We start from the raw sequence: 126,221 nt of genomic DNA, 5'->3' as shown, positions 1-126,221 counted from the left end.
TTTTGAGCTACAGATCAATCCTGTAAAGTTTAAATGAAATTGCTTTAGGGTTTAAGAGGAGACCCCAGTTAGTCTTGGAAAAATTTTAAAAAATAAAAAATCTTTAAAGGGGCCCCATAACTGAAAAAAAACAGTGAACAAAAAAAATGTGAGTATATGCGAAACTAGAACGGGCGTTTTGGGATCATTCCTGTAATTTTTGGGAAATGAAAATTAAAAATCAGATTTTTCTGGGGAAAGTGGGTTTGGAAAAAAATTTTGGGGACAGACCAAACGGATGGGGACAACAAAAAGTGATCCCTATTTTTGATCCTCAAAGGGGTTTAAGGGGCAACTTTAATTTAATTGATATTACAATTAAAGCCACACAGGGGGCACCGGAATGGAATCCTTCAGGATTTGGGACACAAAACCAAAAACAAGTATAAGGGAAATAAAAAATTTTTTAAAATTTTTAAGAAATCCCGAAAGATTCAAGTTTTCCAAGAAATTTAATTTGCATGTTAATGTGTTTAATTTGACGAATTTTCCCAATATTTACCCCACCTTTTTTCTAAAATTTAAAAAAGGGAATGACAAAACCCAGTGGGGAAATTGTCCATATTTTGGGGTTTTTTTTTAGAAATTTTACATGGATTGAAAAAAAAGTTTTTTTGCAATGTGAAATTATTTTTTTGTTCAACTTTTTTCATAAAAAATTAGCATAAATCGGGAAGACATTTGGTTTTTAAAAAACCCACCATTTAGGGGTAATTTTTTTTTATCAATATAAAATAAATTAATACTAATCTTATAAAAGCAAAATAAACCGTGTTTGATGAAAACCAAACTCTTTTACTTTGGGTTTAAATAAATGCATTTTTTTGCCCAAAGCAACACCCTTCTTTCCAAATTTTTTCAAAATAAAAAATATAGCTGCCATTTAATAAAAGAGGGTTTGCAAAGCACAGATAGTTGGTTAAAAAAAATTAAAAAAAAAATTTGCATTCTTGAAAAAGTATGCAAAAGTGGGCAGATCACCCCGGGGCATAATTTTGATATGTTTTTTTTGGGGATAAAATAAGTAAGAGAAAAATTTTGGGAAAAAAACCCCGGTATTTACTCTACTTTTTTTAGGGTCTTATTATTCACTCAATTTCCAAAAAAACTGAAAATAATATGTAAACCCTTTAAAATTTTTACAAATTTTAAAAAAAAAAAAATAAAAACCCAAACAAAAATTTCATGGCAAAAAAACATCTTCTTGCATAATAATTATTTTAGGCATTTAAACCCGAACTGCAGGGCAAACTTTTCAGCCTCAAAATTTTCTTGATTTCATGCCAAAAAACCCGAAAAAAAACCCAGGGGAAAAATATTAGCTATCACTTCCCCTTATTTCAAGCCTGAGAAGAACTGCAGGGCCCAAAAATATTTAGTTGCATTATTTCAGGGGATTTTTCAGAACTGCCCGAGCATAACTCAGCTATCACGCCTTATTTTAGTTTAGATACAGAACTTTTCCAGGGAAAAAACCCATTTAGCTATCACTTGCCCTTTATTTCAGGCATACAAGAAAAGCAGGGCAAAACTATCACTTGCAAATTTTTTCCCGGGATAGCAGGAACTGCCGGGGAAAAAATATACTTGCATTAAATTTTAGGGGATGAGCAGAAAATGCCCGGGCAAACCCATCAGCTATCCCCCTTGCACTATTTTGGGGGAAGAAGCAGAACTGAAAGGGGAAAACTATCAAAATTTTTAAATTTCCTTATTTCAGGGATGTTTTAGAACTCCAGGGAAAAAACCCATCACTTACATTACTTCAGGTATGAGCAGAAAAGCAGGGCAAAAACTTTTTAGCCCTTTTACTTGCATTTTTTGGGATGAGCAGATCTGCAAGGCAAAAAATATCAAAATATTACTTGCATTATTTCAGCCATGAGTAGAAAATAAGGGCCAAAAAAATATCGCTTTCATTTTTTCAGGCATAAGCAGAAAATGCAGGGCCAAAAAAAATTTTTAGGGAATCACTAGCATTATTTCAGGCATGAGCAGAAAATTTCAGGGCAAAAAATACACTTGCATTTTTTCAGCAGACCCGAACTGCCCGGGCCAAAAAATATTAGCTAGCTTTAACTTTTCGTTATTTCAACATTTAAAAAGGAAACCCTTTGGGCTAAAATTAAAACATCTTCTTTTCCTTGGGATTTTTTCAGGCACTTAAAATTATTACACAATGTTAAAAAGAAAATTGAAACGCTATTTTGGTAATTGAAACCCAAAAATTTTGTAGGATGAAACAAATTTTATCATAAACATTTCAACCGGTTGTTTTGCCCAATTTTGACATCAATCACAGGAATTTTGGGAAATTTTATTATTCTAATTTTGGGAAAGAAAACCAGTGAGAATTAAAATAATCTTCATTTTCTACCCCTTATCTTGATTTTTTTCATGATTTTATAGCACGATTATCTTATTTTTAGGAGAAACTTTAAATTAACTTTTCATGTTTTCCCCCAGACATTTTTTTTCTTTTTATGGATAATCTTTCTTTTTAAAGGGGTTTTAAAGTAAATGTATGTTGAAACTGTTTTAGCCCGTAAAGAAAGAAATATTAAGTGTTTGTATAGGGGGAAAAATTTAAAGGTTTAGGGTTTTGGGATATGTCCCCTCAAAAACCCAAGGGTTGTGGGGTTCGCAACCCTCCGTAACCTGGGTAACAGTTATGTTTCCTTATTGGGGGGCAAAATCACTTAAATTTTTTCCCCCCGTATTTTACAGTCGGATAAAGGGTGTTTCTCCTATTCCAAAATGGTACATGTTATTTTTAAACCCAAATTTGGGGGTAATTTTTTCCCCCGAAAAGCCCCTTTTCCCCACTTTTTCACCCCGAACCATGACCTTTTAAAAGCATCTGACTTATTTTTCAGGTGAAGACAGAAACTGTCCCTTAAAAGATAGCCTCTGCTACCTACCATACATGGGTTTTAATTGTATTTGAAATTGAAAATATTATAAAAATGTATGTAAAATACTAAATTAAAAAAATTCCCAGGCACAACTACACATGCTGATAACATTTCTATAAAGGTTCAGCTCTAGGTCAAATACATGTACTTTTAGAGCTATGTGCAACACAAAAGAGAACGACTGGAGGGATGGACGTACTCACAAATGGTACTTATGTGACTTTTCCTTTGATTTTTTTGGCCATTTTTAGTCACACAAGGTTTAAAAAAAGACACACAAGTAAAAACGGAATGAATAGGATCAAAAAAAATTTTACTGTTACCATTGTTCTCCCAAGTCACACAAGTACCTCGGGGTTCTACAGAAGAACAGCCAGACAGATGGACAGACGGAAAGGGTAAATCTAAAGCCCCCCCCTAAAGTGGGCACAATAAATACATTTTTAAACCTTGCAATGAGTCTTGTGTCAGTAATGTGCCTGTTAACAAAATACTTTAAGAAATATCTCTTTCACATGACACTAACAACAAATGGCTTTTGAAGAATTTTCTAATTTCCACCAAAGCTTTCTTTTTGGGGTTACTTCTTACACATGTTAACTATATAATAAAAATAGTTTTGTTACATTTTCTAATTTTCAACCAAAATCTTTTTTGTTTTCACACACCAAACAACAACAAAATAACTAGAATCATTCTCCTCAACATACAAGTAAATCACAACCAGTCACAAAAGTTTTATTTGTTAGGATGCCCCTGGGGATCAGTCGCACAAAGAAACATAATAATAATCATCAATCATATTTTGTTATGTCATCCGTGGTAGCATTTCATAAATTTACCAGTCAGTGTGACTCTCCCATTGTGCTGTAACAGGTTTCCTTCTACAAATTCTTAAGACGTAATTACAATGTCTCTTGTCATTTACTTAAGTTTCACATCCATTAAAGGCACATTATGCTCAGATATTTCCCTATCCTTTGTAATTGTCAAAAAATGTCAAACAATAATGTGTTTTTAAATTTTGTTTTAATACTGGATTTAGAGGCATGTAAGATTTTTGGCACATGGAGAAAGAAGTGCTGAAGTGAAGTAATGTGTTATAAAGGGAGCAAAATGTAAAAAAAATAGTTTTTGACCCTTCTGTACAAAATGCTAATTCACTATAATTATACCAACAGAGCAAAGGAAAGCAAAAGATGGTTCATCTATGTGGCATAAGTATTTATTTGGAAATGTAAAAGTACCAAAATTAAAAAGTTTTTGAAAAATAAAAAAGATGGATTTCTGAGGCATAATGGGCCTTTAACAGTGTCATAAATTTATTAAACTTCATCATGTCTTCAATGCCAAAATCTAAGCTCTGGGTATTGTAGTTTTGGAGAAGAAAACCTATTATAAATGCAGTCTATTCAAGTTAATGAAGAATTGGTCTTCCAGTATAATAAGGTTTGTAATACAATGAATTAATTAAATAAAATTGATAGTATTTAGTAATAGACATTAAACAAATCTCCAAAGAATATACATGGTGTGTGATACATGATCAGATTATATTTTATATAGCAGATAATAAAATATTGTAGAACAAAATGTTATTATTGGTCATATAAATCGTCAACTTACTGCAGTAACGGGTTAACTCCTAGATAAAAAAGCTAATACATATATTGGATATTTATATTATTGGATATTTCACTAGTATAAAACACTCAGACCGAGATTCGAACTAATTGCCTGCACACAATGGCGAGAATTCTACCTCTATAACACTAGGCGCTCAGAAACTAATAATATAAAATCTAAGTGTATTATTACTTGCACATAACAATATATTAAAATAAATCAAGGAAAAGTAAATAAATGCATATGGAAAATTAATTCAACAGTTCTCTTTTATTTTCATCCAAGACCAAATACAGTGGAAAAAAAAAATTGACAAAGCAATTTTTTTAATTTTTCAAAAATATTTTAAAATACATCAAGGAAAAGTAACTAAATGCATATGGCAAATAAATTCACCAATTTTCTCTTGTTTTCATCCAAGACCAAATACAGTTAAAAAAAGTTGACAAAGCAATATTTTTGTTATTCGAAAACAAGACTGTCCTGGGGGTCATATGTTTACAATTAAGTTGGCTCGCTGTGGTCATTTAATAATGTTATCATGTTTACATAGCTTAATTTGCTTAATATTAACTTATTGACAAAAAAAAATCTAGTATATCTATAATACTTGCACATAAAAATATGTTAAAATACATCAAGGAAAAGTAAATAAATACAGATGGAAAATTAATTCAACAGTTCTCTCTTATTTTAATATTTTCATCCAAGACCAAATACAGTTAAAAAAAATTGACAAGCATTATTTTATTTTTCAAAAATATGTTAAAATACACCAAGGAAAAGTAAATAAATGCATATGGCAAAGACAAAGTTATGGGCCGGACATGAAATTCGGGACTTTACGTACGCTACGGAGGACTGACGGCACGGACGTTCCAACATTTTGGTTTAGGGGCTATTTTTCTTTGTTTATTTTTCATTGTTTTCTTAAGGCCTACTAGCCCATAAAACCCTTTGATCACAAAATGAACCTATTGTTTCTCTTGTGTTCTCTTACTGTTATAAGCCCCTTAAACCCAAAATGTTTGCCTCGGACAACTCAGACGACATATGCTCCCCCGAATTTTTCTTTGGGCATTAAAAAAATAGGTTGACCAAAGCAATATTTGTTTTTCAAAAACCAAAGACGGTCTGGTTGGTCATATTTACTATTAGTTGGAGTCGCTTGTGGACATTTTACTAATGTTTACAAATGTTTACATAATCATACTACATATTAACATGTTTTTTCTTTATAAAAGACTGTACCAGATCAAATGACCAGTCAGGCAAGAACTAAGAGAGAGGTCAACAGTTCATAAGAGGACTTTTGAGGTATTTCATTACTCCCAATGTTTTCATGTAACGAAACAATAGTTTATCAAAATGAACATAATTTCAATTATCAATTCCTCCCGGTACCCAACTTACGCCCTTCTGACCGTCCGGGACAACAGATGCACGACACAGCATCCATACAGACTTATCTACTTTCTACCATTTTTTGTTGTATTGGTCTATTCTTAAAAATTTAATAGGAAAAATACATTCATATCTTTTAGGTGTCATGTTACCTTTATTTCATAAATTTAGAATACAGCGAATCACATCGCCAGAATGCCAATAATAAAGTACATGTACAAGCATTTAAATGACAAAAACAGGGAGATGATAGCTTGAAAAAATGCTAGTATTCAGTCTGCAGCCATACCTCTAGAATATTAATTTCTTGCAAGATGTCTATATCTGTATTTTTAGTATTTGGGTATATGGAACAGATGGGAGGGTGCTGTCAAATAACCACATGTATTAAAACCAAAAAACTAATCATTTCAATGTATACAAATCAGAAAATATTTCAATACACACAAAAAAGTCATTGAATGTCAATGAGAGTTTATGATTAAACTCTATAGACAATTCGAAGTAGTTCCTGATGATAGAGCTGTGACTTGATTTGTCCCTTGGAAAATATTTGCTTAATATTTCAGTCTTTTCATTTCTAACTTCTTCTTTCATGCATATCTTTGTGTTAGATATAATGACAGCTGCAATCATCAGTTTGATTTTCAGCCAATCAGCAAACTGCTATACTTCAGTTTGATTTCAGCCAATCAGCTAACTGCTTACAATCACCACATTTGGACATATCCCAAACTTGCTCTTGAGAAACAAGTGTAGCCAGCAGGGGATACAGAGCACGGCCGGCTCGAGGGCCAACATAAGAATGAAGGAAGGACAAGCATGACAATCATAAAGTAAAAACCTTTATGAATTGCCACTGCAAGTTGTTCAAATTTAGAATAATAGACGAAGACAACTTATACTTATTTTTATCTTTCAGATGCATTTGCTTTTAAGCTATTCCCAATTTACATTTTTGTATTTTCTTAGGTTTGCCAAGTCACAATCATTTATTTCTTTAAAAAAATCAATTGTTCTTAAAGTCACACTGTTCATGTTTGCATTCATATTCACAACATAGATAATGAGGACAAGTTCGTTGTATGCTTTAAAGAAGATAAAAACAAGCAACTGAAGCACAACTACACATGTTGACCAACATTCCTTTTTGAGTTTAGGCGTGACACAAGTTGAAATTTGCAAATTTTTACTAAGTCAAGGGCAATAACTATACAAATACTAAATCATTCCACAAGCAAACCCTATGGTGTATAACTATATATTCTGAAGCCATTGATACAGGTAGAACGCAACATATAAGGACTCAAAGGTGCATAATCATGAGGTCAATCATGCATGGACTGTAATCCCATTGGATGGTTATTTTCAGCAAATCTTTAAAAAGCTTCATGTACAAGTCACATTTCATATCATCGGGGGACCCTTGATATATAATATAAACTATACATCATGAGAAGATAATGGACCTAATAAGTATGATTACACAACAAAATAATTTAATTCTGTGCATTTTACAGTGCTTGCATATAAGATCTGTAATAATGGCGCTTTAAGTACTAGGTATAGTCATAATCAGAATTGATTGTTAAGCAGTATAATGTAGATGTAGATATGGCTAAAATTTGTACTGTCACTGGTACATTGTTACAGAAGAAGGCTTGCACTGTGGTTTACTGTGATTTACTGTGTATACCAATTAAACCACATACCTTGCAAATGGTAAGGTAGAATAGGTGATACACATAATATCAATGCAAGGTTATTGTCACTTTTGAACCAAATACAACAAATCAACACAAGACATCTTCTCTGTATTGATTTAGCGTAATTTTTGGTTTTCGACCTTAACTGCATTGTAGGTGCATTATACACTAAGCATAAAAAAGTTTTAAAATAACGTTATTTGGAAAAGTTATAATAAATATCCTTAATAACCTGATCAGACAATAGGCTATCCTGTTCTTGAGGAAATGCTGAATATGAAACCTAAGAAGTGCACACTTTCTTTCAGATTTAAGCATGGATCATTTTTTTCTGTTGTTTGTCACAGCAAATTAATAAATACTGTACAGTCTGAGTAGACTTTTTTGTGAGACCCTATTTCATGTTTTAAATATTACTGATGTGTCCAATCACTTTATTCTTTTTGCCAAGTTGAACACTTAAAGTGATCAAAGGGAACAACTCAACATATTTAATGAAATTATTGTGGAAATTTTTCATTGAGCGAGTTATAATTCTTGCAGCAATAATACAAAAACTATTGACACATATTCATTGTTAAATAATGCCATTATGGAAGTCCATCTGATAATATGAGATTGATTAATGAAAGAAGTATTTTAGGATAAAATTGTCATGATTCCAGTGTTGCATTTAGAAAATTTCAAATTATGGGGGATGTCCCCCACTCAATTGAAATTGGGGGATTTGAAAAGATGTGGGGAATACATTTACGCCACAATATGAGCATTACTAAATAGTTCTCATTTATTTACACTTCAGGCATTTTTGAAGCTATCATTGGCTCAAAAACGAAGTAGAAAATAAATAAAATGTCATGATTGCAAGCTGTCAAAATTAAAGAGACTTGCAAGAAAACTGTGACTATCAGGACTGTCAATCATTTGTCGTTCAATTTATGACATTTTCAAGCAAGCGAGGTTAAAGGCAAACAAAGAAAGGGTTTAAACTTACCAGCAATACACCATGTATGGATCATCACCATTACTGGTCAGGAAGTCTCAAGCAAATTAATTTTCTATTATTTTTAATACACTATGGCAATTAGATAGTAACAATCAGAGCAAATTTTTACACTTTTATACAAAGGCTTTAGAACACACAATGTGTATACAAGTTTGATCTGAATTCATTTGGCAGCCAGAAAGGTGGGAAAATGTCCTGATGATCTAGGTGGCAAATAAATCATGAACTTAGACTTATTTTATGGTAAAATGTTCTTGAATTATATTTGACTGACACATAAAAAGTTTGACACATCCAAAAAGTTCACAATAAAACTTCGACTCATATACATAGATTTTAATAAGTTATATTAGGAATCAGGACTTCTTTTACTTTGACACATCAAAGAAATCAACTAACTGAAGTTGAGAACACAATGTTCTAATGTATATATCAAGATATTAAATTACAACAGGGAAGTCAGAAAGACGATAGTCAGATTCGACCCACAATCCTTTGCGTGCTTCGGTGTTAATCGCGTTATTCCGCTAGTTCCTAGTTTCACCTTCTATTTGTTGATTACCTCCGGGAATTAATATGCCGTTCTTTGGCTACTTTATCAGATGCATCAAGAACTCGAAAATCCTGAAACAATGATACCTTGGGTGAAGTCTGGTCCATGGAGTGCCATACAAGAAATATTTTGACTGTTGAATTAAATATTTATCATATGATATCTATGATTATGTAATGCGTTTGATTAAATATCAGCGGTTGTAAAGTATAATTTTGTATTTTGTTTGTAGACATTAATTATCAATGTGTAATGAGATAAAATTGTGATTGAGTGTGCATATGGCGGTGCATTCCTTGGTTTATTTATACAATTATAGAGAGGTATTGTCGGTTCGGAAATGCAATAGCTTTATATGTTTTTGGAATTGTTATATATATACCGACAATAAATAAATATTTATTTGATTTGGTTTATTTGCTGTTATTTTTTTATTATTTGCTTTCGGGAAGTCAAATCTGGGCACTCTTTGGCTTCCCGGCTTATCATGTGAATATTTAAAGAAAAATCAAATAAATAACATTGAAAATATATAGAATTTCTATACCTATCAATAAATTTTCATGATAATAGCCGTTGTGTTATTCGATTACGGAACAAGTCCAAACTTTCCAGATTAATAATAAACGTAAGATGTTCGAGTTGAAAAACGGAAGCGGTGCAATGAAATACGAATGGGACACCTTTAAAACAGAAGAATGAAGATCTTTATGACTTCCTTTCCACCATCATAGCTTTGCCTAATTTCATATTATTTTTTCAATTATTTATAAAATGTCAAACTCATGTGGCTACAGTAACATTTAAATTCATATTGGTACTTCTCCTGTTCCATAGTGCTGTCCAGTCTTGGCTGGCCCATATAAAAAAAAATTGAATTAAAATAAAAAATAAACCAACAACTATTTCTGTGGTTGAGCGAAATCTATATACATTACTCAAAGTCACCTTAGTCGCCGTAATCTATGGGTTTACTAGGTACACGGGTGGAAACAACACATGACAGTTGTTAACATACAAGCTATTTTGCTTACTCTTTACAATATGCATTTAGAAAATCATCATTCTTCTTCTACCTACATACAATTTAAACTCGGCACGAAATGAAAAATTATTAAGCAACGATTTGTTTACTACAAGTGTGCGAGGTTTTTTTCTTTTTCCATATTGTTGTTACTGTTTCCTTGGAGTATTGTAAGCACTTATCGTGCTTGTTAACTCCCTCGATCTCATTTTTACATTGGTGTTCCGCTTCCGGTTTGAAAAATCACGCGGAAAGTACGCGTCTAGGAATATATATCTCCCAGGTCATACCTTGATTCTGCCATGCTTTATCCAATTTACCTGAAGGAGTCGACACTAGTGCTACAAATTCTTTGTCCAGGTCATTTCAGTTGTCATTGCACAGCAGAAAGCATTTAGCGTAGATTTCAAAGCGGGTTTTATATTGTGCCCCGAGTGGATGTCATTGAACTGATTAGTTACTTGTGCACAGTCAAATCTTCTAGACCGATTTTAATTAGTTTTAGACAACTCCACTCATACGTCCTTTCCTAACAGCATCGTTGGAGATTAATTCTTTCAGAATAAGAAGTCCTTTCAACTCTGGAGTATACTAGTCGCACGTCTCTGATTTCTGAATATTCTCTATGATGTTGACTATTTTTCGTTCTTTGGGAAACCAAACAATGCACCTGTAGTCAATTGATGGATCGTTACCAGACTTTGTACAGTGTTAGAAAAAGTTTCTTGTTCATAAATTGAAAAGATCTCTTAATTCAAACCAATGAGTCTGTTACATCTATTTTTGTAAATTTACCACACTTGCAACATGTTTATTGAACTAGTGATCTACCTAAAGCTAAAATTCGGAGCGAAGAGAGGGACATGACACGAAGTAAAGATGTGAACGTTTACTACATTTGTTGATACTTAAGGTAAAGGACACGAATTGTTTATTAAATATTATATCTAAAATTGGAGAAATATTGAAATAAGGTAGATTACCTTCAGTAGCTCCAAATTTTGACAGATTTTTGTGAATTTTCCTTTGAGAAGAGTATATAAAAGGAGTAACTCATTTTAAAACGCCAAAGGAAATTAAACCACAGAAATACTTTTTTTCCTCCAGAACCTGGGACCATGTCATAAAACAATTAAATTTATACACTTCGTTTTGTGAAAAGAATCATTGAACAGTTGTAAATATGATAATTGTTACATCTCCCCACTCATGTTAATCTTCCATCTTAGATAATTTCTTACAGCCTGACAAATAGAGAGACCTTTATTACACAGACCCTTGAGGTGTGCAGGCTTAATATCGTAATTAATTGTTTATTTGTCAATCTCAGTACATAAACTTATCAGTTATATCACGGATTTATATTACACAGCAGTTTTGAAATAGTTTAATATTCAGTGTTCCAATGTTCTAATATATGACAAATTGCAATCCCTTCTGATCAAAAACAACATAAGATTTCCGAATAATAATTAATTTTACCATTTAGACTTCAATTAAGTTGATATAGCTTAAGATTTTGAAAATTACAGATTTAACTAAAGCTATGGGAAAATAAAAATCAGGTCCCTTGTTATGATATGGTTTCTAAGATGACAAAAAGGATTTATAGTCTAGCCATTCTTTACCTGCTTTTAATTATGTATTTGATTTACCAAGCATTGAATAATAAATAGTGCATTCTAGTGTAAAGGATATCAATTTTAACATAAATTTTACATACATAAAGCCATTGCCAAGTGCAGGTAATGCTCAACTTATTCTTATTTCTAAATCAAAAACTTAAGAGGAAAGAAATGTAAAAAAAAAAACCATAATTTTCTTGTAAAAAATAAACTAAAAATTATATATTTGACTTTAAAAGTCAAGGTCATTTACAGATCAAAGTCATTAAAGGTTCAAAGTCATATATGGAATATTCATCATGTCAGTTTTATCATAAGTATTGTTTCTCAGGGCTCTCAATTGACACGGGGATCCGGGTTTTGACTCGTGAAAATCAGGAAATGCACAAATTTGACACGTGAGAAAATCTGCACAAGAGTCAATTTGCCACGTGGGATTTTCAGCTATGCAATAATAATTACCTTAAATCTACTCCTAATTACCTATCAAATCCTACATATGTTCAAATCACACTAAAAAAAATGTCACTGTGTGTAATACACAGCATTGTTTATAGCCTGTGCACTGAAGCGTGACATCAGTGGATGCAATTTGACAGCGCTAAAAATAGCTCTACACAACTGATAAGAATTACATACTTGAGGTGTCAATTATTGATTGCTTTTAAAGGGTTATGATACGTCTTTGATTTACTTGGAGTGCCTGTACATTTGTTATTTCCATTAAATATTCCTAGTGCATTTTGGTATTTAAAATTAATGTGATACATAGCATGTATACCAGTAAAGATATTTTTTTATATTTTAAACTTTTAATCAGAAAAGCTGCTGCTTAATTTATTCTTTCACAGTATGATGCAATTCATTTTTTGTTGTTTTTTTTTGTTTTTTGTTGTCTTTTTTTTTTTTTGGGGGGGGGGGGGAATATACATTATAACTAGGCATTTTTTCAATGTTAAATATTATCAATTTCGACTTGAGAATCTACACAAAATGACCTACAATACAGTAATTTTTGTAACAGAAAAATGATTCATGTAGTCAAATGACACTAGAAAAAAATTATTTGACTCATGAAAATTTTGGCCAAAGAGTCTTTGACTCGTGAAATTCTGACCCTACTGAGAGCCCTGGTTTCTTTTGTTTGTTTTTTATTTGACCCAAGAATGAATCAAGAACATAAATAAATAACAAAGTTGAAAATTTAAGCAAAATACAATAATTTGACCATAATGGTCAATGTCATTTAAAGGTCAAGGTCATTCTTTTTATTTTTCAAAATGTCTGTTTTGTCTAAATAATTATTTGTTACAGTCTAAATCAAATCTGTAAATTGATGACAAAGTTGAGAGTTGAGACAATTTAAGCTAAATTTAATAATTTTAACTTGATGGTCAAGGACATTTCATGGTCAAGGTCATATATGAATTATTCACAATGTCAGTTTTGTCATTAAGTATTCATATAAAGGTAAGGCCTTTTTTTAATTAAACATGTCAAGTTTCAATAGTTATTTTATCCAAGTATAAATTAAATCCATAAATAAATGAATAACAATGTTATGACTAATTCTAACAAAATTCAATAAATTGAACTTAATGTGAAGAGCAAAAAAGGATCAAAGTCAACTTAATTAAATCTTCTTAAACGTCTTTTCTGAAGGATTGTTGCTCTTTAGTGTTAAAACAATCCGTTCTTTACTAAAAAAGTTAATTTACAATAATTTGACATTCACGGTGAAGGTCATTGTTATGTTTTTTGTTTTTGTTTGTTTGTTTCATTTTATGCCTTTTCCCAACAGTATTTTAGTCATATAGGCGGGTAGATTCCTAACCATCGTTCCTGGCGAGTTACACCAGTACTAGACTACCTTCCATCTCACTAAACTACCAAAGCATCTCCCGGGGATCAAACCCACGCCAGAGAGGTAACTGGATTGTGTCAAGGTTAAATTTAGTTTGATATATATAAGACATTGTCCTAAAGGTAGTTGTGTTCAAGTATGAGGATAATCTGTTCATAAAAAACATAGTTATAGCCTTTTACAGTAAACATCAAGCTGAAGCAACATTAAAAAATTTACTTAAATGGTCAGTCATTTATGAGTCAAGATCAAGTTCAGTCTGGTTCTACTTGAAGATCTTGACCAAAGGGTTGTCGTGTCTAAGTATATAGACAATCTATTAAGAAATGAAAAAATAATGACCAAGTTTCTAGATGACAAAGACAAAGGGAACAGAAACTGGCGATATGACTGAAGAAATAGCATGAATTTTTTCTCAGAAAAAGTTAGTCTAAAAATATCACACAATTATTCATTCTATAATAAGCCCATAATACCTGTGTAAGTGGTACAGTTGTATATTTTCTATTAATGTATATGTCAAACTAAAGTAGAAATATCTTGAGTAGTTAATAGAGTGGGAAAAAGGAATAGTTTACAGCTTCATATTTTCACCTTTTTAATAAAAAAATGTGTAAGACAAGAGTGACATAATAATTATAAAAGCAAAACAAAAAACAGATCATTCTGAACGTTTCGATTATTATTCATTTAGCCGAAAGTGTGATTGTAAGGGCCAAGATGTGTTTGAAACCCGACAGTATGACATGCATAATTTTTGTCTGAATAGTCAGCCTGTTGCGCTCATTTTCTAAGCTATAAATCTTTAAGTTTCCTTGTACCCTCTGATTAGTTCGGTAAATCCAAAATATTCTTAATTCCAGAGAAAGGCTATTCTTCAGGATGACGGTTAAGCTGTATCGCTGTATGTAATTCAACCCAATGAAAACTATATATTGGCCTAATACTTAAGAAAGTAGGTCAGTAGTTAAAAACACTCTACATCCTCTTTTGTTAAATGTGTATCCTGGTTTAAGAATACATTGTTTCAACAACAGTATTCACATATGCTACGTCACTTTGTTTTAAGCATATATTGCTAGCATGTACGGCTTTACTACAAAGGCATGTACTTATAGGACCTGCCCACTTCATGACTGAAACTGTTGGGAAACAAAATGACGCAGAACTACTTCTAAATATGCTTTCAAATGAGACGAAGATTGAAGCTTGGAAAACCTGTTCTGTAAAACTGACAAGAGGACAACAAATTTTTAGTGTTATCTTAAGAGAATGATGTCACTGTGCCAATCATGTGAACTCTTAAAATAGAAATGACTTGCTTCATTTTTTTTGTTGCGTTTCAAGCCTATAATGGTCATATAGTGACTTTCCAGCTTTATTGGTCAATGAAAATCTCAGCCTCAGTTGATAAAGGCTAGTCACTTCTAGTATGGACAGGATAAGGGTAAAAACCACTATGATTATTGATTTTCCAACTACATGTTTATTGACTCACATTCTTATGTTAAACAGCAAAATAAAACCAAAAGACTTTTTTAAAAATAAAATATTTTATTTATTTTGAATCAATTACAACATTATTAAATTATGGTCACCAATAACATATACACAAATGTTGCCCTAGATATGTGAATCGACAACATCTATTATAAAACATCTTTGCTTTCTATTAAAATTATCTTCCCTTATAGGATGATGACATGACAAAAATATAAACAGGTCTTCAAAATATACTGGCATAGCCTCGCCTAAAACTTTTTGAAATCTGTCTCGGAATGAAGGATTTTCATTGGTCAGGGTCCATTTTATGCCAGTTTCACCAAAGATGTGAGTCTGAACTTACAGGGCTGTCTTTACAACAATAGGCCCAGAATTCATCTAACTTTTCTCAAAATATTGTAAACAATCTCCATCTAAATTTTATCTTACTTTTTCCAGATTGATGTTTTATTCCCAATGAAAAGGTCATACAATTATTTTCTATGCTTTACAACAGTAATCCAAATTTCATCCAAATATTAAAGAACCCTACTTTTAAAGGGACTCTTACTTAATTTGTCTTACAATTAACAGAAATTACTTCAAAATTTTCCATAAAAATGCAAAAATATTCTTACACCAGGCTATGTCAGTAATTTCAACACAAATGATTTACCAAAAATGAGATTTCAAATACTTATTCTAACATAACTTAATTATTTGTGACTGTACTAAGTATGTGTTTATAAACACTGAATGTTTCATCTACTTTAAGAGAGAACATCTACAAATTTCAATGAATTATTAAACTTTAGGCAACATATGAAATAAAATCTTCAATGAAATAAAGTTAACAATTTCAAAAAATCAATCATGTGAGCTATCAATTGTAAAATTACATTTTCTTAATTTTTGAACAATGTACTATTATCCATAAGTTCTTGGATAAATACGGTAAAATTTTATCTAGATATTTTAATTTTCACAACAGATCCGGTTCCATAAACTAAACAAGTATCTATAATGAAATAAAGTAATCAATACAAAAAATTCAAAACAATTATCATAACATTACATCACACCCACTTTTACTATTCTTCGATAGGAAAACAAATATTACCCAAGTAGAGTATAAATATAATAAATAATTACAATGCATTGGGAATATTCTCCATTGTGACCATTTTACTTCAAGTAAATGTATTCATTATTAGTTTGTTAGTTTGCACAAATTCAAAATTTTATCTTGTGATCTAAAGATAAATCATGATTTTCAATAGTAAATAAAACTAAACTTTTTTTAAAGGACTGTATGGCAACATAACAATGTTTTTTTTTTTGGTAATGTTGCCATTTAAGGCATAAATACATCTTGTGGATATTGGTGAAATGTCAGAAAATTTTGTTTTCGAAGTGACTGAAAAATTAATGGGCCGAAAAATTGGTCATTGGTTGTAATTCACACAGACACAAGTAAACCAAGTTATATTCTTAGGTTGTTTGATGACCTTTAACAACTTTTATTGACTCAGAAACAATTTTTTTTTAAATTTTCCATCATATAACTGGATAAAAAGTCCAAAAAGAATGCCAAGAACTCAAATCTTTCACTTTACAACAAGTAATTTAAAATAAATGCTTATATTTCTCAGTGAGTTGAACCAAAAATATTAGTTTTACATTTACAGGCACCAAAATTATTTAAAAGCTTATTCAAAAAATATAATAAATAATGCTCGAATTATTTGGTACATCTTAACAGGGAATTTTAATAATATTAATAAAACATTAACACATGCTTTCATGTGCTTTAAACACTTTGAGTATAATAAAACTTTAAGTTCACTTTAAGAACCAGTCTCAAATATCTCAATCTGATTGGTTATTTCCCACACTGATTTAAATTCAACCAATGGCAGTGATCCATTTCTTGACTGGTTTGAAGATTTGAATTTATCTAAGGGCAGTGATCCATTTTTCTCAACTGGATTCTCTTTCTTTGCTTTTCACATAATGTTTAAAGAAATACAATAACAATATGAAATATTTTGACCCCTCTATTCAAATACAAGGACAGAAATACAAAAATATTCATGTTATGAAATACATCAATGGCACCTGAAGTAAAACAGTTCAAATACATTCATGTTTGTAACAAATAGACATACCAAATTTATACATGTTCCGCAAATCTCGTAAAATACAGTCCATCAAAGACTTAAAAAACATGCATACCATTTCTTTCAAGCATACATCTAACATAATTTTGGCAATTGACAAAACATACAAAACAATATTATTTTCCCCACTAAAAGCTTGAAATAACATATTTAGCAACACAATAAGTTACAAACATTTGGTATAGTTACGTACCCCCTCCCCCCCCCCCACCCCTTTATACCAAGCACATTTATCAAATAAGCTACACATTCTGTTTTCCTTCTAAAAATACCTCTAGAATCTGTTTTATAGAGGAAATATAGACAAGGAACTATCAAAACTTAAAGTGCCATGTACTTTAACCTAAATGACCTTGAACTTTAAATTTATCTTCATATTTCCTTATTTAAAGTGTGACACCCCATTTTCTCTCTCTTACCCTGGCAAGTTTGACATTTATTGCTGGGTTTATTGACAGCTGCTTAAAGCTACACTTAAATATGATCAAATTACATTTATATAGCATTTGACCTTTGATAATTGACCTTTGACCTTTTAGTATGTTAAGCTTTTTTGACCCTGACCCTATCAGCTTGGTTTGTGTGTTGTGTAATCATTTTATTTTGACAATCACCAGAGTGCCTTTTAGAAAAGGTATAAAATAAATCAAGCTGGAGAGCCTCTGAAAAAAAATGCTTTTAGGAGAAATGATCAACATTTCTGACTCAAAATATAGTTTAAAGGATAAAAAAAAAAATGTACGGGAAAGAAGAAAACAAACATGTCTGAAACAATGTGTAAAACTACAGCACTGCGATAACAAATATTTAAATCAACTTCTGACAAAATAAATGGTCAGAATGTTTAAGTCATCTTCTAAAGTTGATTGTCTTTGCATTGAAGACACTTAGAATTACAAAACTAAAAATAAAACTTTCTAATTCCCTAACAATCTTCTAAGCAAAGAAATATTTTAGATAATTCATGTAAATTTTCGATCAAATTCTGACCCTAGATTCATATGAATTTAAGACATTCATACAAAAAAATTTAAGTTTAAAACTAGCAAAGTTCACTATTACCCAGTAATGTCATGCTCTTGTAGCAATCATTTTAAGTCCACATTCATACAAAAAATATACTGGTATCAAAACATGCTTGGAAAAAAAAGCAGCATCGAAACTTTTTAAACATTAGAAATAATAGCACTTTTAAGGTACAGTTTAAAAAACAGAAGGGACCACTATATTATCTTGAGGTAAGTTGCTTTATTTGGTATTTAAAAATTTAAAAAAAGAGTCAAATTTATAATTTTCCTATACTATAAAATGACAATTTAATCTCAATATTTCATAAAAGTACAACTCAGCATATTATTAACTTTATGTTCCGAGTAAGATTTTTTATAAAAGTGATTTTTGTAAGGTTTTCTTTTCTGACATGATATAAGTCTATGCAAACATCATACACCTTCTATTAAAGTGACATTATGCCCAACCACATGTACATAGTGAGAGTACAAGTGAAAGTGAAAATAACGCTACATTTTACCATTAATTGTTTGCAATATTATATTCCTCTCCACATGTATAAAGAATTTCCCACATCATTCATGGAAAAATCTCCAAATATCCTAAGGAATGTATTGGTATCATTCAATTGACAAAAAGAGTGGGAAGGTCTCTTAATATTCCAACCTTTTTTTTAAAAAATATCTATTATCATTTATTGTTTATGACAATCGCCAATTTATTAGAAATTCTTTTGAATTTATATGTAATTTAGCATTTATATGTATTTAACACTTTATAGCAAATAAATGAGCATAATGTTACTTTATAATATACATGTATTAGATGGTCACAAGTATAGACTTCAGAAACAGCCTGTAAGTTGGAACGCATTAAGGACATATTTTGAAATAATGAAATCACTAAAATAAGTTAACATTTAACATTTCAAGTCTATAAACAACAATTTTCTGTAACTCAACAAAAAAGCCAATTTTTTTTTGTTATTTTTGCCAAGTTTTTTTTTTTCACGAACTGATTAGAGAAAATGACATGAGAACATATATAAAATATAATTAACTTTGGCCGAGATCATATTATAAATAGGGTGATAACTTTGGTTTATGTCTCTTTTTTGCTGATAAAGTAAAGGTCAATGGACTTTAAAACATCACTTGCCAAATTTTTTAAATGGACTTGTCCAACTTCTATTTTGGAACTGTCCATTTATCAATTTTGGGGATATCAAGATGAAAATCTAGGAGTTCGGTCAGTCGTAAGAAAAAGAGCCTTGGTAGACTGCCAGGATATGCAGGCTGGCCTGGCTTGGTACTGGTGCCAAACGCTAATCACTTTTCAGATTCAGCAAGATTAAGGTTTAAGAAACTGACATTACTTCTCTTCTAGACAATAGCTTAACATTATGTTATAAGTTAATAAAATTTTATATGACCTAAATATTAGACTGATCTCTTTAAATATGATCCAGAAAAATCTTTATAAATAATTATTATCCAAAAAAATAGACTGGATTTATAAGTATCATAAAAACCAAGACTAATCTATATATAAATCAATGGTGTAGCAAATTTCTGACAAAAATTTCAAAAAGACATCTGCAGTGAACAATAATGCTAACAAAAAATCCTACAACTTTATTTTTATTACGCTTTTAAATACAAGCAGCATTGTAACCTCTATATTAAGTAGATCCATTTGAAAAAAAATAAGTATATATAGCAAACAAATGCCTTAGAAAAAAAAAAGATAGCCTACCTAAGAATAACTGTCATAACTATGACTTTCTATGTTAACAATGTATCAAAAATCATATAAAATTTAAAATTTATATTTATATAAGTAAATTAACATAATCTGAGATTAGGTTTACAATACTGTTACCAAAATACACTCTTGCCCTATTTACCGCCTTTTTTTCAACAACAAATTAAAACAACAAATTCACTTTACCATATATCTTTATATCTTAAATATAGATCTCTATTTTTAGTGCATTTATGATAACTTTCCTCTTATTTACATAACTTTAATGAAAACATATAAAAATATACATTTCTTAAACATATAATATTCAAATATTGATAACATCTGAAATAAATGAATAACTGAATGATGTTACGAGGGTTTTTTCATGCAACATAAATGTATGTTTTTGATTTACTCACATATCATTTTGACTCACACAGTTAAATCAGTTTCGATCTTAAACTCGCAGTTTATGATAGGGTAAGACCGAAGCTCGAAAATCACCCATCATAATCTTTGACCGGAGCCTCTTGTTGAATACAAACGAGGTTGACAAAAATCATTATTTCCAGCTTTGTAAAACTGAAGTACAAAAGCATTGTGCCCCCCTCTCCATCAAATTCCATAAATTAACCCTTACACAGCTGAACTTGTGAAATGAACTTGCCCCGTTTAAAGTTTGGAGCAGTCCATTGCTAGTTTATCCCTAAAACTGTAGAATCTGTATAATGAATATACCCGACTTTGAATATGGAACATCCCATTCACAGTGTTAGGGATTTCAATATAAAACAAAATACAAGAATTGAGTTACCAACAGTTTCGAACCTGGCCAGACGGCATGGATGTGCAAGGTGGCCTGGCTCTATACTAGTGGCAAAGACTTAGCACTATCAGATCCAGTAGGGTAAGGTATTATGATACCAAGAAGTATACATTGTGTGGCCCTGTTTTGTGACCTTAAAAGTTTTCATTTTGATTTTTTTCCGCAACACTGGCTGCAAAATTTTATTTTATTTACTTTGGACTGAAACAAAGCCACTAAATGCCTTCCTTGTCTTTTTATGGTGTATATGGCAAATATTTCCTGTTTAAAATCAGTATCATCTATAAAATCTTAAACTCATGAAACCATTTCCTTCACTTAAACTTGTCAAGGTCATATATTGATTTGATTTCAGTATTTTTTTAACCAAACTTATGCAAAAAATTAAACTCATAGGTTTATTTTTTTATTTTTTTTTAAACTTACTTTTTTTTAACCCAGCAAAATATAATTACTTATTGACTTACCAAATTAATAATATGTTTTATTTTATTTTATACATCATCTTTTAACACTATTTTGTTGATCCTTTGTTAAAGTTCATGTCCTTCAAAAATAGCATCAATTCATGGATAACCAACCGTATTTACATAATTTGCTCTTAAAGCAAAAACCTTACAGCTTTTCCTTGTTCTCAATTTATGTAAGGTTTTGATGCATTAAAGAACATTCTGAGAAATCTGATTTGACTTTCAAATGACATTGTTCCTACACAGTACTTAACAGCAAAAAATAGAAAACAATTTCTGTAATATAACACTGCCCTAGATTTCACTTTTCCTCAGTAACTTAGCAAGAATGGTACTTCAAATATAGAATAATTACAATAATAAATATGCTGAGTTCAGCGGGAAAACAATGTATATATTCTTGTAAAATATATTTCATGTAAAAGGAAAGATGAGATATGTTAACAGTTCATAGCAAAACTTCTTGTTTCAGAAAAAACTTGACGTTCAATATAGAATGACAAACACATGTACAGTGAAAGCCATTACCCCAGCTGGAACCAAAAAGTGATATCTGTGCACACAGTTTTGTGTATGCGCCTGTTCAAAAGAATATTTTATCATAAAAGATTTTCAAAAAGTGCTCGGAAAGGAAAAAGGTCTTATAATTATGAAAATGTTTACCCTATAGAAATGTGTGTGTTTTTTTGTTATGTTAACCTTTATTAAGATAAGGATTTTTCCAACAGAATTTTTTTTCTTTTTGTTCATTTAAGCCCACTTTAAGGTAACTGCTGTTCATTTTCATCAATAGCCTGCTTATGGCAACTGATTCTACCAATGCAACCAGTACAGACCAAGATCTGAGCCCCATCTGATCATGGTATGCACTGATCTTTATCCTCTTAATATTTATTTTGAACAAGGGTGCCATAGTCACAAAATACGCCCGTTTACGAAAGCTTTAGATGGAGATGGGGGCATTATGGATAAGTGTTATCTAGCAAGCAAGTTTTTATTCTTGGCACTGTGTTGTTAAATGAACCTTAAAACAAATCAGTAGGGAAGATATGCACAGGATGTGTGACCTTGACCTTGGTCGCAGGGACCTGAATTTTATGCACGGCACTCAGCCTCACAATGATGAACATTTGTGCCAAATTATATTGAAATCCCTCTATGCATGTAGAAGTTTTGCTCCAGACAAGCGTTTTTCTATGAGCTCTAACTGTGACCTTTCACCTTTGACCTAGAGACTTGGTTCATGTGCAGGGCACTACGTCTCATGGTGGTGAACAATTCTATAAAGTAACATTAAAATTCCTCCATGCATGTAGAAAATATGCTCCGGACAACATCTGGATATTTAATCATCTCCAGTGACCTTGACCTTGCAAATATTAACCTAAATTAAATGTGTCACACCTGTAGTCATGATAGTTACCATTTGTGCTACAATCCATCAATAAATAATGACTAAATGGTCTCTATACACATCTTCAAATTTTTATCTGAACTTTGACCTCTATGTGTAACATTGACTTTGGTCGCAGGGATCTGAATTTTGCGTGCGACACTCAGCCTCACAATGGTGAACATTTGTGCCAAGTTATATTGAAATCCCCCTATGAATGTAGAAGTTTTGCTCCGGACAAGCGTTTTTCAATGAGCTCTAAGTGTGACCTTGACCTTTGACCTGGAGACCTGGATCATGCATGGAGCAATACATATCATGGTGGTGAACATTTCCATAAAGTATTATAAAAATTCTTCCATACATGTAGGAGATATGCTCCAGACAAAATCTGGATATTTCACCATCTTTAGTGACCTTGATAATGACCATTTGTGTTACAATCCCTCAATAAATGATGATTAAATCGTCCCTATACACATCTTCATATTTTTATCTAAACTTTGACCCCTATGTGTGACCTTGACCGCAAGGACCTGAATCTTGCGCGCGACACTCCGCCTCACAATGGTGAACATTTGTGCCAAGTAATATTGAAATCCCTCGATACATGTGGAAGTTTTGCTCCGGACAAGCATTTTTCAATGAGCTCCAAGTGTGACCTTGACCTTTGACCTAGAGACCTGGTTCATGTGCGCGACACTGCTCCTCATAGTGGTGAACATTTCTATGAAGTTTCATGAAAATCCCTCCATACATGTAGGAGAGCTGAACTGATATTTACTTGAAAATTAAAATATAATTAAATTTCTATGAGAAAGTATTTACATTTGATAAGGTTATTACTGTATGATCTTTATGAACAAATACCAAGTCTACATAACACCATAGTTATCACAGTTAAGAATCTTGACCAATAAATGAAACATGTGTAAATAAATGTTACATTCTTAAGAACATACTCAAGTCCAAGAAAGAGGATCATTTATGCCCTTTGATTAAATTCTATTTTTAGAATTGAAAGTGAAAGTAGATCAAGGGGAGTAATTGTGTAAGTCATTTATGAACAAAGTAATAACTTTGTTGTCGCCCTTTGATAAAATTCTATTTACAAAATCTGGATATTTCATCATCTTTAGTGACCTTGACCTTGTATATATTGACCTAAATTATATGTATCACAGCCATAGTCTTGATAATGACCATTTGTGTTACAATCCCTCAATAAATGATGACTAAATGGTCCATATACACATCTTCATATTTTTATCTGAACTTTGACCTTTATGTGTGACCTTGACCTTGGCCGCAAGGACCTGAATCTTGCACGCGACACTCCGCCTCACAATGGTGAACATTTGTGCCAAGTAATATTGAAATCCCTCGATACATGTGGAAGTTTTGCTCCGGACAAGCATTTTTCACTGAGCTCTAAGTGTGACCTTGACCTTTGACCTAGAAACCTGGTTCATGTGCGCGACACTGCTCCTCATAGTGGTGAACATTTCTATGAAGTTTCATTAAAATCCCTCCATACATGTAGGAGATATGCTCCGGACAAAATTGGACGCCGCCCGCCCGCCCGCCAGGGGCGTTCCCATAATACGTCCCGTTTTTCAAACAGGCGTATATAAATTACCTAAAATAATGAATGGTTTTGTCCAATATGACAGGTGGACAAGTCCATTTAGCAGGTAAAAGGTTAAAAATTGTCGTCAGAACATACCAGTTACTGCTATCATATTTTAACATCTTTTTTTTTTTTTTAAAACAAATATGATTTATTAAATTTGAAGTTTATTTTAACTTCCTTGATACATAATCTATATAAATTTACATTTCTTTTTATTTTCCCACCCATGTTAAAACAAATTTGTTTCTAATCCCTTTTACTACCATTCAAAATACTTTCCTCAATTTGTTTTCATCTTTATCATTTAAAGTACCACTTAAAAGTGTTCCTTCTAATGCACATACTGTATGTTTTTTTAATTTACTGCTTCCTATGTTTCTGTTGTACATAACTAGAGGATAAATTTAACTCTTCAAAAAATATCATTTACTAATGGTTATGATAATTCCTCATACAAATCTTAAATAAAAGACATGTATAAAGCATTTTGTCCATTTACGACACAGTACCTCCCATGTTACTACTGATCTTATCTTTTATTTCCCTCACACAATCTTTTTTTAAGTTTTATCGTAAAATTTTACATCCTTTTTAAAATATCATCACTAACATTCAGATCTTTTCACTTCAGTGGGCATTTATATGGTTGTTTACGGTATCTTAAAATCCCCAAGACTCTTTATTATCTATCTATTGTCGTTAACGTGCTAAATAATTTTCCCTGTAAGACTAATTTACATAGATTGTGAAATCTTATACAGTGTGTTACTTAGTGATTACTTTATTTGTGGCGTCTTTTTTTCTCCCAATAATGAGAAATAACCATTAAGGGAAATATATTATCACTGACTTCACATATAGAATTACCAAGTCAATTCAATATTTTCTAGAGAGAAAAAAAATCATATATTTCAAATTAACAGTACATTATAATATCATGGTAGATGTCCCATGGATTGGGAACATTTACACATTTCTTCGAGATATGGTATGTTTTTTCTAGTACTTGAACCCTTAAACTGCTGGTGGCTACAATATCTACCCATGCAATAAGTGCATACCAAGATCAACAACCACATCTTTTTCATATTATCATGGTCTGCACTGTTGGCTTATCAGTAAATTATTGAACAAGCGCATCGCATGTGGTGTTAACGCTCGTTTGTTAAATATTCCAGGTTAAAAAGAGGCATAACTCAAAATATATTGCTTTCAGAATTATACTCCTTGTCTTACAACTGCATTGTTGACAATTTCTGAAATGTTTGAATACTGGGCTACATTGAAGTTTTTGCACAAAGTCGACTATATCGCAGCGATTATAATAGCCCTACATTTTCTTCCAAACCGACCAGCTAAAATGATGAAACGTCGTGTCAAATGCATAGCAGGTCAAGTCCATTAAAGATATTTAGTGTGGAAAGGGTTACAACATACAGAATCAGACTAGCCTAGCACATTCATGAAGGGGTTCATTAATTGTAGTTTGAGTATAAACATCCCTTATCTTATACTGGCAATGGACTCATCCAAATTCAAAACTGGGCGACTCTTTCAAATACAAGAGGGCCATGATGGCCCTGAGGTCGCTCACCTCTATATAGCCCCCCCCCCCCGGGCCAATTTTTACCCAAGGGCTTTTATTTGAACAGACTTGGTAGACACCCATAAGAAGATGTTTCATGCTAAACATCTAAGTTCTAGCTCATTGGGTTTTTTAAAAGAAGATTTTTAAGTTTTTACTATACACATATAGTTAAAAACAATGACACCCCTGGGACAGGGCCAGTTTTGACCCCCCCGGCTTTTATTTGAACAAACTTTGTAGATATTTACTTAAAGATGTTTCATGTATAATATCTAAACTCAAGCTATTTGGGTTTTTTCAAAGAAGATTTTTAAGTTTTTGCTATACACATATAAGGAAAATCAATGACCCCCGGGGCAGGGCCAGTTTTGACCCCAGGGCTTTTATTTGAACATACTTGGTAGACACCCATTAGAACATGTTTCATGCTAAATATCTTAGCTCTAGCTCTTTGAGTTCTTTAAAAGAAGATTTTTTAAGTTTTTACTATATGCATATAGGGAAAATCAATGACCCCCTGGGGCGGGGCCAATTTTGACCCCAGGGCTTTTATTTGAACAAACTTGGTAGACACTCATTAGAAGATGTTTCATGCTAAATATCTTAGCTCTAGCTCTTTGGGTTCTTTAAAAGAAGATTTTTTAAGTTTTTACTATATGCATATAGGGAAAATCAATGACCCCCCGGGGCGGGGCCAATTTTGACCCCAGCGCTTTTATTTGAACAAACTTGGTAGACACTCACTACAAGATATTTCATGTCAAATATCTTAGCTCTAGCTCTTTGGGTTCTTTAAAAGAAGATTTTTTAAGTTTTTACTATATGCATATAGGGAAAATCAATGACCCCCTGGGGCGAGGCCAATTTTGACCCTAGGGCTTTTATTTGAACAAACTTGGTAGACACTCATTAGAAGATGTTTCATGCCAAATATCTAAGCTCTAGCTCTTACGGTTCTTTAAAAGAAGATATTTAAAGATTTTTCTTTCGGTTGCCATGGCAACCAGAGTTCTGCATGAAATGGAATTCTTTGAACAATCTTGATAGAGCTTCATACAAAGAGTATTCCTGCCAAGTTTCATTAACATTGGCCTTGCGGTATCATAGAAGATGTCCTTAGAATATTTAAAATGTGGACGGACGACAGACGACGGACGCCATTTGGTTGGCCATCCTAAAAGCTCACCTGCACTTTGTGCAAGGTGAGCTAAAAATCAGACAGATGGGCTAAAAAAAGTTGTGGGTGAGATTTTTTTTTTTACCAATTTGAAAACCTGTATCATACTGCATCTTTCACAGTAACAGTAATATAATGAGGGTACCTGCTGTCTCCTATGCAGTATTATTTTGTTGCAAAACAAATACAAAGAAGAGCAGAATTTGAAATTTATATACGCTTAATAGTAACTCATCTTAATCTATAAAGGACAGTAGCTGTTCATGTGTATATCAACATAACAATACTTTTAAAAATATAAGCAAGTCTATTAAAAGGAATTCAAAACAAAGTTTCTTGAATTTTAAAAGACACAACCTGAATACATACAGGTTAAAAAAGAACATAATAGGAAATAACCATGATTTCTACTTGTAAATTGTTGTTTATCAAAATTAAAGCCTTTTTATTTCTGCCCATAAAACTTAAAAGCAAAGAAATGCAATAAATCAAGTTTGCCAGACTTTGACCAAGGATAATTTCAAATCAGCGACTCGAAACAGCCAATCAGAAGCTATAGTTTTAGACTGGTCCCCTAACTCATGTTTATTATATATATATATATTTTTTGTACAAAGTGACTTGATTTAAATTATTAAATTACTTTTTAAAAACCATTTAAGCTGCCATACACTCATCACATTAACAAAATTTATACTGTCTCCTACAGGAAAAATAGCGTTTCTTAATAATAAAATATTTCATTTGACATATTATGCTTTCATATCCCATACAAGACAGTATATCTGTACATTAACCACTATACCGCTGTCACTTCACACCCATCCCATTCATCATCAGTATCGCTGTCCGAGAAATTATCCTCTTGATCACTTTCACCCGTTGAAGCCAAGTCGTTATCACTATTCACGTCAGTAAAGTTACGCCCTCTGCGATTGCCCGTAGGCGAGTGTTTTGGAGGGCGAGTTTGTTTATTTGTAACTTGTAGATGTTTTTGTGCACTAACTAATGTACTAGCATTCTCAAACTTTCCTAACTCCGGAAACGACTGTGACGTCGGGGGACCTCTTGGACTGGAATCCTCCGAACAAACTGCGTCACTATCAGATAGGTGAAATCTACTCAAAGATTCAACCGGCAAAGTAACAGCATTCCGGTTTGTACCAATACCTCTAATACTGCCGTTACTGGTATTTCCATTCCTAGCTGTTGGTCTTGTACATAAGCTATCATCAGTCCGAGATCTATTTACACCATTTGGATTGCTGATATAAGTCCCTTCAATGGGGTATTCAAAATAAAACACCACCTAAAACACAAACGTTTAAAAAATATATATGTATATATTTTCATTTTATGCAAGAATTTTAATGACATTACAAATAAGCTTACCTTTGAAGATGCATTCTACAATTAGTACATCTTCCTGTTATTTTGCATATTTTCTAAATATATTTCTACTACAACCCTTTCCTATATTATTGTTTTTGAAAATATCTATTTCTACAGTGTTACTTAGAATACCATAAATGGTCAAAGAGGTCATGAAAGAACTTAATTGTACATAATTAATCCTAATGCATTCACCTAATGCATTCATGACGATGTACTAAATCCTTCCAGCTTCCCTCCTAAAATTCCATTTTATAGTGTATAAAGGAGGGCAACAGCTTCCCTCCTAAAATTCCCTTTTATAGTGTATAATGGAGGGCAACAGCTTCCCTTCTAAAATTCCCTTTTAAAGTGTATAACGGAGGGCAACAGCTTCCCTCCTAAAATTCCCTTTTATAGTGTATAAAGGCGGGCAACAGCTTCCCTCCTAAAATTCCCTTTTATAGTGTATAATGGAGGGCAACAGCTTCCCTCCTAAAATTCCCTTTTATAGTGTATAACGGAGGGCAACAGCTTCCCTCCTAAAATTCCCTTTTATAGTGTATAATGGAGGGCAACAGCTTCCCTTCTAAAATTCCCTTTTATAGTGTATAACGGAGGGCAACAGCTTCCCTCCTAAAATTCCCTTTTATAGTGTATAACGGAGGGCAACAGCTTCCCTCCTAAAATTCCCTTTTATAGTGTATAACGAAGGGCAAAGCAAAACAGACTTGAACGGTAGAACAGCGAAAGAAAAACCAGACTTTCGAAAATCGCTTTTGATCTTAGCAAGTTAACAACTTTTAACTTTGGAAAGAAAACAAACTCCCTCTTTGTCAATATAACTGGTCGATAATTATATTCAGAACAACAATAAAGCTGGCTTTTTGCTATATGAAAATATGTATTTTCTGCTGACACAGACATTTTGAACTATATGAAAATACACATTTTCTACAGATCGAGACATTTTGTCAAAGTTTCAATACAGGTTCAAAGCACTCAAGTCCATTTATGATATTTAGAGTGGTAAAGGTTTTATTAATGGCAAACCTTGAAATCTTTTTTATAGATTTTGTTTGTTTTGTCTTTGTTGGCTTTATCAAGTTCTGACTTGGTCATAGTAAGAGTGAGGTAGCGCTTCTTTTTCCCGTTCTCATCCTCACAATATTCCTCGTCCTTGATAAAGAATGTGTTGAACCAACATTGAAATATCCTCTCCTGTAAAAAACAAATAGCTTGTAATGAATTTATAATACTTGGCTGAAGAAAATTTACTTTAAAGTCATATATACAGGCTTTACAGTATTGCAGGCTCTTATTTGTATTAAGCATTTCTGAGCTTGTTTCCTGAAGTCAAATGTAGTGTCATAATAGGTAAGGTTCCTACTTTTTTAATTAAATTTCAAGTAACCACAAAACAGCTCCTATTTTGTTCAATTATTTATATTAATTTAAACATAACCTAAACCAACTCTATATGAGCCGCGTAACAACAAAACCAACATAATGGGTTTGCGACCAGCATGGATCCTGATCAGACTGCGCGGATGCGCAGGCTGGTCTGGATCCATGCTGTTCGCTATCAGTTTCTTTACTTTTTATAGGGTTTGTAAACGAACAGTATGGATCCTGATCAGACTGCGCAAGCTGGTCTGGATCCATGCTGGTTGCAAACCCATTATGTTGGTTTTGTCATGACACGGCTCATATATGTTCTTTCTTGTAAGAGTTGTACTATTGTGTGACAAAAATTTAATTGTTATCAACCAAGTAGACTGATTTCTTTCCTAACATACCTGAAAACTTCCTCCTAATATAAATCATTTATGATTTAAATCAACCTTGAAGATCAAAAACTTTTACATAATGTCTCCAAGGATATAATATAAACTGTATCCAGGCCAGCCACCTGAGGTCTTTTACCTCTAGTTAAGTTGCCAAAATTATGACATTTACAGTGTTGTTAGTGTGACTTAAAACCCAACCAAGCATAAAGTAGACTCGCATCAACAGATAAAGCTTTCCTTTCATTGAACATGTTAGTAAGCTCTTTAGGCCCATTATCTCTAAGAAATACTTATAATTTTGGTATCTTGATAAAAGTTTCTAAAAAACAAACATTCGCCATGTAATTGAGATATCTTTGCTACTTTTGCTTTGTTGGCAACTGGTATAATTATAGTGAATTAGTATTTTGCATGGAAGTCAAAATACTACTTTGTTTGCATGGAAGTCAAAATACTACTTTGTTTACATGGAAGTCAAAATACAACTTTGTTTACAATTTGCTACCTGTACGGCACATTACTGAACATTCAGTGCTACTTTCTTCAGCTATTTAACATCTAACATTCTCTAAATCCATTATTAAAACATTATCAAACATATGCTTGAAATTTTTTAAAACATTAATAAATGTGGATTTCTGAGGCATAATGTGCCTTTAACAGGCTAACAACAAGATCATAAACATCTTGTCACCAGATGAAAGTTTACAAATCATTTCCTTATTCACAAGCCAACTGACATAAAAAATTGAAAATATTGTTAAGATGTGTCATACCTTTTTTCCTATCCTAGGAGTTTTGTGAAAAAAATCCACACATACATCACTGCACACAACAACAGCTTTCTGTAAGGGCATTTCTAGAATTGTACCTTTCTTTGATTGTTGACCCTCAAATACTGTTGATGAAGCCAGCTTCACTTTTGAGGCAGATATATCATAGTACACATCTGTAACAATGAAAAGTACACAATTGTAACAATGAAAACAGTGAAACAATTTACAACCTTTCAAGAAACAAACAATGCACAGTGATGATATGTGCAGTAACAATGTACAATGACATTGAACAGGAACAATGTGAAACAATAATGTACACTACCATTATCCAGTAACAATGTACAGTGACAATGTGCAGTAACAATGTGCAAGGACATAGAACAGGAACAATGTGCATTAACAATGTACACTGGCATTGAACAGGAACAATGTGCAGCAACAATGTATAATGAAATTTTACAGGAAAAATGTGTGGTAACAAAGTACACTGACATTGAACAGGAACAATGTGCAGTAACAATGTACACTGGCATTGAACAGGAACAATGTGCAGTAACAATGTACAAGGACATTGAACAGGAACAATGTGCAGTAACAAAGTACACTGGCATTGAACAGGAACTATGTGCAGTAACAATGTACACTGACATTGAACAGGAACAATGTGCAGTAACAATGTACACTGACTCTGAACACAAACAATGTGCAGTAACAATAACATTGACAAAGTGGAGAAACAATGTGCACTTGACATTGAACACAAACTATGTTCAGTAACAATGTACACTGGCAATGAACAGGAACAATGAGGAGTAACAATGAACACAAACAATGTGCAGGAACAGTGTACATTGACAATGTGGAGTAACAATGTACAGTGAAATATTACAGGAACATTAAAGTCTGAGCTTAATTTAATGATGTGATAAACTTTAAATCACGATGTAGGATCACATGTACTGGACAGATTGTGGTTGTATGACGGTATCATCTTACACAAGAGTGGAGACTTTATTGTTAATCCAGGAATATAAACCATTAATGACGTGTGTGATAGGAGACTTTATTGTTAATCCTGGATTTTATACCAATAACAATGTGTGAGCAATAATTAACCATTCAATCAGCAGTGACAGAGAAATGTTGCCAAATAAATAGTCTTAAACATATCTAGTAATGAAGGTTTTGCTTATCTTCGAAAGTTTGTTTCTGAATGATCAAGTCAAAAGACAAAAATTTAATAATAACTGACAGGAAACTGTCACAAAAACCAAGTTTTCCTGAGTGGAAAAGAAATAAATACCCTGAAACTACTATATAATTCTGCGCAAAATAATCAAATCACAAAGTCAACCAGGTCACTTGCTGAGTTTGGTTGAAATCCCATGAGAAATGTATTAGGAATTGTAAACCTGCCTACAAACATTCACAAATCATGAAACCATTATTTTTATTTGGTTTGTTAAATTTCTTTTACATGCTGATTTAAACAACTAGATAACTAACAAATAGATATACTCTGTATAAAAAAAAAATGTTGGAAAAAAAATCTTTTTGACCATGGAGGTGTATTATTAAAATTAAACATTAAATCTTTAACCATACATTTTGCTCACACATTTTATGTTAAGATTATAATCCACAAATGCGGGTTTTTCCCCCACCTTACTCTAGCCTAGGGGTACAAATGAACTATTACTTTTACAACTTGGTAAACATATCAATAATAAACTTAATATATTGATCACTCTATAGTGAAGCTATTGGACAGGGAAGCTTTGGCAGTAAACATTTGTTTGTACCCTTGGAGAAGATTGGAAAAACCCATATTTGCCTAGTTCCGGCTAACATCTATGGTAAGTACCAATTTCAAAATAAGATAAGTCCAGTACTTAAGCTAAGTTGGGTAAGATTTAATAATATAAATCTTCAGTTACTTACTACAGGTGCCGTTGTTTAGATGAGGTACTGTAATAAATTTAACTTTTGTGAAGAGTAGCGTTTTTCTCTCATATGATACATTATGCTTCATCAGCTCTCCGTAGTACTCTACGTATCTTCTTTGACTTGGTATAGTCACGCCCTGTAAAATAATTAAACCATTCAATTATGATATAAAATTTGTTTAGATTTATTGGGATGTTAATGCACAATGACACTGTAAAGGTCATATGGTAACTTTTCAGAATTACTGGTGGAGGAACACTTCAGGTGTCACGACTTTGTGCATAACTTGCCCGCACTCAAGTAGAAACTACAGTCTGACATTTTACATAAGCTAGCTGGTTAGATTTTACTGGTGTGGGGGGGGGGAAACATTTCAAGTGTCATGTGACATATTGTTGACTCTTTGTGCATTACTTCAGACAGAAGCCGGGTACTGAGTAGAAACTAAATTCTGACCAACATAAGCTGACATAAAAGTACCCACAGTCCCTGGTGGGGTTCGCACTCACTGAGGTCAGTTGTTTTGAAGTCAGTAACCCTTATCACTCAGCCATGATGTAAACTTGTGTAGAAGAAAAGAATAGAATGATTTAATTTCATTTCAACTATGTTTTAAACAAATAAGATATTAAATCAGTGTCATCATTGACTATGTTAACATAGTTATGACGCAGTTGTATAAATCTACTTATCTTATCATTTATATCATAAGTATCTCGGTGTAATGAACTATGACTGATTGTTATTTTCAAGAGTTTTGCACTTCTATAGCAAATTTTCAATGACTGACGGTAAATTGATACCTACGAACAAGAAATCCTGTTTATTGCATTAAAAGTAAAGTACATTTGAAAACTATACTCAAACTCAATTATAAATAAATTTTTGCATCATTTCAAACTTGTACCGAAAAACACCCCTTGACAATTCAAATTAATAACAAAGCTGACTTGATTAATTTTAGAACCCAATTCATATTCATTAACTGGCCATTTCTTTTTTTTTATATATAAATTTATAAACATTGTCCAAAATAACTAAGCTTTGACAGTTTTTGGTTAAGTAACAGACACATGAAAGATAATATTGAACGAACCAACAGTGGTTACCAGTATAGAGTCTGGCCAGCTTGAAAATCTGTGCAGTCTGACCAGGCTCTATGACGTTGGTTGCTCTTTTTTTGTATTTTTGATAAAAAATACCTTAAACTTTCAAATGGAATGTTTCAAATTCAAAGCAGGACACATCCATGGGACAAATTCAGCAGTTTAAGAAGTGTTAAGGCACAAGAAGGGACCTGGATAGAGCCATTCATCCAGCAAGCACACATTCGTGGAGAAAAAAAATGGCATATCTTTAATGTATGTTACACCAGTACATTAACAAGGAAACATTGTAAATTGTCAGTAAATCTGAACATGATATCTAAATTTTCAAGCACCTGTTACAACCATATCTGAACAATAGATCAGTCCCACAATATGAGACGGTCACATTTTTTTTGTCACAGAGAATATATATCTTAAAAGTATTTTTTTTCCTTGTTGCTTTCTTTGTGTGAGTGCGAAAACTGAGGCCAATTAAAGAAGTGATCCTAAATGATAACACAGCTAAAACTTGCCGATTTGGATCTTGAAAATAACTAAACATAGTAAAAGTTTCCCGCAAAGTAACCCATACATGTGAACTTTTTTCAATGATCAAGTGGGAGCTTCTCCATCAAAAAGAGGGAGATTTTAAAATTTGCAATAAATAAAGAAGAAAGTTCTGACATCAAAAAGAGGGAGATTTCTTTAATTTGTGAAAATACCCCTTATTCTAAGAAAAATCTTTGAAAATATGGCTGCAGGAAGTGGGAGATTTCACATGTATGGTAACCATGCTATATTTTCCAAATTCTAAAGAATGCATGGGATGTGGCCTAAAACTTGAGTGAAAATATAATTATATTCACTGTTTGAGGATTTATGACATGTGCTGCCTATGCCATCACTCAGTACAAGGCACTATTGTGACTAAAATAACTGAATACCTTGTCAATGCATGAAGTAATTAACTGAATAACTGTAGTCACTCAAGTAACACAGTCACTGAAGTAATACAGAGTTAACAAAACCTCTTCCTTATGCACATGACATACATTACAATATCTTACGATCAGAAAATAACGGAAATTGCATCAACTGTGCAGTTATTCACGCAGTCACCACTTGTGACTAAAGTATTGTGATAAGGACCAAACGTCATTGTTTAAACAACAACAGATCACGCAAGAAATTCTGACCATGACAGATTAAATGCTACATGCCTCCAGATCAGCAAAAATCTTTCAAGAAAATCAAACTTGAGAAAGATGTACTAGTAAACTTCACTTATAGCAAACACGGTTATAGCGAATTTCCGGTTATAGGGAATAATTTATTTTGGCCCGAATTTTGCCCTTCTTTATTCAATATAAAAATAAACACGGTTATAAGGAATTATCGCTTATAAGGAACTCATTTCTTAGTCCCAATTTAGTTAAAAGTACAGAAAATTACACTTTTATAACGAACTCCAAAATATTGGCTATCCGTAAATAGATCCCGCATTTTCAACTTTTCATTGGCACGGATTAAAACTCGGCCGAATGTACCGTTTATTGTTGTATGTACTTCAATACATCTATTTGAATGAATTTGTATAGTTTTTTATTTAGGATATTTTTAGCATGAGCTCTTTTCACCAAGATAAAACGGTTATTTATTTCTTTTCTTCAATAGTTTTGCTCGAATAAAATAATTATAATAATCTATATCTTATATTACTAAAAGTCACCCTTAAATTATAATAGAAGATATTCAATATAAAAGGAAGGAAAAATCGAAAATCTTGTTTATTCTTAATCATGGAAAGAAAACGAAAAGAGTTTAGAAACAAAATATTATATTTTATGAGAAATTGAGATAAGGAGTAAAACTAAAACTGAAATAGCAATGATTTTCAAATTCCAAAAAGTACGCTCTCGGGTATTGTGTCTAAAATAGAAACAATGGACTATTTTTTCTTAATCAAATGATCTTCAAAATGGCGGACAATGGTAAACAATCAGTTCGTTAAATGTAAAACTGTTTGCTATATAAAAACTCCTGATACAAAGAACTAATTCGCTATATGCTTACAAGGAACTCCGGATATAAGGAACATATTTTGAATGTCCCAATGAGTTCGTTATAAGCGGAGTTTACTGTACTAGTAAAATGATTCAAGATTCAAGTAATAATTTACATGTTATAAATGACTTGATTCGCAGTATTTATCACCATACTCTACTGCGTAATTAAGGCAGTAAGAGTCTTTTTTTGCATATGTTGACGTAGATATTCATTGGATTGTAAATAACTTTTTTCTTCTCTTCACAAGATTTTTACCTTTAAATTCACTTTCAAAAATTTCATGAAAATAAGCATAAATCTGGAGGCATTGCTTCTTTAAACCTTAGTTTGAAATTACTAGAAATGCATCTATAACCATTACCCTGTTGTAATAACTAAAACTTTAAATTTTCATCTTGATATCCCCGAAATGATAATAGACTGTTCCAAAAATGCAAGCTGGAAAAGTCCATTTAAGAAATTCAGCAGGTTATGGGTTATTAATCAGAATGTCAGTTAACTAGTCTGCAAGTGACTGTGATTAGTCAAATTTTAAATTTAAATATGATTCAGCCAATCAAATATGAGAGTTCTATACTGGTAGTACAATGTAAAAAATTACAATGTCTACAAAGAGACAGTTTGGTAAAAAAGGGCTGCAGCTCTATGGTATTTTCTGATCTTTGCAATCTAAATCATACTGACTATCTGTATGTACTTTCCTGTATAAGTTTATTTTTATATACTATAATTCATCATACGCAGCGACAGCGTTTTGATTTTCTTCTATAACAGTTTGAGATTTACATATGGAATTTTGCATGAAAAAAAAATAGAATTGCCTCGATTAGGATTTGAACCATATGCCTCTCACACCCTCAACGAGACCGCTTACCTCTGCACCACGGCGAAGTTATACATATGAACCTTGAATAAAAACGAATACATTATGTAATTCTAAATTGAGAATTTCCATTTCGTGTTTGTAATCCTTATTAATTTCGAGGTATTTTGTTCACGATAAACGTGTTGTTTAACACTGATGAAAATAATTTATCGAAAATCTTCTCGCCAAAACAGTCCGACATGTATATATTCCACTACGTATATGTTAGTGTTCATCCGTGCTGTTCTACAGAAATTAGAAATTTCGACAGGAGCGATAGCGACAGGAGAATGTTTCTAATTTCTGTAGAATAGCACGGATGAATACTAACATATTTAGTGTCAAACTTTATTTGGCCTCATTATCATTCGCTTTATTACGTCACTATGCGGTTCTGTGAAGTACTATGAAAACTATGGACGGAATTCGATATAGTATCGACTTTTGTTCTTCTATGAAAATTAACGCACAGAAATACAGCGTTTTCATTAGATGACAAATAAAGTCGGACACTTATCGACAGTCAGATTTATTTGTGTACTACGCTCTGGAGTATTCGGTAATCGGCATAGCTAAAAATAGCATTTTCATTGATTAAAATGATATTCATGATAATCCGAAGCTTTACGGAAATAGCCGAACATTTTTCATTGGGTAAAAAAGATATTCATCCGCGAAATTTGTGATTGTAACCTCATATTTCTATTGATTAATCTAAACTTTTAATGCACTGTAATTCGTTAAATGCCTACATTAAAAATTATTCTTTCTTTTAAATTGCTGGTTTTTAAGCAGCTTTGAGTGAGAACTACTTTGCGTTGTTAGGACTGTTAGGAAATTTTGTGTTAGACCGTGGATGTTAGCTATGTATTTACTGATCTTACGATCAGAAAATACAAATATCAATATACAAACAATACAGGATTTCACAGAAACACAGAATTACAATGAAGCCAGTTTTCCTCTGTCAGATTAAAGTACATGATCTACCTTAAGGATATGATTTTAAATTGATTGTCTTTTGCTATTAATCTGAACAGTATAATTAATACCAGTCCTAACTATTCTCTTAATCTCCAAACTTCTGATGGAGGAAAGTGGGCCAAAATTCTTATAGAATATAAAGCAAGAAACAAGAGACTATCTAAATTGGCAAACATTTTGACCAATGCATATAAAAATATGACAGTAAAAATCAAGAAGAAAAAGCATTACATTAACAGAATCAATCCATCAGGAGCAACATTAATTTGTATCAAGTTATCTGGGTGGGCCATCCTTTATGCTGTTTGAATGTAAGTAATGGGTCATTTATTATGCAAAACTTAAATATAGATATGACAGGTATATGACATTACATTAATTTTATCAAAAGTACTTTACCAAAATACCATTGCATATACACATATATATATCTTAATACATTATTTTCCCAAATAAAAGGTAGAAATCATTTTTCACCAATGAGGAAAGTAAACTTGCTTTAACAGATTGAAGATAGATCTCTGTATATAAAAGCTTTCTTTACTTACTTGATAACCTAATCAGGAAGAAAATTAGATACTACCCTGGCTTTATTGGTGTGTCACCTATTATGAACGGCATTGAACGCATTTCAAAAGCAAATGAGCCGTGTCACAACAAAACCAACATAATGGGTTTGCGACCAGGCGACCAGTATGGATCCAGACCAGCCTGCGCATCCGCGCAGTCTGATCAGGATCCATGCTGTTCGCTTACAGACCCTATAACAAGTAAAGAAACTGATAGCTAACAGCTGGATCCTGATCAGACTGTGCTGGTCGCAATCCCATTATGTTGGTTTTGTCGTGACGCGGCTCAAATTAACTTTTCCATTTTTACACTAACAATGAATGAATTTCATTCATTAGCAATACTACTATCACTAATTCTTGCGCAAACTGACAATTGTTCTTATCATCAGTTATACAATCAGTTACCATGGCATTACATACTGAAATCTATTACTCAATTAATATTCCATAGAAATATCCAAGATCCTTAATTTTCAATGATATTTCAAAGATGCAAAATTACTTTGTATAATACTATTTTCCAGTCACGATGTCATAGTAAAAATTACCTTTAAATGGCATCCTATAAAGAATTTATAACCATTTCACCCATTGGTAATTAGCTAATGGCCAATAACATTCTATTTTTATGATAAACATCAAAGGCTAGTTGAGCAATTTTTACCCAAATGACCATAAGACTCCATGCCAAGATTGATTGTCAAAGAAAATTTTTGTCTTGTCAAAGGATGGAGCCAGCAATCAATGCATTACAAATCCAATGCTTTCCTTATTGAACTAATCAGGCGGAAATAAAATTTGGAAATTCCAAGGTATTTCTGACTATTTCCATTTTTGAAATTTCATTTTAGGGAAACAATTTTACCATATTTATATAAACAAACATAAAAAAACAACATTTTAACGCAGCTCACCTTCCCATCTCTTGTCCTAGTTTTACCATAGTAGTCGAGACATTCCTTCGCATCAGTAAACTTTCTTCTATGCAACAAGTACGCACATATCATCACCCCTGTCCGCCCCTAAATTATATTATTTCATTTTCTTTATTGAAGCAAATATTTAAAATTTAGAAATACCTATTTACTAAATTGGTATAATTCCAGAACTGAATTAGTTAAATTCTATGAATTATTATCATCAAATGATAATTTTGTGATTTCTGCTTATATTTATTACATCAAGATCCCTACCTAGCAATATAAGAATTTGTCATGACTTATGACACAACCCTTAAAATGTTGAACATTAAATTTTGTATGATATGTTTTTTTTGGGCCAGTGGCATTTATTTACTGAATAAATCAATTGACTTTACTTGAATTTCTGTATTATTTCATTTTCAGGTAATTTTCAATAAAAACTTTTTTTATGATTTCAAGATCGATTCAGTATTGCTTTTTTAATAAAATCAAATTAAAGCTGAAAATCAACAAATACATTAGAGGAATGCATCAGAGTAAAACTACAGTTACAGCCCCTTGTAAAATCATCTAAAACATGCCAAGAGATAAGTTTTGCAAATGACCAAACAAAAACGACAAAAAATTGTTTTAATTTCAGTGTTATTATAAATCTTTAAACAAGAAATGTTAAAAAGACTCCTATGTATTAAGTGTTAAATTTTATCTTCCACTGTTTATATCAGTTCACAGAGTACATTTTCAGTTTTGTCTTAGTCGCAAAAAAATCAAGGAAAACATTTACTACAATTCTATCTTTACTAAAGTGATGATAGATCAATGCTTCTTTAAAACATTCCTTAACAATTTTCAATTACCTTCATATAAAGATGAAGATAACTTAAGATAGGACTAAAATAAACATTTCCAACGGAAGAAATAATCTGTACTGAGCCTAACATAACAACTTTCAATCAATCAATCATTCTTGAACTTTTCTCAATATCACTTTACATTAATATGTAAATATTTCTGGTCATTACAGTACATAGCATCATAAAAGTATAAGAAATGTTTGTTTACTTCAGCCATAATCTTAAACTGAAATGACATTTTTGATATTAAGAGTTGAAATTCAATACACTTTTAAGTTTTTCACCAGGAAGTGAAACTGTGAATTAAATAAATGTAGTCTGATATTTTATCAAATAAATATCTATACAAAATAAGGAAAACTTAACCAGTTTTCTTTTCTCTGTCCATAAATTGTAAAATTATATAAAATCTGCCACTATAAGACTGTTTAATAGCTTCAGCTGTAAAACACACAGTGCACTAGGAACTTAAAATTTTGATTACTACAACTTGAGGAAAATATACAGAAACTTTACAAAGCCTGAAGGTGAAAAACTCTGTAAAACTCCATGCAAGAGTTATGGCTCTTGAATATTAACCTTTAGATATCAATATGAAGTCAAATGTGAAGAGTAAAATGAATAACTTTAGTGGCTAATAATATAAAGTCTGATAAACTTTATACAAGTGCGTTATGCCACTGATTATGATTTCCCTATTTTCTTAGATGCTAAAATATGGATTAAATTACATTGTACTAATGGAAGCAGATCCTAGGTATCATCAGTTCATATACAAACCAATCTGGGGTAGATTATATATAAAACGCAAATTTTGGTTTGTCTGCTTCCAAAACACTTCATCCAAAAATGATGTTCCAGTTTGCCCAAATTAACTAAAAAGAAAAATCCCATTAAAGCAAGTCCTGACTTATTCCATAAAGGGTGACGAAAACTCCACTGAACTTTCTGCTCACATATATTTATTATTACTTAATATATTAAGTTGTAATACATACCTTTCCAGCTTTACAATGTATAGCTGCAATGTTTCGAGAATCCCCATGAAGCCATGTATCAAGTTCTTCACAAAATGGCTTTATAAGCTCCAGAGGTGGCGGGTGATGGTCCTCAAATGGGTACATGACCACACGATTGTGGAACTTTGCCCCATCATACTTCCTCTCTGAGCACCTGCAAGTATATCACATGACCATTTCAACCAATGAAAAGAGCAAAGAAAAGAGCAAAATTCTCCAAATGTGTCATGTGACCATTTTAACCCAAATGAAAAAGAGCATCTACAAGTTTGTCACATGACCATTTTAACCCACAATCAATAGGGGTCTTCTACCCAATATGGACAATCATCCTATGAAGTTTGAACACTGTGGGCCAAATGGAACTTAAGTTATGCTCCGGAAACTGTTTTCAGTTTTAAGGTGATAGTGACCTTGACCTTGTGACCCCAAAATCAATAGGGGTCTTCTACCCAATATGGACAATTATACTATGAAGTTTGAACACTGTGTGCCAAATGGAAGTTATGCTCTGGAAACTGTTTTCAGGTAATAGTGACCTTGACCTTTTCCCTTGTGACCCCAAAATCAATAGGGGTCTTCTACCCAATATGGACAAACATCCTATGAAGTTTGAACACTGTGGGCCAAATGGAACTTAAGTTATGCTCTGGAAACTGTTTACAGTTTTAAGGTAATAGTGACCTTGACCTTTGACCTTGTGACCCCAAAATCAATAGGGGTCTTCTACCCAATATGGACAATCATCCTATGAAGTTTGAATATTGTCGGCCAAATGGGTTATGCTCAAACTTAAGTTATGCTCCGGAAACCAAATTGCTAACGGACGGACGTCTGTATGGACGGACAGACGGACGCCAGGGGGTATAACATAATATGCCCGAAATTCTTTCGGGCATATAAAAAGTAAGACTGTATATAATTCAAATAATAGTTTTAACAGCACATAAAGCTGATCTAATAAACGTCCTTTATTTTCTCAAGGTATCAAGAAACAAACATTATTCTTGGCCTTATCTCATTTAAAACACTGAAAAAACCAAACCACGTAATCGAAAATTCTAAAGTACAAATTAAAATAACAGCCCGCAACTTAAACTTAATTATGACACGTAACACTGTACATAATATATTCTGTAACATATCATAATCAAAGGGTAATTTCACATTGAGGTTCTTGACACGGTACTTAAACTATATAATATGAGGGTGTTGCAAAACCGCAAATAGTGCTCTTTTAAGAAAATGCTTCAAATTTCTGTCTTCACAATAGGTACAATGAATTGACAAGTGTGTATTTACAAGGGATATGAAATATAAGCACTACTCATATTATGCTATAATATAACCTTTTTTTCCTGACCTTGGAATATTAAAGTCATGCCTTGTGTATACTTTACATGTATTCTTAATTTTTAGATATACAAATGTATATATCAAGCAGATATATATAATATTATATCGAGCATGTAAATAAAAACATGCACATTTGATCTTTACCAAAGCTTTAAAATATCTAAAATGGACATGTTTAACAAGACCATTCGTGATTTTCCGGAAAAACCTCAAAATATTTGCTGACTGAATAGCAAGAAGTGCAAACGGTTGTGCTTACTGATCTTGGTCTGCACTGGTCGCATGGGTATATTCTCATTTCACAGTAGATGCCAGCAGGCTTAGAGTGAAGAGGACAAAGAGATTGCAGAAATTCTTTTCAAACATTATATTGTATTCATTCGTAAAATAAGCTTCTGTTTATAGAAAGTCTCTTGACTCCACTTGTGCTTAGACACAATTGCACTAGTGTGAGTGAGTGACCCCTAGAGCATCCCATGCAGTGTTCACACTTGACTATTAATATAACCACTTTTGACAAAATTTCTAAGTTAACAAAACTATAGCTTTCAGAATTATGCCCCTTGTCTTTCATCTTACAACTGCGTCTTGTCAGGATAAGCAAGTTTTCCCAGTTTCATATTGAATCTTTTAAAATTATTTGAGTTATGGGCTACATTAAAATTTTTGCACCACAACACATGATGACAGTACCACAGCGATCATAATAGCTTGGCATTTTCTTCGAAACAGACAAGCTAAAAGTAGACAGCACTTAAAACTTAGAGAATGAAGAAAACCTGTAAAACTGCTAGTTTAAGGAAGTTAACAAATATCTAATAATAATACAGTACTTACAAATTATATACTCTGTAATGGTCTTTGTGTTTGGAGTCTAAAAACCTGAAACATAAATACAAACATATTAATTACAAAATACACAAACATATTAATTACATTATACATGATGTTAAAAGCAAATTTTACAACAATATGCACATACTTAACATGATATTAATAAAAGAATAATAATACCCACAGTTTAACCTCTACACCGCTTTAAATTGCAAAAAACACTGATTCACTAAGAAAAGTTGAAAAATTTAATTTATTTTACTATGCTCCCCCCATCCCAGTCTGACCCAAATTGACTTTAAAACAAACAAAACAGTAGAAGTCCATAAAAACTAACTATAAAACTAAATAACCAAGTAAGTCAGTAAAACAATACAGGTTCTATAAAAAAAGATGAAAAATCTAATTTTATTCCAAAATCTTATTTAAGTCTCCTATCAAAATGGGATAAAGAGCTGCTTGTAGGAGAACATGAACATCTTTTCTCAGTGCTTGATAAAGTAAAACAAGAGCTTGGATAATGTATAATTTTTGGAGTTCAAAAAAGGCCATTATTCTGTCAAAATCCATGTTAGAATTAGGTGCCTTGGAAAGTGACCTCAAATAACTGTAAAGTCTCAACAGTAGTTTTGAAGACCTCTACTTGCACCAAAGTGTGATGCCGATATAAGTACAATAGCTCTCCTTATTCTTTGAAAAGTCAAGCTAAAAATTTATTTCTTTTTTCTTAAGCCATAGTGACCTTGCCCCCATCAACTTAAGATTTTAAGCTAGATGTCCATGCAAGGTAACTGAAACATACCATAGATACTGGTCAATTAATGTCCGCTCTATCAGAGTGAACAAATGACAAATCTATTTTTAGCCTTAATGAAAAAACCGTGAAACAATAGCCCCCAAACCTTTTATAGCCATATGGTTCAAGTTTTCACAAAGAATTGATAATTGGCAAGAAAAAGACACATAACCCACAATGAAGGTCAGAGGTAAAACAAAAGCCACTGAATTATACAGTATGCTCCCCGGATTCTTTTCTTGCAGCTTAAACTGCATGAAACATAATTGTGATACATTGTGTACAATTGCATAAATATATACAGAAAGGCACTGATGTAAAAAGTGTACTGGCACATAATATACAATGGTGTATTATACAAAATTTACATCAAATATATTATTATATAAATATATACACTTGAACACACAAATTACACAATGATCTGAATACAGGTGTATATTGTAAGTTTGCTAATTCTGTCAGGGATAATCATGATTTTTCCAGGAGTATGTATCTACATAAAGCCTATATTGTAGTATATTATCACAACCTGCCTGAAATCAGGTCTTTAATGCATAAACATGTAGCACCTGTTTCTGAATACATTTTGTATATAAAGTTACAAAGAACTAATAGAATGTTTTATTTTCATAAACTATTATGTAACATACAAAATGAAATATAATAGATATTACTATTTATAATTACATTTCCATGGAGATGAAAAATTCTGGGTAGAATAGATTGTGTAACCAATTATTGTTCTAATGAAGGACCAAACACACCTATTGCTTTCTTCATGATTTTGGAGAGAAACAAACACAGCAACACTCTCAAATACATTCCATTACACTGAAAGGTACATAGTTTGCCACCTGTATTGGGTCAGGCCAGCCAGTAAAGAAAACTATGTCTTGATTTCACCATCAAATTCCTCAAATTAACAAACTGAATGGACATTTCTAAAATACTTTGTTTATTAGACATTAAAAAAAACCCTTTCCAAAACATTAATTATTTTACCTTATTAGGGCTTACTGTGCATTACAAAAAGTACAATACTATGACAAACCTGTAATTTCATATTCAGAAACACACATTTTACCAGATTTTATAAATATTTAAATATTGGCCTAAAATATATTTGTTTCTGATCCTTTTCTGGTTGTTTATTGTCTCTTTTCTTGTTGTATTAAAAATTTCAGTACAATTTTCTTAAGTTTTCGTTTGTTTGATTTGCTAAATTCAAAGACACACTGGCACTGATTTGAGGGTCAAACAGCACGTTTCCAGCTTTATTGCTAGAGGAAGACCTTACGTATGTTTCGCCTTTCCTACATTTTTTCAGCCATGGGTTTGAACCCGCAGCTGTAAGTTGCAAGTATGTTTTCTAGTGCTTCAATCAACAAGAACATATATGAAAAGTTTTGGGGTTAAAGGAACTCCACTGCGGTCCAATAGCTTAAAAACATAAAATTTAAATAGATCTTCTTGGGCATTTAAAACAAAAAAATATGCAAAAGATATGTAAGAAATATACTTGGAATAAATTAAAAATCTTTGTGTGTATGTGTGCTTTTTAGCCAGATTTGAGTGAAAAATGTTGCAGAGCTTTCCAAGTTTGGATCATTAGAATAATCATTCTGGAAATATGGCATGAGCCAATGATCTAAACTTTTGCAGACAAGCTATTGGTCTGGACCTACATCAAATGGAGCATTAATCTCCAAAGATTATTTCCAGTCTTGTCTTGTCAAAAAGCCTGAATGAAGTCCCTTTAATAACAAAATTTTGGACTGGATAACATGAAACGAACACTTGTATCTTTTATCCTTAAGTCTGAGTCATTTTGTATGTCTCCGATTGCAGAAACAAAGTGAACGATATTAATATCATATGTGAACAAGATATATCCTACCAAAACAGTCTTAACAGTTTCCCTTATATGGCATTCTATATTTAAAGTATGTAAAATAATCCGACGAGACATGCAATAACTGAAACTTGTAATTTCCTAATCTTTCCTGTTTCAAGATCTAAGTTTATAACACTTTTTTGAAAAGCTTGTTCATAAGTCTAGCGTTTTTTTTCTTTCAAATATCTTAAAGCCAATTCATGAACCGTTTTTTTTTTTCTGAAATAGATATTTTAAGTAATGTGTATGACCTACATCTTATCATGTTTTAACTTATAATAAATTAACTATCTGAAGAATTTTACATGAAGTTCACATATATGAAAAGTAAACACAACCAAAATCCACCCATTTTTTAATATTCATCTTTTGGCTTTTAATTTTTTAATGTCACAGTCATTGAATAACTATTTTTGGAGAACAATGAAAAGAAAGATAATTTTGTTAGAAAGATAATAACATATAATACATTTGAGCAGCGTCAAGACAAAACCAACATAGTGAGTTTGCGACCAGCATGGATCCAGACCAGCCTGCGCATCCGCGTAGTCTGATCAGAATCCATGCTGTTCGCTATCAGTTTCTCTACTTGTAATAGCAGCATGGATCCTGATCAGACTGGTCTGGATCCATGCTGGTCATAAACGCATAACATTGGTTTTGTCGTGACGCGGCTCATTTGTTCTTTATCATCCTTCACCACTGCAATTAAAGACTTAAAGACTCCTAACTTTATATAGATGTTATTCAAAACTCAGTAAATGTTCAGCATAATTTACCCTCACCATTGTATGTAAAGCCCTGAACATGTAATTTCAACAGAATTTAATCTAATAATTTGGTATAATTTCAGTATTTAAGTTAAAATGCACAAGGAAGAAACTCTACTTGATATATCTGACAAGATCTGATAATTCTCTTTGTCAGAACAATTTTCAAGGAGACAACAGATATGTAAATGCCATTATGTATTACGAATGAAATACATGGCAGCATGGCACACTGAAACAGGAATTCTAGGTCATGTTTATTACACAGTACAAAAGTAAAGATTTACTGTAGGTAAGCTAATTTAAAGATAATGTAGGTATAAATGGATGGGGGGAAGGGGAGAGGATGCGTGGGAAAATATCTCTAGCACTCTATCATGATTGGCATCAGCTGGCTACTGAAGACACTTCCCAGATGGTAGACATTCCATTCACTTACAAACTTACAAATGAGTTCTGTTCTTTTTTGTTTATCAATGTGTAAAATGAACGAATTATTTGTTGTCATTTTTTTTAAGCAAAAGTTAGTTGGAAGGCAGGCTTTAAATTGACAAGAAATTTTGAAATCTATCCCTTACTGAACAATGACAAAATTTTGTGCAGAAAAGTTGCCTCTTATCTTGCTGTGATGGTAAGTTATAAGCCTCTGCTACCAGTATAAAACCCGAGTCTGAAGCCCGCACATCTGTGCAGCTTCACAGAGTTCTATACTGTTGTTGATTCAAATACTGTATTTTGATGCTGAAATCCAAAAAAATTCAAATGGACTGTTCCAAATTTAAAGTTTGTTCGTCAGGTTAAAAGTTAAATTAGCAATGAACAGTTTCATATTTAAAATATACCCGGACTATATCACACATATTCAACATGCTTCTTGCATGTGACCTCATTTGTTACTTAGTTAAGACTCTCGTTCTGGACATGTTCAGAAATCAAAATTGCCACAAAAGTCTACCAATTGTACGTGTTCCATAGCAAAAGGATCATAGGCGTTTAGGCATTTAAAATTTCTACACACAAATTCATCTTAAACTCAATATCAAATCGAAGCAAGTTACAGGCATGATACAGATGAAAGAATAAACATCTCATTTGAAATAAGACATAATCTTTAAAACAAAAAAAGTGTTAGACTGTCTACAGCAACTTAATCACTCCTTCCTTTTTTTTTTTTGAAAAATTTCCAATTTATATCAATATTTAACTTAAAAGGTGTCTGGGAATTGAACGGAAAATAGCATCTCGGTCACAATGTACTTCTTTTTTTATTTATAGCAACGTCTGTGAATGTAGGTGTAATTTCCAAGAAAATTATTTCAATTTCTATAGCTAATAAAGAGGCTTGCTTTCAGTTTTTAATTTCGATAGCTTGCTTTCAGTTTTTAATTTCGATAGAATCTGATGTTCTAAAAACATTAACTTGAATAAAACATCATATGTTTAAATATTTTGTATGCATTCATTTCCCATTTCATTTTAAGTATTACATGTTTGTACCTTAATGACCACTTACAAAATGTTCTCACATTAAATGACACATCTGATAAAACATTGCAGATTTAACTAAGATACACTGGAAAGAGCCACTTCACAAACTAGTATGCTAAAATTTGAAATTTAACAGGGCTAAGCTATCTTACTCAAAGAATTCCTAGCATTAGCAACAACAGTGCTCACAGTGGACGAGTGGTCAGGGTTGTCGACTTGAAATCACTTACCCTTAACCATTGTGTGTTGGAATCCCGTACGACACTTTGGATTCTTTCATTATAGTAGCAAGCTATCCAACTATCTCACAGAAGATCAGAGAGTCTGCTCAGGTGCCAGCTAATGTGCCTTAAATAATGCACCAAGGGGCTTGGCACATGAACGTCAAGCTGCAGATCAGTTGCCATATGAGTTTATGACCCTTTCAAGAGTTGGTGTGACTTAAAATCCAAAATGGGTTGTAAGCTCAATTTATGGAAACTTGCTTTGCTTTCAGTTTGTCAATTTAACGGAATTCAAATAAGGAAATTCTTTAATTAAGGAAAAGCATCCTAATGGCTGAATAAATATTTTCAATTAAGACAAAAAACAACAAAGCTTTACAACTCAACAAGGAAGACTAAAACAATATTGAAACAACATTCTTAACACAAACACCGTCCTATACAGCTGCAAACCACCAATAAAAAATTATTTTTTTCCAAAATTTCTGCCAGTATTTATGTAGGGAGTTGGAGATCTTTACCTCTGCACCTGTGAAACAGCTTGTTTAAAGAATCTGATAAAAGTTTTATCCATTTGATAAGAAAATACTTATTTTCTTTATCATTTATCAATATTGTAGCATATACTATACAGTCAACTATCGTTATCTCAACATCGCTTTTCTCGATATTTCGTTATCTCGATGAAATTTTGAAAGTCCTGATTTTCTTCATTCTGTATCTATATTGGGAATATTTGTTTATCTCGATATTTCTATTTCGATATTTTCAGTATCTCGATGTACAATTTCAGCCCCAACAGTTATTTTTACACTATTATACTTTGTTTATCTCGACTAATAGTTTTTTCCGTTCGCTTCAGACGTGTGAAAAACACAAACTAGACGATAATTGCTCAATAGCGCGTGTCATAATGATGATTATGTTTGTAACATGTTTAGCTGTTTTTATAAAAGTTAATCTATTTAGCGTGTTGATTGACTTATGTCCAAAATGAGTGAATTTTACGTTCTTTATAAATATTTGAACACTGTATCAATTCATTATGACTTTAAATGTAAATGAAATAGTGAACGTATAGAAACGCTATTGTTGCAATAGTTTCACAACATCACCACCAAATCAATCAGCGGTCGAACAACATCGAGAAAGACCCGATAAATAACCCGGGAGGATATCCGGATGAACCACCCTGAAAACAATGTTTTCACTATATTGGTGTATTACTGAGTAAACCTCACTATGTGTTCTGGTCACAGAAACCCGTTTTTCCGCTGGTAAACATCCTCTAATGTTACTTTGTTAAATATTGACTAGGCATATGAAAACAAGACATGGGGATATCATAGTTTATTTGACATAAGGTATGCACATGTCTTTTGAAAAAATCAGTTTCTGCCTTATTCAAACCTTAATATGTTTATCTCGACATTTCGTTATCTCGATATTTTTTGGACGGTCCTGATGACTTCGAGATAACGAGAGTCGACTGTATATACAATAGACCTGGAAATATATATTCCATTATATCATATTGGATACATAAATCAAGGGCCTGATGCCATATGAGTTACAACTATTTTCATAGTTTCATATTAGTTACACAACATGATTTTTTTTCATAAAGATCTTAGTGACAATCTACTCATAGAAATTCAGTGGTTTCCTCACTTAAAGTGGAGATGAAACCACAAAGAGTGAGGCCAAACAAAAACTTGATCTGATGTTGGACTCCAAAACACTTCATTCCCCCCCACCAAAAAAAAGGTAAATTTAAAAGATAATTAAAGTAGGTAGATATTTCTTTTTCTTACATATTTTTCATATAATTATATGTATATATTTTGGTTGTATATATATATACATTCTAAATATGTATTGTAAAGAAAATATCTTGGAATAAAAAAGCAGAAAAGCAAAAGTCTGCAGACAGAAAGAAAGGTTAGGTAGATAGGACCTGAAACTGAGTTTATTTTTGATTTTTTGGCTTAATCTAACCAAAACTCTGAAACCAAAAATCAAAACCATATACTTATTAACTGAATAAAATGTAAATTTGCTTCAGTCAGCTCTAACTGAAAAACACCAATTACCATTTATAATTGTGAATTGCACTCTCTGGACAATATATGAGCCGCATCATGACAAAACCAACATAATGGGTTTGTGACCAGCATGGATCCAGACCAGCCTGCGCATATGTGCAGTCTGATCAGGATCCATGCTGTTCCCTATCAGTTTCTCTACTTGTAATAGGGTTTGTAAGCGAACAGCATGAATCCTGATCAGACTGCATGGATGCGCAGGCTGGTCTGGATCCATGCTGGTCGCAAACCCATTATGTTGGTTTTGTCATGACGCGGCTCATATATAAACTTTTACCCTGAGGAAAATATATACCAATAAACATAGCATCCTGTTCACATACTTAATCAAAGTGCATGAAGTACTTTCATCAACATTTATCGCAGAAGTGTGGTAAGGCAATAAAAATTTCATCCCCCATGCCAGATAACCGCTTTACTCACTGATAACCATCTAGGAGCCCCCAGAAAAAATAGTCTCATTATGCAGTTTACAGTATGTGTCTATCTTCATAATTAGATCTCATATTAATACATTATTATCAGTTTCATCAATTTCTCAGAAGAGAGAGAGAGAGAGAGAGGGAGAAAAAAAAAATGTTCCAAGATTCAAAGGAAAATGTTAACAACTGCTTACAAGATAATGCAGACTGGTGCACAGAATATTTCTGTTACAAAATGACTGTAGAGTTGTTTTTATCTTCCTTAAAAACATCTGGCATACAGTACCCTCTTATAAATCCATTTATAATATTTCAAAATTGCAATCAAAACTGGTAATTATGAGATTTTAAAGTGGTATACGGAGATGGATCAGCTCAAGGCAGGCATTGACATTATGTTAAATGGCAAATTTTAAAAGGAATCTCTGATTAGGCTACTTTAATTTTCTGTTTTTGCAACTTTCTTTAGGAGTATATACATGTAAGGACTATGGACAATTTTATTTTATTATTTTAAAATAATTTGTAACAGTTGCTCTTTCTCTCCATTTTTTATTGATTAAATTTATCGGTAATTTCAGGGTTCAAGGTCATAACGAAAATTTCATACATGTAGGTAAGATGAATTATGATCAATGAAAATCCTGAGATTCGAGATAGCTCTCAGTGTTATTACTGCAAGACCAGGTGTTTGTCAACTTTTGTCAGAAAGAGGAAAAAAGAATCCTGGGAAAAAGATTAACAAATTTACATAATGGTTACTATACCATTTAGTTAAACCAAAAGGAATTTGGGCAAAATAATCGCTAAAATTGCTGATTTGTGAGGTAAAAAAGCTGGTTTAGGGAAACCTGCATGATTTTAAAAATTTCAATTGGGAAGAGACCTTTTTTTGGGGTCTATTATAAAAGTAGGAAAATCACTGGCATGTAATTCTTTAAGTTTATAAATGGAAACAGTTCCAAATACAAATGTATACAATATCTTTTAACAGCATTGAATCTCCACTAATTATGTCTGCCTTACACATGTGCAAAATGACAGGTGCAGGATTTAACAAATTCCTTTATGATGCCAGGATGAAATTAAGGATGGATGACTGTGCAGAAAACAAAATATGCAATTTAAACTGATGCTGCATGCAGATATCATATGGCGGCTGAAAGTAGGATAAGAATCAAATCAGGAATGGGATATTGTCTAAGTCAAAGAAAACATTTTCTGCTAATAGCTTCAGTACATTAAATATCGACCAATGTTGCTAGTACAGAGTATGTGCCGCTCAAAGAAATTTAAAACAATTCAACTTGTGCCCTCTTCCCTTTAAAAAACAACTTGAAAAAGGACAGCATGCTCGACTATGCAAACATTGAAATTTTGAACCTTTAAAAAACAACTTGAACAAGATTGCATTTGAGAAAAATGCTATGCCACCGCATTAATACCTAAGCTCTAGGCCTTTTGGGCATTTACAAGAAGGTATTTTAAGTTTTTGAAGCCTTGTACCTTGTACCTACAGACAATAAGATTTTTTTATTTTTTACTATATGTATATATTGAAAATCTGCCCGGGGCGGGGGCAATTTTGACCCCAGGGCTATAATTTGAACAATCTTGCTAGAGGTTCACTACACAATGTTTCATGCAAAATATCTAACCTCTAGCATTTGTCAATTGCTAGAAGAAATTTTTTTAAAGTTTTTACTATATACATATAACGAAAACCAATGACCCCCGGGGCAGGGCCGATTTTGACCCTAGGGCTATAATTTGAACAATCTAGGTAGAGGTCTACAACACAATGCCTTATGCTCTAGGCCTTTTGGGTCTTTACAAGTAGGTATTTAAAGTTTTTACTATATGTACATAAAGTGAAAATCAATGACCCCCGGGGCGGGGCCGATTTTGACCCTAGGGCTATAATTTGAACAATCTTGGTAGAGGTCTACCAGGCAATGCCTTATGCAAAATATCTAAGCTCTAGGCTATTTGGGTCTTTACAATAAGGTATTTTAAGTTTTTACTATATGTACATATAGTGAAAATCAATGACCCCGGGGCAGGGCCGATTTTGACCCCAGGGCTATAATTTGAACAATCTTGGTAGAGGTCTACCAGACAATGCCTTATGCAAAATATCTAAGCTCTAGGCCTTTTGGGTCTTTACAAGAAGATTTTTTAAATTCATTCTTATAATTCCTTTTGGTTGCCATGGCAACCAGATTTCTGCATGGAATGAAATTCTTTGAACAACTTTGGAAGCCCTTCACCCAAGGATCAATCCTGCCAAGTTTGGTTGAAATTGGACTATTGGTTTTTCACAAGAAGATTTTTTACGTTCACTATATAATCTATATAACAATGACCCGGGGCGGGGCCTATTTTGACCCCAGGGCTATAATTTGAACAATGTTGGTAGAGGTCTACCAGACAATGCCTTATGCAAAATATCTAAGCTCTAGGCTATTTGGGTCTTTACAATAAGGTATTTTAAGTTTTTACTATATGTACATATAGTGAAAATCAATGACCCCGGGGTGGGGCCGATTTTGACCCCAGGGCTATAATTTGAACAATCTTGGTAGAGGTCTACCAGACAATGCCTTATGCAAAATATCTAAGCTCTAGGCCTTTTGGGTCTTTACAAGAAGATTTTTTAAATTTGTTCTTATAATTCCTTTTGGTTGCCATGGCAACCAGATTTCTGCATGGAATGAAATTCTTTGAACAACTTTGGAAGCCCTTCACCCAAGGATCAATCCTGCCAAGTTTGGTTGAAATTGGACTACTGGTTTTTCACAAGAAGATTTTTTAAGTTCACTATATAATCTATATAACACACACACACACACACACACACACACACGAACAAACACACACACACACAGGTGAATCGCTATATGCCACCGCATCGCAGATGCTGCAGTGGCATAAAAAGGACAGCATGCTCGACTATGTTAAACAAAGTCTGTATAATATAGTTATCAACAAAGAGGAAGATATATATATGTATACATTTTCTTACAATCCACACAAATCTTGGATAATGACTCAGGTATATTTTATAAGTTCACAAAGGACCATTTTTCATTCATAATCTATTCTAGAGTTATAAGTCTTGAACAATGACCCTGAATCATATACTCAAGATATGAATCAAGTTATAAGTGAATACCATAAGTACTGGTAGTTTCAACGAAAAACTACAATCAGGAATTTCTCTTAGTTGACAAAAGGCTGTAAACAGCTTCTAGGTCAGAGTTATGGGCCTTATATAGATGTTTATCTCCAATAACATTCCTGAAGGAAGTAGTAAGTTTCAGTTAAGTTTTGAAGTAAAAATTTCTAATTTCACAAAGGACCATGAATCACAGTTACGGGCATAAAGACAGTGACCCTCAATTATGAATAATATCAACACATAGCCATGTTATTATGCTTTAAGAGAATACTTTGATCACTTTCAGTAATTAAAGTTAGAGGTTTCATTCTATTAGCGATCTCAAAGATATGTGCTAAGTAACAAGCAGATATCTTATATGCATATAGTGGTTGATTAAGTTGTACAAGAAGTTGAAGATAAAACTTTAACTGACACTGACACCCGGGTGAGGATAAGGCCCGTCATAGCCAGACAATTCTAAGTATAGTCAAACTGAACAATAAATATCAGATTTCATATACGTATATTCTTACATTTACATAAAAGGCAGCAACACAAGATTTCATTTTGAAATTTTTAAAGTTTCAACTTTATTGGCATAACCAGCATATACAATCTCATTTTGGCAATTTACAAAATAATTGATGTCGAGTATGCCGATAATGCCTAGGACAAACAATACATGTACATTAATACAATCCTGACGTAGTATACATACATGTAAAACAATTTATGAAACTGCAATATTTTTCAACAGAGTTTTTACATATTTCAGTAGTTTTTGGGATTGCTTTCTAAAATTAAAATCATGTCATTTAGACGTCCTGTACTTAACAATTTTTCATTTGGCAATTTTCAATGAAAATGCAACAACAAATTAAGTATTAAAAGAAATGCATTACAACATAATTAAACCATCGTAAGCTTGAGTGCATTATTTTGATAATTTATTTAGCATATGTCACAACTTGGAGGTGGGGGGAGGGCTGCATATGTCCAATGATTAGGGGTGTAACAATACAGCAAAAACCGTATTGCAATATATTGCCATTTTGCTGAAGCGTATTGCAATATATTGCAATACGTATTGTCGTGTATATGTTTTGATGGAGTAACATTCTTATACTTTTATTATATGTATATATTTTTAGTAGAAACTTAATAAAAATGTAAGGAATAAATTGAAAGTAAAGTGTCACACAATTTGATAAACAAAACTAGTCGCGTATGACCTTTCACATCTGGGCCGCTTATGTAAATTATGCGGCCGCTTATTATTTTTAAGTGTACTAGTTGTCGGATACTTTGATCTTACGTTGGCGCCAACAAAATTCGCCAATTAAAGATTTTATGTGAAATTTGTACAAAATTAGAAGGCAATTAATTGAAAACTAGACCTATCACTGAAGGTGATTAATACCCCCACCAGCAACTTTGACTTTTTGAAAAATAAGTAGTCTGAAGAAAAATTTGAACACAAACTATCAACTGTGTACAAAGAAATATTTCAATTAATTGTAATCCCAACTGGGGTCTCCAAATAAGCTTGCTTTTCACAAAGTTTGATTACAATATCTCATTCCTAACTCTAGTTATTGTCCGAAAACCATTTTTCTATTTTTAGTAACACTGTAAAGGTGACCTTGACCCTAAGGGGTCCAAATGCAATACCAACCCAGGTCTTTATATAAGCTTGCTATACACCAAGTTTGATTACAATATCTCATACCTAACTCAAGTTATTGTCCGAAAACCATTTTTCTATTTTTAGTATCAGTGACCTTGACCCCAAGGAGTCCAAATGCAATACCAACCCAGGTCTTCATATAAGCTTGCTATACACCAAGTTTGATGACAATATCTCATTCCTAACTGTACTTATTGTTCGAAAACCATTTTTCTATTTTTAGTAACGGTGACCTTGACCTTGACCCCAGGGGGTCCAAATGCAATACCAACCCAGGTCTTCATATAAGCTTGCTATACACCAAGTTTGATAACAATATCTCATTCCTAACTCTAGTTATTGTCCGGAAACCATTTTTCTATTTTTAGTAACGGTGACCTTGACCTTGACCCCAGGGGGTCCAAATGCAATACCAACCCAGGTCTTCATATAAGCTTGCTATACACCAAGTTTGATAACAATATCTCATTCCTAACTCTAGTTATTGTCCGGAAACCATTTTTCTATTTTTAGTAACGGTGACCTTGACCCCAGGGGGTCCAAATGCAATACCAACCCAGGTCTTCATATAAGCTTGCTATACACCAAGTTTGATAACAATATCTCATTCCTAACTCTAGTTATTGTCCGGAAACCATTTTTCTATTTTTAGTAACGGTGACCTTGACCTTGACCCCAGGGGGTCCAAATGCAATACCAACCGGAGTTGCCACATAAGGTTGCTATATACCAAGTTTGATTACAATAGCTCATTCCAAACTCTAGTTATCGTCCGGAAACCATGATGTGGACCGACCGACGGACGGACCGACCGACCAACCGACCGACCGACCGACCGACAAGCTGACTCCTATATACCCCCCCTAAACTTCGTTTGTGGGGGTATAATTATGATTTTTATAAAATACCGGTTTTCCAAACATCGTACCGCGGTACGAAATTTATTTTTTCATATTGCAATATATCGGTATACCGGTAAACTGTTACACCCTTACCAATGATGCATTGTGAGACGGTGTGAGCCCGGGATGTCCTATGACGTTTAAAGTTTAGCATGAGTTAAGTTTTACCTGAAACTTCTTATACAACTTCATTACCTCATCAACCACTTAAGATATTTGCTTCTTCCTTAGCACAATTGTCTTTGAGATCATTATTCATAATATGTCATAATAGGACTAAGGTTATCATAGGTCATAAAGCAATCATGTTTCTATATAATTATACAGAAGCTAAACAATGCAAAATGAAGCAAGAAAGGATGACCCAATTAATGCCCCAATCAACAACACTGTAAAACATTTCAACTACTTGACTGGAAAAAGGTGTACTCAAATCAAACAAATTTGGCACTATTCTGATTCAATAAAATGTTAAATGGCAATTATTCAAATGTTCCTGTTTACCTGTCTAGCTTTTCTGCACAAATGAAGGCCCCCCACAATATGATGACTTGTTAAAGTTATTTCCTCTCTTCAAAATCATAAAATAATTGGAGAAAATAATGTGAAATTTGTAGGTATTTATCATTTACATATCTCATGCATACCCTTTGCTGTTAAAATAAAAAGCTACTAATTTTCCACAAATCAAAACCATTCAATGTGCATCTTTCACACTGGAATAAAACTTTTCCTGAAAATTGGTTTCAGAAATACAGCCCTTATTAACAGCATTGATAGAAATCAAATATCCCCATCTAATATCCAATTCACAGGTTACAGGGGCGTAGCTAGATTTTTTCAACTTGTAGGCCCATAAAAGGGGGTCTGGGGGCTTAGCCCTAATAGTAGCTACGCCACTGGATTATACCCACTAACAAGAGATTTTATGTGAGTCAATTTAAGTACTATTATTTTTTGAAGTTGTACATTCCAGCAAAATTTGAAGAACTTTCTTGAAGGCGTCTCAGTGATGACATATTGTCATATATTTTACCTTTAAGGGGGACCTTCACCTTGAGCCAGTACACCCACATCATTTTAGAATTTTGGTATAATAAACAATCTCCAGTCTACTATACAAATTCATATAACCTGATTAACACTAACTACTGGCAAATATGTTAAAAAAATAACAACAGAATTTTGAACTTTAACCTAGTACATTTGCCTACTTCCGTGTGGAGTAATATTTTAAATAGCTGATAACCAGTAATGTAAGTCGACAGTAAAATTGCCATATCTTTGACTGCATCTGATGTATTTCTTATACCCTACTGTTTCTATTTCAAATCAAGAAGAATGTTTCTTTTTTATACCAGAGGAACACCATGAAAACATTTTATTATGCGTATATATACAAACCGGTATATGTAAATTTGATTTCGAGGAAATCATATTTTAAAGGGATATTCAGGCAAAATAATGACAAAAATATTAAAATGATCTTATGAACTCAAATCACGCTAAAATGACATTTCTTAAAGTCTTAACATGAATTTTTAAATAAATTCCATATATTTGGGGTTTGAAGAGAAATATATCTATATATGTCGAACGAAATATTTACGCAAACATAAACACTGAGTAGTTTTAAAACGAGTCATGTGACTTAAACAAACCCTGGAAGCTACAATAATAGAATCTGGATATTGTATGATTGAAACAAGTCAGTCCTTTATTTGATTTGTTCTTTAACATTCCCATAGTTCACTGTGACAACTATTGTGTAACCACACTTACCTGACCCACGTGGGTCAAGTTAGGTAACCTTCATTTTTTTCTTTATAAGGATAAAAGTTTTGTTCCTTTGACTTCCTGTTGTATCTATTTTGAGGACATTTACAAAATAATGAATGAAAAATTCAAAACTAAGAAATGAAAATTTTGAGTGTGTCGCCCTTTATGTACTGCTGGCAAAATGTACTACTCCAAAATGTACGGCAAACCAGTTCTGATACTCCGTCACTTTAACAGGCAAACACTAAATTTTTGCTCTTTGGCAAGATATGTTAAGAGTGTGTAATGTTTGAAGCCATTCAGATGCATGTAAAACTTGAGTTATATGCTCATTTGCATATAAAGTAAAAGTAGGACTAGGACAGCACACTGAACTTTTTTCAGTGTTTGAAATTAAATGAAATACCTGGATACTGGGTAATGTCTAGCAAAATGGCAGACCCAAAGAAAACAACAACATGTAATTGCATATTGATTGCATTTCTGGGGAATTTATATAGCATTAGCTCACAGGTAGCACTGACCTTTGGATTTACTTTGTAATTGATAATCTCTTACACTAGACCACAAACAACCACTTTTACAGGACTTTGACCCATATTCTATTGTCAACTGGGTTAAAATCTGGCCATTAACTTCCCTTCTCAGTGCAAATAATACACATAAAAACTTCACTCTTATTTCCTTAATCCGCTGAAGCAAATTTATACTTTACATGACTAACAGAATTTTAACTATTTGTAATTTTCTATATTTAAACAACTTGAAGTATTATCTGATAAGTGGAATAACATAAGTTTCTTTTTATGGAAACAGTATCTGAGGCTTGCTCATTACGAAGAAACTCACCATTTATAAGCTAATATATTAATTTTAACACAATAAAAAATCTGTCTTATATAATAAACATATTTAGTAAACCAACGTATGTATTACCCTACATGTGTATGATAAAATATATAACTCGTATGACTTACTCCAAACAAACCAAAGTACATTAAAATGATCTACACACAGTAGTGACTTTACACATATAAATGGGCTATGCACTCTGACACAGAATAAGATGGTGAAATTTTTAAGAACAGTCTTCAAATTAGGACAAACAAGTCTGACATTGTACTCTCATGTTTAGTCTTTCCTATCTTTATATGTTCAAATGTTATACATACAATGTACCTATAAATACTTATTTCATCTGATAGTTAAGATTGGGAAAAAAAAATTCCTAATCAGGGTCCTTATTCAAAAATTCAACATTATTTGGGCTAAATTTCAGCCCCATTCAATCTACCCAACAACTATATACTGTAATATATTTCTTCCTTTTATAATTTTACCTAACTAAAGCAGATGACTTTGAAATTTGCTTTTTGCAAAATGCAATATGCAGAACTTAACAAAATGAGTATTAATGCTGACAGAAATTTTTTTCCTTTTTCTTCCAAATTTCCCTGCCTGAGGGTTCCATCCCTAAGTCCCGTCTAGGTAATTTGGGTCCTACTGATATGAGTAGCGTAAGTTTTTCTTTATTTTCCCCATGCAAAAAAACTTAGTTTGTACAGATTACATTTTAATGCCTATCCCTTTGTGTTTTAAGACCAATTTATTACAGCCCTATGACACCACATGACACCAGTATAAGTTATCCTCGGCTTTAATCCCAAGTCAGATTATTTGCAGACGACACTGCTGTATACCTAACCATCAATTCCTCCTCAGACCCCCCAACTCTCCAACATGATCTAGACAATATGGTTCTGTGGGAAAAGCAGTGGGACATGGAGTTTAACCCTTCAAAATGCCAAGTCATCCATATCACCAAAAATAAAACCATAATTAAACACAAATATATGCTCCATGGCCAAGTCCTAGAGTCTGTTACAAATGCTAAATATCTCGAAATAGATCTATCTGCTGACCTTAAATTTAATACACATATATCTCGAATAACTTCCAATGCAAACAGATCCCTTCATGGCTTTATTAAAAGAAATGTCATTACTAACAAGAGCTGTCACAGGAGACAGCGAAGCTCGACTAATAAAATACTGGACGCAGTAAGGAGGACAAAACTATGAAAGAAAAATCAATTATGTATAATTACGTATTAAGTTATAGTAAAAAAATAACATTTGTTAACATAAATTCCAAGATCAAGGGGAATAATTATAGAAAAAGTCATGCTAGAGTTATGGATCTTGCCACACAACATTTGTGTAATGATAAGAAATATATATTTGAAGTTTGAAGTAGATACCTTAAAAAGTAAAGAAGTTATTATATTTCTTAAAGAAAATCCTAAGTTCAAAGAGAGATAAATCTGTAAATATTGCTTCAAGAGTTATGAACATTGTCACATTAAATGTAATTAATGATAAGGTATAAGTATTTGAAGTTTGAGGTAGATACCTTTAAAAATAAAAAAGTTAAAATAAAAAATAACATTTTTCTAGTAAATAAATCTAAGTTTATGGGGAGATAATTCTTGCAATATTGGTGCTAGAGTTATGAACCTTGTCACATAAGATGTGGATGATGATTACGTAATTATATTTGAAGTATAAAGTTGATCCCTTTAGAAATAAATAAGTTACAGTAAAAAATAATATTTTTTATGGAAAATTCTAAGTTCAAAGGGAGATAAATCTGAAAATATTGGTGCTAGAGTTATGAACCTTGTCACATAAGATGGGGATGATGATAACGTAAATATATTTGAAGTATGAGGTCGATCCCTTAAGAAACAAAGAAGAAACAGTAAGAAATAGTATTTTTTGAGGAAAATTCTAAGTTCAAGGGGAGATAAATCTGAAAATATTGGTGCTAGAGTTATGAACCTTGTCACATAAGATGGGGATGATGATAAGGTACATATATTTGAAGTATGAGGTTGATCCCTTAAGAAATAAAGAAGAATCAGTAAAAAAATAGTATTTTTTAAGGAAAATTCTAAGTTCAAGGGGAGATAAATCTGAAAATATTGGTGCTAGAGTTATGAACCTTGTCACATAAGATGTGGTTGATGATAAGGAACATATATTTGAAGTTTGAAGTTGATACCTTAAGAAATGACAAAGTTATAGTGAAAAATATTTTACTGCACCAAAACTTTAATCTAAAATCTGGACGCGGACGCCGACGCCGGGGCGAGTAGGACAGCTCTCCATATACTTCGTATAGTCGAGCTAAAAATGAGAAAGTGAAAAAACTAGCATACAAGTCCCTGGTCCGCCCACAGGTTGAATATGCCTCAACTATTTGGTCTCCTTACACTAAAACCAATATTGACAAAGTTGAGATGATCCAGAGACGCGCAATAAGATGGGTTAAAAGGGATTACTCCCCTCACTCTAGTGTCACAGCCATGCAGGAAGAACATGGGCTGGCGATCCCTTGAACATCGCAGATTGGACTGTAGACTGATAATGTTTTACAAGATATACCATAACCTAGTTGCAATTTATTTCCCACCATATGTTCAAGCCCCACATAGATTAACCAGACATATGCACCCCTTATCCCTTCGCCAAATACAGGTATCCTTCGACTACCATAAGTACTCTTTCTTCTCTCATAGCATTATACTATGGAATAAACTCCCTAGTAACATTGCCACCCTGCCCAACTTGAGTCAGTTCAAACAGGCAGTGGTGGGTTTGCAGTACTAGTCTTACTCCCAGTGTTTTTAAACTATTTTATCTCTTATCATCTTGTTTCACTATTAACATTTTAACCATGACTAGAATACATTTTCAGTCTCACCTTCCAAGCATGTCAATGTTTGGACTTTTCTTTTTTAGCTTTTCTTTTCACCTTTTACTAACAATCCGACTTGCACTAAATTCCTGCCTTTAACACTCGTAAGAGGGGTTGGCAGTATCCAGAGATAGATAGAATTAAAAGCAATCCATTGTATTATTGGATTAACATTTCAACATTGCAATGCCAAAATCCCATAAAAAAAACTAGAGGTTTTCTCACAAAAAACATGTATCTCGGAGACTCTCCCAAAACTATGGCTGGCCAATTATGTGAAGTTTTATTGAAATCCTACCAGAAGCTTGACCTATGAAAGCCAGACAAGATGTTTCTATTTATAGCTCTGATGGCCATTTTGTGCAGCGAAGCTGAACATGCCAGTATTGTGCACAACTTTGAACAAGAGATTGCACTGATTCCTCCTGTAAAGTTTGGTTGAAATCCCACCAGTAGTTTTACCTGTGAAGGCCGAACAAGAGCAATATTTTTCTAATTTTAGCTCTGGCGGCCATTTTGTGCAGCCAAGCGGAACATGCCGGTATTGTGCACAACAAGGGGTGGTACCGATCACTCCTGTGAAGCTTGGTTGAAATCCCACCAGTAGTTTGACCTGTGAAGGCCAGACAAGATTTTTCTATTTTTAGCTCTGGCGGCCATTTTGTGCAGTGAAGCAGAACGTGCCGGTGTGCACAACTAGGGATGGTACTGATCACTTATGTAAAGTTTGGTTGAAATCCAACCAGTAGTTTGACTTGTGAAGGGCGGACAAGCTAAATCAAATGGACAGACGTACAGACAACTAAGGCAAAAACAATATACAGTCTAACTTGCCCATGCGACCACGTGTATTAAGCGACTTTTGTCTTAAACGACCACTTTAAATTCCCCCCGATCATTTTCTCTCTATATCTTTAATGTATTAAGCGACTTTTGCTCAACGCGACCAGCGACCGCTAATTAGTCACCTAATTGACATCAATCTTTTCATTAAACGACCACTTTTACCTGTCAAGTAATTGTGTTTTTAGAGAACGCCACCTCGTTATGTCACAAGTGTCAGCAATCAAAACACAACAATAAACGTGTGAAAAACTCTATTTCCCATACCGTTTTAGCGTATGCAAATGAAGTTAAGTATACGCGTGACGTGTATTATCCAATAATATCGGATAAACAATGCAACGCTCCGCCCATACTGAGATGGTATATACGCTTCGCTTGTTGACATTTAGACTGCATTGAATTGACCTTGAACTTGATCAGCCATTAAATTAATCGTAACAAATGGATGTAGTTTGTTTATTTCAAATGAAAAAATGCACAACAGAAAACATCTTCACTAATAGGGTTTTCGTGTTGGAGACAAGGAAAAACAACGGAGAAGTTAAAAAATTCTGGAAAAAATGTCAAACATGTACGTAATGGATCAAAACTGATTTTGTCAATAAATATCAGAACGTTATTTTTACATTTGCATCCGTTTAGATTATCGGAGCGTACTTATTATTCAACATTTATATAAAAATGAAGTTGAAAAACAATCCCATCGAATAAAAAAGATGTCATTTATAAATTTTGACTTTTATATCATGCTGACTGTCTTAAGAGACCGTTTCATTAAGCGACCGTTTTTGATGTTTCCCTTGCCCGGTCGCTTAATACACGTTTGACTGTAGATCTCCCGAGACATAATTCCCAATAAAATAAAGCCAAGTAAGTTCATGATGTAGAAGTACTTGCTGCAGTACATGTGCCTATGTTAGTATGTACAGGCTTTTGCAACAATTTTGTGTGACCATTTACATATTTGGGATGAGATGACTGATTTAGCATGCATTTTGTGCATGTATCTTACCTGAGAACATCATCCACGTGATTCCTGTACACCCCTTCCAGTTTCTCTGCAGGAAACCCCATAGCAATGATGTTTGGGTAAATATCTTAAAGATTGCATTAAGGAATATAAAACAATATTATGACAATTACAATGATTATAATTGAAACGAAGAATTTCATAATGCTTAAATATTCAAATTTTTATTATTTACTCAACAATTACTTCAATGAACCAGGAAATTAAATTAACCCACTTAAAATTTGGTTTGTATTTGTTTTCAACCTATTTGCCACTGATACTCTAACAAAGTATTTTACACGCTATAAAAAATTGAAAATGATGCAATTTTAACAACTTGAAGTTATACCAGGAAAAATACTTGATCTTAACTTCTTAATTAAAATGATGCAGGGAATAGTTCCATATAGAAACAGTCAATAGTGACTAAATGAGGCATTGAAAACTAAAGGAAATAGAAACTGTCTATATTTCTTATGACGACTTTAAACTTTTTACAATCAGTAGCATCTGACACATGCAAGATTTGAGTTTCAAACATCTGCGCGGTCTTTCGATTGCTCTCTACACCATCAGGCATCCTTGTGCGAAACATTGCCGTTTCGTTGCTATTGACCAATCAGAAGACTCCTTACAAAATACCAAACAGCTGATTTACAATGGCGTAGAAAGGAATCAAAAGACCGTTGAGAGGTTTGAAACTCAAATTTCTCTTGTATCAGATGCTACTGAGGGTTGCGAGTGGTCCCATTTAATGTATTTAATAATATTATTTAGTAAATTCATGTGATTTTGACCCGTACTCGGATGACAAACATGTATAAGTCTATGTTTGTGTACCAAATTGTTGTGCCATATATTTTTCTACCTGGGATTTTAAGCACGAATGCGTTCCTTTCCTGATAGTTATTTCATGAACGGGAAGGGATAGAGACTTGGGGTCGGTCTCATTTGGAAGTTTTATACAAACATGAAATATTGATAAAAGTGCCTGTGGGTTTGATACTCTGTACAACATGTCATCAGGCTGATGTCATCAGTGCCAAACTTTTCCAATTTGCTTTTTTTCCTTTGAACAGTGTTTTCTTCATAGAATGACAATTTTTAAATAAGATTTTATCAAATTAGAAACATATCTGAATCACAGAACCACAGGGCGCTTGTGCGCAAGATCCTGCCCCCCCCCCCCACGTGATAGGCCCCTGTTTACACTCTATTCACAATATTTTAATATTAAAACACAAATGGGACATCTGCTACAACAATAAAACAGGTTTTAAAACAATTTTTACATATATGAAAAAAATACCCTATACTATTGATAAAGCGTCAATAAAGAAAGAAATGTAACAAGAGGGCCATGATGGCCCTGAGGTCGCTCACCTGTATATGGCCCCCCCCCCACCCGGGCCAATTTTTACCCAAGGGCTTTATTTGTTTATTTAAACAGACTTAGTAGACACCCATAAGAAAATGTTTCATGCTAAACATCTAAGTTCTTGCTCATTGGGTTTTTAAAAGAAGATTTTTAAAGTTTTTACTATACACATATAGTTAAAAACAATGACACCCCTGGGGCAGGGCCAGTTTTGACCCCCGGGCCTTTATTTGAACAAACTTTGTAGATATTTACTTAAAGATGTTTCATGCTTTATTATCTAAACTCTAGCTATTTGGGTTTTTTCAAAGAAGATTTTTAAGTTTTTGCTATACACAGATAAGGAAAATCAATGACCCCCCCCCCCGGGGCGGGGCCAGTTTTGACCCCAGGGCTTTTATTTGAACATACTTGGTAGACACCCATTAGAACATCTTTCATGCTAAATATCTTAGCTCTAGCTTATTGAGTTCTTTAAAAGAAGATTTTTTAAGTTTTTACTACATGCATATAGGGATAATCATTGACCCCCTGGGGCTGGGCCAATTTTGACCCCAGGGCTTTTATTTGAACAAACTTGGTAGACACTCACTAGAAGATGTTTCATGCTAAATATCTTAGCTCTAGCTCTTTGGGTTCTTTAAAAGAAGATTTTTTAAGTTTTTACTATATGCATATAGGGAAAATCAATGACCCCCTGGGGCGGGGCCAATTTTGACCCCAGGGTTTTAATTTGAACAAACTTGGTAGACACTCACTAGAAGATGTTTCATGCTTAATATCTTACCTCTAGCTCTTTGGGTTCTTTAAAAGAAGATTTTTTAAGTTTTTACTATATGCATATAGGGAAAATCAATGACCCCCTGGGGCAGGGCCAATTTTGACCCCAGGGCTTTTATTTGAACAAACTTGGTAGACATTCACTACAAGATGTTTCATGCTTAATATCTAAGCTCTAGCTCTTACGGTTCTTTAAAAGAAGATTTTTAAGTTTTACTATATGCATATAGGGAAAATCAATGACCCCCCGGGCGGGGCCAATTTTCACCCCAGGGCTTTTATTTGAACAAACTTGGTAGACACTCACTAGAAGATGTTTCATGCCAAATATCTTAGCTCTAGCTTTTACGGTTCTTTAAAAGAAGATTTTTTAAGTTTTTACTATATGCATATAGGGAAAATCAATGACCCCCTGGGGCGGGGCCAATTTTGACCCCAGGGCTTTTATTTGAACAAACTTGGTAGACACTCACTAGAAGATATTTCATGCCAAATATCTAAGCTCTAGCTCTTAGGGTTGTTTAAAAGAAGATATTTAAAGATTTTTCTTTCGGTTGCCATGGCAACCAGAGTTCTACATGGAATTAAATTCTTTGAACAATTTTTAAAGGTGACCACCAAAGGAACATTCCTGTGAAGTTTGGATGAAATTGGCTCAGTGGTTTATGAGGAGATGTCATTTAAAGCAAAAGTTTACGGACGGACGACGGACGGACGGACGGACGGACGGACGCCGGACGAAAAGCGATCACAAAAGCTCACCCTGTCACTTTGTGACAGGTGAGCTAAAAAGTCCAACCAATACGCGACCTGACCCTAGCATATGCTTGTGTTCTTGTTTCCCTTTTTAAGCCGGGACTAGACACTATATTTTTCTCACAACTAAACATGTATCAAAATCGTCACTTTTGGAAGACCAAATATGACCGTCAAATTCAAATATTTATATTGTACAATATATAGAATAAAAAACTTGGAAAACAACACACTGTGCATCTTGGTAATAGTTTTATAACAAATAAATGTCTTCCAAATGAGCAGACAGCTAACACGACGATAAAATGCTTGAGAAGTTGATAGCAAGTATACTGATTGTGTATCAGCTTGACCAGCGCTCCATGCAGAGCCGGGAACTCTTCTCGTATTGCTTGGACAGATTGCAAAATTTACTTTCGGAATACATCGCCTGTTATCATTGAGTAACATTGTAAATGGCGGCGCCTTACTAGAACTGACACTGAAAATTTCATTGATAGGTATAGAATTCTATATATTTTTTAATAGTTTTTTTTATTTGATTTTCTTTTAAATATACACGTGTTGTCTATAGCCGGGCAAGCCAAAGCCTGGGCCCGCGGACTTTGACTCCCCGGTTTAAAATATATTTATGTTATAAATTTATTATTTAATCATAAATATAACTTTGCATACACATATACAATGTACTTTGTATTATATTTATAAATGTGTCTTGCAACTTTGACAATCTTTATCAAGATAACAACGCTCGCAATTACCTTCATATTCATTTTTACTTATTTTATAAAGGTGGGGCATCTTTATTAAAGTGAACACAGAGACAAATGCAGGTACTTGGCTAAATTCCTTGTTTAAAGACAAAAATAACATATGCATTTTCGACATTCATATAATTTTGAAAAGTGCCATACGGCTAGGGGTGTCATCGATTCAATTGATATCGGTGTATCAACGATCTTTGTTAACCGATTCCATTTTTTAAATATCAGATATCGAATGCACATATATTTCTAGCTAAAGAGACTTCAGCTAACAGGTTTTATAGTACTGATAGACTTATTTACTGTCGCAAAACGTCAAAATAAAAGCGACATATAAAGTTTAGAAGCCAGAAACATTTTTTTTTCTAAAATGAAAACGGAAATCAATGCTAAAGTTACCTCCCAGTGTCTCTAACAAATGCTGCCTAATTTCGATGTAATCTCGCACATCTTCTAAGTGAATGTCAAGACCCCTCAATTCAGATTTTAAAAAGGGAAAATGCCAAGAAAAATTTGTCAGTGTTTCTTTGTAAAAATTATGATTACAAAATGTTAAACTTTTATAATTATTCAGGTTCTAAACACTATAATTTGCCAATTAAACCCAGCTTATTTGGAACGGCAAGGACGGGATTTAGCATGATCAGTAACTACGTAAAAGCAACAACAACAACTAAAGTAAAATGGAAACAGCTTTAAACTTTATAGTTACTAGTCATTAGTTTTCATTTATAGCTATATGATAAAAAAAGAAACAAATTGTTCAGTTTTCAAAGTGTATCTTTTTTGCATTTGTCTAAATATAACTGCTTTGTCAGTGTCCTTAGGAAACATTTAAAAGACTTAAAGCTAAAATTTAGCCTATCAATCGAATTATCGCCGATAATTCATTCCCGATATATTGATACAAAAATCCTTATCGATGACACCTCTACATACGGCTACACAATACAGTGTGTCATGGCTAGCTGTACATGACTCACATACGGCTAGAACTTTTGGCAAGGATCTGACCCCAAGCGTCCGTGTCACAGAACCTGTAGAGAAAACTATTCTAAAAAAGGATACATGTCAAATCCAAATCAAAACCATCTTCTTTGTAGCGTCTCTTGTTTTTACTGACAAGTGACCTTACTACATCCATTTTGTCCGAAGTATTTAGAAATTATTTCCTTAAATTCATAAACAGATAAAATTCAAAACATTTTTTTTTCACTAGATCTATAAATTAAATCTTTATCCTCCAATGGCCTTTGCTCGGTAAAAACATAAAATATTTGATAAACTAAACACGACTACATTATTGTCAATGACTAATTATCTTTCACACATGTAAAGTAATAACTCTAGCAAGTTAAACTATGTCGTCACTATTTATATGAGTTTTAAATCGAATTTATTTAGTCACAAAACTTTTATGTTTTTCCTTTATGGCGGATCTTCCTGGTGCAGTGATATCATGTAATTAAAATAGTTCGTTATTAAATTCAAGTAAAAATAGACAGCTAAAATGATGAAAAAAAATTGCATTAGAAAAACACAAACATATTTAATTCACATAGATATATAATTCAAAAACAGAATGTATATTAATTTGTTTAAGCGAAAATAATAAAATAGTCCACAGCATCCGGTTGACCGATTGACCCAGTTTGATAAGGGAGTTAACTCTTTCTGGATTTAGCTCAATACAGGATTGGAGCAGAACCTCTAGACGCTTGCAGAAATCATGATCACAAAATAGACAAATATCGTTTTTTTCGCCGAATTTTACATTTTTCCTTGATTATCGTACTTGATTTGGTGTGAAAAGATTATTTAGACCTGTTAAAGTTCATTCCATTGGGTTAAAAGACAAGATTTTAGCATTTTATCATTCAAGCGCCTTGTCCGGTATATACCGGAATACGGTATTTAGTGTGGTGCTCCAATCCTTTTTTTAGTCACAGCCACTCTTTCTTAGTTTGTTTAAAATCCAGTAACAGTGCCGTACCATAGAAAAGATACCGGATTGTGGTGTCCAGAAAGTAGTTCGTTTGATTGCAGCTATTTTTTTGACATTTTATCTAATAGATCTATCATTTCCGCAATATTTATGTTTCTCTACAAAATCACACAGATTAATTCTACGGTTAGGGTAAGAGGGTTATGGATTAGGGTTAGGATTTTTGTATTTTTTTGGACAATTTGTAAACTCATCGGTGAAAATGTCTGAGAAATATGGCTTATATACTACAATTCGGGCCTAAATAAGAATTCGTAACATATTCTTAAAAGAGCTTACATACAGAATTCCTTCTGAGATTGATTTTAATGCTTGTCTTAGTCAGAATGCTGAATCTATAGAGGATTTTTCGGTCAAATGGTGTCCCCGTGAAAATGCGGGTATAGTATTAATGCTCTCACGGATTTATATTACATAATATAAATCCGTGATGCTCTATAGTTAGATGGAAAAGTAACATCTTTAAAATTATTGAGTCACGTATTAATTTTTATCGTGGAAATGAACATCTTCTGCCACCTAAACCAAGACTTACTTTAAGACATCTGAAAAAGAATATTCTAGCTTTCATTCAAAATTTGTTTTGGTGCCAGCGGACAAGGCGGCTAATAATATTATAATTGTATGACGAATCCATTACATTAACGTTTTGCATAAGGAACTAAATAGTACTAATGCGTATTCTAAAACCTCTGCCGTTGAAAAAGACATTGTAAACAATCATATCGCTAATATTTCCAATCTTAAAGTCCAAATAAATGGAAAAGAACTCGAACTTCCTATTATGTATTGGATTCCTAAATTGCATAAAAAAAACTTACAAAGCCAGATTCATTGCTAATTCTACATCTTGCACTACAAGTAAACTTTCTATTTTATTGACTTCTTGTTTGACTGCTATTAAAACACATGTAATTAGATACTGTGATAAAGTCTATGAAAACACAGGCAAACATCTCTTTTGGTCTATTAAAAATTCTGGTGAAATCTTGAACAAATTTCAAAAAATAAGAACTTTCAAGCTTCAACTGTCAGTACATACGATTTTTCTACACTTTATACAACTTTACCACATCAATTAATTATGATAAACTAATTTCTCTAATTCAGAAAACTTTTGAACGGGCAAAAGTTACCTTTCTACCATGTAATTCTAACAAAGCTTTTTTTACTCACGGTATTGTTAAACATTATACTATAATTAAGGACCTGTGACGAAGTTTGTAGAGCACTCTCTTTTCTCTTAGACAACATTTATGTCAAGTTTGTTAATACCCTGTTGAAACAGATCATAAGAATTCCTATGCATATGGGTACTAATTGTGCACCCCTTGTCGCCGATTTGTTTTTGTACTGCTATGAAAGAGACTTTATGTTGAGTCTCTCTGAAGATAAACAACAAGATGTTGTCGTCGCTTTTATCAATACTTCCAGATACCTTGATGATATTTTTAATTTAGATAATTCTTATTATGATCAAATGGTGTCTGACATTTAGAAAAAATGTATCCCCATGAACTACAACTTAATAAAACGAACTCTTGAAATTTTAGTACATCATTTTTGGATCTTCATATCCCTATCAACAACAATTCCGTTCACACGAGAATTAATCTATGATAAAGAGATGACTTTGATTGTTGTAGTTAATTATCCACATTTAGATGGAGACGTACCCCATGCAACATCTTACGGGGTATAATTTATGTTTCTCAGTTAATAATATTTGTTAGAGCTTGTAGCAACGTAAAGGATTTCAATTTCATTACCAACAGGGCTACCGCTATCATAAATTACGGAAATATTTTACAAAATTTTATAATCGTAATTTTGATTTAATTTCAAAATTCAAAAGTGATTTAGAATAAAGTGATTTAAAAACTCTTCTGCGAGCCTGATTTTTATGGCGATGTGATTTACAAACTTCTTAAGATTTTGGTTCATGGTATTTTTTCTGCTGTTTTTACTAAAATCATTAAACGTTTTATTAAAAGAGGTTATGACCCTACTATTTTAAGACATACTGCATGCTTAGTGTTCAACCCTTTTACAGTTGGACACTACGCTTTCCTCTTTTGATTACATCTGACGGACCAAGTGGGAGACTCTATGATGGACAGTTCTTAAAGCCCTTTGGGACTGAATTGCCTTAATGTTCGTCTTCTGCCTTGCTTCGTCGGGCCCTTGTAGGTGATTTTCTTGTTGCTCTGTCTTCCTTTAAGACATTGAGTACTTTTGTTATGGTCATTGGGTTTTCTACATGATCATTTTGGTGTTTTACTTATTTCACCTTTTGTAACCATAACAGCTGTTAAAATTTCACTTGGTGTGGATTAATTTTATTTACACTGTCTCGTTTATAGGAACATGGTGGGGCTAAGAGTGAGGTTTGGTGCACCATTAACCGGTTTAAACTCCCCAGCAGTACTTGTGCTGCTGACCGTTCCAAGGCGTTGCTCCTATGTGTTCCTCAGATGCATGTCGATGTTGTTTCATACTGTTTTGGTGACATTTTTGCTTGTGGCCCATGTTGTTATCGTTTACGGTAAGTATCTTCCCCTTTGCCCCTAGTTTTATTTCTTTAATTAACCCCCTCGCTTCCCCGGGTCTCCTTCCCCTTCTCCTGTGCCCTGTAACTTTGTAGGCCTATTGTTCAATCATTTATTTGTTTTCTTTGAATTCCTTGTCATTTACAAATTATTCAATCATTTATTTGTTTTCTTTGAATTCCTTATAAGTAACAAATTATTTATCATTTTAGTGATTAGCCTGTCCGTGCTCTGCCTTGGGCCCTGTCCAGTTTTTGTTTGTGGTCTGTCTGGGCTCCTTGCCACCGGTTCTTGTTGCTGGGTCGTGTGGGGGTTGCGTTCATAGAACGCCGCCTTTCCTTGTTGATCTTGTTTATCATATTTTAAATATTTAATAGGACATAAAGGACATAGGCGATTGGATGAACATGTGATGTAAACAACTCATCTATATTGCATTGATCACTACCATCAGTAAAAAAGTTCAATCAAACCGAGCTGCAACCGTTCCAATTTTGCCACGTCAGGCGTTCTTCAATTGTTTAGGAGCAAACGTAAGCTCTGCATGTAAGAAGTTAACACATTGTGTATCTTTTCCAGTTTGAAGATTTGAAGATAATTTTGGAGTGTGTGTGTATACATGTAGTCAAAAGGTGGGTATCATATTCTTACTAATATTGAAACAACTAAATAGTTTCCTTACTTCATTACTCTACCTTGATATGTAAATGTATGTATATTCCTTTCAGGCTGGATCAGAATAGCACTGTTCATTTCACATGAACTTTTAAGCATATAGCATGTAAATGTTTAACAACTGCGAATAGGAGACAAACAATTTAAGTAGAAAAGTACAGACTGCATTATATCATACAGTTAACAAAAGACATGTTATTTTTTAAAAACATCTTTCGAAAATACTCACTTTCACAATCGCTTTAAATACAAAAATAACTATATATATGACAAAATACGAGGGCTGTATTTGACCTGCAAAGCAATGCTGCCTTTGGTATTATTTAAACCAATGTGTTTCCTATGTTAAGACTGCAACAGAAAAGAACTTGCACAACGACACAAGCAAACATATAATCTAATAAACTACAAAATGATTTGAAACCTGAAGACCAAATATAACATATTGTCATTTTCTGTACTCAACGGGTAAATGCAACCATAAATGTCTTATTATAAAGAAAATATATATACAATAACTGTATATTTATTTTGATTCTAATCATGATATTACGCCAATCTTGCGATATCAGGTTTTATGAAACTGGATTTTGTTGGAAGCAGCGTTCATTTAAACCTGCCTTTCAAAAGGGACAGGACGTGAAGTGGTTGCACACTTGGTTCAAGTGAGAAAATTGGTTGCAAACTTGACAAAATGACAACTGAGTCATGAACATTTACAATTGTCGCACGTATTTTCTTCAGGGAAGTGGGTTTGTATGTTATTTTGAAAAATATGCCTATTCCTTAAGGCAATGTTATGGCACACTCGGTTTTAGGTTTCATCTTCCTAGCTTCTGATTTGACGAAATTATTGATGATATAAACTGGTAATGTACATATTTTTCGATTTTGACAGGTTACAATTATAGCCGCATTTTCTACTCATTTATTTACATCTTTAGGTTTTTAAGTTCACCAAAAAATACAAAATATATTTCTGTCAATCATGTATAAATGTTTTAATTTGCATGTAATACAAAAAGATATTCAAGCGCATTTTAGTTGCAAACTTGTACTTGAAGCATTTTTGGGTCAATATTATTGCTTATATAGGAGTAGATCGAACTATCATTTGATGAAATAATTGTTCCTTATAATTATTATGGTACATGATTATTTTTGATATTTAGTGCCATAATGATTGAATATATTATATTAAAATGCTAATGGAAGTATTTTAAATTGGTAGATTCTAGAAGGAATTCAAAGACAATTCCATGAAATGTTAGGACAGTATACAATTTGTATCATTTAATTTCATTTTATTTCAATATTGAGGGTTACCTTTGACAAGGTTTAAGAAAAGTAGTTTTGAAAAATGTTATTTCTTGAAAAATAAAAATAGAGAAAAAAAACTGTCAAGATTAGTGCATCTGTTTTAAACATATCCGTCAATGATAAATACTTACGAGTATGTGCTAAAACAATTGATAAAAAGAAAAAAAACCGGCAAATTTCGTCCGTTTTTAATTTGTATTCGAAAGACGACCCGAAACAAGTAATATGTAAAGCCTTTTAGGGTTATTTGTTTTGTACCAGTGCAAGACCAAAGATTTGGTAAATATAGAGTCAGTGATCAAATATTAAATGCACTGTTTTCAAGTGTAGCAAACCACATTTTTTGTGGTCCAGATTTTTATATTTCATAACAGCAGGTGTCATGTGTCTTGTAGCATCTTTAAAAAGTAGCCCCGTACTTCAGTTCTGCTATATTTTTCTGGCCTTTCAGGTTAATTGATTCCATCACTTTAAGTGTTGAAAATTGAATACTACTCAAGTCAATGCTAGGGGCGCGTGAGAGATGTTGCACTTTTTCATTATTTCTCAATTACAGACTCAGTCAAACCGAGTCTGCAATTTCATGTTATTTTGTGGTTATTAATGTTTCCGATGGATCATTCTTTTCCAGATTTATGATACCACGTTTTTTTCAAATGGAGTTTTATTTAATTTCGTTTCTAAGTTACTAGTATGTTATTCTTCTTGCAAGTTCAGTTCAGATATTTTGATAGCTTCCCATTATATTCCATAATGTTTTTCATGTACGCACGTGTATTATGGTTGTAAACAAGAAAAATATAACAGCAAAGATTAAGAATGCAAAGCAACATTCAGAGAATGCAGCCCCTGCAAAATCAAGTCACACTAGACTACCGCAAAGGCACTCAGTAAGGCACCGAACAAAAATCAGAATAGTGCACAAAAGCCGTGACAAGGAGTTGTCGTACCAATAAATGTTAACAATGACAACTACATAAAGTGAACTTAATAAAGAAACCATTATAAATATCAAAGCCATAAAAAATAAAAGCAACTGAAATAACATTAAAAATTGTATAAAATTGTCAAGGAAATATGTGACTAATAAATATAACTGAGCTTTCGTTGAATCCTTTTGCAGTTTTATATTTGACTAAGAAATAATAACCAGAAATGCTTGAAGTACAAGTGGTCGTACTTTTAAAAGTTGAAACAAAACACAGGACTAAAAATGTTTCTCTTTGTGATATCAACGAATAAAAATCATTGTGTAGTTAATTTGAACATAATTATGAATAACTACAACATACTTAAATTAGACTTTTGAAAATAATACATTCAGTACATTTTTGAAGCTTCCCATTATTTCCCTAATTATCTTTTCACTATAAGCAGGCATCGTGGTTGTAAACATAAATAATATAACGGCAGATTTAAGAATTGCAAAGCCTAGAGAATGCACCCTGAAAATCCATCAACTGACTACGCAAAGGCACTCAGTAAGGCACCGAAAAGCGAATAGTGCATAAGCCTGCAGGGTTTGTCCAATAATGTTATACATGACAACCACTAAGTGAACTTAATAAAGAAACCATTATAAATATCAAAGCCATAAAAATAAAAGCAACTGAAATAACATTAAAAATTGTATAAAATTGTCAAGGAAATCTGTGACTAATAACAAGTGTGCAACCACTTCAAGTGCTGTGCCTTGGTTCCTTGTTGATCTTTTCAGCTCAGCTCAACTTAAGTAAATAAAGGCATCCGCCCCGTAATATGATAAATATAAGTACATTATAACATGCATGTATATAATAAATGTAGTTGCACATACATAAGATTTACATGTGGAATATTTTTTGAAGTCAAGAGGTCGTACTTTTCAACAAGTGAAACACAAACACAGGATATCTAAAAATGGTTTCTCCACTTTGTGAGCTCATCAACGAATAAAAATCATTGAATGTAGTTTAATTTGAACATCAATTATAGAGATAACTAGTTCGAACATAATTCAACTTAGAACTTTGGAAAAATGAATGCAAGTTCAGTACAGTTATTTTGATAGCTTCCCATTATATTCCCTAATTTTTTTTCATATACGCACGTGTATTGTGGTTGTAAACAAGAAAAATATAACGGCAAAGATTAAGAATGCAAAGCAACATTCAGAGAATGCACCCCCCTGCAAAATCAAGTCACACTGGACTACCGCAAAGGCACTCAGTAAGGCACCGAACAAAAAGCAGAATAGTGCACAAAAGCCGTGACAAGGAGTTGTCGTACCAATAAATGTTAACAATGACAACTACATAAAGTGAACTTAATAAAGAAACCATTATAAATATCAAAGCCATAAAAATAAAGCAACTGAAATAACATTAAAAATTGTATAAAATTGTCAAGGAAATCTGTGACTAATAAATATAACTGAGCTTCGTTGAATCCTTTTGCAGTTTTATATTTGACTAAGAAATAATAAGAATAAGTTTGTAACCAGAAATGCTTGAAGTACAAGTTTGCAACTAAAATGCGCTTGAACAAAATATTTTTGTGTATTAAAACTTTGTTTTGAACATGCAAATTAAAACATTTACACAAGCAGACAGAAACAGATTTCGTCTTGTTTGGTGAATTTTAAAACTTAAAACCTAGGAAGCTGGAACCTAAAACACAGTGTGTCATAAACATTTCTGTAAGGAATAGGCATTTTTTTTTCAAAATAACATACAAACCCACTTACCTGAAGAAAATACCTGCTAGTGTTGTAAATATTCATGACTCGGTAGCCATTTTGTCAAGTTTGCAACCAATTTTCTCGCTTGAACCAAGTGTGCAACCACTTCAAGTGCTGTGCCTTGGTTCCTTGTTGATCTTTTCAGCTCAGCTCAACTTAAGTAAATAAAGGCATCCGTCCCGTAATATAATAGATAAGTACATTATAACATGCATGTATATAATAAATGTAGTTGCACATACATGAGATTTACATGTGGAATATTTTTTGAAGTCAAGAGGTCGTACTTTTCAACAAGTGAAACACAAACACAGGATATCTAAAAATGGTTTCTCCACTTTGTGAGCTCATCAACGAATAAAAATCATTGAATGTAGTTTAATTTGAACATCAATTATAGAGATAACTAGTTCGAACATAATTAAACTTAGAACTTTGGAAAAATGAATGCAAGTTCAGTACAGTTATTTTGATAGCCTCCCATTATATTCCCTAATGTTTTTTCATATACGCACGTGTATTGTGGTTGTAAACAAGAAAAATATAACGGCAAAGATTAAGAATGCAAAGCAACATTCAGAGAATGCACCCCCTGCAAAATCCAGTCACACTGGACTACCGCAAAGGCACTCAGTAAGGCACCGAACAAAAAGCAGAATAGTGCACAAAAGCCGTGACAAGGAGTTGTCGTACCAATAAATGTTTACAATGACAACTACATAAAGTGAACTTAATAAAGAAACCATTATAAGTATAATATAACATGCATGTATATAATAAATGTAGTTGCACATACATAAGATTAACGTGTGGTATATTTTTTAAAGTCAAGAGGTCGTACTTTTCAACAAGTGAAACACAAACACAGGTAATCTAAAAATTGTTTCTCCACTTTGTGAGCTCATCAACGAATAAAAATCATTGATTATAGTTCTATTTGAACATCAATTATAGAGATAACTTGTTCGAACCAAGTGTTCAACCACTTTAAGTCCTGTGCCTTGGTTCCTTGGTGATCTTTTCAACTCAGCTCAACTTTAGAAAATAAAGGCATCCGTCCCGTAATATAATAAATATTCGTACAATATAACATGCATGTATATAATAAATGAAGTTGCACATACATAAGATTTACATGTGGAATATTGTTTGAAGTCAAGAGATCGTACTTTTCAACAAGTGAAATGGGATGCGAGTATGAGGGTGAATGCTCTTAGTCTTCCCCGCATCCCATACCCAAAGATATTTATTTTACAGTTCAGAGTCATTGTTATTTGCCTGGCTATTGTTCCTCTCTTTCTTAAATGTGTTGCCGAAAGTTGTTTTGCAAATGATTTCGTCACATAATTGTCTAAATATTTCAGGCCAAATTTCCTCAAAGAAACCGATGTATGCAATTGTCAGTGCTCCTTGGTCTTATGTGTTTTTCTCGCATGTGGATGCATAATATGTTGTTGTTTTTTTTTGTTGCCAAATTTTCACAATTGATTCTGAAACGTGCACGCAATTGATCGTCTTCGACTTACTTCTCAACTTGATTATTTTAAACAAACCCTTGCACTTTTTTTAGTATCCCTAATGTAAATGCTCAAAAAACATTTTCAATTTTGCTGTGTTGAGGTTTCTTTAGGGATTCTAGGGATTTTCTCAATTCTATTAAAATCGGGAAAAAGTGTGACCCATCGGAAGCATTAATCACAACAAAATAACTTGAAAACTGCAGACTCGGTTTGATTGAGTCTGTACATGAGGGATAATGAAAATGTGCAACATCCCACACGCCCACGTAGCTTGAGCGGTAAGCAATGTCCAATACTTACAATGTTGGAAGCAATAATCCCGAATGACAAGAAAAATATAACAACACTGAAGTGTAGTACGGGACAACTTTTTCCAGCTGCCACACGGCACTTGACACCTGCTGTTGTGAAGTGTAAAAAACTGGAAAAAGTTTGATCGCTCGGAAGAATTACTCACAACAAAACGTGAACATTGCAGACCTGGGTTGACTGAGTCTGTACATGAGGAGTGCAACATCCCTCACGCCTCCTAGCGCCGGCTTAAGTGATCTTCAATTTTCAACACTTACAATGTTAAAAGAAATGATGGACCAGAAAAATATAACAACACTGAAGTGTAGTACGGGACTATTTTTTACAGCTGCCACACGGCACTTGACATCTGCTGTTGTGCTGTATAAAAATCTAATTATGAATCTTTTAAAATAATAAAGTCTATCTGTTTCGCAGCTCTAACTTGAAACTATAATAATTCCACAGCACCCCAAATATCTACAATTCATATAGGCCTTATAAAAATGAAGGAATGAGATTTGTTTCCCTTTTGTAACAAAATCGTTCATTTCGTGTAAAGTCCCTTTTAAAGCTAACTAAACTTTAGCTCTCACTGCTGTTATCGTTTCACTTACTTAATGCCTCTATTGTAAAGCATCTTTGTCATAAAGCTAGAAATGTTTTACTAACATGGTTAAAAGGCATAACTCTGTATGAATTTAGTTGAATAAATAAGATTCCGAGAGGGAATAGTGAAAATTATTTGTCAGGTAATTTATATTGATTTTATTTTGAATTTCTTCTTAAGTCAGTGTTAAGGGGCATGGGTGGTTGCATACCACTGACGACCATGAGCATGCTCAATCAAACCAAGTCTGCAACAGTTTCAGTTTGCCTGGCTGTGTGAGGTTTAAAGTTTTTAATTTTTATTTATTTATATTTTGTGATATTCTTGGACGGAGACTCATCCTTTGAAAAACAGTTTCCCGGCTAACCAAGCCACTATCGTACCAAATATCAACCAATAAACGCAATAGACTGTGTTATTTTATAAAGTGACTTTTGGATATATCATGAGCTTTTTCCTTTTACTTTGCTCTTGTCAGTTAATGCGCATTTAATTAAACGTAATGGTTCGATACTTTGGAATAAATTCTATGAATGGAATTGTTTTTTTACAAGTATTATACATCAATATAGCATCACGATATCTAGAGCATGAATAAATAATATTTTATAATTCATTAGGATAACGGGTATCGTTTTTTTTTATATAATTTACTTTTAGATGCAAATCGACAAATTAAATTTAATGAATAATGCAATAGCTTTTACGAGTTTAACATGCTTCTTTTAGGTTACAATATGCCATGACTTGATTTAACATGCATCGTGTGACTTTTGGATAGGTGTTTCTACAACATTTGTGTTAATCGTAAGGTCTATTAAGTGACACGAGAAATATTTGTATTGAAAACGGTAAATCATTTTTCGTGATATTTATATAATGAACTCTCACGCGTTTGATTTACTCTGTCATTATTTAAGATTAATTACCGATTGATAAATATTTTATTCAATTTTACGATTATTACAAAATGGGATTTGTCACGAAAATATAGAAACACAATAAAATATTGGATATACTTAGTACTTAAAATGATAAAATTGTCTTAGAAACATAATATTTTGATCAAAATATTGAAGTGTTGTACTATCCCGTAAGAAAGAACTGTAAGGATATAGCCAATTTAAAAATAATATTTAATTTGTATTTATATCAATTTATAATTTAGAATTAAATCTGTATTGTATTTTTTATGAATGAAATAGTGCTTTATAAATACGCCATACTAGGTTGAATATATACTGAAAAGGAGTGATTCGGATAATGAATTGTGAAAATAGAGTTAAATTTCTGTAAATTGTTGATAAACACGTATATATACTAGCTATTAAGAACGACAAGAACGACAACAAGAACAGCAACAGGGCAACAAAACTAAATAACAATTCAGTTTCTGTTTGTGAAAAGTGCATGTTACGTTTACATTGACTTTTATTAAGATAGCTATGAATTTTCAAATTAGAAACTACAGAAAAAGTGTAGCTGCTGTAGCTTTCTTATTGCTTTTTCCATTATTATACCTTTCGCAGACTTACAGTGTTCAAAATGTTCATATGGTTTTACCAACAAGGCGAAATAAAACGTTTGACGTATGTATAGTAGGAGCCGGTTTGTCCGGCGCAGTTATAGCCGAAAGATATGCTGCAGTTAAAAATAAATATGTTCTTGTAGTGGAAAAACGTAACCATATTGGTGGAAACTGCTACGATTTCATTGATAATGAAACAAACATTCGTGTGTCTAAATACGGTGCACACCTTTTCCATACAAAATATAAAGACGTTTGGGAATATGTGCAAATGTTTAGCGAATGGGTTCCATATGAACATAAAGTTTTAGCTTTTGTTGACGGAAAACACATTCCTATTCCAGTTAACATCAACACAGTCAACTCCTTATTTGATATGGATATCAAATCTATCGAGGACATGGACGCATGGCTGAAAAAAGAACAAATTCAATATAAACATGAACCGTTGAATTCCGAAGAAATGGCATTGTCACGTGTAGGTTTAAAACTGTACAAACTTTTGTTCAGACCATACACAATAAAACAGTGGAATAAAACACCTACCGAACTGGGACCGACGGTTTTAGCTCGTATCCCAGTAAGAAACAATTGGGACGACCGTTATTTTTCAGATCAATACCAGGCTTTGCCAAAGAGAGGTTATACAAACTTAATTAAAAACATGTTAAAATCACCACAGATTACTGTCCGTTTGAATGTTGACTATTTTGATGTTCGTTACAAAATTGAATGTGGAAAAACGTACTTCTCTGGACCCATTGACAGGTTTTACGAGAAAAAAGGGTTACCGAAATTGGAATACAGATCCTTGTCATTTGAACGTAAAGTTTTAAAGAACATGGATCATTTTCAGCCAGCTAGCGTTGTTAACCATCCAAGTCTAAAAGATAACTTTACACGTATTGTGGAGTACAAGTGGTTACCTAATCAAGAATTTCGTTCTAATGATACGAGTATAGTCTATGAGAGATCCACTGCCGACGGTGAACCTTATTATCCTGTTCCTAATGAACGAAATCAAAATTTATATAAACGTTATAAGACATTCGCTAACTCAGATCCTGATATATATTTCCTTGGACGCTTGGCAAACTACAAATATTTCAACATGGATGAAGCAATAAAAAATGCACTAGAGATGTTTTATAAAACAGTAAATGATTAACTCTCGTTATTTTAGTTGTTTTTTATTTGTGTCATAGGACTAGAAGATATCTCCTTTACTCAAAATTTGCACTCATATAAATATTAACATGAAATAAATTTGGGAATGTTTTCCAGACATAATATTAAATTACAGCACATGCGAAAAGGTTTGTTATTATAATTATGCTAATAAATTAAAAAAATCACAATCCTTGAGTAGAACAATTTTTGGGCAGTAGAAAAAAAAGCTGTCGATAATATTGTATGTAAACTGTGTAGTATATTTGTGCTTGATGATGAATTACATCCGTTCTGAAAGAAATCCTCTTATCAACATTTACTATGCTGACTTATTTTATAGACAAGAAAATAATTCTGAAATAAAGAGTACTTGTATATATTTGTGTTTATAATATTTGTGTAGATATGTTTTTTATAATATTTGTATACTAAAAATAATAGATTTTGTGTGTTGTTAATAAATGTGTGTATTATTAGGTTTGCTTGTTATTCACAAATTTTATGGTGGTTCACTTACTTTAACTAATAGGAGATGACTGCAAGTAAAAGTAAAAAAAAATCATCTAAACTAGTTAATTAGTGAATTGCATTATTTGGGGTTAACTGGCTCTCACTCGGATAATGAAACATTAATTGGTCAATGTTAAATATCTCATCTGCGTATATTAAAATGAGCAGATGCTTTAGAAAAGAGTCAAACTAGAATTAAACACATATATCAAAACAAACTGTGACCAATCAACAAACTATACGCCATTTGGGATAGATAACTAACACATAAAAATACAACACGAACAAAAGCAAGACCAAGCGTTTGTGTATCCAGCAAAACCATTTTGAAACTTTGACTATTCAAACCAAATTTACGATTTCCAATATTTCTTCCTTTTTTCACTGTTCTCGACTCGAAATCCAGATATTTTAACTGCTATTTGCGTATTAACACTTCTTTTCATATATCAGTTTCTCTACTTGTAATAGGGTTTATCAGCGAACAGCATGGATCTTGATCAGACTGCGCAGTTGCGCAGGCCGGTATGGATCGATGCTGGTCGCAAACGCACTTTGTTGGTTTTGTCATGGCGCGGTTCTTGTGTTATTTTGACAACATATTCAAAATATTTTGCATAAAACTGTGTTTGAAGCTATAATAAAATTTGTCGAAGAGAAGATTGTTTTCGATTAACATGAAGAAAAATCTTTAAATAAAGCATTAAAAACATTAAATGCTTGCCAAAAAAGAAGCACATCTTTCAATATTTCATTCAAAGGACTTTTGCAATACAAATATTTTCTGTTAAGATTAATTTTCGCTCTGCATTAATACATGTATTAAAATTTATTTTAATTTGAAAGATAAAATATGTAGGTAATCGTCAAAAATAGACGATCCATATCATGATATAATTTCAAGCAAGAGTAATTTTCTAGCTACTTCACAATGCCCGCCGACGATGTTATTAAATATGCATAAAACAATTTCCTGTCCTTATACAGACATATAGATGTGAGGGCAATGACATTGATCAGTAAAACGGTAAAATAAATGTACATGTATAATGAATAATACAAAACAATTATTCTAGTTCAAAAATCCGTCGTCAATGGACATATCAATAATGTTTATACCTGTCGAACATACATTTGTTGCCAAATTGATTTTTACCCGTAAATTGTTATGAAAATACTATTGTTTTTGCTTTTCAGCGTCATTAATAAATCATTGTGTTTTAAATTACCGTCGATGTTATGTTTCATTATTTGATTATCTTTAAAGAAAATCAGTCTTTTATTGCAATAACTGTCATACTTGTAGCCAAAGCTTTAATAATTTGGAATGAATTAACAATATTTAATAGCCTCAATGATAAACAGCTTAAAATAGTCTTGTTGCCATAGAATGCACCACAAGTCCATGACGTTGTACCAGCGGTTTAGACAATTTCTTAATCACTTAATCAGGAGTTTCAAGTGAAAAATGGATAATAAATAAACAATAAGAAACATGTGATCATGTCTACTTAAGGGAATAGATAAAATATATTTTACGTTTGACAATACTGTTCACGTGACCTATATCTCTATCATTAATATATTAGTTTCGAAATTAAAGGATAGTTTAATGAAAAAACTTTTGGCTATTAGTTTCATCCGTTGATTTTTATGACCATTTTTGTTTTTCTAATCTTTGATGGAATAGCAAGGCACTAACAAACTAATCATCATTCAAAAAGCAATCCATTCCAATTCATAAATTATTCTTGTATTTTGTTCTTTTCTTGAATTAGTTCAGTTCTTTTCTTTACATTAATTTTACATGTAATTTTTACTTGTCTATATATTGAATTTTACATGAAATGTTTGCTTTTTATTATATTACGTGATATTTACTTGTTTAAGACTGAGTTTTTCAAGAAGTGTTTGCTATTTATTACTATATGTAATGTTTGCTTCTTAATATTAAATCCTACATAATTTCAAAAACTCATAGAAAAATGTATAAGAGCCTGTCTTAAAGAATCACTTTCTTTAGAGTTTGGATGTAAACTAAGAAAGATGATATAAAAGAAATTATAACCGTTCGGTTATATTGGAGTGTGAACCGTGCGATTCCAGGATGGTGCAGGTCACTTTCGTTGGGATTGGTTTTGAAAACCTTTTTACGGCCATTCGCACTGTATATCTGCTCTGTATAGAAGTTGCCATTCATGAGAAAGTGGTAACTGCTTGACAGTCTGCAAGGGAACGATTCGCTGGCTAAACTGTGTTCTGGTAAATTCATCCAAAGTGTAAACTACCCACACTAAAAAAATGTGCCTGACTTTTATGACAACACGGTATAATTTGAAAATAGGATATAAAGTGTCTATTTAATAATTAAAGTGTCTGATAATATTACAGTTTAAATCGACATACAATTTTACTACTGTACATTTGTATAACACTTCAGCAGCTAGCTAGCCAGACAATAGCCAGACAATGAAATATATTAATTTTGAATTACATTTCTTTGTGTGAAATATGTGTATGCTTTATTTACAAACTCAGTCTTTGTAACGCATTCAATCCAATGCATGTTCGCAATAGAGAACGTTAGTTGTTAGATGATTAAATACTTTATGAAAATTTATAATTTCATGAGAGAAATGATCAAATACTTTTACGTCAATTATAGGTCCGGAATAAATTTGAACTTCTGCCTTGTTCTCTAAAATAGAGAAAAACAGAATCATAAAAGAAGACCAACACAACAAAATTGAAAATGTAGTAGGCTCTGTTTGATTGATTGATGGACGGTACTACTGGAAAGTGCAAGTTACCGTCCACGCCCCCTAGCACCGGCTTAAGCAGAATTCAACATTTTTACACGAAAATGGTGAAATTTTGAATTTTGAAACATCCGCAGATGTGTTCATACGGCTGTTATCATGGGACCTTCAATGTGACACAGGAGTGCCATTCCATGTATGGTCCCCAAGTAAAAGAAGGTTTTTGCCCTAAACGAGAAAACAATGGGCGGAACTAAATAAAATAGAATTTTGAAAGGGGATCTGAGGTTATGAAGCCTGCATATCACAGATAAGACGTCAAAAACAAATTTAAAAAGCAGGCATCATATCCTATGGGTGATTATACAGTATTCAAATAGGACTTCTGGAACCACCCAAGTTGAAAATGGCCGAAAAGAAGAAACTAAAAGAACCACATAACATGTATACACATCAATAATGTCGTGCTGAACGATCTTCAAGGATCGAAAATAAAACATCATTGATTAAATGTACGAGGAGACTTTTTACAGCCGCCACACGGCACAAATAACACGGATGTGACAATAAAAAAGAGAAAAACAGAATCCCTAAAGAAAGTCCAACACAACAAAATTGAAAATGTTGCAGGCTCGGTTTGATTGAGCCTGTTTATGGACGGTACTGGAAAATGCAAGTTACCGTCCACGCCCCCTAGCACCGACTTTAGCAGAATGCAACATTTACCACGAAAATGGTGAAAAACCATTTAACGTTTTTAAAATGCTTTCTGTTTTTTTTTTCAAAAATTTCTCCAATTCCGTGTAGGTACTTCTAGCGTCTTCATCAGAGTTTTTGTATTTCCGCTGTGGACCATGAGACTACCTATGTTTGAGGCAGTGTATAACTGCAGATGTCAAACACACCCTTGCCTTACATTTTATTTTTTCATCCGTTTTACAAGCGGCGATGTTCGGAAAATAGGAAGTGATATATAAGAATAACCAAGAGTTTATAACATCCATTGTAGCTGCAGTGGTATGGAAAAGAGAACTTTCATAAAATTGAGAACATAATTTCTGTGTTTTCTGTACTGACCTTAAATGAATCAGATTTAGCTTTTCTATAAGATTTCACAAAATTATTTCGGAATTGTACCTGGCGGTGTCGTTTTGGCATGAAATGAGCATTAGCCATTGGTCGTGATTCAAACAAAATGCAACAGGCATGACAATGCCAACTGGAGGGGACGGCTTACACATTTTAGGTGACGGCTGTTGCTTTGATGGAGTTTTTGTCTCAAGTTCTGTATAACAACCCACATTAAATCTGCATTGATTATGCAGTGGACACCATATCTCCTTCCCATTAAAACAACCGAAATGTTCTCCTGTAGTTGTCTTCTGTAGATTTCTTTTTGATCTACTGACAGCTGCTTAAGCATCTATCTCACATTTACCTTTCTCCTGCTAAGGATATCGTGTAAAATCTTTTGCACAGATGCTTTACCTTCTACCCCTAAGTTAGTAAACAAAAGCTCTAATATTTGCAACCATTGCTTGGACTTCGCCTAGGTTTCAGGCCTGTCACAAACAGTTATACTATCTTCACGAAACATGAAAACGCAATAGTTGAAGGTTGAGCATTATACATACTTAAAAAGGTAATCTTTCATTTAAGCATCTGAAAAAAGACAGGACTTTTCATCTGCAATCGTAAGCATTCTTAGATCTTAGTAGCGGAAACATCTATCTTACTAGTATATCCTCTCAGAGCATATATACCAAATGACGAAATCAATCTCAGCATTGAAATATGTATGTTTCTTAAAAATATCATTCTCTTATTATCATGTCATCCGAGTGTCCGAACAAAGAAATATACGTCATCAAAGAAAACGTTTTTTTGAACGGCAATATAACGACATTCCTTAATACGAAAACAGTTTCTGAGCAATTTGTGAGAATGTCTTTCTCGTACACTTATTGCAGCCCAAGGAAAGGGTCTCGGTATATGACCATATTCTGAAATCAACATCATCGCATTTTTTTTATATTTTAAAGCGGAACTGTTAAACGCTCTTTACATCACCGGTATAGCATGCATGATTTTTATAATTATTCTTTCTTCTGAAATTATAATACAAATTAATATCCAAAAGCTTATAAATCATTTAAATTCCTCTTTTTGCGTACAAGATTGTTAGTGTTGGTTAAAATTCATTTCCGTTTCTTTCTACAGATTTAAATATCTTGGGGAAAAGTGATCCGTCGGAAGCATTAAAAACAGCACGATTACATGAAAATTGCGGACTCGGTTTGATAGAGTCTGAACATGAGGGATAATGCAAAGTGCAATATTCCTCATGATCCAAGCACCGGCTTGAGCGGTACTCAATTCTCAGTGCTTGAGTCAATGATTCCGAAGGGCCAGAAAAAATATAACAACACTGAAGTGAAGTACAGGGCAGTGTTTTACGGACACCTGTGGAAAATGGGCAAAGTCTTCAGAAATAAGTCAACCCGAAAGATGCTTTTAACTTGAATTAAAAATTTGATTTATTTAATATTCATTTTGGCATGCAATATTTAACGAATTAACACATCATAATTATTATATCAGAAAAAGTGTATGTAATGCAAACCAGGGTCTGACACTTTAGTTTTTAATGTCATATACAATAGCTTTATTTGGCGAACATAACGTTCATACTTTTGACTGGGCATTGCAATTTGCAGATCAAATATTGATGTTCGTTTTATAATGTTTGTTCAAAGGTTCATTCTATACACTTTGGTCATATTTAAACAGTGCAATATATCCGAATTGGTTCAGTAAGTAATAAGTCAGTTTAAAAATAGAGTTCAGTATATTTTTAGAATCACGAATATGCATTGACAATCCTGTTAAGACGTCATTTGTTTTCTGAATAGAAATATGAATTATAAATTTAAATAAAAAATATTGAATAATGATTGATGCATTATATTCGCATAAAAATTAATTTGATAGAAAATTCAAATTAAATAATAAATGAGCCGCGTCATGACAAAACCAACATAATGGGTTTGCGACCAGCATGGATCCAGACCAGCCTGCGCATCCGCGCAGTCTGATCAGGATCCATGCTGTTCGCTTACAACTCTATTACAAGTAGAGAAACTGATAGCGAACAGCATGGATCCTGATCAGACTGCGCGGATCACTGTGAAAACACTATGATTTTACTAACTGCCACAAAGAATGGTTCAGGTATCTGGTTAATGAGTAACTCTTTGGAAACTATAACATGACACTAAAATATAATGATTTTGAGAAATAAAAGTAAAAGCATTTTTTTGACATATTGGAGTACTTGAATGTAGACAACAGCTTAAAGCGAAACAATAAATACTGGTTAAGATTGAACATTTTAAAGAACCCCAAATGTAATATTTTGTTGCTTCGGTTTAATTTAGTCTGTTCGTGTACAGTATTGGTTTATGCAAGTTAAAGTACTCGGCCCGTAGCACCAACTTCAGCAGAACTTGACATTTAAATCTAATATTGTGTTTACTTTAGAATTACGGAACATTTGCAATGTTATCATGAAACCTTACAATATGATATTTTCATGTATGACAAACGGCTTATGGGTCTGAAGTGTTTGGCACCCCTACACGAGAAATCAATAACTAAAATGAAGGTTTAAATTGGATCAGAAGTTATGGAATGTTAAGTAAATGACAGAGACCTCAATTTTCATTTTCATATGTAAGACTTGAACTTAAAGCAATTTTGGAATAAATTGTATTTTTTTTAAATTATGTAATATAAAAAGCATGGACAGAAAGGCTTTAATGGGTATGGTTATCTAACTAAACGCAAAGTAGAATTGATCAATCAAAATGTCAATGGTAATAATATTTTTTTTATCAAATCAGAAACTCTTACTATGTTTATCTCAAATTGTGTTTTCAGTTGCAACTTTTCATCATATATTATTTCATATCTCCCAGTAAATATGAATTACGAAGCCAACCCCAGTCTATTTTTTTTTAATGTATTATTTAAAGAAAATACACTGGAAATATCAATATAGAATATATAAGTCAACACCAATTAAAATTCTAAAATGTATTGTTTTATTGAAAAGCAAACTTTACAACTCTTTAAAACATATTTCTGCTTTATATCATTATTTTAAATTATCTCAAAAGCAAATGATTATTTATTTGTATCGGGGTTTTAAGGACTTTATTACATTCTTCCAACGTCGATGTTCCTTTAGAAATATTTGAGCCGCGCCATGACAAAACCAACATAATGGGTTTGCGACCAGCATGAATCCAGACCAGCCTGCGCATCCGCGCAGTCTGATCAGGATCTATGCTGTTCGCTTACAAACCCTATAACAAGTAGAGAAACTGATAGCGAACAGCATGGATCCTGATCAGACTGCGCGGATGCGCAGGCTGGTCTGGATCCATGCTGGTCGCAAACCCATTATGTTGGTTTTGTCATGGCTCACGGCTTAAATTTATTATTTCTTTTACAGTACTCATGGAAGCTAAAACAAAGCTTTAGTCGATTCTACTTCACTCAACATAAACGTAACAATTTACTTGTAATTTCAAGCATGAACAAACTCAATCGACAATGTATTAAACTTTTCAATCAAATTCACACTTTTTGTCAAATCTTCGAGTTTATCCCCATTCATTTCTGAATTGAATTCTGACAATAGCGTTGCAGCACTGTGGAAAATTATGTTCATGGTCCCCCAAAGAAGTAATAGTTTCTTGATTGTACGGACACTTTTCATTTTTTTTATTTTTTGTTTCACTCTTTGGTATGTATTCGGGAATATCACGATTTAAATAGTGTTTCGACATGGAATCATCTAAAATATTTGTTCTATCATTCATGTAACTGACAGTGCCCATGGTTTGTAAATATGTCAATACTGTTTTATGTTTGTCTATATTGTATCATAAAGGATGACCAAATACCTCTTGTCTGACTCTCGTCTTCTGTAACAACATATAAATAACGACACTTTGGGTATACTTGTTTCCAACACACTGGTATTTTTATGTCCTCATACAACGCACGTTCATCAGGACGTACCTGTTTGTAATTCAAGCCAACAATATTGTTCATAACGATACCATAATTAAATACATCGTCAATTCTAAAGAGAGGTGTCATCGACGCAGACTCGTATAAATAGGGAGCGATTTCATTGAGGAACAAAACATATTGTCCATGGCAATATGGCATATGGTATTTCAGACCTCTTAACTGATGCGGCTTAACATTAGTTTTCTCTTTAATACGTCCTCTGATTACTTTACTTTTCTTCCTACGTTGACAATGAACATGATATTGGTCTATTGACATCTTTGGTATATCGGTATCAAAAATTCGGAACATATTTATCACTACGTCGTCGTCTGTTTTAAGAACAAATTTAGCTTTCCTACACCGTTCTGTTAACCATTTAAAGCCTAATACAGACTTGTACGACAAGTTTTTATATGAATCTATGAAGGATCCTTGTAGAATATCTTTACTTCGATTAAACTCAGCCTCAATTTGTTCTTGAACGCTTGAATCTTTTGTTAAACCTAGCACAAATAAAACTTTTACTGTTCCATAGTTTAAATAGTAACTTGAATTTCCCCAGGTTTCTCTGACAACATTTCTCCTTTTGAAATTATTTGTTGAAGACAGAATCATTACAATCAATGACAGGAATCTTTCTTCCGAACAAAAGTTCTTATTTTCTAGATGATATGTTCCATTGATAGTCAATGCGTACTTTGGTGACGTAGGATTTATCAGTTCCATTAATCCGGGCTTCAACTTCACTTTAAAAGACATGTTCATCATAACCGAAGAAGTATTTCTATCAGAAAACCAACTATTTATTTTAGGTGCAAATCGATTACTAGGAACAAGGAATATGGCAAAATATGACTCAATGAAAGTAAATAACATGCAAAATGTAAACAATATGTATTTCAGCAAGTGTAATCCTTTATTTGATTTGTCTGTAGTAACAGTTCCATTCTTCGCCGACATATTGCTTAGATTTGTTATGTATTCAACCGCTCCAGTACGTGAAATCGCCCACAAACGAGAAAAGTTAAGTCAAACAACCTTATGTAACCACATCTTGATTCCGAAATCTGAAATCTAAATATATGTCATTATTATATAACGTTTTTATAAGATATGATTATGATAATATAAAAGATAAGAATAAGACATGGAATATTTGAATTTCATCTTATAAAAGACGAACATTTTGAAAACATTTTCTAAAAGCTAGCTTTACATACCATTTTTTCTCTCTGGTTTCTCTTATATCTAACAATTATTAAATCAATATGTCTGCGGTTAATTGTAATCATTTACTAAAAAAGGAATAAAAAATATGCACACTTTCATAAAAATTCGTGATATTGTATTACTATTTTTACATTTTTTAAGTATGTAGTTTATAAATAAATCAAGAATGTCATTCAAATAATCATATACGTACTATGACGTTAGTAGTTTGCTCCGAGTGTTGTTAATCCAGTGTAAATAGAATGTTATGTCACCTTCATCATTAAGTTAAACAGATTGAATAATATTTCTATTTGATATTTAAATGCTAGAGTGATATAGTGATTACAAATATATTTATAAAGACTATAGATCTACTAATAATTGGTATATTTCGAAAGTTACGCCATTCATTCTTTGTCCGTATTTCGTTGTCGTTATGTTTTCAATCTTTGGATTTTTTTGTAGAATACAAAACAAAATTACTTTGAGGTCGGTTGGTATAGCTAATGACCAAGATAAACATTTTAGATATTTTTACGATTACTTCTTTTTTATTATTAAACTTTTACCCCGTTGTTAGTGATCTTACTAGTTTCGAAACCTCAATGGATTTATTAATACCACTAGCGTGTATCATTGTACATAAGATTTTAGCTGTTTTAAAGTACAGAAAGTTCCCTCTATTAAGATCATTAATGGGAATGACTCAAAGTGGTCTTAAAATTGAACTGGTCTTCATAGTGAATAAGCTACTTTTACAACTTATGCAGTCCAACTATACTAAACTATATTTTTATGTACTCGTGTCTTAGACTTTTATTTAGGTTTTTTTTTATATCTTTTTTTGACATTTGAGAAACTTTTAGATCCAATTATATTAATGATACGATTTTTTTTATAGATTTAGCAAGCAATGATTGTAAGTGTCATAAGAATATTATTTTATAACAATGTGACATCGCGACAACACGCCGCACGAGAACGCGCCGTTTGGCTTGCATCGTAAGCGACGGGACGACAACACGAAAGTTCGACAACGACCGTTTGGCGCTTTGTCGTGCTGTCGCTAGCGCCAACACGACGCACAAAAGCGTTCCAAATCAGCCACCATAACTATGTCGTATTTTCGTTTTTGCAATTCCAAATTTCATGGCAAAAATCGAAAATACGACATGGCATAAATCAGTCATTATTATTGTTACGTATATACTGTATACATAGAGTTAAATTAAAAATCCACCTTTTATGGAGAATTTTAGCCCGGTTTGAGTTAAACGCGTCCCAATGCTTTTCATTTTCTTTTTCTTTGGTCACTAAGCATATAGAGGATATTTGTTTTTATTTTATGCTTTTCAGTGGATTACTGATTTATCCGTGAAAATTATATTTGATAATTTCACAGTGAAAATTATCAAAATATAATTTCACTTTTTTCAATGACGAAACTACTTTTTAAGATTTTCCCCATGTGGTACCTCAATTTTATTTTTACTGACAATTCTGACAATGTCAGGCTGTTAAAAGAAATAGCAAAGCTGAAATAGATAAATAACTTAAATGTCAAAAGTAATAAAGAGAGAAAACTTACTTCTATTCATTCAAATTCCAATCACCAAATTTCGTCACTAAATTTTTTTGTTTCGTTTTTGCAGTCTGAAAAATACATTCCTTCCCCATGCAAAACTGCTCTTGATGACATTTGGGCATATTAAAGTATCCTACGAGCAATAACTGCCGAATGCTTTATGAAAAATTGAAAAGCATTGACAGCCATCACTCGTAGAATAAGTAAAACAACCCAGCGTCCTTAGCTAGCTTCCAAGTTTTCCATTTTCCTAGCTCCTTTTCTGAATGTTTTCACTTCTGTCAACACTTATTTTTTGTCTGTTACAATCCTCAAATAAGTTTTCTTTCTTTTAAAAAGGTGTATGACTAACAAATCCAAATTATATCCCTCTGAATCTTACACAATTATTTTCCTCCCATGAAATACACAACTTTAAAAAATGGCTGCCGCTTACATTTTACAAAACCAGGTCTAATATAAATTCGCAGCATTATTATTAAAACAAGCGATCATTCATATTTTTTTAATAAAATGAATAAATATCACCGTCATTTAACCTTGATTGGCGGACTTATTTTTCAGCTCAAGACTTCTTGTTTTTAATGAGAAATTCCGTCTAAATGGGGCTCTCAATGGGGGAAACAGATTTTAATATTAAAGTTAAAATTATGGAAATTTCGTTTTAACTTGTTTTTAAGCATAAAATAAAAAGAAAATTTGTCTGTTTGTTGTGTAAGATGTAATTTTATTTCATCTCGTGAACTTTAAAAACAGTATTCTCACTCGTGGCTACGCCACTCGTGAGAATACTGTTTTTAAAGCCCACTCGATGAAATAAAATTTCATCTTACACACAAAACAAACAAATATCCTCTATGTTTTGCATGTAAGATTGAAATATAATTTCACTGAGTGAACACCAGATGCAATATTTTCACTAGTGGCGAAGCCACGAGTGAAAATATAATCGCTGGTGTTCACGAATGAAATATATTTTAATCTTATATGTAAAACAAATAAATTTTCTTTTTATTTCATGCATTTTAAGTGATTTTAAGTACTGCTTTTACTGATTTTGCAGCGTAACGTCGCGCATTCTCCCTTGTGACGTCATCACATCATGACGTCACATTATCAATTTTGAAATATAGGTCTGTTACATTTCTCTAATTTTGTTACATTCTAACATTATGTATGATGCCATCCACTTTCTTTTTCTAAAGAAGCAAAATTTACGCATGACGGCATTTATTTCTAGTTTTAAGAAGACATGTCATATCGAACTCACCGCAAGTGTAACTCGACAGAGACCTGACCGTTGGGTTTTTGTCAAAATTACCCGACTAAACGGCAGTTTATTCGAAATGAATGAATATTTTTTGTATTGCGCATATAAATATGATCAAATTATATTATTATTTGTAATAACTTTTCCATCAAAACATCATTTTGTGATTTTTTTTTGGGAGAGATTTTTGTGGGAGATGAAGATAATTGAATTAAAAGCATAAACCAAATATTAAAACATGTTTAAATGAAAAATACTGCAGTTTACATGGTTTTGAGAGGTAGGAGGGTTGTAGAGTGGGTGAGGGGGGTTGGCCCGGGGGTAGTGACCAATCATCGCGCCGAACACCTATGGTTCCAAATCTATATAATTCAAGAACGGCCCGTCAATTTTAGTTCGACAGCACAATGTTTATAGCGAGCTCGACGAGCTGGCCCGAAGGGCCTGCTCGCAAAGCGAGCTTTACGGTAACGCGAGTACCTGCTAAGTGATGGTTTTGAAAACTTTCGTCCAAAGTAAAAAAAATTGGACACATCGCAACCTTTCGAATTTAAAGATAACGATAAAAACTGAGGAATTCTGACTGAAAACGGATGTGTAGACTAGTCACCCGCGCACGTCTATGGGAACCATGATTGGACAGGGAACCAGAATAACGGAAGCTGTGTATAAAAAATGAAAATCGAAGGGGCCATTTTGTTGAAATCTGAAAAATAAAAACAATTTTTTTGTCGAATTTTGTTGTGAAAACTATCTAGAATGAAAGAAAATGGTCTAACTAAGAAAATGAATCCGAACACCAATATCTTTTATTCAGTCGTTAACGCTGTACAGACGTTTAAAGTATTGTTTACGTGACGTCACAATGTAGCGCCAAACAGCACGTGCAAAACAAACAAAGTACGCTATTTTAATGTCGCAAACGTTTTAAGTTTTACATTTATTTCACTTTAAATAATATTTATTTCGCTTGAAAAATTATAGATTGAAATAAAATACTTAGTAAACAAAGTTTTATCAACGTTTTCAAAACTCGTTATTCATTTCACGACAGGGGCGGAGCCATATTTAACACAGTACGTGTGACGTCACACGCACTCGTCACTGCATTTGAGATTATTTCATACTATTTCACGTAAAAAGTACATCGAGCTCGCTTTGAGGCTTTGCCTTTTTCATATTAACTCTTGAAAATGGATTCCTGACGAAAAAACATCATTACGTCACCAACACTTTACGAAATATATGACGTGACAAAAATACCTCGCGCTTTTTATGGATGATTCCATGTTGCGGCATTGACAGAGGGCGGTTAGGCATATGTAACCTCATAGAGATAATTTTAAACGAGATAAATTTGTCTTGATGGCATTTTAAATAATTTTTGTATACCCAGATTTTGCAGTAATTGTTAAAAGTACACCTTCAATTCATATATTAACAATAAAACTTTTGATAACATTTAAATAATTTTAAACACACTAAATGGCATAAATCTATGACAGAATACCTCTTCCATTAATTCACATATATAACCTTCGTTTTGATTTTATGATTTTTAACTATTTTATATATTTCTCAGATATAATTTCCCTACAAATTATCTCGTTATTCAAGAGTTCTGTAAATCCTACTTTTTCAGCTACAAAATATACCATATGCGGTATTATTTTCTCCCGCGAAAAAGTATAGCTATTGTTTTTTCACTGAATATTTTCAAATTTTAGGAAGGCTATATAATTATTTAGGATATCACTCTGCGTTACTCTTTGACTCGATCTCCCCTTCATATTTTAAAACTTAGTATGTAACACTTTGAGTCTACAAAAAAACAAACTTAATGCCCCTGATTAAACGCTCCAATTCAATCTTATTCTTAATAATATCAAATCACTGCCGGTATTTCTGGACATTTTGTTAAATTATGAGACGGAAAATTAATCTGTATTTACAAGCTTAAAGTGTATAGGAACAGAACAGAACAGAACATATACTTTATTTTTGACTTGTACAATCATACATCGTCATACATAAATAAACAATTTTACAATACATACTAACATAAATCACAAGATCGGATCTAAACATGTCTCTATCATATCAATCTAGAGGATGAATTATTAATATATTAAGTTGTATCTACTAGACTCTATATCTAAATTATTTCTATGAGACATCGCATCTCGTACATACAAGGATAAATTTAAAAGTATACTTCTATTGTTTGATTTTAACATATCAGTGAATTTAAGCATACTAGGTCTTATATAATAGTATCTTTTTATATATTTTTTTCTTATATCAATATAACAAGGACAAATTAAAATTAAATGGTATTCATCTTCGACGTCATGTAGATTACAATATAAACAATATCTTTCATTTCTAACAATTCTATTTCTATGAAACCTACCAGTTTGCACATGTAATGAATGCGAAGATATTCTAATTCTTGTAAGATACTTCCTTAAAGTACTTGGTATTATATCAAGATAATTTTCATATACAAAAGAATCTTTAACATGATTATACAGATACAAAACAGGACTGCTCTCTTTACCAGAAAGCCAACTTTGTAAAAAAACAATCAATTAACCTTTGTTTAAATATTGGTAAAAATATTTTACTATTAACGGAATCTGGAAAATCCCAAATATCACTAAAACCATGATTACATAATAACAATTTAAGATTTGATAACCAATTTGTCTTACCATTATTGCAGTCTTCAAGAGCAATGCTATATACATTTTATATTATGATATTATCTGTCTCAAGCATTTTAAACCAGAATCTTAAAATCTTAACATATCTTGAAATATATAAAGGATAACGTGCTAGTTCACCATACACAGCAACATTACATGAATTAACTTTTACATTTAATATTTTTTTTACAAAATTTAAGATGAAGTCTTTCAATTTCCTTTGATTTAGTAAAACCCCAGATTTCAGCAGCGTAATTTAAAATTGAACCAACAAGAGTCAAAAAGCTGACATAACACTTTAGGTTTTAACTGATATCTATTACAATTAATCAATAACAGTTAGTACATTTAGAGCTTTATGAGCTTTACCAATCAAATGTTCTTGATTTAAACTAAAACTACCAGTATAAGTTAATATTGTTCCTAAATAATTGAAGCTATCGACAATATCTAAATGTTTCCCTTCGTAATAAAATAATTCATTGTTTTTTAAACCTCCACGTCTTCTGAAAACAACAACTTTGGTTTTATCAATATTTACTTCTAAGCTCCATTTTTTACAATAATCATTCAATAACGCCAAACTTCTATTTATATCATCTGGTGTATTTCCTAAAATTACCATATCATCAGCGAACAGTAACAAAATCATAACAATATCGTTTATAGTCAAACCACTATTTATATCCCTTTGTAAAAATAATTCAAAGTCATTTAAAAAGAGGGAAAATAAAATCGGTGAAATTACCTCCCCTTGACGTACAAATTAGACCTACAGCATAATTAAAGAATTCTGAATAACTATTACATACCCTTACACACGATTTTACTTTACTATACATGTCTTTTACTAGCTCTAATCCCACAATTACTTAATTTTAGGCCGACGTTTGGTTGCTCAAACTAGAAAGCATGTTTATATTCTTATAATTTACATTTTTCCTCGCACGAGAGTCTGTGTTCTCTCATTAGCAAATGAGCTAGTTAAAGTAGACACTGTGCAAACCAATACTGAACATATAGTGAATCAGTTCCCCTTTCTATATATTTCTTGTCAGATTTGCATGCTATAATGTTATATTTGTTGGCTATTTATAACGTCAGGTTTCTGTTGTGAAAGTTAAAACCTACGAACAGTTTTAACGCACGAACATCGCACCCGAAATAAGAAGGCTAACATATTTTTGTATCCCATCGGACCTGGTTAATCTTATTATTTTTAAATATGCGTGATACATACTAATGGACAGTATTCAGACAACTACATAATTATGTTAATTAAACATTAGCGAAGAACCATTTTTTTAGTCTTCTGGCTAGTGTTCCCGTTCCCTTACGACGCGTTGCGGTATTCAACATACGCGCTTGATTGAAAAGCTATCTAATCAAATCACTTCATAATATTGCTCTTTTTCTCTTAAAAAGAATATAAAATACGACAGTATATCATGGTAATTATATAATTATATAAGTCTTTGTGTGTTATAATTTATAAAGCGGTTACTGATATTTCACATCAAATGATTTTAAATTGATTATTTTAAATAATGGTTGCTAGTAAAATAGCCTTTTCGACACCAACTTTGTTCCCATTTTTCATTTTAATGATAATATTCAGCTATTGATCAGTAAGTAAATAAGAATAATCAATTTTTTATAATAAACGAGTACATTTCACGCTTATTGTGAGACGAACCCTAAATGACGTCTGTATGGGCGCCGCCATTTTGAAATGGACGTCACGTCAGGTTACAACGCAAGTCAACGGGAAAAAATATAATTTTAACATTTTGACCATATTACTTACTTTATGGAAAAAATGAAAAACATGCCTAGAGATATTGATGTCAGGATTAACATGACATTAATTTAAATGATTTTACTATTATATTTTATAAAAAATGGAATATTCAAATTTGGTGGGACAGACTATAGTGGTTTATCACCTGATATATTACAATAAAACACTGGAAGGCATGAAATAAAAAGAAATCATCATGGGAAATGGAGTGATGAAAATTACGTTCTAAAGTTTCTAATGAATTAATTAAATATAACATGTATTAAAATAAGAAATATTAACATATCATATGTTATAATAACTGCATGTGTATGGCAACAAGTTCTCTTGATTCGAATAAAAGTCCTACCATTTCAATTAGCTTGAAAAAATAATATACTTATCAAAGAAATATTGAGAAATATTGATGAAATGAAATGCATATTTTCACTGTAAAATTTTATTCTTTAATGCAGTGAAAAATTTTGCCGTATTTTCACTGGTGTCTTGTCTGACAACTTCATAATAGTAAAAAAATCGTATGGTAAGGTAAAAAAAAGAGGCAAGTAAGTTCACGTTTTTTTCCTATACATATGGGATTTATTTTCATCGGGTGGTATGAAAATTATCATAAAGAAAAATGAAAATGATCAATATAAATCTGAATCTATAATTAGTTCCTTAAAAATATTTTCCTTATAAGAACGAGAATGGACATAGATCCAAACATGTACAAATAAAAGAGCATATTGATAATGTCCATACACATCGCAATATCAATATAAAAAATCTATGACCTATTGACCTGGAGCTTTTGCTAATATTTTCATTTAAACTTCGATCAATTATAATATGCTTTAAACATGCCCAATGATTTCATTGACTTCTTCCACACCTTTAATCCTAAATGCAATTACACCGTCCATTTTTTTAAATACGAAACTAAATAAAGTAGAGTAAAACGAAACTAAAAATGCTACGTACCGTGCAGATATACGCACCCTATGAACTACACAAATTAAATTCCTTCTTTAAATTTGATGGAAATCGTTTGTTTTTACATGAACTTTCCGACGTATATAAGATGTTTTACGCATGAAAAACAAAAAAAAGGCCATTTACTATAAAATACTAAATAACATTATATCAATAGTTTTAACCAGTTCTTTTCTAATAAAAGTTTTGTAATGAAATAGAACCTTACTTAAATTCAAGGATTAACGTTTTTCTGTTTTGCATTACCGTCTTAAAGTGTTTCAGTTTCGTGTTTTTTATTATACGGAAGCATATCAGGGCCATTTGAAGTTAATTATGAACATGCAATTTGGCATTTAGCACTTAAATAGTAGAAACGTTTAGTTAAGAATTAATTTTCAGAATGGACGACGGAGAAGATGGTGTACATGAAAAAATAAAATTGCAGAAATTATAAAAAATATTGTTTTTTTCTTTTTAGTATTTTGTCCTTTCACACGGAATTCGTTTTGGTTTAAAGCCTGTCATTAAACATGATAATGTCAATGATATGACCCTCACTCGAAACAATAATGTAAATGTTAAACAATTATTAGAGATGAATTTATTTAAATCTTCTGTGAAGACACTTGTTTTCACATAATACAGCATCCATTTATAGGATAGTTTTTAATTTTAAATGTTGTGTTTAGGAAATAGATATCAATTCTGAGTGCATTGTTGTAGAATAATGCACGGTTTGAGTTCAAATGCGTAGTAATATAATCACGAAGGCCGATAGGCCTGAGTGATTAATTACAAAGCATTTGAACGAAAAACGTTTATTATACGATAATGCACGAAAAAAATTAATATCTTTTTCCATTCTAACACATCAAGAAAAAATATAATTATTATTATAAAGTTGGGCATCATCATCATCATCATTATTATCATTATCATCACCATCATCATTATCAGCAGCAGCATCAGCATCATTATTATCATCATTATCATCATTATCATCATCATCATCATCAAACATCATTACGTCTATCATTCTCAAAGACATCACCTCCTCGATCATCCCCATTTTTAAAATCAACATCACATAGATCTACATCATAACCACAACAAGCGTCAATATGACCATGACCAACTTCATCATCATTAAAATCATAATTATCATTTCTTTCATAATAATCATCGTCAAATCCATCATCGTCAAATCATCAACACCTCCATCATGATCATCAAAATCTTATCATTATCGCCTTCATCTTATCAAGAAAAGTCATCAAGAAAGCCGACAAAAACTCAGCGAACTGGAAAGTAAATCCTTTTAAATTTAACACATGTATGTCTGCATCAAAAAATAGCCAGTAAAGAATAAACCAGATTTACCACTGCCGAGTACCTTTTTAAAAAAATCAAAATATTTAACAGAGAAAAAAAGGATAACTCTCAGACCGACCGTCCATACGTCCACACGACCACCAATCTGTCCGTCTGAGTAAACACGGAAAGTCATATTTCAAAAAGTAAAAATGCTATGTAAATGCTACTATGTTGGAGGACCATATTGACATTATCAACCTTATTTTATTTAATTCATCTGTTTTATTGTGGTAGCAATGGCAAAGACCAAAGACACTTTAACAAATCTAATTGTTGTCGTAAAGTGAATTGGTCTGTATTGGAAAGTGTGTCAAATACAGTAAATAATAAAATTGATATGAGCCGCGTCACGACAAAACCAACATAATGGGTTTGTTATTGGTCCAACGTGACCAGGGAAAATGTAAATATGTCACGGGGCACAGAAAATAGTTCTGATTTTTAATAACTTAGTGCAATTTTAATTCAATAAAGAAAATCAAATCTGCGAAAAAGTGAATTTGAATGACACATTGACAGTATAAAACTGCATAAAATATGTCAAATTTTACCACGATCAATATTTTTTATATAAAGTGCCATTCAACCGTAACACCACCTCTAAATTGCATTATGGGCGATAAATACGAAAGCCTAAAAGTATCAAATGAAATAGAATAAATATTGGACAGGCGTTATAACGCGAATCAAGAGGCGTAATCACGCGAAACAAAAGGCTAAGTAACGCGAATAAAGGCGTAATAGCGCGAATGAACGCTACAGCAGGTGTTTGATACTTTTTCTTTAGTCTTGCATATTTAATATTAAAAATATTATGGAAAGAAATAACAAAAACTAATATTTTCGTGTTGCATTTTTTTCTTATAGAAACTAAGAATTCTTATAGTTTTATTTAGCACTTTTTCTTACATTAGCGAATGAATTTATTACTTCATTCATAACGGTAAAATGACGCCATTCTATGAACACAATTCATTCATAAAAGGCCCCCGGGAATGACGACATTTTACGCACGAGACTTGTATTACATAGGGGATGGGGGTTTAAGACTATAAAAATCTTACACTGGCTGCCGGTACACATAGAAAAATCTAGCCCGAGGGTAACTGTTTACGGAGGGAACGAGGCATTGCCGTTTTTTTACTAAACAGTTACCTTAGAGCTAGATATTCCCGTCTGTACCGACAGCCGGTGTTTGATTCTTTTTCTTGCATATAATATATCAATTAATTTAGAAATGATTTTACGAAAACTGATATTCTCATTACGCACTTTTTTATAGTAGCGTATTAACTTAAAACTTCATTCATAACGGTAATGTGACGTCATCCTAAGACCGCAATTAATTCATAAAAGGCACGCGGCGATGACGTCATTTAAAGCACGCGGGGGTTATTTAACACGGGTTTTCTAGCAGTAATCCTGTCTTATATATAATGCTAGAATGAGGCAAAAAATTACCGTATTTTATTGGAAATTTGGAATTTTATTGTCACCGTGTGACTTTTTTTTATCTTTGTGGGACAGAAAATAAATACAAAAGCGGGTCTGCCTTGACATTTTAATATTCATTATTTTATTTTAGAGCTACAGCAGAAAAATTTCTCACCTGTATGTTTTGTGTTATGACCTACCAGGTCATTGAGGTGATTAAATCCCTCACAACAAATACTACACAGGTATCTATATTTTCCAGTATGCTTAGACAAATGGGATTTAAACCCATTTTTACTCACAAACACCTTATCACAACGTCGACAACTGTACCTTTCTCGCTCAGTATGACGTTGCATATGTACTTTCAGACGAGTAGATCTAAAATATTGATCACAAATTGCACATTTTTCTCCCCTTTCGGGATAATGTTTTTTCAAATGCCTCGATAAATCGTGCTTTCTTGTAAAGTTATGATCACCTATTTCACATTTGAATCAACTTTCACAAAATTGACTTTCATCACTTACAGCACGAACTGAAATATCTGCATCTACACTAATACCATTATCACTTGCAACACAACCTAAAGTGTCAGAATTTCTATCGCTGCCAATTTCAACTCTGACTGAATTATTCTCATCTCTTTCTTTAACCCTTTACCTCATATATACGCGAAACACCGCACTTTTGACCCCCACCCTTTTTTTTTAGACCTCATAGTGAAAAAATGTCCTATTTGGGCCCCAAATACATGTTTTCGTTTGAGAAATGTTGCTAAAAAAACGAGCACTTTTTCGGCGCCGCCCTCCATCCAAAAGATACATCAGGGGGTTGCCAGAAGGGATGTGCCCCCTTCTGTTAGGGGGGTTTGAAGGGGGGCGGAGTCCCCCTCATCGCCAAGAAAATTTTGGACTTGTGAGAGGCTAAAAAAGACCCCAGGTCGATCACAATGTAACGTGTAACCAACGCTGAAAAGCCTTTGACTTTATCTCAATCCCTTAAGAAGTTGCAGCACTTTGAAGTAAATTTTGATGGAAAAAATCGAGGCAAAATAGTGATTTTTGGCAATTTTGAGATGCCCCCTCGTTGCCATGGTAACAGGAAATTTATGACTGAGCATGTCGTTACAAAGGCAATGGTCCAGTCAACATTTGTGCCAAGTTTGATTAGTATTGAAGCATTTTTCATAGTTTCGTAGCAGTTTGAACTTGTAACAGGAGGCTTTTCAGTGAAAACGGCCATTTTTCACAATATGCTCATGGGGGAAAGGGTTAACTAAAAAAATTATAAATGTTACAAAACAACAATTTTTCACCAAAACTAGGTGAAAGACCACATGTTTACATGAAAAAACTAGTTTTTAGGTTGTTCTAAAGTTTTTCATCATTTTTTGTTAACTAAAAAAATTATAAATGTTACAAAACAACAATTTTTCACCAAAACTAGGTGAAAGACCACATGTTTACATGAAAAAACTAGTTTTTAGGTTATTCTAAATTTTTTCATCATTTTTTGTTAACCCTTTACCTCATATATACGCGAAACACCGCACTTTTGACCCCCCCCCCCTTTTTTTAGACCTCATAGTGAAAAAATGTCCTATTTGGGCCCCAAATACATGTTTTCGTTTGAGAAATGTTGCTAAAAATCGAGGCAAAATAGTGATTTTTGGCAATTTTGAGATGCCCCCTCGTTGCCATGGTAACAGGAAATTTATGACTGAGCATGTCGTTACAAAGGCAATGGTCCAGTCAACATTTGTGCCAAGTTTGATTAGTATTGAAGCATTTTTCATAGTTTCGTAGCAGTTTGAACTTGTAACAGGAGGCTTTTCAGTGAAAACGGCCATTTTTCACAATATGCTCATGGGGGAAAGGGTTAACAATGGTACCACCAACTGATCTATCCCCTTCAAATGAAGAAGCCATAACTCCAATTTTGTCCGTTTCAACTTCAGGTGAATAATTCACAGTGACATTGTCGTCCATTGCAACAGAATCATTAACATCTGTAACATTTTCACTTGAAACACCGACTGGGTTATCCGTGTCAATATAAATGTCAATACAAACTGCATCATCGACTTGCTTAATTTTGTCTTTTACTTCACCACATAGCATATTGACATCTGTTTCGTTTTCATTTGAAACATTAGCTGAAGCATCAACATCACTTTCATCATTGTTATTTGCAACGCAAACAAAACTTTCCTCATCTTTATGTCTGACTATTGCAAAACCATTTGAATCATCCACGCATTCGTCACTATCTGAACCAGCAATATGATTCAAACTTCTTTCGTTGTCATTTGTAATATCAACTATACATTTTACAGAATTTTCATCTTCGTTTCGAACAACCAAGTATTCAGTACTTTGTCCATCGTTTTGTGTGACTAATAAATCACCAGGCAAAAAATAATCGTGTTCTACACAGCTCATGGCGAATTCCAACAAGATCTACAAAAAATACAACATTTATTAATCGTAATCAAAACCAAAGAAAGAATGATCATCAAAAATTATATTTGTAAACCTGTATATTTAGTTAATCAGCTAAAAGAGTAGGTGTATTCCATATGAACCTTTGTAACTGTAAATTACACTGTTGTTTTTTTTAAGTTCTACCGACTATAACCGCCTTATATGTTGTATATCAACACTGATGTTTACGCTACAGTCTATTGGTAGTATACAAAACATTTTTTATGAAAATAATAAGTTGACTTTAAGGGTGTTGGGGAGGGGAGTGGAATAAGGATAAAAAGGTGAACTTCCTGTTTTTTATAGTAAAATCACATATTTTTTCTTGTTTCCAGGTTACATTATGTTTTAAAATCATTTAAACGTACATGTATTCTACATTTACCACTCCGCCATTGACGCCCCTGGAATCAATGAATGTCTCTAAATATTCAAGAATACTTCATTTGAAATTTTACAAAGTTAGATGCGTTTGTAAGCGCTACAAATACCAAATATGTAAACAAATTTTTACCTTTCCATGATCGTAACTTGACATTATGATAACTATTCTGAAAAACATATTAATAAAATCACTTTTCTGTGATGCAAAAGATAAAGCAAAGAATATAAATTCAATAATTAAGTGAAAAATGTGATTCAGTTTAATGGTATATACATGTACAAGGGGTGAACCAATGCAAACTTTGTGGTTCAGTGCACGATTAATAAAAACTGAAATTACACCAATTCATATCGGGTTTTCGTAAATATCTTTTACAACGCTAAGTAGATTGCAATTACATTTCAATATATTCCTATAACCGATTAAATGTCAACCGATGAAACCGACAAAATAATTTCGGCAACATGCACGGCGAAAATCATCTGAATCAATTGGGAAATGATTACTGAAAGAAACACTTTACACAACACAATGCTTGGTAACCTCGGCGGTCGAAGAATGATCTTTCCATAAGGGGGTTATCACTTTGAATACGTTCGAAAAGGAAAAGACATCCATATCTGTATATAGATACCATTGCACTTATCTTACTGGTAGTATTTACACAGATCAGACCTTACTATAACGTATGATAACAGCAACAAAACGTAACAGCAAGTAAACAATCTTTCATCAAATAAAACATATTTGTAAGAAGATTGTATAATTCAAAAGAAGACGGTGCCAGTATCTATCGGTCTAGCGGAAAAAGAATGCGGTGTTTGAATTAAGTGTTGTACGGTGCTAAAATATTCGGGTCAGTAGGCCTTTTTTCAACATATATTCCCTGAAATTTACTATAGAAACACAGAATTTTGTATGGAACTTGAACTTAGGGTTAACCATTATAAATATACGAGCTCGATAGGTCATAGAACAAAGACAAAGTCGTTATAACACATGTTTTTGTGACAAGTACGAGTCATGTGGAGGTACACACGATCTTTTGTAAACGCTATTTCCTCGAACTTTGTGTTTATTTTGTGAATTCTATTGTGCTAGATTAACGATAAATTGCCTCAAAAATTCGATGGAATACTTAAACAATTGGAATAATTTTGTAATGTCTAGCAGTAAGATATTTTGTAAGCTATTACCTGGAAGTTGTTTATCCCGCCATTAATATTTTGTCCAGAAAGATACTGTGTCTCGGTCAGAAGGATGATATTTTGACGTTGCGCGGAAAAGTTGTGGTAAACGCCCTATTACCGTGTACAGTACAGTGTAGAACCGTTGCAGTCTAGTAAGGGACAGATACACAGAATGTTTTCAGGACAAAAACAACAAAAACACGTATTATGATGTAAAGCGAAACTGCGTGATTGTTCAGATACGTGGTTTCATTTTCCGAAATAAAAATGATTTTCCCCTAAAATATTCTATATTTAATGAATGTGTTTTACACATTATACGATCACAAAAATGAAATATTTAAAAAAGTTAAGGAAAAAAAATAAAATCTGGACTATCTGTTGTGTTGGTTTTTCTACCACACGAAAATCATAAAAACATAAAATGTTTCGTTGTATGGGCACCGTGTCTAAAAAGAAAATATCTTGAATGAGGTTATGAAACTTGCAAAGGTCATGATGACCTGTATACTGATTAGTAAAGTGGTTTGCCATTGGTACTGACGAAAAGTCTACCATACTTTTCTCAAAGTTCTTAAGCGGGAAAATGTAAAAAAAGATACTCTAGTCCAGTAACTTCCCAGTATAATGTAATATGAAATGATAAATAAGTGAGTAAAGTATGAAGCCATTGGCAAAACAAACTTGCCCACTACCGTTCTTGTAAAAAAAAGAAATAATGTGGAAAATGAAGGCTCGGCCTTGCAGTTTATTATATCAGACACTAGCATGATATTCTCCATATCTACTATATGACATATTTTGTTTTGATTTTATGTGTTTGTATTTTCTCAAATTAAATGTAAAGGTGTGTTATTGACCATAAATGATTAAAGGAAAATAAATGTGAGAAAAAAGGGTCCTATGTAAAGTTACATCAGTTATTCCCCTTCTTTTGTCACACTTTTTCATAAAGACTTCGATTTTCTTTTTGTAAATTTTATTAGGCAATACTGAAATTCCACAATATAAAATGTTTTGTAGATAAATTTGATGATAATAGGTACATCTAGATAGATTTTTGAGCATTATTTATAATTATACATTCAAATGTTTTTGAAGTAATGTAATGCTTCAATAAAAGTTTGACATTTTATAAACCATTATTTCTTAATATGTTAATATATAATACAAATTCTGTTCTGTTCGGTGTAATCCATTTAGAATATATAGTTATCGTCAATCTATCGGCTCAAAGATAGTAAATATTGTCAAATTGAATTTATACTATTGTTTAGAACTATATTTACATATATTTAAAACGAATTATAGTTCGTCCTATTTAAAAAAGAAAAGAAAAAAAGATGTTATATAAGACTTATTAATAAGCCACTGTGAAGAGAAAGTGTGATATCAGCAGCTCAAGATCTATTTTTGATTATCCAGTCCGCATCCAAGGGGTTGAGGCCATTGGTTCAAGAATGAACTGTCATCCCCGCGAAGACTGTCTGAAATCACGTATCGTATCGAGCATGAGATGGTGTTGCCAAGTAGTTGTCTTTAGCAACAGTCCAAAAACACACGCTCATGAGTCTGAACTAGTAAACAAAATGAGGTTGTGAAAAATTTGGAAAACAAGTTTCATGTCTACAAATCTTTGAAATAGGAGGTAATCTTCTTCTTAAACAATTAACTAATGCAAAATCAGTAAAAATGATAAATATGCTTTTCAGTCAAAATGATTTAACATAAAAGTTGTATTTAAAAACATGTGTAGGACACTATCAAAATATTGACACAAAAAGACGCGAATAAAGATCAACAAGGCGAAGAGGACATTCACAGGGCGTATCAATTGGAGCGTAGAAATAGGTGAGTAGTGTATATATTAGCGATTGAACGCAAAAAAACCTTTTCTTTATGTATGCAAATAACTACTACCCCTGGATGTTATTAGCCATTGACACAAATATATTTAAAAAAAGTTTCGTTTCGACATGATTAACTTATTTCATTTGATTCGTCATGATGCATAAAGTTCATTTGAAGTAGAACAAGATCAACTTATAAAGTTAACTACTAAAAGGGACGGTCTAAAAGTTAATAGAGAATTTTAACACCGACATGTATTTTTTAGATCATAAAATGTGGTTATTAAAATCTTTCGACCATTTATTTCATCCAACTTTTTACTTAAGGGCCAATATATGATCTACCTTGGACATGCCAGTACTGATTTCGTACCGTCGTTTAAGGCGTGACGTCTTTTGCTAAATAAGTCATGATCGACAAATGACCACTTTTTCCCCTTTTCTCTCAAAATTTAATCTGGCAGTATAGATCCTAGCACTATCGTAGTTTTTTGAGCCCTACCATTGGAAAGAACTGGCACTTTGAGTACAGCTCACATATACGGGACGTAAAAACTGCATACTATATCAATTGTAGTGTGAGGAAGCTATCTTTACAAAATTGTTTATTCCGTGTTTGAATGAAAATGTGACATTGCGAAAATACATGGTTTTTTACCGGCATAATAATAAATTATATAATAATATAATTTCTTAAATGTATAAATGTGACGAAAAGTTGATTGCTATAAATTCAAAAAAGGGTTAGTTATCCTTTAAGTTTTAGAATATCTCTTTCACTACCTGACGTAATAGTTGTTCTAATTCTGTAATTCTTTAGTTGACCCTCGTTACTAATGAACAAGTAATAGCAAACTAAGGTAGCTTATATTTTTATCATGAGATCATGGGATCATTAAAAACAGAGATTTTGTTATTGGTCTAATAATTTACAAACCGATCTTCAGCAATAAATTGCCATACTGACATGTTGCAAACATTTTTATAACTTGTAAATAAAATGCACGTTGAAGGATTTTCTGACACAAAAGCACCGAATGCTTCCAGTCATCAATTACGGAAATTATTTTGGTACGTAATCTATTTATTTTACAATTTTTTAAATCTTACACTTCGATTGCAAATAATTGATTCGTACGTACTGTGACTTAAAAATATACACTAAGTTACATCAAATCGCCGTTATATGAGTTGAATAATTTTGTTTGCAATACCTCGATCGGGGCTAGTGTATATCGTCAAGGATAAAAGCTGTTAATAACAAAAGTATCCTGATGATTTCTGAAGGCGTCATGCAGGCTTTCAGAATATATTTTTATGTAAAAGATTTAACATTTTTATGTACAATATTCTGCACATATTTAAGCTCGTTCATAGCTTCAGTATTCGTAAAAGTTCATTGAAGCTAGGTTTCCTCAGCTTTTTGAACGTCTGAATATACACGTCATGTTCTTACAAAGTGAACAAACAATACAACTTTGGCAGAGTAAACTCTTTGGGAAAAAATGTTAGTTTGACGGTGTTGCACTAGATATTCATTGTGAAACCTTTTTTTTTCTTTTCTTTTTTTTTTTTTTTTGGGGGGGGGGGTCGAATATTGATACTGTTGTTTTAAAAGGTTATTACTATAAAGATGACCGTTCTGTGGAATTACTCTGTCAATTCTTTTATAACATTGATTATTATATTATATGCATTTTTTTCGCAAAAAACGATTTGATTAAAAATCGACAATTAAAAATTGGGTATTTTTTATTTTTTATAATTTTGCCCAAAAACCTTTTAAAAAAACTAAAAATTTTTTTTAAATTTTGGGGCACCCCCTTTTTTTTTGTTTAATTTTTTTTAAAAAATTTTTTTTTTTCCCCTTTTAATTTTTATTTAATTTTAAACTAAAAATTTGAAACATTTTAAAGGGGTTTTCTGGTTAAGCTTTTTAAAAATCAAATAAAAACCCCCAAAAATTTTCAAAAAAGGATTTGAAAAGGTTTTGAAATTTTGGGGCCCTTTTTTTCTTTCTTTTTTTTTTTAATAAAAAATTTGTTTTTTTAGTTTTTTTTTTCGGGAATTTTTTAATTAAATTTTTGGGGTTTTTTAAAACTTTTTTTAAAACTTCCAAAAACCCGGTTTTTTGAAAAATTTTTTTTTCCCTTTTTTGAATCCAATTTTTTTATAAAGTTAAATATAAAATACAAAAAAATTTTTTTTTTTAAAAATTTTCAAAAAATTTTTTTTTTTCCAAAAGGGTTTTTAAACCCTTTTTAAATTGTGCATGTACATATTCATTATATAATTTAATTTACATTTTTAAATGTAATAATTTGATTTCAGACTAGAAAGCAAGACGGGCAAAAATTCAAAATGTTTTTGGCAAGCGAATCTTTTTAAAATGAAAAAAGATTTCTTACATACATTAAACTGATTATATACCCATATAATGCAAAGAAATTTTTGTTGGGGAAAATACGGCACTCATCTCCCAAAAAAAAATAGTGGAAAAATTTATTTAGTTTTGCCTTCTTTTTTTCTTGAATTATGTTGTTTGCTCTTTCTAAAGTTTAAATCAATCGTTTTTATAAAAACCGGAGCCAAAAAAAAAAACTTTTTTGGTTTTCTGGGAGAAAATTTTCTTCTGGATAATGAATATACGCTTTTTGAAGTGAAGTTGAAGCCCGGATTAATGAAACTAATAAATCCTACGTCACCAAAATATACACCAACTGTCAATGGAACATATCGTCTAGAAAATAAAAAATATTGTTCGGAAGAAAGGTGCCTGTCATTGATTGTAATGATTTTGTCTTCAACAAATAATTTTCAAAGAAGAAATGCTATCAGAGAAAACCTGGGGAAATTCAAGTTACTATGTGAACTTCGGGACAGTAAAAGTTTGTTTGTGCTAGGTTTAACAAAAGATTCAACGTTCAGAACAAATTCAGGCTGAGTTTTATAGAAGCAAAGATATTCTGCAAGGATCTTTTATAGATTCATATAAAAACTTGTCGTACAAGTCTGTATTAGGCTTTAAATGGTTGACAGAACGATGCAGAAATGCTAAATTTGTTCTAAAAACAGACGACGGCGTAGTAATAAATATTTTCCGTATATTTGAAGCCGATATACCAAAGATGTCAATGGATCAATTTCATGTTCATTGTGAACGTCGTACAAAAAGTCCAGTTAAAAGAAACAGAAATGTAAAAGCTTATGTTGAACCGCATCAGTTGAGAGGACTGAAATATCACATGCCATATTGTCATGGACAATACGTGATGTTCTTGAATGACATCGTTCCTTATTTATACAAATCCGCAGCAAAAACACCGTTCTTTTGGATTGATGATGTATTTAATTATGGTATAGTAATTAACAATATACCTGCATTAAAATACAAACAAGTACAATCAAGTGAATATTCGTTTTATGAAAAGATGAACAAATCGTTGTGTATGAAACAATCATCTCAAATGTGTCGTTATTTATATGTGGTTACAGATAACGACAATCAAGCAAAAAGTGTTTGGTCATCTATAAATTTACAGTATAGAAATACATCAAATAGAGTTAATAAGCGATTGACATCTTTAATAGTAATTAATACTGTAATTTTGTTTTATAATAAATGACAAAAGAAGAACAACAAAAAATCAAAGCACAGAAGGCGCTGAATTTGTTTGGGTCTCAGAATGTCAGAAAGGTGAAGGTTGTGAGATTATAAACCAATTTGTTTTGTAAAGTGCCACCAATGCTTTCCAGCGTTTTTAATTGTAGTAAATTGGCTATAAGAATAATTTAAACACTGATATTCAATCCAATGTTAATTTGACTTAAACAATTAGAAAAAAAAGAGTTGCCTTAACTGGGTTTTGAACTCCAGACCTCTCGCTTCCTAACCGAGCGCGCAAACTCCTCGGCCACGGTGAAGTTATTTGTAAACAGCCTGAAGAAAACTATATTATTCTTTATAAGGGTTTGTAATGACGCTAACTGTTGTTTAACACAGATGTAAATAATCATGGAGCTTACTATAAGCATGTATATCTATAAAGAATAAAACAATATTAGAAATCTTAGACCACTCGGGAATTATATGCTTGAAAATTAATGCGCCTATCATTTGACCATCTTTACGCAGTGATCTCCCCTGAATTTTTCGACGTTAGTTTCCATATAAAGGGAAATAACCGCTTCAAAAAAGCGGACTACTTTCGGCACTTGCAATTAACAGCATTAGAGTCTGAAATTTCGCTACCATTATTTGTTTGGTCTGACGACCCAAACAAATAATAGCTAAAAACACACAAAAAACAACAAACAAATATACATAAAAAAACACACAAAAAAGAAAGAAAACAACAACAAATTATTGTGTATAGAACTCGACTTTATCTAAATAAATTCATAGATACATAACTTAAACGAACATAATATGTTATAATAATTATATTTTTAGAAATGACATACATATTTCGTATATCAATATTTCGTATTTGATTATTATCGTACATGTTTGCCAATATATGTTCTAAATTAGAGTGAAATAAGAATCCCTAAAGAAAGGCCAACGCGGCAAATTGAAGATGTTGCAGGCTCGATTTGATTGAGCCTGTTCATGGACGGTACTGTCAAGTGCAGACTACCGGCCACGCCCCCCTAGCAACGGCTTAAGCAGAATTCAACATTTAACATGAACTGGTAAAATTTAGAATTTTGAAACATCCGCAGATGTGTTTATATTGCGGTTATCATGGAACCTTCAATGTGACACGTTAGTGCCATTCCATGAAAAGCGGCATATGATCCCCAAGTAAAAAAATGCGTGTGCCCTAAACGAGAAAACAATGGGCGGAACTAAATAAAATGGAATTTTGAAAGGGGATCTGGGGTTATGAAGCCTGCATATCACAGATAATCACTAAAACTGATTTTACTACCAGTCATATCTATTACTAAAAATCTCTTTATTTTTTGACAGATGTCGAATAGAAAAATACATTCCTTACTTGCTACACAAAAAATAAAAAAGAATAAAATAAAATAAAAATGTAAATAAATTTGGTGTACTTTTGTTTCTTATTTGCCTGTTTTCTATATGCACTTATATCTAAATGAAAACTGAAAAGTGTAAAATTCAATTAACCATTGCAAAAATGAGTATACATGTGAGTTGAAAACAGTTTTCCTGTGCTGCTGGGTTGTGCTGGGGGATACGTTCATTGCATGCCTCCCATCCTTATCGATCTTGTTTTTCTTATTTTACAAATTTTTACATGAAGTTTGAAAACTCTATGTTCATTTGCAAGTAGTCGACAAAATAAATTTAAGTTATTAAGATTTTTTTCAAAGATTCATTTAACCTATACCATGCTCAATATCTTATTCATCATTCAATTTAGACAAACAAATTACAAACGCCTATACGTTAAGTAACTATCTACATCAAAACGGATATAGCTAAGTTGTAAAGTTGGATTCAAACAACAACAGGTTATATTTTATATATATGTTATATATTTTACATAATATTGCTTGATATTTCTCAAGAGGACATATGTATTTTTCATATATTTTTGAAGAAAAAAAGGGCTGAAACTTTCACATAGATTTAAGTTTATTTGATATTAAACATGTGTTGTTTTATGGGTATTTTCATACTTATCATTCACTAGTGTTTTATGTTGATAATTAAGTTTTGATTGATTGTATTAAGTAACTTGTATAAATTACTACGAAAGTCCGGTAGGGCCATTTCAACTTCATGAATTCCCGATTTCATCTTCATGAATTCACAATTTAAACTTCGTGAATTCCCGTTTTCAAAATACGAAATACTTCATGATGTTGAAATCGTGAATTCGTGAAGTTGAAATCGTGAATTCGTGAAGTTGAAATCGTGAATTCTTGAAGTTGACGTCGTGAATTCATGAAGCTTAATCATGAATTTGTGAAGTTGAAATACCCCCACCGGTCTTTCGTAAATAATGGTACATTCTGTTATATTTACTGACAATGGCCTATAAAAAGTACTTTATTGAGACTTGATGGTATACAGTATTTTTTTCATATATGTAAAAATTCTTTGAAAACAAGTTTTATCGATGTAATAGATGTCGTGTTTAAATATTAAAATAGTTTTAATAGAGTGTTTTCAGGGGCGTATCACGTTGGTGGGCAGGATCTGATCCCCAAGCGTCTGTGGTCTGATATGCTAGAATGAGGCAAGATAGTACCGTATTTTATTGTCACCGTGTGACTTTTTTATCTTTGTGGGGCAGAAAACAAATACAAAAGCGGGTCTGCCTTAACATTTTTAATATTCATTATTTTATTTTAGAGCTAAAGTGTAGAACCGTTCCAGTGTAGTAAGGACCACATTCAGGACAAAAACAACAAAAACGCATTATGATGTAAAGCGAAACTGCGTGATTGTTTAGATACGTGGTTTCATTTTCCGAAAGAAAAATGAGTCTCCCCTAAAATATTCTATGTTGAATGGATGTGGATCACAAAAAATGAAATATTTAAAAAAGTTAAGGAAAAGAAATAAAATCTGGACTATCTTTTGTGTTGGTTTTTCTGCCCCACGAAGATCATAAAATGTTTCATGGTATGGGCAACGTGTCTAAAAAGGAAATATCTTTAAGAAAATGTCTACTGAGGTTATGAAACTTGTAAATGTTATGATGACCTGATGACCTACTAATTAGTAAAGTTCTTTGCCATCGGTACTGACGAAAAGTCTACCATACTTTTCTCAAAGTTCTAAAGCGGGAAAAATGTGGAAAAAAGATACTGTAGTTCTGTAACTTCCCAATTTAATGTAACTTCCCTACAAATGTTAACCATTATACTGTTCTTGTAAAACAGAAACGACGGTGGAAAATGGAGGCTCGGCCTTGCAGCCTGTAATATCAGACACCAGGACGGTATTCTTTACATCTTCTATATGACATATTTTGTTTGATTTATGTTTATATTTTCTCAAACAAAATATAAAGGTGTATGTTTGTCTGTTTTCCAACATATATGTTTAACAAAATATATATACACGTACCTTGGTATGACGTTTTGATAAATACATGTATAATCTTTATAAGTAACTCCATTTTATTCAATATCCAGTTTATTTAAATTTGTAAAGTACGAAAAAAAACCCACTGAAGTAAGACTATGCAGAAATCCATTAAATTATTATTATTATTTATTGACCATAAATTATTAAAGGAAAGTAAATGTGAAAAAATAGTTCCTATGTGAAGTTACATCAGTTATTCCCCTTCTTTTGTCACAATCACTGACTTAGATTTTTTTGTTGATTTTTTTTTGCAATACTGAAATTCCACAATATAATATGTATTTTGGATAAATTTGATAATAATAGGTAATTCTAGATAAATTATTGAGCATTATTTATAATTATATATTCAAATATTTTTAAAGTAATTTAATGCTTCATTAAAAGTTTTATATTTTATAAACCATTATTTCTTAAATATGTTAATTTGTTAAAAAAATCTGTTCTGTCCTGTTCTGTTCGGTATAATCCATTTTGAATAATATTATGTAGTTTTTACAGAGTTTAGTTCGTAAATCTCAAAGAGAGTGATTATCGTTTAGAACCATATTTACATATACATGTATAAAACAAATTATGGTTCGTCCTATTTTTTAAAGATGTAATATAAGACTCATTGTGGTATTTTAAAGGCTCATTATGCCTCATAAATCCTATCATTTTTATGTCTCCAAAACTTTTTTTGGTATATTGTTACATCAAACAAATGCTCATTTGCCGCATTGATGAACAATCCTTTACTTCGTTTGTTCTGTTGGCAATGTGTGTAATCACAGTGAATGAGGATCTGAAATCTGAATCTAAAAACATTACTAGATTAATAAACAAAGATATGTCAGGTCCAACACTGGATATCAGTTTTGTTGTCAATAAAGCAGACGTCGCGATAGAGCAGACATACTGTCCAAGGATGATAACTTGAGCCTTTGTTTACATGGCAAAGATTAATAACAATGCAAAAAATAGGTTAGGCAGATTGAATCCTTATGAATAAAACACAAAGTTAAACGAGGCATTTTCATGTGTCTTGATAGCACAGTAGGCAGAGCGTCCATGTCTGTGTTGTATTCATGATTTTACATGTTCGAATCATAGGTATAATGACATCTGAGAGTTTTTATATATCTTTTTCTTATTTTCAAATAGTTTCGAATGTGTGGGATAGAATATTTTTGTAAACAGGTTGGCATGCACTTGTGTAAAAAGTTTGAGGATAATGTCAAACGTCAGGAAAGCGCATTATTAAAAATGTAATAAATATAATGAAATAAAGTGTGTTTACATTGATCCATGTATATTATTATTATTTCGTAATCGCACTTTGTTAAAATAATTCGATTTTTAAAATGAAATAAAAAAAGTAACAAAAAAGAAAGGAAATGAAATAGAAATTTAAAAAATATAAATATTCAAACAAAAGATAAAGTTAATTAAAAAAGGAGAAACACAATAACAACAACAGCATTATAACATGGAAGTGCGTAGGCTTCGAACCTATGAGTTAGAATCATTAAAAGATACAGTGACGTTGATTTACCACCTGAGCCATTGCGATGGTACACATTCTACTTAGAATTAAACTATATAAAGTTGTTGACACTTCCAATATCGGATAATATGTCGACTTACCCTTTTAATGGACTTTCCCATGTACCGTTAAGACCAAATTATCATCCTAGGACAGTACAGTTCAAGGTTATTTTCGCCCGTCGTGTGCTATTAATCGATACAGCAAAAAAAAAAAAGAATGTCACGCTCCAGTGACACCAATTCATTTTTAACCATCTATATGAATTATATATAACTCAACCAAACGTTTCTCACTATAAGGCCGAGGCATGGCAGAGGAAGAAAAAGGGTGACATCAGCGGTTCAAGATCGATTTTTGATTATCCAGGTCGATCGAGGACGCTTTGTTATATCGTCGCATCTTTAAAATAACCATCTAAATGCTTCTTAGCTCAGACGATGCGTTACAGATGCACGAAGTTTATCTGAGATCAAAAATACACTGTATAAGATTCTATTGACTTTCATCGTCACCGTCAAGTCGGTTTGGAATTGGCGAGGTACCTTGATGGGTAGACCAGATAAAACTGGAGACATATCTGATGAGTTTAGATTTTGCCCAGCCTTTACTGACAGACGTGCGAGAGTCTGACGAAACCTGGAGCAGAAATACTGCTTAAGACGACAATTACTGAGTTGGGTCAGTTATATTGCGGAGAGGCATCAGCGGAAACGGACTGACCTCGTTTTGCTAAATAGAATTACATAACAGGTCAGTGGAACATCGATGAGACATTATACAGCCAGATAAGGCTGAATGCAGGGGCAGTTGGCGATAATTTCATTTAAATGACGGTAACTTTGTACCCACAGGACACGGCTGGTCCAAGACTACCTACAGATCGAGGGTTTTGGGTGTCAGCTTGCCAGCTCGATCACCCAACCTTAATCAAATTGAGCACATGTTAAATGAGCTATGAGGTATATGGATATTAGAACACAAAGTGTAACCTAGAAGCATCCAGGGAGTTGAGGCCATATTGGTGCAAGAATGCACTGTCATTCCCGCGAAGACTGTCTGAAATCACCTCATATGGAGCATGAGATCGTGTTGCCAAGCAGTTGTCTTTAGCAATAGTCCAAACACACACGCTCCTGAGTCTAAACTAGTAAACAAAATGAGGTTGTGAAAAATTTGAAAAACAAGTTTCATGTCTAAAAATCTTTGATATAGGGGGTCTTATTCTTCTTAAACACACAACTAATGCAAAATCATTAAAAATGATGATAAGGACTACTTTTCAGTCAAAATGATTTAAAATAAAAGTTACATTTAAAATCATGTGTAGAGCACTATCAAAATATTGAAGAAGTTATTCACACTAAAAGACGAGAATACAGATCAACAATGCAAAGACGACGTTCACAGAATGCTGCCATTGGAGCGTAGCAAAAGGTGAGTAGAATATGTATTAGCGATTGAATGCAAAAATCAACTTGTCTATATGTATGTAAATAGCTACTACCCATGGATGTCACACAATATATTTCAAAAGTTTCGTTTGTACATGATTAACTTATTTCTTTTGATTCCTCATGATGCAATCAAGTTCATTTGAAGTAGAACAAGTTGAATGTATGAAGTTAATTACTAAAAGGGACGGTTTAAAAGTTTAAGGAGAATTTTAGTACCAACATGTTTTTATTTGGATCCTAAAATGTGGTAATCAAAATCTGCGTCCAACCATTCATTCATTCCTTGCTCCCTCAATTTTAATACTTTTGAAATATTTTATGAACCCATTCTAATGGACACAACACTTAAGGGTCAGTATATGGTCTACCTTGCACACGTTAGTACTGATTTCATACCGTAGTTTAAGGCGTGGCTAAGTCATGTGTGACAGACGACCACCGTTTTCCTTTTTCTCAAAATAAAGTCTAATATAAACCCTCTAGCACTACTGTAGCCTTTTTTAGCGAATGGTTAAAGTAGCTACAATTGGCAAGGACTGCCATGATATATCTAATCTTTGGGTACAGTTGACATATACAGGGCGTTGCTACAGTGGATGAAATTGTATTGACGATATATTAAAAAGAAGCTATCTTTTCAAAATTCTTTATCCCATTCCCATATTTGAATGCAATTAATCTTTTTTCAGGAATTAAGGGACAGATGTGACATTGCGAAAAAAGATGGCTTTTTATACCAGCATACATTTATAATAAATGTTTTATAATTTCTTAAAAGTATACGAAAATGTTAGGAAAAGTTTATTAATATAAATTCCAATAAGGGTCTGTTATCCTTAAAATGTTAGAATATCACATTACATGCGGGTTTTCACTACCTGCTGTAATAGTTACTTTCCTGTAATTCTTTGGTTGCCCCTCATAATTAACGAATACTTAACCTAGCTTGTATTTTTTTCTATCATGTGAGCATTAAACGCAGAGAAATTGTTATTGATCTAATAATTTCCAAACCGATCACCAGCAATAAAATGCCTTTACTGACATGAGGCTAACATATTTATAACTTGTAAGTTAAATGCACGTTGAAGGATTTTCTGACACAAAAGCATCGAATGCTTCCAGTCATCATTTTAGGAATTTATTTTGCTATCCATTGAATGGTACGTAATCTATTTATTTTACAACTTTTTAAATCTATCACATCGATTGCAAATGATTGATACGTACGTACTGTGACTTAGAGAATACACTAAGTCACATCAAATAGCTTTGATACGAGTTGTATAAATTGTTTGCAATACCTCAATACCCATGTATCGTCATGGATAAAAGCTGTTTAAAACAAAAGTATCCAAATTGTATCTCAAGCTGTCATGCATGCTTTTAGAATATATTTTTATGTAATATATAGTTAATTTAGCATTGCTCTGTACAATACGGCACACATTTTAGCTCGTTCATAGTTTCAGTAATCATATTAGTCCATTGCAGCTAGAAAAGTTTAATTTCCTCAGCTTTTTGAACGTCTGAATGTATACCTGTATTGTACAGGCTATGTTCTTACAAACTGTACAAACAATACAACTTCTGCAGAGCAAACCCTTTGGGAACAAAATGTTAGTTTGACTGAGTGGTACGCTGCACTAAATATTCATTGTGAAATCTTGTTTTGGGTCGAATTTTGATACTGTTGTTTTTAAAAAGTTATTATCATACAGATGGCCGTTCTGCAGACTTTGCTCTGTCAATTCTTTTATAAATTCTGATTATTTATTTAGTTGGCATGTTTTTTTTATCAAGGTTATATAACATTTTAAGCTCCACTTTTACGGGCAAGAAACGGAGCTATTGAAATAACACACTCAGCGGCGTCGGAGTAGGCATTGGTTTAACCTTTTTCGGTCCACCTTTTGGCGACGTCTTCGTTTATGGTTTTCAACTTGAATATTTATGTCGCCATTACAATATAAATAAATACATACATGCGCCTTGACATATCACATTCATTTTCAGGTCAAATGAACAAAGGTCACTGGAATCTGTAATGAATAATGGGTTAAGTCCATTTTCTCAGAAATTATGAAGGCTATTCACTTCAAACTTAGAAAACTGCTTAATTATCAATATTTGACGCCATATTACAGGAGGACATTATCCTAAAATCAAGCTGTGCATAGTTATGCCTTTTTTGACATGGATATCTTTTCGGTTAATGTTGCCTTCTTAAAAACTATTAAGGATATTCATATTAAACTTGGGATATTTGTTTCTTAGTTTCTTATCAAGGCGTGACGCGATATCACAAATAAAGATGATTAAAGAAATATGTTTTGCAAAATTGTGACCCTTTATTGACTTCGATGTTTGACCTAGTTTATCTTACAGATAACATGCATGTGTCTTCTCTCTCAAAAATATTAATATTATGTTAACCATTAAAATTGAAGTCAAGGACATGTAAGTCTGCAAAGCAGTTTTGCAAAATTGTACCCCTTTTGTACTTTACTTTTAAGAAAAGTAGAATGCGATGCTTTCGTAACAGCTCTTGTTATAAAATGTTACTAAAAATATTGTTTCTTCCCTACGATTTTTTGTCTGACATTCGGTATGATAAAGTTTAAGTTACATATTTGCAGCTGTTAAATCATTTTCCTAAAAGCGATTCCATTAAAACAGTTATTTGAAGCATATGTTAGTTTTCCGTGTTTGACATGCTCATTGACATACAATCATTTGGTGTAAAAGTTAAGATTTAAGAGGAGCCAAATCCAAATACAGTACATTATATTTTACTTAAAATGTTTCTAAGAAAATTGTGTGTTTTTCTAAAAGGGAATATTTCATGACGGATTTAAAGTTGTGCATGTACATATATCATTATATACATTTAATTTACATATTCTTAAACGAGCCGTGCTTACTATTGATTTCAGACTAAGAATGCAAGACGGACTACATTCGACTGTTTTGGCACAGCTAGATATCTTCTATATAAATGGAAAACATATCCTTCTGTACATACATTAAACTGATTTATATACCATATAATGCAAAGAAATATGTTGGTTCAAAATACAGGCCACTCATCTCGAAAATTAAATACGTGGAAATACATATTATTTAGTGTTTGCACGTTACTTTCTCTCGTTGAGATATATGTTGTTCTGCCTCATTTTCGTAATGATGAAAAATCAATGCGTTTTGATAAAAGACTGGAGCCTAAAATAAAAACTTGTTGGTTTTCTGGGAGAAATACTTCTTATGGTATAATGAATAATACGCTTTTTGAAGTGAAGTTGAAGCCCGGATTAATGAAACTGATAAATCCTACGTCACCAAAATATACACCAACTGTCAATGGAACATATCATCTAGAAAATAAGAACTTTTGTTCGGAAGAAAGATTCCTGTCATTGATTGTAATGATTCTGTCTTCAACAAATAATTTTCAAAGAAGAAATGCTGTCAGAGAAACCTGGGGAAATTCAAGTTACTATGTGAACTTCGGGACAGTAAAAGTTTTGTTTGTGCTAGGTTTAACAAAAGATTCAAGCGTTCAAGAACACATTGAGGCAGAATTTAATCGAAGTAAAGATATTCTACAAGGATCCTTTATAGATTCATATAAAAACTTGTCGTACAAGTCTGTATTAGGCTTTAAATGGTTGACAGAACGATGTAGAAATGCTAAATTTGTTCTAAAAACAGACGACGACGTAGTAATAAATATGTTCCGTATATTTGAAACCGATATACCAAAGATTTCGATAGATCAATATCAAGTTCATTGTGAACGTCGTACAAATAGTCCAGTTCTTAGAAACAGAAATGCAAAAGCTTATGTTGAACCGCATCAGTTGAGAGGACTGAAATATCACATGCCATATTGTCATGGACAATACGTGATGTTCCTGAATGACATCGTTCCTTATTTATACAAATCCGCAGCAATTACTCCGTTCTTTTGGATTGACGATGTATTTAATTACGGTATAGTTATTAACAATATACCTGCATTAAAATACAAACAAGTACAATCAAGTGAATATGTGTCTTACAAAAAATTGGATAAATCGTTGTGTATGAAAGAATCATCTCAATTATGTCGTTATTTATATGTAGTTACAGATAACGACAATCAAGCAAAAAGTGTTTGGTCATCTATAAATTTACAGTATAGAAATACAAGTTATTAAGCATTTTTTTTTCCGGAGATTCCTTTTAACATATACCAAGCTCAATATCTTATCCATTATTCAATTTAAACAAAAAATTACACCTATAAACCCGTTAAAATAACTACCTACATCAAAACGGATATACATGTATATATAGCTAAGTTGTAAAGTTGGATTCAAACAACAACAGCATGATATTACTCAAAGGACAAATGCATTTGTCATATATTTTTGAAGAAATAATATCTTTAACATTAACATAAATTTAAGTTTATTTTAAAAATTTATGATATTAAACATTTGTTGTTTTACGGACATTTTCACTGGTTTTTTATGTTGATATTGTATGAAGTAACTTTGTATAACTTATGGTGCATTCTGTTACATTGACTGAATATGGCCTAAGATCTCAGTAAAGCAGAAATACTTCAACTTTCATTTAACTTTGTGAAATACAAATTGTTGTTTTTTCTCATGTTTCGAGTTGCATTTATATGTTTATTAAATACGTTTAGGTTTTCAGTAGTACATGTATTTTGATTCTCTTTTTAACTTAGTTGTTATTATCATTATCATTATTTGAAAACGTTAAAATTGATTCATGAATTCTCCATGAATCTTAATCTATATTAAGAATAACTATGTAAACATTATTTTATGTTAAGGTGTTAAGCAAATTCTGACTGGCTGTTATTCGCTGACCATTCAAATTAGTTGTTACATACAGTTCTACCTGAATGTGTATTGTAACTCCCTTTTGGATTTCATCTCATAAGCGGGAGTTTTTGAAATTCTGCTGGTAATTTTTGAAGACGTAAGACCTCTATAAGATCTTAAAGTTAATTAATTAGATTTCCTATTTGTTCCGGCACTTTGACATTAAAATAAACCTAAAGAGATGATCTAAATTCACTTACACATTTTTGATAAAAAAAATTTTTTTTTAATTTCTTTTTACGTAAGTAATTAAGATTTTATTACTTTTTTTATATTTAAAGAGGCAGCCATCTTGAATTCAGTTTTTTTGTTTGTTAAACAGGGCTGACTTCTTTTTTAGATTTATTGGTTTGATGCACAAAATCATTTACTTAAAAGACATTTTTCATTATAAAATTAAAGTACTACGTTATTCATATTCAAATAAAATATATTTGAGCCGTGTCACGACAAAACCAACATAGTGCATTTGCGACCAGCATAGATCAGGATCCATACTGTTCGCTTACCAACTCTGTAACAAGTAGAGAAACTGATAGCGAACAACATGGATCCTGATCAGACTGCGCGGATGCGCAGGCTGGTCAGGCCATGCTGGTCGCAAACCCATTATGTTGGTTTTGTCGTGACGCGGCTCATATAACTATATCAATGTGAGTTACCTGATCGTAGCTTCTATTATTACATTATACATCTTACCTCTTATGTCATCACTCATTGTTACTAACCTGTACCTCGTGTGATGCACCATTGCACTTCCCATCTGACCATAATATTTTATAGTTGCATTGTTATATTACAGTTTGTAAATATATTATATAATAAATATCTTAGATATTTGCAAAGTTTATTTGTTTTGTCTATGGTTTCAGTCTATAAATCCCACATACAAGTAACTGCCGACTAGGCTACGTCGACTTAATAGTAAAATGTAATATTTACAGAATAGAACATTTTCTATTTGTGATTCATTTTGTACAGAACTCCCATGATGCCAGGTGACAGATTTCCAAATGATCACTTAATAAATGTGTGTAATGAATGAAATTCTAGATTTTTGTGGCTAAAATGAAAACATAGAAGTAAGGTCGAGATGATACTGAAAAAAACTTTGGTAAGCAGGATTTGTGGGATGTCAGCATCCTAAATGGTTTAAAAAAACAGAAGATAAAAAAAGGATTACAGACTAAGAAGTTTTTTAAAAAAAGGAGGAATTTCCTGGCGGGGATAATTTCACAAAACAACCCTTCCACGTAACACCTGAACACATTACATGCTTAATGTGCGCAGTTATTCCATTATTCCAGAAGTACGTTTATATTGTAATTTCCTAAATGCTCCGCACTTGCTATCAACGGCCGAACCTCCTGTCTACATCATAAACAATCACCTGAATTAGTCAATACCGCCAATTTTAACTTTTACAGATATTCCAGTAATAACACTCTCTAAATAATGCAAGGAATGAACTTGGACTGACATGTTTTGAAGGAAAACATGATGATTCAAATAATATAGAATTACGGTCTGAATGCAAGTGTCGTATTGCTTTGTTTGTACATTTTATAATTAATTGATGTTATACAACTAAAACCTGCAGTCTCTTTAGATATTGATGTAGACAAGAGTGATAAGTGATCACATGTCGCCTGATGATAGCCTATGATAGCCAATTGCAGACGGTGTAATGTTTAACTCTAGCTGCTTAAATGATTGAAAATATGATTCTCGGATCGAAAAGCGGAAGTGCACAAGCTATTATGCTGATTTTATATGTTTTATACTCTTATAACCAATATTGACTGTGTTATTTATTAACAAGATAAAATCGAACATATTTTAGCGAAATAATGCAAGGAAATACATCCCACAATCAGGTTCTTAAAACAAACAAGTGTTCATACAATATAATAAAGATTTTTTTTCCTAAATTTAAATCCGTTAAAACACACGTAGCCATCTTACTTACTTAGATGTGAAAAGGCGCATACCAGCTGTAGCACCATGCGCACACCAGCAGCACCA

General features: G+C 32.5%; 4 protein-coding genes across 4 annotated transcripts; 2 read left to right on the top strand and 2 right to left on the bottom strand.

Moving 5' to 3' along the window:
- Window positions 1-27,770: 27,770 nt before the first annotated feature.
- On the bottom strand, window positions 27,771-69,875 carry LOC132760302 (phosphatidylinositol 3,4,5-trisphosphate 3-phosphatase and dual-specificity protein phosphatase PTEN-like). The gene is made up of 9 exons (XM_060752255.1): window positions 69,314-69,875; window positions 64,568-64,652; window positions 43,721-43,765; window positions 41,507-41,681; window positions 39,646-39,753; window positions 33,150-33,291; window positions 31,206-31,378; window positions 29,693-29,860; window positions 27,771-28,577 (listed from the first exon to the last, which is right to left on the bottom strand). Exons 1-9 carry the CDS (start codon window positions 69,387-69,389, stop codon window positions 28,068-28,070), a joined length of 1,482 nt encoding a protein of 493 aa, XP_060608238.1. The 5' UTR covers window positions 69,390-69,875; the 3' UTR covers window positions 27,771-28,067.
- Window positions 69,876-81,125: 11,250 nt separating this feature from the next.
- Window positions 81,126-83,089, top strand: LOC132760293 (UDP-galactopyranose mutase-like). The gene has a single exon (XM_060752245.1). The coding sequence runs from the start codon at window positions 81,380-81,382 to the stop codon at window positions 82,628-82,630; it is 1,251 nt and encodes a 416-aa protein (XP_060608228.1). The 5' UTR covers window positions 81,126-81,379; the 3' UTR covers window positions 82,631-83,089.
- A 7,433-nt stretch (window positions 83,090-90,522) lies between these two features.
- Window positions 90,523-92,055, bottom strand: LOC132760279 (beta-1,3-galactosyltransferase 1-like). The gene has a single exon (XM_060752241.1). The coding sequence runs from the start codon at window positions 91,944-91,946 to the stop codon at window positions 90,831-90,833; it is 1,116 nt and encodes a 371-aa protein (XP_060608224.1). The 5' UTR covers window positions 91,947-92,055; the 3' UTR covers window positions 90,523-90,830.
- A 30,190-nt stretch (window positions 92,056-122,245) lies between these two features.
- Window positions 122,246-123,497, top strand: LOC132760272 (beta-1,3-galactosyltransferase 1-like). The gene has a single exon (XM_060752229.1). It carries the CDS (start codon window positions 122,349-122,351, stop codon window positions 123,495-123,497), a length of 1,149 nt encoding a protein of 382 aa, XP_060608212.1. The 5' UTR covers window positions 122,246-122,348.
- Window positions 123,498-126,221: the final 2,724 nt, after the last annotated feature.

Source organism: Ruditapes philippinarum, unplaced genomic scaffold (assembly GCF_026571515.1).
Source record: "Ruditapes philippinarum isolate M1 unplaced genomic scaffold, ASM2657151v2 ctg1141_1_1_1_1, whole genome shotgun sequence".
NCBI classification, from domain to species: Eukaryota; Metazoa; Mollusca; class Bivalvia; order Venerida; family Veneridae; genus Ruditapes; species Ruditapes philippinarum.
This window is presented reverse-complemented; position numbering and strand designations above follow the sequence as displayed.

Coding starts and splice junctions, on each gene's coding strand:
- LOC132760302 (XM_060752255.1), bottom strand. CDS start 69,389: ATGGATGTAGTAAGGTCACTTGTCAGTAAAAACAAGAGACGCTACAAA. Junction 43,766..64,567: donor CACGTGGATGATGTTCTCAG/GTAAGATACATG, acceptor TTTATGTTTCAG/GTTTTTAGACTCCAAACACA. Junction 33,292..39,645: donor CTAGGACAAGAGATGGGAAG/GTGAGCTGCGTT, acceptor ATTATTTTACAG/GGCGTGACTATACCAAGTCA.
- LOC132760293 (XM_060752245.1), top strand. CDS start 81,380: ATGAATTTTCAAATTAGAAACTACAGAAAAAGTGTAGCTGCTGTAGCT.
- LOC132760279 (XM_060752241.1), bottom strand. CDS start 91,946: ATGTCGGCGAAGAATGGAACTGTTACTACAGACAAATCAAATAAAGGA.
- LOC132760272 (XM_060752229.1), top strand. CDS start 122,349: ATGCAAAGAAATATGTTGGTTCAAAATACAGGCCACTCATCTCGAAAA.